The sequence below is a fragment of the Rhinoraja longicauda genome, chromosome 19 (assembly GCF_053455715.1).
Source record: "Rhinoraja longicauda isolate Sanriku21f chromosome 19, sRhiLon1.1, whole genome shotgun sequence".
Classification (NCBI taxonomy): domain Eukaryota; kingdom Metazoa; phylum Chordata; class Chondrichthyes; order Rajiformes; family Arhynchobatidae; genus Rhinoraja; species Rhinoraja longicauda.
Genome location: NC_135971.1, coordinates 2,337,692 through 2,481,870, shown reverse-complemented (window position 1 = coordinate 2,481,870; position 144,179 = coordinate 2,337,692). Strand labels below are relative to the sequence as shown.

The 144,179-nt window shown below is 48.9% G+C and overlaps 1 protein-coding gene and 1 pseudogene across 2 annotated transcripts in view; both read right to left on the bottom strand.

Annotated features, from left to right (window-relative positions):
* Positions 1 to 38,619: 38,619 nt before the first annotated feature.
* Positions 38,620 to 117,775, bottom strand: LOC144603014 (butyrophilin subfamily 1 member A1-like). The gene is made up of 11 exons (XM_078416139.1): positions 117,702 to 117,775; positions 115,329 to 115,679; positions 114,484 to 114,765; positions 107,763 to 107,885; positions 107,415 to 107,447; positions 101,863 to 101,889; positions 93,351 to 93,875; positions 82,015 to 82,041; positions 78,614 to 79,144; positions 67,153 to 67,179; positions 38,620 to 40,596 (listed from the first exon to the last, which is right to left on the bottom strand). Exons 1-11 carry the CDS (start codon positions 117,757 to 117,759, stop codon positions 40,064 to 40,066), a joined length of 2,517 nt encoding a protein of 838 aa, XP_078272265.1. The 5' UTR covers positions 117,760 to 117,775; the 3' UTR covers positions 38,620 to 40,063.
* A 25,469-nt stretch (positions 117,776 to 143,244) lies between these two features.
* LOC144602579 (butyrophilin subfamily 1 member A1-like) overlaps positions 143,245 to 144,179 on the bottom strand; it is a 44,425-nt pseudogene continuing 43,490 nt past the window's right edge. Inside the window, exon 9 of the transcript XR_013548465.1 lies at positions 143,245 to 144,179. This exon is cut by the window's right edge and continues 1,237 nt beyond it. The product of XR_013548465.1 is annotated as a butyrophilin subfamily 1 member A1-like (transcript).

Below are 144,179 nucleotides of genomic sequence, written 5' to 3'. Positions count from 1 at the left end.
CGAACCGTCCTCTCACCAAGTAGAGAGCAGTCCTGACCTCCCGTCTTGTCCGGCGAAGGGTCTCAACTCAAAACGTCACCTGTTTCATTTCTCACAGATGCTGCCTGACCCGCTGAGTTACTCCAGCACTCTGTGAAACGTCACCTATCCATGTTCTCCACAGATGCTGCCTGACCCGCTGAGTTACTCCAACACTCTGTGAAACGTCACCTATCCATGTTCTCCACAGATGCTGCCTGACCCGCTGAGTTACTGCAGCACTCTGTGAAACGTCAGTTCAGTGTAGTGTAGTTCAGTTTAGTTCAGTTCAGTTCAGTTCAGTGTAGTCCAGTGTAGTTCAGTGTAGTGTAGTTCAGTGTAGTTTAGATTAGTTCAGATTAGTTCAGTGTAGTTTAGTTCAGTTCCCCGTTCCTACCTTCTCCCCATACCCCCTGACTCCGCTATCCTTAAGAGCTCTATCTAGCTCTCTCTTGAATGCATTCAGAGAATTGGCCTCCACTGCCTTCTGAGGCAGAGAATTCCACAGACTCACCACTCTCTGTGTGAAGAAATGTTTTCCCATCTTGGTCCTAAAAGACTTCCTCCTTATCCTTAAGCAGTGACCCCTGGTTCTGGACTCCTCCAACATCAGGAACAATCTTCCCGCATCTAGCCTCTCCAACCCCTTAAGAATTTTATATGTTTCAATAAGATCCCCCCTCAGTCTTCTAAATTCCAGCGAGTACAAGCCAAGTCTATCCAGTCTTTCTTCATATGAAAGTCCTGCCATCCCAGGGATCAATCTGGTGAACCTTCTCTGTACTCCCTCTAAGGCTAGAATGTCTTTCCTCAGATTAGGAGACCAAAACTGTACGCAATACTCCAGGTGTGGTCTCACCAAGGCCCTGTACAACTGCAGCAGAACCTCCCTGCTCCTATACTCAAATCCCCTCGCTATGAATGCCAATTCGCTTTCTTCACTGCCTGCTGCACCTGCACGCTTGCTTTCAATGACTGGTGCACCATGACACCCAGGTCACGTTGCATCTCCCCTAGTGTAACTGTGACACGTTGGCCGGTGTGGGCAAGTTGGGCCACAGGGCTTGTGTGTCTCCGTGACCCTATGACTCCTGTGGGCTTTCTCCTGTGGTGTGTGCTCAAGCCGGTGCAGTTACACGCACACACAAAGGGGCCAGTCAGACACGGGCAGGCAGCCAGGCAAGCCAGTCTCCGTCTCCCGTCGCCGTTCCACCCAGTTGACAGTGGTAAACATTGGGCGAGGGCAAGGCTGGCACGCCTTGGTCTGCCCACCATGCTAGTCTCGCAAACTGCCCCGCCCGCGCCCACCTACACGGGGTGACACAGTGGGCTCGCTGTCATCCAACACCACTGCACACTGCCTTACTGTGGTCCTACACTAACCAGCAAACAGCCAAGCCCTTCACAAGGTCTCCATCAAAGGCTTCACGTACTCGGGCCATGCACTGACCCTGAGTGGCAGTGATGGCCAAGAAACCGCTGAGGGTTACTTTAGTTTAGTTCAGTTTAAATTAGTCCAGTTCAGTGTAGTTCAGTGTAGTTCAGTGTAGTTTAGTTCAGTTTAGTTCAGTGTAGTTTAGTTCAGTGTAGTTTAGTTCAGTGTAGTTTAGTTCAGTGTAGTTCAGTTCAGTTCAGTTTAGTTCAGTTTAGTTCAGTATAGTTCAGTTCAGTGTAGTTCAGTTCAGTTCAGTTTAGTTCAGTGTAGTTTAGTTCAGTTCAGTTTAGTTCAGTTCAGTTCAGTGTAGTTCATTTCAGTGTAGTTCAGTTCAGTGTAGTTCAGTGTAGTTCAGTGTAATTCAGTTCAGTTTAGTTCAGTGTAGTGTAGTTCAGTGTAGTTCAGTTCAGTTTAGTTCAGTTTAGTTCAGTGTAGTGTAGTTCAGTGTAGTTCAGTGTAGTTCAGTTCAGTTTAGTTCAGTGTAGTGTAGTTCAGTTCAGTTTAGTTCAGTGTAGTTCAGTGTAGTTCTGTTCAGTTCAGTTCAGTTTAGTTCAGTTTAGTTCAGTGTAGTGTAGTGTAGTTTAGTTCAGTGTAGTTCAGTTCAGTGTAGTTCAGTTCAGTTCAGTTCAGTTCAGTTCAGTTCAGTTTAGTTCAGTGTAGTTTAGTTCAGTGTAGTTTAGTTCAGTGTAGTTCAGTTTAGTTCAGTGTAGTTTAGATTAGTTCAGATTAGTTCAGTGTAGTTCAGTGTAGTTTAGTTCAGTTCAGTTCAGTGTAGTTTAATTCAGTTTAGATTAGTTCAGATTAGTTCAGTGTAGTTCAGTTCAGTTCAGTTCAGTTTAGTTCAGTTCAGTTCAGTTCAGTGTAGTTCAGTGTAGTTCAGTTCAGTTCAGTGTAGTTTAATTCAGTTTAGTTCAGTTTAGTTCAGTGTAGTTCAGTTCAGTTTAGTTCAGTGTAGTTCAGTTTAGTTCAGTGTAGTTCAGTTCAGTTCAGTTTAGTTTAGTTCAGTGTAGTGTAGTTCAGTTTAGTTCAGTTCAGTTCAGTGTAGTTCAGTGTAGTTCAGTGTAGTTCAGTTCAGTGTAGTTTAGTTCAGTGTAGTTCAGTGCAGTTCAGTTCAGTTTAGTTCAGTTCAGTGTAGTGTAGTTCAGTTTAGTTCAGTTCAGTTCAGTTCAGTTCAGTGTAGTTCAGTGTAGTTCAGTGTAGTTCAGTTCAGTGTAGTTTAGTTCAGTGTAGTTCAGTTCAGTTCAGTTTAGTTCAGTTCAGTGTAGTGTAGTTCAGTTCAGTTCAGTTCAGTGTAGTTCAGTGTAGTTCAGTGTAGTGTAGTTCAGTGTAGTTTAGATTAGTTCAGATTAGTTTAGTGTAGTTTAGTTCAGTTCAGTGTAGTTTAGTTCAGTTCAGTGTAGTTTAATTCAGTTTAGATTAGTTCAGATTAGTTCAGTTCAGTTCAGTTCAGTTCAGTTTAGTTCAGTTCAGTTCAGTGTAGTTCAGTGTAGTTCAGTTCAGTTCAGTGTAGTTTAATTCAGTTTAGTTCAGTTTAGTTCAGTGTAGTTCAGTTCAGTTCAGTTTAGTTCAGTTCAGTTTAGTTCAGTTCAGTGTAGTGTAGTTCAGTTTAGTTCAGTTCAGTGTAGTTCAGTGTAGTTCAGTTCAGTGTAGTTTAGTTCAGTGTAGTTCAGTTCAGTTCAGTTTAGTTCAGTTCAGTGTAGTGTAGTTCAGTTTAGTTCAGTTCAGTTCAGTTCAGTGTAGTTCAGTGTAGTTCAGTGTAGTTTAGTTCAGTGTAGTTCAGTTTAGTTCAGTTCAGTTCAGTTTAGTTCAGTGTAGTTCAGTTCAGTTTAGATTAGTTCAGTTCAGTTAAGTTTAGTTCAGTTCAGTTCAGTTTAGTTCAGTGTAGTTTAGTTCAGTGTAGTTCAGTTCTGTTCAGTGTAGTTCAGTTTAGTTCAGTGTAGTTCAGTTCAGTTCAGTGTAGTTCAGTGTAGTGTAGTTCAGTTCAGTTCAGTGTTCAGTGTAGTTCAGTTCAGTTCAGTGCAGTTCAGTTCAGTGTAGTTCAGTGTAGTTCAGTGTTGTTCAGTTCAGTGTAGTTCAGTTCAGTGTAGTTCAGTTCAGTTTAGTTCAGTGAAGTTCAGTTCAGTGTAGTTCAGTGTAGTTCAGTGTAGTTTAGTTCAGTGTAGTTCAGTGTAGTTCAGTGTAGTTCAGTTCAGTGTAGTTCAGTGTAGTTCAGTGTAGTTCAGTTCAGTGTAGTTCAGTTCAGTTCAGTTCAGTTCAGTGCAGTTCAGTTCAGTGTAGTTCAGTTCAGTTCAGTTCAGTGTAGTTCAGTTCAGTTCAGTTCAGTTCAGTTCAGTGTAGTTCAGTTCAGTTCAGTTCAGTTCAGTGTAGTTCAGTTCAGTTCAGTTCAGTGTAGTTCAGTTCAGTTTAGTTCAGTTCAGTTTAGTTCAGTGTAGTTTAGTTCAGTTTAGTTCAGTTCAGTGTAGTTTAGTTCAGTGTAGTTCAGTTCAGTTTAGTTCAGTTCAGTTCAGTTCATTTCAGTTCAGTGTAGTTCAGTTCAGTGTAGTTGTTCAGTTCAGTTTAGTTTAGTTCAGTTTAGTTCAGTGTAGTTCATTTCAGTTCAGTGTAGTTCAGTTCAGTTCAGTTCAGTTCAGTGTAGTTCAGTTCAGTGTAGTTCAGTTTAGTTCAGTGTAATTCAGTTCAGTTCAGTTTAGTTTAGTTCAGTTCAGTTCAGTGTAGTTCAGTTTAGTTCAGTGTAGTTCAGTTCAGTTCAGTGTAGTTCAGTTCAGTTTAGTTTAGTATGCATACACTCAAACACACGCACACGGGTTGTACAGGGGCCTATACTAACACACACACACACACAAACACACGGACGCACACACACACACAAAAACGCACACACACAAACACAGGCACACATTCACACACACACACACTAACACACACATGCACATACACGCACACACACACAATGTGCTGGAGCCTGCACTGAAGCACACGTGGCTGTGAAATGCTGACAGGTTATTTATTAATCTCCGACCTCCAGCAGTCTCTGCTCCAGCCTCTGAAAAAAGACCGAGGAAGAAAATACGCGGGAGGAAGAAATACCTGACAACGTTTCTATGGTTTCTTTTTGAAGACAGGCACTGACGAAAATTGTAAAGATGTTGGGCTAGTGCAGAACGAGTGTGGCCGAGAGGGCGGGTATTGGGCGTGTGGCCGTGAGGGCGGGTATTGGGCGTGTGGCCGTGAGGGCGGGTATTGGGCGTGTGGCCACGAGGGCAAGTATTGGGCGTGTGGCCGAGTGGGCAAGTATTGGGCGTGTGACCAAGGGGGCGAGTACAGAGAAGGTTCACCAGATTGATCCCTGGGATGGCAGGACTTTCATATGAAGAAAGACTGGATAGACTGGGCTTGTACTCGCTGGAATTTAGAAGACTGAGGGGGGATCTTATAGAAACTTACAAAATTCATAAGGGGTTGGACAGGCTAGATGCAGGAAGATTGTTCCCGATGTTGGGGAAGTCCTGAACAAGGGGCCACAGTTTAAGGATAAGGGGGAAGTCTTTTAGGACCCAGATGAGAACGTTTTTTTTCACACAGAGAGTGGTGAGTCTGTGCAATTCTCTGCCACAGAAGGTAGTTGAGGCCAGTTCATTGGCTATATTTAAGAGGGAGTTAGATGTGGCCCTTGTGGCTAAAGTGATCAGGGGGTATGGAGAGAAGGCAGGTACGAGATACTGAGTTGGATGATCAGCCATGATCATATTGAATGGCGGTGCGTACAAGCTCGAAGGGCCGAATGGCCTACTCCTGCACCTATTTTCTATGTTTCTATGTGTGGCCGAGTGGGCGGGTATTGGGCGTGTGGTGGAGAGGGTGAGTATTGGGCGTGTGGTGGAGAGGGTGAGTATTGGTTGTGTGGCCGTGTGAGTATTGGGCATGTGGTGGAGAGGGTGATTATTGTGGCACTAGGGCTGTCTATGGGGAGAGGCAGCATCTGTTCCATACCTGGGGGAACAGACTGTGTCTCCGGTCCGTGCCCCTGTCCGTAGTCCGCTGCCTTTCAAATGAGTGCCTGTGCTGCTCGGAGGAAGGGTTATAACCCCTTCTTTGTTCGGTTCCAGTACTTGAGTAGACTTCAGTCACTTGGCCTCCACCCAGCTACAGGGGCCCATGGCTTTTGAAGTCCCCTCGGCCTTGCAGACTACCTCAGGAGTGAGAGTCCCTGCAGTCTGAGCCACAGCTATTTCCCCCCCTCTCTGCTTTCGCTGGCGTGTTCTGGCGGTTCCCGACCAGCGTACCCGAGAGAGCTCCACATAAATGCCCATCTGTGCGGCCTGGGCCGAGCCCGATGACTGGCATGCTTATCCCCAGCGTGCTATCTCTCTCCAGCTGCCGAGATGCTCAGAATGCCTTGGAAACCCCAGCCTGCTGAACAAACAAACAAACACATAAATAGCCGGCCCCGGCGACCAGGCAGGAGGGAGGCTGCCGACCAATGGCCAGAGGGCAGCTCGGATGGGCTACAGGGCCAAAGGTCCAGAGGGTCATTGGGCCAAAGGTCCAGAGGACCAGAGGGTCAGAGGACCAGGGTCATTGGGCCAGAGGTCCAGAGGGTGAGGGTCAGAGAGCCAGAGGAAACACAGAAAATAGGTGCCGGAGCAGGCCATTCGGCCCTTCGAGCCTGTACGCACCACCATTCAATATGATCATGCCTGATCATCCAACTCAGTATCCCATACCTGCCTTCTCTCCATACCCCCTGATCCCTTTAGCCACAAGGGCCACATCTAACTCCCTCTTAAATATAGCCAATGAACTGGCCTCAACTACCTTCTGTGGCAGAGAATTCCACAGACTCACCACTCTCTGTGTGAAAAAAAACTTTCTCATCTGGGTCCTAAAAGACTTCCCCCTTATCCTTAAACTGTGTAGATGGGGCATGTTGGTCGGTGTGGGCAGGTGGGACACTAGTCCCACCTGCCCACACCGACCAACATGCTCCATCTACACTAGTCCCACCTGCCCACACCGACCAACATGCCCCATCTACACTAGTCCCACCTGCCCACACCGACCAACATGCCCCATCTACACTAATCCCACCTGCCCACACCGACAAACATGCCCCATCTACACTAGTCCCACCTGCCCACACCGACCAACATGCCCCATCTACACTAGTCCCACCTGCCCACACCAACCAACATGCCCCATCTACACTAGTCTCACCTGCCCACACCGACCAACATGCCCCATCCACACTAGTCCCACCTGCCCACACCGACCAACATGCCCCATCTACACTAGTCTCGCCTGCCTGCGTTTGGCCCATATCCCTCGAACCTTGTCCAATCCACATACCTGCCAAGTGTCATTTAAATGTTGTTACAGTGCCTGCCTCAACTACCTCCTCTGGCAGCTCGTGCCATATGTAGAAACAACAAAAGTGCAGATGCTGGTTAATACATAAAAGGACACAAAATGCTGGAGTAATCCAGGCTATACCGCAGCTATACTGGTCTGTGCAGCCCTGTTTTATACAAGCTCTATAAGGCCACACGGGGTTTGCATGGTGGCGCAGCGGTAGAGTTGCTGCCTCACAGCGCCACAGACCGGTGTTGGATCCTGACTATAGCTGCTGTCTGTACGGAGCTTGTACTTTCTCCCTGGGACCATGTGGGTTGTCTCCGGGTGCTCTGGTTTCTACCCACTCGCTAAAGATGTACAGGTTTGTCGATTACATAGAAAATAGGTGCAGGAGTAGGCCATTCGGCCCTTGGAGCCTGCACCGCCATTCAATATGATCATGGCTGATCATCCAACTCAGTGTCCTGTACCTGCCTTCTCTCCATATCCCCTGATCCCTTTAGCCACAAGGGCCACATCAATCTCCCTCTTAAATATAGCCAATGAACTGGCCTCAACTACCTTCTGTGGCAGAGAATTCCACAGATTCACCACTCTCTGTGTGAAAAAAAACGTTCTCATCTCGGTCCTAAAAGACTTCCCCCTTATCCTTAAACTGTGTGACCCCTTGTTCTGGACTTCCCCAACATCGGGAACAATCTTCCTGCATCTAGCCTGTCCAAACCCTTAAGAATTTTGTAAGTCTCGAAAAGATCCCCCCTAAATCTTCTAAATTCCAGCGAGTACAAGCCCCGTCTATCCAGTCTTTCTTCATATGAAAGTCCTGCCATCCCAGGCAGAAGATTAATTGTCTTTGATAAAAATTGTAAATTGTCCCTCGTGTGTCTGCGGGGATCGCTGGTCGGCGTGGACTCGTGGTGACAAAAGGCCTGTTTCCACGCTGTATCTCACAAGTTAGAACTGAGATGAGGAAAAACGTTTTCAGTCAGAGAGTTGTGAATCTGTGGAATTCTCTGCCTCTGAAGGCAGTGGAGGCCAATTCTCTGAGTGCATTCAAGAGAGAGCTGGATAGAGCTCTTAAGGATAGCGGAGTCAGGGGGTATGGGGAGAAGGCAGGAACGGGGTACTGATTGAGAATGATCAGCCATGATCACATTGAATGGTGGTTCTGGCTCGAAGGGCCGAATGGCCTACTCCTGCACCTATTGTCTATTGTCTGAGTCTAAAATCACCCCAGTCTCTGCAACCTCAGTCCTATCCCATCCGCCCCTCTGTGTAACTCATGCCCACTAGTTGGGTAGGAAAAAAAAACACAGATGCTGGTTTAAATCGAAGGTAGACACAAAATGCTGGAGTAACTCAGCGGGTCAGGCTGCATCTCAGGAGAGAAAGAATGGGTGACGTTTCAGGTCGAGACCCTTCTTCAGTATCAGACTGGAATTGGGGAGAGTAGATTTGCAGAAGTGGCAAGTCAATATCAGACTAACGGGGGTTGTTAAGTCCAGTGATCAGAATGCAGGAGCAACATTACATTGTCAGGAAGGAATACAAGGATGACTACATCTGAGAACTTGGATGACAACACATCTCTAACTGTAACCCGAAGTTTTGTACATTGGAAATGAATAAAAAGTGTGTGTGGTTGGGGATCACAGAAACAGCCATGAAGGGAGAGTGAGTGGGGACAGGAAGGGTGAGTGGATAATGGGGAGAATAACCTGAAGAAAGGTCTCGACCCGAAACATCACCCATTCCTTCTCTCCTGAGATGCTGCCTGACCCGCTGAGTTACTCCAGCACTCTGTGAAACGTCACCCATTCCTTCTCTCCACAGATTCTGCCTGACCCGCTGAGTTACTCCAGCACTCTGTGAAATGTCACCTATCCATGTTCCCCACAGATGCTGCCTGACCCGCTGAGTTACTCCAGCACTCTGTGAAACGTCACCCATTCCTTCTCTGCTGAGATGCTGCCTGACCCGCTGAGTTACTCCAGCACTCTGTGAAACGTCACCTATCCACGTTCTCCACAGATGCTGCCTGACCCGCTGAGTTACTCCAGCACTCTGTGAAACGGCACCTATCCATGTTCTCCACAGATGCTGCCTGACCCGCTGAGTTACTCCAGCACTCTGTGAAACGTCACCCATTCCTTCTCTGCTGAGATGCTGCCTGACCCGCTGAGTTACTCCAGCATTTTGTGTCCACCTCCCATTAGTTGGGTGCCTGGGTTGAGCAGTATTGGTTCCACTCAATAGACGACCTTCTCTGTAGCATCAGATTTCTCCTGAAACTGAGGGCAGGAGAGGGAGGCAGCAAATTCAGAGGCTGCCTCAATGGTTTCATTGAGCAGGGAATGTTTGCTGCTAGTTTCCCTGCGATCCTGGGCCAAACCACATCCTCTTCACTCTAGGTGCTCGGAATCCCTTCGTCCAACGACAACAAGCCTCAATTCAAGCCCTCAACTCCCCCCAAATTTCCAGCTCTGTGCTTGTAAATGCTCAATGTGCTGCCTGTCCACCCCGTTTGCAGCCTCAGCTTTCTTTCTTTAATTGGTAGCCAAATCCTCGGCCCTCGGGACCCTCACAAGCCCACGGTAGCTCTCTTTGCCATTCGCAAGGTGGAGGCCGAGTCATAGAGTCGTAGGTGTTCACACATGGTGTGGAAACAGGCTCCTCGGCTCAACTCACCCACAACGGCCAACATGTCCCAGCTACACTAGTCCCACCTGCCTGCGCTTGGTCCATATCCCTCCAAACCTGTCCTATCCATGTACCTGTCTAACTGTTTCTTAAACGTTGGGATAGTCCCAGCCTCAACGACCTCCTCTGGCAGCTTGTTCCATACACCCACCACCCTTTGTGTGAAAATGTTACCCCTCGGATTCCTATTAAATCTTTTCCACCTATGTCCTCTGGTCTACGATTCCCCTACTCTGGGCAAGAGACTCTGTGCATCTACCTGATCTATTCCTCTCATGATTTTACACACCTCTATAAGATCTCCCCTCATCCTCCTGCGCTCCATGGAATAGAGACCCAGCCTGGTCAACCTCTCCCTGTACCTCACACCCTCTAGTCCTGGCAACATCCTCGTAAATCTTTTCTGAACCCTTTCAAGCTTGACAATATCTTTCAATGGACAATAGGTGCAGGAGGAGGCTATTCGGCCCTTCGAGCCGGCACAGCCATTCAATGTGATCATGGCTGATCATTCTCAATCAGTACCCCGTTCCTGCCTTCTCCCCATACCCCCTGACTCCGCTATCCTTAAGAGCTCTATCTAGTTCTCTTTTGAATGCATTCAGAGAATTGGCCTCCACTGCCTTCTGTGGCAGAGAATTCCACAGATTGACAACTCTCTGACTGAAAAAGTTTTTCCTCATCTCCATTCTAAATGCCCTACCCCTTATTCTTAAACTGTGTGGCCCCTGGTTCTGGACTCCCCCAACATTGGGAACATGTTTCCTGCCTCTAACGTGTCCAACCCCTTAATAATCTTATACGTTTCGATAAGATCCCCTCTCATCCTTTTAAATAACATGTTCCCAATGTTCCTATAACATGGTGCCCAGAACTGAACACAATATTCTAAATGCAGTCTCACCAACGTCTTGTACAACTGCAACATGACCTCCCCACTTCTGTACTCAATGGATATTTTTAAGGTGGAGATTGGGGAGGCATAGTGGCATAGTGGTAGAGTTGCTACCTTACAGCGCCAGAGACCAGGGTTCGATCCTGACGTCAGGTGCTGTCTGTACGGAGTTTGTACGTTCTCCCCGTGACCTGCGTGGGTTTTCTCCGGGTGCTCTGGTTTCCTCCCACACTCCCAAAACAGAGATTCTGGACTGGGGGATGTGCTGGGGGAGTTAGATACATAGATACATAGACAATAGGTACAGGAGTCGAGCCAGCACCCCATTCATTTTGATCATGGCTGATCATCCACAATCAGTAACCCATGCCTGCCTTTGCCCATATCCCTTGATTCCACTAGCCCTAAGAGCTCTATCTAACTCACTTCTGAATGCATCCAGTGAATTGGCCTCCACTGCCCTCTGAGGCAGAGAATTCCACAAATTCACAACTCTCTGGGTGAGAAAAGTTTTTCCTTATCTCAATCCTAAATGGCCTACCCCTTATTCCTATCCATGGTTGAGTATAGGAGCAAAGAGGTCCTTCTACAGTTGTACCGGGCTCAGGTGAGACTGCACCTGGAGTACTGTGTGCAGTTTTGGTCTCCAAATTTGAGGAAGGATATTCTTACTATTGAGGGCGTGCAGCGTAGGTTCACTAGGTTAATTCCCGGAATGGCGGGACTGTCGTATGTTGAAAGGCTGGAGCAATTAGGCTTGTATACACTGGAATTTAGAAGGATGAGGGGGGATCTTATTGAAACATATAAGATAATTAGGGGATTGGACATATTAGAGGCAGGAAACATGTTCCCAATGTTGGGGGAGTCCAGAACAAGGGGCCACAGTTTAAGAATAAGGGGTAGGCCATTTAGAACGGAGATGAGGAAGAACTTTTTCAGTCAGAGAGTGGTGAAGGTGTGGAATTCTCTGCCTCAGAAGGCAGTGGAGGCCAGTTCGTTGGATGCTTTCAAGAGAGAGCTGGATAGAGCTCTTAAGGATAGCGGAATGAGGGGGTATGGGGAGAAGGCAGGAACGGGGTACTGATTGAGAGTGATCAGCCATGATCGCATTGAATGGCGGTGCGTACAGGCTCGAAGGGCTGAATGGCCTACTCCTGCACCTATTGTCTATTGTCTATTGTTTTGGACTCCCCCAACATCGGGAACATTGTTTCCTGCACCTAGCCTGTCCAATCCCCTAATAATTTTACATGTCTCTATAAGATCCCCTCTCATCCTTCTGAATTCCAGTAAATACAAGCCCAGTCGCTCCATTCGTTCATCATATGTCAGTCCCGCCATCCCTGGAATTAACCGACGCCGCACGCCCTCAATAGCAAAAATGTCGTTCCTCAAAGTTAGTTGTGAGCGGGTTTTTTGGCCATTGATAAGTGGTGGACGCTGAGCTTTGCAGAAACACCGCAGGCTAAACCATGTTTACCCCCATGTTTACAAAGTGCTCCTGTAAAAATATCTCTGGGTGCAAAGTGAAGGTTCAGAACCAATAATCAGAGCATTCCTGTGGCGCTGTGGCTAGTTTCCACGGAGGGCAGCTTCTAAACATTTGAACATTTCACGGGGTGAAACAATTTCAGCAGAGCTTTGAAGATTCATAGAAATCTGCACTCGGCAAATGGGTGGAGAGGGCGGTGCGGGGAAAGAGAGTTGGCGATACCGCCTGACAACTCGACACACCCAGGATCAATGCCAACCTCTGACTCTGTCGGTGGGATAATTAATCCCTTCACTACTGGACTTTCCCCTCAACACTCTGCAATGCCAACTCCCAAAACCATGCTGCAGGCTCATCGCCTCTCGTGAATGACCCCTTAGTGCAGGGAAGTTGCAAAGACAACCACCTGTAGTTTATAGACAATAGACAATAGGTGCAGGAGGAGGCCATTCGGCCTTTCGAGCCAGCACCGCCATTCAATGTGATCATGGCTGATCATTCTCAATCAGTACCCCGTTCCTGCCTTCTCCCCATACCCCCTGACTCCGCTATCCTTAAGAGCTCTATCCAGCTCTCTCTTGAATGCATTCAGAGAATTGGCCTCCACTGCCTTCTGAGGCAGAGAATTCCACAGATTCACAACTCTCTGACTGAAAAAGCTTTTCCTCATCTCCGTTCTAAATGGCCTACCCCTTATTCTTAAACTGTGGCCCCTTGTTCTGGACTCCCCCAACATTGGGAACATGTTTCCTGCCTCTAACGTGTCCAACCCCTTAATAATCTTATACGTTTCAATAAGATCCCCTCTCATCCTTCTAAATTCCAGTGTATACAAGCCTAGTCGCTCCAGTCTTTGAACATATGACAGTCCCGCCATTCCGGGAATTAACCTAGTAAACCTACGCTGCATGCCCTCAATAACAAGAATATCCTTCCTCAAATTTGGAGACCAAAACTTCGGCCCACTGAGACGTGTTGACACTAGTTCTACATTATCCCACCTCCACATCCACTCTCCACAAACTGGTGGCATGTTACAGAAGGCCGATTAACCTGCAAACTCACACGTCTTTGGGATGAGGAGGGAAACCGTTGCGAGCGCCCGGAGAAAACCCATGGAGTCACGGGGAGAAGGGGGCTGAATCAGGGGAGGGGGGGGGTGATACAGGGGAGGGGCTGATACAGGGTCGGGGGCTGATACAGGGGAGGGGGCTGATACAGGGGAGGGGGGCTGATACAGGGGAAGGGGGGCTGATACAGGAGAGGGGTGCTGATAAAGGATCAGGGGGGGCTGATACAGGGGAGGGGCTGATACAGGATCAGGGAGGCTGATATAAGGGAGGGAGGCTGATACGGGGAGGGGGACTGATACAGGGGAGGGGGCTGATACAGGATCAGGGGGGGTTGATACTGGGGAGGGGGCTGATACAGGGGAGGGGTGGGTGATACAGGATCAGGGAGGGGTGATACTGGGGAGGGCGCTGATACAGGGGAGGGGGCTGATACAGGGGTAGGGGGTTGATAGAGGGGAGGGGGGCTGATACAGGGGAGGGGGGCTGATACAGGGTCGGGGGGCTGTTACAGAGTCAGGGGGGGGCTGATACAGGGTCGGGGGGCTGATACGGGGAGGGGGGCTGATACAGGATCAGGGCGGGTTGATACTGGGGAGGGGGCTGATACAGGGGAGGGGGCTGTTAAAGGGTCAGGGGGGCTGATAGAGGGTCGGGGGGATGATACGGGGAGGGAGGGCTGATACAGGATTAGGGGGGCTGATACAGGGGAGGGGGGCTGATACAGGGGAGGGGGGCTGATAAAGCGGAAGGGGGGCTGATTCAGGGGAGGGGGGCTGATACAGGGTCAGGGGGGCTGTTACAGGGTCAGGGGGGGCTGATACAGGATCGGGGGCTGATACAGGGGAGGGGGCTGATACAGGGGAGGGGGGCTGATACAGGGGAGGGGTCTGATACAGGATCGGGTGGGCTGATACAGGATCAGGGGAGCTGATACAGGGGAGGGGGGCTGATACAGGGGAGGGGGGCTGATACAGGATTAAGGGGGCTGATACAGGGGAGGGGGGCTGATACAGGGGAGGGGGGCTGATACAGGGGAGGGGGGCTGATACAGGGGAGGGGGGCTGATTCAGGGGAGGGGGCTGATTCAGGGGAGGGGGCTGATACAGGTGAGGGGGGCTGATACAGGGGAGGGGGGCTGATACGGGGAGGGGGGCTGATACAGGATCAGGGGGGCTGATACATGGGAGGGGGGCTGATACAGGATCAGGGGGGGGCTGATACAGGATCAGGGGGGGCTGATACAGGTGAGGGGGGCTGATACAGGGGAGGGGGCTGATACAGGGGGGGGGCTGATACAGGTGAGGGGGCTGATACAGGGGAGGGGGGCTGATACAGGTGAGGGGGGGGGCTGATACAGGTGAGGAGGGGCTGATACAGGGTCAGGGGGCTGTTACAGGGTCAGGGGGGGCTGATACAGGGTCGGGGGGCCGCTACAGGGTTGGGGGGCTGTCGAGGGGCTCCACCCCTCTCCACTGCCCCAGGCTGATGGAGGATGTGGATGAAAGGCAGCTACTGTGTGAGTGGGCCACGTTTCAACGCTCAGCTCACGCTGGAATGTCAGCGGATGGTTTAAGTGGCTGAGATCAGAAAAAAATAAAATGAATTGAGAGCGAACTCTTGGCTTGTCGCAGAGTTCTGGTCAAAGTCCACCCCTCACCTTGACTTCATCCTTCACTGCAGTGCGGTTTAAAGTCGGTCCAGAGGAGTAAATAACAACGTATGAACTAGAAGCTGAAAGGCCAACACTGCATTTCTAACCTGGTGCACAATTTAAATGGGGCATGGCTGATCTTATCTTGGCATCAGCTCCAACTCCCTGCCTGTTCCCAAACACGTCGGATTCCGTGATTGACCAAAAATTAACAGTTCATAAGTTTATATGGGATAGAAACATAGAAAATAGGTGCAGGAGTAGGCCATTCGGCCCTTCGAGCCTGTACGCACAGCCATTCAATATGATCATGGCTGATCATCCAACTCAGTATCCCGTACCTGCCTTCTCTCCATACCCCCTGATCCCTTTAGCCACGAGGGCCACATCTAATTCCCTCTTAAATATAGCCAATGAACTGGTCTCAACTACCTTCTGTGGCAGAGAATTCCACAGATTCACCACTCTCTGTGTGAAGAAATGTTTTCTCATCTCAGTCCTAAAAGACTTCCCCCTTATCCTTAAACTGTAACCCCTTGTTCTGGACTTCTCCAACATCGGGAACAATCTTCCCGCATCTAGCCTGTCCAACCCCTTAAGAATTTTGTAAGTTTCTATAAGATCCCCCCTCAGTCTTCTAAATTCCAGCGAGTACAAGCCGAGTCTATCCAGTCTTTCTTCATATGAAAGTCCTGCCATCCCAGGGATCAATCTGGTGAACCTTCTCTGTACTCCCTCTATGGCAAGAATGTCTTTCCTCAGATTAGGAGACCAAAACTGTACACAATACTCCAGGTGTGGTCTCACCAAGGCCCTGTACAACTGCAGCAGAACCTCCCTGCTCCTTTACTCAAATCCTCTTGCTATGAATGCTAACATACCGTTCGCTTTCTTCACTGCCTGCTGCACCTGCACGCTTGCTTTCAATGACTGGTGCACCATGACACCCAGGGATAGGAGCAGAATTAGGCCATTCAACCCATCAATTCTACTCCACCATTCAAACATGGCTGATCTATCTCTCCCTCTCAATCCCATTCTCCTGCCTTCTCCCCATAACCCCTGACACCCGCACTGATCAACAATCTATCTATCTCTGCCTTAAATATCTCCACTGACTTATGGCCTCCACAGCCGTCTGTGGCAAAGAATCCCCCAGATTCACCACCCTCTGGCTAAAGAAATTCCTCCTCATCTCCTTCCTAAAAGAACATCCATTAATTCTGAGGCTGTGCCCTCTGGTCCTAGACTCTCCCACTAGTGGAAACATCCTCTCCACATCCACTCTATCCAGGCCTCTCACTATTCAGTACGTTTCAATGAGGTCCCCCCTCATTCTTCTAAACTCCAGCGAGTGCAGGCCCAGTGCCAACAAACGCTCATCATGGGTTAACCCACTCATTCCTGGGATAGTTCCTGTAAACCTTCTCTGGACCCTCTCCAGAGCCAGCACATCCTTCCTCAGATATGGTGCTCAGAATTTCTCACAATAATCCAAATGTGGCCTAACCAGTGCCTGAGAGAGTCAAGTCAAGTCATAGAAACATAGAAAATAGGTGCAGGAGTAGGCCATCCGGCCCTTCGAGCCTGCACCGCCATTCAATATGATCATGGCTGATCATCCAACTCAGTATCCCGTACCTGCCTTCTCTCCGTAACCCCTGATCTCTCTAGCAAAAAGGGCCACATCTAACTCCCTCTTAAATATAGCCAATGAACTGGCCTCAACTACCTTCTGTGGCAGAGAATTCCACAGATTCACCACTCTCTGTGTGAAAAAAAACGTTCTCATCTCGGTCCTAAAAGACTTCCCCCTTATCCTTAAACTGCGACCCCTTGTTCTGGACTTCCCCAACCTGAAAAAGCCTGTTTCCGGCTGTATATATATGATATGATATGATATGATATTGGGAACAATCTTCCTGCATCTAGCCTGTCCAACCCCTTAAGAATTTTGTAAGTTTCTATAAGATCCCCCCTCAATCTTCTAAATTCCAGTCAAGTCCATTTTATTTGTATAGCACATTTAAACACAACCCACGTTGACCAAAGTGCTGTACATCAGTCCAGGTACTAAGAACGAACATACAGTGGCACACAAACATAACAGCACATACATAAACAGTTCACAGCGCCCCCTCAGAGGGCCTCAAATGCTAGGGAGTAGAAACAGGTTTTGAGCCTGGACTTAAAGGAGTGGATGGAGGGGGCAGTTCTGATGGGGAGAGGGATGCTGTTCCACAGTCTAGGATCTGCAGCCGCAAAAGCGCGGTCACCCCTGAGCTTAAGCCTAGACCGGGGGATAGTCAGTAGCCCCAAGTTGGCCGACCTGACGGACCTGGAGATAGTGGTGGGTTAGAAGAGTTTTTATATGGGAGGGGGGGGGGGGGGGGCAAGCAGGTTTAGAGCCTCAGCATTACTCCCCTGTTTTTGTATCCAGGCACTCTTGAAATAAATGCCAGCATTTGTAAACGCTAGACTGTCTCAGTGCTGTTTTAACAAGGGAACATGCTGGAAACATGGGATGCCACTGCCTGTACCTGCGGCCATGACTAAACCAGGCAATGCTTGCACGATGAAGAACAGAACTGGCCCCGTGCCGTGTCCTGCCTGGCCTCTGGAACATTCCAGAACCAACCTGTGTCACAAAAAAGACCAAAACACAAAGACATAGAAAATAGGTGCAGGGGGAGGCCATTTGGCCCTTCGAGCCAGCACCGCCATTCATTGTGATCATGGCCGATCATCCACAATCAGTAACCCGTGCCTGCCTTCTCCCCATATCCCTTGATTCCACCAGCCCCTAGAGCTCTATCTAACTCTCTCTTAAATCCATCCAGTGATTTGGCCTCCACTACCCTCTGTGGCAGAGAATCCCACAGATTCACAACTCACTGGGTGAAAAAGTTTCTTCTCACCTCAGTTTTAAATGGCCTCCCCTTTATTCTTAGACTGTGTGGCCTCTGGCTTCTGGACTCCCCCAACATTGGGAATGTTTTTTTTTCCATTTGGGAAACAGCTGGAGAGTTTCAATAGACAATAGGTGCAGGAGGAGGCCATTCGGCCCCTCGAGCCAGCACCGCCATTCAATGTGATCATGGCTGATCATTCTCAATCAGTACCCCGTTCCTGCCTTCTCCCCATACCCCCTGACTCCGCTATCCTTAAGAGCTCTATCCAGCTCTCTCTTGAATGCATTCAGAGAATTGGCCTCCACTGCCTTCTGAGGCAGAGAATTCCACAGATTCACAACTCTCTGACTGAAAAGGTTTTCCTCATCTCGGTTCTAAATGGCCTACCCCTTATTCTTAAACTGTGGCCCCTTGTTCTGGACTCCCCCAACATTGGGAACATGTTTCCTGCCACTTACGTGTCCAACCCCTAATATCCTTTATACAATTCCTTCCACTGCAGCAGGACTCTCCAAAGTGGTGAAGTTGGAGAAAAGGTGGGGAAGTATGTTCAGCATAAGTTCACCAGGTTAATCCCCGGGATGACGGGACTGACATACGATGAAAGAATGGGTCGACTAGGCTTGTATTCACTGGAATTTAGAAGGACGAGAGGGGATCTTATAGAAACATTTAAAATTCTTAAGGGATTGGACAGGCTAAATGTAGGAAAAATGTTCCTCATGTTGGGGGAGTCCAGAACCAGGGGTCACACTGTTTAAGAATAAGGGGTAGGCCATTTAGGACTGAGATGAGGAAAAACCTTTTCAGCCAGAGAGTAGTGAATCTGTGCAATTCTCTGCCACAGAAGGCAGTGGAGGACAATTCGCTGGATGTTTTCAAGAGAGAGTTAAATAGAGCTCTTTAGGCTAACGGAATCAAGGGATCTGGGGAGAAAGCAGGAACAGGGTACTGATTGTGGATGATCAGCCATGATCATATTGAATGGTGGTGCTGGCTCGAAGGGCCAAAGGGCCTACTCCTGCACCTATTTCCTATGTTTCTATGTTTTCACTGGGCGTGGTCACTGGGAAAAGGGTTGTGGGTGCATGGAACGAGCTGCCAGAGGAGGGGGTGGAGGCTTGGACTGTTGCAACGTTTTTGAGAAACAATTAGACAGGTACACGGATAAGGCAGGTTCAGATGGGTACGGACTAAATGCAGGCAGGAGGGACGAGTGTAAATAGGACATGTTGGTTGACGTGAGCATGTTGGGTCAAAGGGCCTGTTTCCACACTCTGTGAATGTGTCTCTGTGACCCTGTGTCTCTCTAACTGTGTGTCCCTGTGACTCTCTAACAGTGTGTCTCTGTAGCCCTGTGTCTCTCTAACTGTGTGACTCTGTGTCTGTATGACTCCGTGTCCCTGTGACTCAATGACTCTGTGTCATTGTGACTCTGTGTCTCTATGACTCTGTGACTGTGTCTCTGTGACTGTGTCCCTGTGACTCTGTGACTCTCTATCTCTGTGTCACCACGGTAGGATCTCCATACCAAGCCAGTCTTGTGCTTGTGACTGAAGGTAATGGAAGGATAGTCATGTACTGTCTGCTCTGCCTCCATGTGTTCTCGGGGATGTTTCATGGTCCACGCTGCACAAGGCAGACAGAGCACCAATGTTCAACGCCTTGAACGAAGTCACACATCACTGCTGGACACCCTCAGCTGCACAATGAAGTGCTTGTGTAGGTGCTGGGTGGGTATTGTGAAAACTGCTGAACCTACTGGTCTGGTATTGCAAGCCCTGGGCTATTGATGGAGAGATGGAACCTCAAATCCCATCACGGAAATGGAGAATCTAATGAATCTAGAATAAAAATCTGTCATAAACTAATAAATGCTAACCGCAGAAGTAGCAGGTTATTGGTCGGACCAATCTGTTCGGCCAGTGTACGTCGAAGACGGGCAATAAATATTGTGTTTGACATCAACGCCCACATCTCATAAACAAGTAAACGAAAATATTAGTCCCTGGGCCAGACTCAAACCCACAACCTTCTGACTCAGAGTTGAGACCTCTACCCAGAAAACAGCCGCCATTCTGAGGTCAAACAAGCATTGCCTTGGACATTGGGCAGTCAGGGGATGAGGCAGTTCCTGAGGTTCCAATGGTGGTGGACATTGGACAATAGGTGCAGGAGGAGGCCATTCGGCCCTTCGAGCCTGTACGCACCGCCATTCAATGTGATCATGGCTGATCATTCTCAATCAGTACCCCGTTCCTGCCTTCTCCCCATACCCCCTGACTCCGCTTTCCTTAAGAGCTCTATCTAGCTCTCTCTTGAATGCATTCAGAGAATTGGCCTCCACTGCCTTCTGAGGCAGAGAATTCCACAGATTCACAACTCTCTGACTGAAAAAGTTTTTCATCATCTCTGTTCTAAATGGCCTACCCCTTATTCTTAAACTGTGGCCCCTGGTTCTGGACTCCCCCAATATTGGGAACATGTTTCCTGCCTCTAACGTGTCCAACCCCTTAATAATCTTATACGTTTCGATAAGATCTCCTCTCATCCTTCTAAATTCCAGTGTATGACTGAATCAATGACTGAAGAAACGTTCCTGCTCTCCACAGATGCTGCCTGACCCACTCCAGTCTTTCAACATATGATAGTCCCGCCATTCCGGGAATTAACCTAGTAAACATACGCTGCACGCCTTCAATAGCAGGAATATCCTTCCTCAAATTTGGAGACCAAAACTGCACACAGTACTCCAGGTGCGGTCTCACTAGGGCCCTGTACATCTGCAGAAGGACCTCTTTGCTCCTATAATCAACTCCTCTTGTTATGAAGGCCAACATTCCATTGGCTTTCTTCACTGCCTGCTGTACCTGCATGCTTCCTTTCAGTGACTGATGCACTAGGACACCCAGATCTCGTTGTACATCCCCTGTTCCTAACTTGAGTAGGACCTTGAGTACTGTAATAGGTTTAGGTTGAGGTTTCGGTTTACTGTTGTTATGTGTAGCGAAAAGCTTTGCTTTTGCTTGCTCTCCAAACAGATCAGGTCTACTATGCAATCAGCCCAAACTCATGTACATTAGGAGGAATGAGGAAGATACACAGAGTGCAGGATAGACAGTAGTTCTCAGCGCATCAGTAGCGCATCAGTTCTATAGACAAGGCCCAATGTCCACAATGGAGTAGAGGTGAATCGGACAGTACCCTAGATTATGGATATCATAGAGTCATAGAGTGATACAGCGTAGAAACAGGCCCTTCAGCCCAACTTGCCCTCGTCCGCCAACCATTCCCCTGGTGCTACAGAGCATGGCCAAGGTTTGAGCTCAACACACTGCAACGATTTCAGCTTCTGCTTCATGGCAAGAATAATACAAGATTAGTGCAGTGCGGTGGTAGAGATGTTGCCTTGCAGTGCCAGAGACCCGGGTTCCATCCCGACTACGGGCGCCGTCTGTACGGAGTTTGTACGTTCTCCCCGTGACCTGCGTGGGTTTTCTCTGAGATCATCGGTTTCCTCCCGCACTCCAAAGACGTGCAGGTTTGCAGGTTCATGTGTAAATTGTCCTCTAGTGCTTGTAGGGTCGTGTTAGTGTGCGGGGATCGCTGGTCGGCGCAAACCCGGTGGGCCAAAGGGCATGTTTCCGCGCTGTATCTCTAAACTAAACTATGCTAAACAGTCGGCCCTTGCCATGTTGGTTTTGGGAGTCGGCTGTTCCTTTCCTCCTCTGCTTTCCCGCGATGATCAGGGTTCTGTGCAATGCTGAGCACTGATGCATAGACGCCAGTCTCTACAATAATATCAACGTTAACACAGACAACAATGTTTAGTCCAGGGTAAAACAGCTCCCCTTTTGTGTCACTGCAGAGATCTGAAATTCTTCAAACATAACAGGAAATGCCAGTGGTGGAAATCTGTTGAAAATATGAATTGAAATTTTTTTTGTGAGTGGGCCTCAGTATTGAAAAGTAGAAACGTAGAAAATAGGTGCAGAGGTAGGCCATTCGGCCATTCGGCCCTTCGAGCCTGTACGCACCGCCATTCAATGTGACCATGGCTGATCATCCACAATCAGTACCCCGTTCCTGCTTTCTCCCCATATCCCTTGATTCCGTTAGCCCTAAGAGCTAAATCTAACTCTCTCTTGAAAATATCCAGTGAATTGGCCTCCACTGCCTTCTGTGGCAGAGAATTCCACAGATTCACAACTCTCTGGGTGAAAACGTTTTTCCTCATTTTCGTTTAGTTTAGATTAGTTTAGCTTAGTTTAGTTTAACGATACAGTGCGGAAACAGACCTTTTGGCCCACCGGGTCAATACACAATAGGTGCAGGAGGAGGCCATTCGGCCCTACGCACCAGCACTGCCATTCAATGTGATCATGGCTGGTCATTCTCAATCAATACCCCGTTCCTGCCTTCTCCCCATACCCCCTGACTCCACTATCCTTAAGAGCTCTATCCAGCTCTCTCTTGAATGCATTCAGAGAATTGGCCTCCACTGCCTTCTGAGGCAGAGAATTCCACAGATTTACAACTCTCTGACTGAAAAAGTTTTTCCTCATCTCAGTTCTAAATGTCCGACCCCTTAGTCTTAAACTGTGTGGCCCCTGGTTCTGGACTCCCCCAACATTGGGAACATGTTTCCTGCCTCTAACGTGTCCAACCCCTTAATAATCTTATACGTGCAGCGTAGGTTCACTAGGTTAATTCCCGGAATGGCGGGGCGGTCATATGTTGAAAGACTGGAGCGACTAGGCTTCTATACACTGGTATTTAGAAGGATGAGTGGGGATCTTATTGAAACGTACAAGATTATTAAGGGGTTGGACACGTTAGGTAGAGGCCGTGAGGAGAGATCAGGGCATTTCGCGAGAGAAAGACAGGTGGAGGTTAAACAGTGTGGGACAGTGATAGGGGAGATGGGAGAGAGAGCGAAGGAGAGAAAGAGAGGGGGAGAAGGAGGGAGAGAGAGAGAGGGAGGGAGCAAGAGTGGGGGAAGGGGAGAGATGAGAGAGAGAGAAGGGGAAAGGAGAGAGAGAAGGGGAAAGGGGAGAGAGAGGGAAGGAGGGAGAGGGAGGGAGAGGGATGGACAGAGAAAGAGAGGGGGGAGGGAGGGAAAGTGGGGAGAGTGAGAGGGAGGGAGAGATTGAGGGAGGGAGAGACAGACAGAAGGAAGGAAAGAGATGGGAAGAGAGGGAGTGTGTGGGGGAAAGAGAGAGAGAGGGAAAGGGAGAGGGGGTGAGAGAGAGAGAGAGAGAGAGAGAGAGAGAGGGGATAGGGGGTGAGAGAGAGAGAGGGAGAGAGAGAGAGAGAGACGGAGAAAGTGACAGGGGGTGAGAGGGAAAGGGGGAGGGTGTGAGAGAGGGGGAGAAAGGGAGAGGGGGTGAGGGGGGAAGGGAGAGGGGAGAGAGAGAGAGAGAGGGGGGAAAGGGAGAGGGGGTGAGAGAGAGAGAGAGAGAGAGAGAGTCCTGACTGAGATGTGTGTGAGACACAGGGGCAGGTTAATGCCAAGCGTGGCCATGCTTATTTTCTTTAGCAGATGTTTACAGTCCGGGCGATATTCGAGTAAACTACAGCCTGTGGCTCTCTTCCCTCGGCCAAACTTCTGCAGATGCTGAGCTGGGGAACAAGAGAGTTTTTATCTGAAACAAACGGTTTGGAGTCAGTGCGCGAGGGTGATGTTGCTCCACTCCTCTCACCCCCCCCCCCCCACCTTGGCCGAGACTCCTGCTCTCCCCGTCTTACAGCGACGGGTGACGTGATACCTGGACAGGTGGGTGGGTGACTGCAGGTTAGCCAGGTAAAGCAAAGGGCAGCGAGCCCTGGGAATGGACACATTGCAGGGAGGTGTTGCAATGGAAGTGCGGACAAGGTTTCACTTGGTGGACCGGTTGTGTGTGATACCTCTTGGCCACAGCACAATCTGGGGACCCCCCGCGCTTTTCCAAAGAAGCTTCAGTCATAGAGTCGTAGAGGCAAATGCAAACAGGCCCTTCGGCCCATTAATGAAGGGATTAAAAGTACCATTAGCAAATTTACAGATGATACAAAGCTGGGTGGCAGTGTGAACTGTGAGGAAGATGCTATGAGGTTGCAGGGTGACTTGGACAGGTTGTGTGAGTGGGCGGATGCATGGCAGATGCAGTTTAATGTGGATATGTGTGAGGTTATCCACTTTGGTGGTAAGAATAGGAAGGCAGAGTATTATCTGAATGGTGTCAAGTTAGGAAAAGGGGACGTGCAACGAGATCTGGGTGTCCTAGTGCATCAGTCACTGAAAGGAAGCATGCAGGTACAGCAGGCAGTGAAGAAAGCCAATGGAATGTTGGCCTTCATAACAAGAGGAGTTGAGTATAGGAGCAAAGAGGTCCTTCTGCAGTTGTACAGGGCCCTAGTGAGACCGCACATGGAGTACTGTGCGCAGTTTTGGACTCCAAATTTGAGGAAGGATATTCTTGCTATTGATGGCGTGCAGCGTAGGTTTACTAGGTTAATTCCCGGAATGGCGGGACTATCAAATGTTGAAAGACTGGAGCGACTAGGCTTGTATACACTGGAATTTAGAAGGATGGGAGGAGATCTTATCGAAACGTATAAGATTATTAAGGGGTTGGACACGTTAGAGGCAGGAAACATGTTCCCAATGTTGGGGGAGTCCAGAACAAGGGACCACAGTTTAAGAATAAGGGGTAGGCCATTTAGAACTGAGATGAGGAAAAACCTTTTCAGTCAGAGAGTTGTGAATCTGTGGAATTCTCTGCCTCAGAAGGCAGTGGAGGCCAATTCTCTGAATGCATTCAAGAGAGAGCTGGATAGAGCTCTTAAGGATAGCGGAGTCAGGGGTATGGGGAGAAGGCAGGAACGGGGTACTGATTGAGAATGATCAGCCATGATCACATTGAATGGCGGTGCGTACAGGCTCGAAGGGCCGAATGGCCTCCTCCTGCACCTATTGCCTATTGTAACTTGCCCGTGCCGACCGACGTGCCCCCTCTACACGCGTCCCACCTGCCCATGTTTAGCCCACATCCCTCTGAGCTTCACCTGTACGTACCTGTTCACAAGTCCACAAGTTATCGGAGTAGGATTAGGCCGCTCGGCCCATCGAGCCCAGTCCGCCATTCAATCATGGCCGATCTATCTCTGCCTCCTCACCCCATTCTCCTGCCTTCTCCCCATAACCCTTGACACCGTTCTAATCGAGAATTTGTCAATCTCTGCCTTAATAATATCCACTGACTTGGCCTCCACAGCCCTCTGTGGCAACGAGTTCCACAGATTAACTAACCCCCTGATGAAAATAGTTCCTCCTTGTCTATTTCTCATGGGACGTTTCACAGGGTGTGAGGGAGGGGGGGGGGCGAGGGAGGGAAGGGGAGGGGGGGAGAGGGAGGGCAATTGGAGAGGCTGGACCTCAGGGCATTGCCCAAGTACTTAGAGAGGGGGTGGGAGCAGGAGGGGAGGGAAAGTGGAGGGAGGGGAGTGAGATTGAGGGAGGAGGAGGGTGGGTGGAGGAAGGGAGGGGGGGAGGGTGGGGTAGGGTGGAGGGGGGGAGGGAAGGGTGGGGGGAGGGATCGGGAGGAGGGAGGGTGAGGGAAGGGTGGAGGGGGGAAGGGTGGTGGGAGGGGGGTGTGTGGTGGGGCTGTAGCTCAAGGTATTGTCCAAGCCTGTAGAGAGGTTGGATGGCGGGAGGGGATAGGGAGGGGGAGGGGAGGGAGGGAGGGTGAAGGAGAGGGAGGGTGGGGGGACAGTGGAGGGATTGGGAGGGGGGGGTGGGGGGACAGTGGAGGGATTGGGAGGGGGGGGTGGGGGGAGAGGCTGTAGCTCAAGGTATTGTCCAAGCCCGTAGAGAGGTTGGACGGCGGGAGGGGGAGGGTGGGTGTTTGGACTGTGGAGGGATTGGGTGGGTGAGGGAGAGGGAGGGAGGGTGGGTGGAGGGAGTGGGTGGGTGAGGGAGGGGAGATTGGGAAGGTGAGGGAGGGGGGAGTGGAGGGGCTGTAGCTCAAGGTATTATCCATGCTCACTACTCCACGTTCACTCACACAGATCTCCTGGGCCCGGCGTGTGAAGTAGGAGTGCGCCCCCTGATCATGGGGTCTCCCAGACACGGCCTACCCCCTCTACCCACACAGCCAACCCTTGTCAGGCCCTGAGAGGTCTATTATGGGCAGTGCTGGACGTGGACCAAACACAGCACTTCCACAGCCGACAAGGGAGATGGGGAAGAAAGAGGGACAGAGTGCAGGGAAAGGAAAATACGATATATTATTACCTTGGCATTTCCACAACAACTTGGGTCTTTCTTAGCGGAGCAGAGAGCCAGAAAGGACCAGTGTCAGAGCAGCTAACACCCGCACGCAAATAACCAGGCCTCTATCCCAGCATAGAAGGCCATATCCTGCATTCTTGGCCTCTGTGATGTTTACTTTCATGTTGCCTTTCAAATAAAATAATGTAAACACGGTATGTTAATGAAGAGGGGATCAGGCCAGGCTCTGGTTTCATCTAACAAGGATTGCCTTATGGCCGTCCCCTGCACCGCGCTCGATATCAAAGGGCCTCCACTGTAGGCCCTGCGCGTACAGGCCCAGCACCAGGACTGGGCCCTGCTCCTGCACGCCACACCCTGGCAGAGGGTCACGCTGCAGGAACGACACCAGCCTCTGCCTCTCCAGCTGAACCCACTGACAATGCCACACTTCACCCTCACCCCCAGCTAGGTTTGCCAACTTTCTGACTCCCAAATAAGGGACAAAAGGTGACGTCACCACCCCCGCAATCCCCCCCCCGGGGCTACAGTGTCCTGGCCTACAGCGGCCCCCGGGCCTACAGTGTCTGGGCCTACAGTGGACCCTGGGCCTACTGTGTCCAAGTCTACAGCAGCCCCTGGGCCTATAGTGTTGGGGCCTATAGTGTTGGGGCCTACAGTGTTGGGGCCTACAGCAGCCCGTGGGCCTACTGTGTCCAGGCCTATAGCAGCCCCTGGGCCTCTAGTGTCTGGGCCTACAGCTGCCCCCGGGCCTACTGTGTCCAGGCCTACAGCAGCCCCTAGGCCTATAGTGTCCGGGCCTACAGTGTCAGGGCCTACAGCGGCACCCAGGCCTATAGTGTCTGGGCCTACAGTGGTCCCCGGGCCCACAGTGTGCAGGCCTACAGCGGCCCCCGGGCCTACTATGTCCAGGCCTACAGCGGCCTACTGTGTCCAAGCCTACAGCAGCCCCTGGGCCTACAGTGTTGGGGCCTACAGCGGCCCCCGGGCCTAATACAGGACAAGGGCGGCTCCACATGGAACATACCAACTTGGCCCAATATACGGGATGTCCCAGCTAATACGGGACAGTTGGCAACCCTAGTCCCAGCCTGCCCTAAACGCTCCACCACACAGGCATATAATGCTCAGGCTTTCTAGGCCACTGTGTGTGAAGGAACTGTAGATGCGGGTTTAGACACAAAAAGCTGGAGAAACTCAGCGGGACAGATAGCATCTCTGGAGAGAAGGCATGGGTGAAGAAGGGCTTCGAGCCTAAACGTCGCCCATTCCTTCTCTCCACAGATGCTGCCTGACCCGCTGAGTTACTCCAGCACTCTGTGAAACGTCACCAATCCATGTTCTCCACAGATGCTGCCTGACCCGCTGTTACTCCAGCACTCTGTGAAACGTCAACTATCCATGTTCTCCACAGATGCTGCCTGACCCGCTGAGTTACTCCAGCACTCTATGAAACGTCACCTATCCATGTTCTCCACAGATGCTGCCTGACCCGCTGAGTTAGGCCAGTTTCTTTGTGTTTGTAGGCCACTGGGCAGGCCGCATTTAGTTTAGTATCGCGATACTCCGTGGAAACAGGCCCTTCGGCCCACCATGTCCGTGCCAACCAGCGGTCCTCATACACTAACACTACCCTACACACACTAGGAACAATCTACAATTATACCGAGCCAATTAACCAACAAGCCTGTGGGTCTTTGGAGTGTGGGAGGAAACCGGAGCACCCGGAGAAAACCCACCCAGGTCACAGGGAGAACGTACAAACTCCGTGCAGACAGCACCCGTGGTCAGGATCGAACCCGGGTCTCCGGCGCTGTGAGGCAGCAACTCCACTGTGCCGCTCTGGAGAGATGTGAGCAGGTTTGGGCCCCGAATCTGAGGAGGGATATGCTGGCACTGGAGACGGTTTACGAGAAAGATCCCAGGAAAAGATTAGGTGAAGGCATGATTAACTTTTGCCGGTACTGGGGCATGTATTTGTTGGAGTTTAGAAGGATGAGGGGGGACCACATTGAAGATTATCGAATGGTGAAAGAGACCGCTGAACTCTGAGTCTTCATTTGTAAACCAGCGCATGCAGATCCTGGTGCAGACAACCCAATCCCCATTCCCCCATCCCTCTCCATCTGCATCCCATCCTCACGCCTCACATTTCAGGTCTCTTCTCTCCTCTCCTCATCTCTCAGCCTTTTGTCTTCCTTCCATCACTGTCCAATCATCGGCCCATCAACTTCCCCACCTCCCCACCTGTATCCACCTATCACTCACCAGATTTTGCCTCCAACCCATGTTGTCGAGATGCTGCCTGACCCTCTGAGTTACTCCAGCACTCTGTGAAACGTCACCTATCCATGTTCTCCACAGGTGCTGCCTGACCCGCTGAGTTACTCCAGCATTCTGTGAAACGTCACCTACCCATGATGTCCAGAGATGCTGCCTGACCCGCTGAGTTACTCCAGCACTCTGTGAAACATCACCTATCCATGTTCTCCACAGATGCTGCCTGACCCGCTGAGTTACTCTAGTATTGTGTGTCTTTTTTTTGTAAACCAAGCCTGCGGTTCCTTATGTCCACTTGCAGATTTGATGATGAGTAGCCGGTAAGTGGTGCCCATGAACAGACCATGCCCAGACAGAGGATGCAGATCCAGAACCAGACAGGACTCAATGGCGGCCTGATTTACTGGTCGCTGGCACAGGGTGAGTGAGCAAAGTCTGGATGGATGGAGGCTTCAGTAAACACAGGTCTGAGGCCCTGACACCAAAGTAAACATGTAAGATTATTAAGGTGTTGGACACATTAGAGGCAGGAAACATGTTCCCAATGTTGGGAGAGTCCAGAACAAGGGGCCACACAGTTTAAGAATAAGGGGTCGGCCATTTAGAACTGAGATGAGGAAAAACGTTTTCAGTCAGAGTTGTGAATCTGTGGAATTCTCTGCCTCAGAAGGCAGTGGAGGCCAATTCTCTGAATGCATTCAAGAGAGAGCTGGATAGAGCTCTTAAGGATAGTGGAGTCAGGGGGTATGGGAGAGGGCAGGAACGGGGTACTGATTGAGAATGATCAGCCATGTTCATATTGAATGGCGGTGCTGGATCGAAGGGCTGAATGGCCTCCTCCTGCACCTATTGTCTATTGTCTCTCTCCCCATCCCCTCTCTCTCACCCTCTTTCTCTCTCTCCCCCCATCTCCCTCTCTCTCTCTCACCCTCTTTCTCTCTCTCTCCCCCCATCTCCCCTCTCTCTCTCCCCCCCCCCTCTCTCTCTCTCACACTCTTTCTCTCTCTCTCTCCTCCCCTGACCCACGTTCACTGGCCATCTTCCCCAGCTTGCTGGTGACGTTAACCACTGGTACATTTTGCCCTGGGCCAGCCTGGTTCTGGCATCAGGGCCCATGAGGTAATGCGATGTATCTCCCCTGGCCGCCAAGACCTCACCCCTCACCTGTCCTCCACGGGTCAGTTTCACATCTGCCCGTTTAGGGGCACATTTCCAAACTCCGCCAACCCAGAGATGTGTATTTCCACACTGGGTGCATCGCTGGGTCTAAATCGTGTGTAGTCCGCGTACAAATTGCTCGCCCTCTGTCGCTGGTGGCCAACGGGTCTCGGTCCCAGAACTGCGACGAGATGCAACGAGACCTGGGACAGTCATTGAAAGTAGGCATGCAGGTGCAGCAGGCAGTGAAGAAAGCGAATGGTATGTTGGCATTCATAGCGAAGGGATTTGAGTATAGGAGCAGGGAGGTTTTGCTGCAGTTGTACAGGGCATTGGTGAGACCACACCTGGAGTATAGCGTAGAGTTTTGGTCTCCTAATCTGAGGAAAGACTTTCTTGCCATAGAGGGAGTACAGAGGTTCACCAGATTGATTGCTGGGATGGCAGGAATTTCATATGAAGAAAGATTGGATAGACTCGGCTTGTACTCGCTGGAATTTAGAAGATTGAGGGGGGATCTTATAGAAACTTACAAAATTCTTAAGTGGTTGGACAGGCTAGATGCAGGAAGATTGTTCCCGATGTTGGGGAAGTCCAGAACAAGGGGTCACAGTTTAAGGATAAGGGGGAAGTCTTTTAGGACCGAGATGAGAAAGTTATTTTTCACACAGAGTGGTGAATCTGTGGAATTCTCTGCCACAGAAGGTAGTTGAGGCCAGTTCATTGGCTATATTTAAGAGAGAGTTAGATGTGGCCCTTGTGGCTAAAGGGACCAGGGGGTATGGAGAGAAGGCAGGTACGGGATACTGAGTTGGATGATCAGCCATGATCATATTGAATGGCGGTGCAGGCTCGAAGGGCCGAATGGCCTACTCCTGCACATATTTTCTACGTTTCTATGGGAACATGAGACTTCCAGAAGAAGCTGTTGTGTTTTACTTCCTCTGCCTTTCCCGGCCGCCTGTTGTGCTGTCTCGGTGGCTCAGGGTCCAAGTTCCTCGAGCCTTCTTCATTCCACCCCTGGAATGTCCAACCTACTCCTGTTGGTGCCAGGAGCTTCAGCGGTGAGTAAAGTGTTCAGGGAACAGGCCCATGTCCAGCAGCAGATCCCATTCCAGCTGAGGTCATGCCCACGTCTCCATATCGCCCGCGCTCTGCGGCGATGGTGAGGGGACCTTGGCAATCTGTGGCCCATCCTCTGTACAGGAAGGAACTGCAGATGCTGGTTCACACTGCAGATAGACACAGAAATGCTGGAGTAACTCAGCAGGACAAGCAGAGAAGGCTCTGAAGAAGAGTCTGAAGAAAGTTCTCCCCTTCCTCTGTAGGCCGAGCTGAGACAGTTTCAGCTGGGAAGAAACTGTTTGTCAATGTCTCCCCGGCTGTTATCAGGCAACAATATCACCCCGCCACAACCAGAGAGCAGCGCTGAACTATCATCTACCTCATTCCCGACCCTCGGACTATCCCTGACCGGACTTTGCTGGCTTTACCTTGCACTAAACGTTATTCCCTTATCATGTATCTGTACACTGTAAATGGCTCGATTGTGATCATGTGTTGTCTTTCCGCTGACTGGTTAAGATTTTTATTTTAGATTCAGAGATACAGCGCAGAAACAGGCCCTTCGGCCCACCGGGTCCGCCCCGCCCAGCCAATTAACCTACAAACCTGCACGTCTTTGGAGTGTGGGAGGAAACTGAAGATCTCGGAGAAAACCCACGCAGGTCACGGGGAGAACGTACAAACTCCGTACAGACGGCGCCCGTAGTCAGGATCGAAACTGGTTAGCACGCAACAAAAAGCTTTTCACTGTACCTCGCTACACCTGACAGTAAACTACACTGAACTGAGCTCGCCAGTCAGAGCACAGCACGGGTCCTCAACACCACAAGCCCACGAGGGAGAAACAAAGAACTGCAGATGCTGGTTTACACCAATGAAAGACACAAAGTGCTGGAGTAACTCAGCGGCTCAGACAGCATCTCTGGAGAATGTGGATGGGCAACGTTTCGGGTCGGGACCTTTCTTCAGACTGCCAATTAACTGCACGAATTGGCGTCAAAGGCACCACAGTTCCAAAACCAGGTGAGTTTTGTGTCTCTGCTCTCCCCGCAGTACCGGCTCCCAGCAACAGGTGGGGGTGCTGCGCCGTCAAACTGCACCGTGCTCTGGACAGCTCGCCATCGCCATCACCTGGTTACAAGCATTACAACTGTCCCGGACTGACATCTGAAAGACCCATCTCAGGTCATTAGACAGGAACAGAATGAGATCATTCGGCCCATTAATTCTGCTTGGATGAAGGGGTTAAAAGGGGACTATCATATGTTGAAAGACTAGGCTTGTATACACTGGAATTTAGAAGGATGAGAGGAGATCTTATCGAAACGTATGATTATTAAGGGGTTGGACACGTTAGAGGCAGGAAACATGTTCCCAATGTTGGGGGAGTCCAGAACAAGGGGCCACAGTTTAAGAATAAGGGGTAGGCCATTTAGAAATGAGATGAGGAAAAACTTTTTCGGTCGGAGAGTTGTGAATCTGTGGAATTCTCTGCCTCAGAATGCAGTGGAGGCCAATTCTCTGAATGCATTCAAGAGAGAGCTAGATAAAGCTCTTAAGGATAGCGGAGTCAGGAGGTATGGGGAGAAGGCAGGAACGGGGTACTGATTGAGAATGATCAGCCATGAATGGCGGTGCTGGCTCGAAGGGCCAAATGGCCTCCTCCTGTACCTGTTGTCTATTGTCTATTGTCTACACGTTATGGGGAGAAGGCAGGAGAATGGGGTTGGGAGGGAAAGATGGTTCAGGCATGATTGAATGGTGGAGTAGACTCGATGGGCCGAATGGCCTGATTCTGCTCCAATGACTCGTGAACCTGCACCAGCGGAAACGGTTAGTGGTTGTTGACGGTGGAGAGCTCAAACATTCCTGGAGGCTGAGGGAAGTGTGAGAGTAAAACGGCTTCACAGATGTTGAGCAAGGCACCGCAGGGAAAGGCAGGAACAGGCAGGCGCTGTGGTCGGGGCTGGGACCAGTGGTCACGTCTCGACACATTCCACAGCGCCACAGAGCGGAGCTGGCCTCACTGGGAGAGTGGCCGCTGGTGTGAACGCAACCCACGCCAGGTCAGCCTTCAGTCTGAACTCTACCCGCACCGCCCCAGCGGACAAACCCTCTCGTGTGTCCTCTCTGGGTGCCGCCGTGAGTCCAGTCACTCCCCCACCTCTGTCAGGTATGTAGGAAAATAACTGCAGATGCTGGCACAAATCGAAGGGATCACAAAATGCTGGAGTAACTCAGTGGGTCAGGCAGCATCTCAGGAGAGAGGGAATGGGTGACGTTTCGGGTCGAGACCCTTCTTCAGATTGAAGACTCTCCTAGATGCTGCCTGACCTGCTGAGTTACTCCAGCATTTTGTGACCCCACTTCTGTCACCTCCCTCTCCATCACATCTGAAATTGCGAAACCCTGAAACATTCAGCTGCTACGCCTGTCCCTCTCACAACCAGGTCCCGCTAACTGTTTCTAATATGTGTATGTATGTATGTATCTAATATGTGTATGTATGTATGTATGTATATATATAAACACACGTATACGCGTATATATATGCACATCTATGTATATACATGACCAAGTGGACCCGTTGGGCCCAAACCTCTCCTGCATTGGTGCAGCACCCTCTCCTCTCCTCTCCTCCCCCCTCCCTCCACTCCCACTCCCCCTTTCCCCTCCCTCCCTCCACTCCCCCTCCTCCCTCCACTCCTCGTCCCTCCTCGCTCCACTCCCCCTCCCTCCCCTCCCTCCCCCTCAACCCCCCTTATCCTCCCTCCCCCCCTCCCTCCCGCTCTCCCCTCTCTCCCTAGGAGATAAATTTAAACTTTAAAATGTGAATAACTTAAAAATATAACACCGATTTCAATGAAACTTCTTCCATTGGCACCAAAGGGACAACGGTGAATAAGGTGGGCCTAAACATTGTCGCGCTATCGTGTACCATTTTGGCTGTAGTTCAGGAACAAACAAACAAACAAACGTGAGTTTTAGTATATACTAGACCAAGTGGGGCCCGTTCCTCGTAGGATTTCCATTGCGACCTGGGGAAATCACGTTTTTCCTTTAAAATAAATCTCAATGGGGTGGGGAGAGGAGGGGTGGATGAGGAGGGGGGAATGGGGTGGGGGAGGGGAAAGGGGACAGGGAGCCACTGACACCGTTCTTTCTCCTTCACTGTGGTGCCGTGCTCCTCCAGGGGAGGGGGATCGCAATTAAAGGCGGTACAGAGAAGGGGAGAGGGTGTGACCGAGGAGCCTTGGACGGAAAGCCTCGCCTGTATTGGTATAGCAGCCTCAACCCCCTACTCAATCCCCCTTATTCCCCCCCTCCCTACCCCCAACTCTCCCATCTTCCCCGACCCCCACTGTTCCCTTCTCCCCCACCGCCACCTCTCCTCCCCCCCACCCCTACGCTCCCCTTCCCCCCACCCCTCCTACCCATCCCCTCTTCCCTCCTACCCACCCACCCACCTAGCCCTCCTCCCCAGTCTCTCTCCCTCCCACCCCCACCCCCACTCGCACTCTCCTCCACCCCTCCATTCCCCACCACCCCCCTTTCCACCACTCTCCCCTCCCCCCACTCTCTCCTCCCCAACCCCTCTCACTCCCCAGCCACCCTTTCCCCCCACTCTCTCCTCCCCCACCTACGTATCCCCCACATTCTCCTCCCCCAGCCCCACGCTCACTCTCGCCCACCCCCCCTCATCCACCACGCCTCCCCACCTTCATCCCCTCCCACCCCTACCCTCCCCTCCACCCACCCCACCCGCATTCTCACAGTCCCCCTCCCCCCACCCCCTCTCCCATCTTCCCCAACCACTCTCCCCTGACCCCCACTGTCCCCCTACTCTCTTCCCCCACCACCACCCCCCTTTCCCCCACACCCCGTCTCCCCCCACCCTCCCCCTTTCACTCTCACTGTTCCCTTCCCCCCCACCCACCTTCCCTCCTTTTCCCTCCCACCCCCATTCTCTCTTCCCCTCACCACCACCCCCTCCCCGTCCCACTCTCCCTCCCACCCCCACTCTCTGCCCCTCCCAACCTCCCCCACCCCCCTCTTCCCTGACCCCCACTGTCCCCCTTCCCCCTCCCCCCACCCCTCCTCTTCCTCCTCACCCGCACTCTGCCCTCCTCCCCAGTCCCACTCTCCCTCCCACCCCCACTCCTCCCCCCACCTCCTCATTCTCTTCTCTCCGCCCCCAAACGCACTCTCCCCCACCCCCCTTTCCCCACCACCCCCCCTTCCACCACTCTCTCCTCCCCCAGCCCGACTCTCCCCCACCCCCGCTCCTCTCCTCCCCCCACCCTCACCCCTCCACTCCACCCACTCACCCCACCCCCATTCTGTCCCCCTCCCTTCCCACCTCTTCCCCACCCCCACTGTCACCCTTCCCCCCACCCCCACTCTCTTCCCACCACCACCACCACCACACCCCCTTGCCCCCACACACCCCTCTCCTCCCCTTTCACTCACTGTCCCCTCCTCCCCACTCTTCCCAGACCAACACAGTCCCCTACCACCCCCACTCTCTTCCCCCCCCCACCACTGTCCCCCCCTCCAGTCCCACTCTCCCTCTCACCCCCACTCTCGGCTCCTCCCACCCTCCCCCTCTCCCCTAACCCACACTGTCCCCCTTGCCACCAACCTCCACTCTCTCTTCCCCCTACCCCCTCTCCTGTTGTCCCCCCCCGTCCCACTCTCCCTCCCACCCACACTCTCTGCTCCTCCCACCCTCCCCCCATTCTCTCCTCCCCCCACACTCCCCCTCCCCGCCAATCTCTTCTCCACTCCCCCCAGCCCCACTCTCACTCTCCCCCACCACCCCTCTCTCCTCCACCCATCCTCTCTCCTCCACCCCTCTTCCCCCCACCCGCACTCTCTTACCTATCACCACCCCCTTCCCCGCCAATCTTTCCTCCCCAGACCCTCTCTCACTCTCCCCATCCTCCTCTCTCCTCCACCCGTCCTTGACCCCCACCCTCCCCTCCACACTCGCCCCACCCCCATTATCACTGTCCCCCCCAACCCCATTTCCCCCACGCCCTCTCTCCTCTCCCAGTCTCCCCCTCCTCCCCTTTCACTCTCACTGTCCCCCACCCCCTCTTCCCCCAACCACCCCCACTGACCCCCCTCCCCAGTCCCACTCTCCCCACTCTCTCCTCACCCACCCCTCCCTTTCCCCCACTCTCTCCTCCCCCCACCCTCACACCCCTCCCACCCCCACCCTTCCCTCCACCCACTCGGCCTCCACGTCCACTCCCCTCCGTGGAGCCGTTGGCGGCGAAAGGCACTTACCGATCGTGCAGGGAGGAGGAGGGAGCTCCGGACTACTGGAGTCGGGCGGCGGAGGTGGGACTACTCGAGGCGGGCCGGCGGGTCTGGGAGAGTGGGGAGGGGAGGGGGGGAGAGAGGAGAGAGACGCGGCGGGAGGCCCGCACAAGATGGCGGAGCGTGAGGAGAGCGGCCGCCATCTTTGTGAAGTCGCGACGGGGCCGTCGGTGGCAGCGGCCGCTGAAGGAGGAGGAGGAGGAGGAGAAGCTGCCCGCTGCGCTGCGGCTTGTGTGCGGTAACGGTGCGGGGCGCTGGGCCCGGGCGGGAGGGAGGGAGGGGGGACTCGAGGACGCCGTGCGTGTTGAAGCTGCCCTCTGCGATGATGGAGCCGGTCCTCAACCAGCGGCGGCAGCAGCGCGCGGTGGGGCTGTCGGCGACGGCAGTTGGTGGAGACCGCGTCATCAAGCGGCAGTTGGTGGAGACCGCGTCATCAAGCGGCAGTTGGTGGAGGCCGCGTCATCAAGCGGCAGTTGGTGGTGGCCGCGTCATCAAGCGGCAGTTGGTGGAGAACGCGTCATCAAGCGGCAGCAGCAGCAGCAGCGCGCGGTGGGCTGTCGGCGACGGAGGTTGGTGGAGTTCGCGTCATCAAGCGGCAGTTGGTGGAAACCGCGTCATCAAGCGGCAGCAGCAGCAGCGCGCGGTGGGCTGTCACTCAATAGACAACAGACAATAGGTGCAGGAGGAGGCCATTCGGCCCTTCGAGCCTGTACGCACCGCCATTCAATGCGATCATGGCTGATCACTCTCAATCAGTACCCCGTTCCTGCCTTCTCCCCATACCCCCTCACTCCGCTATCCTTAAGAGCTCTATCCAGCTCTCTCTTGAAAGCATCCAACGAACTGACCTCCACTGCCTTCTGAGGCAGAGAATTCCACCCCTTCACCACTCTCTGACTGAAAAAGGTCTTCCTCATCTCCGTTCTAAATGGCCGACCCCTTATTCTTAAACTGTGGCCCCTTGTTCTGGACTCCCCCAACATTGGGAACATGTTTCCTGCCTCTAACGTGTCCAACCCCCTAATTATCTTATATGTGTCAATAAGATCCCCGCTCATCCTTCTAAATTCCAGTGTATACAAGCCCAGTCGCTCCAGTCTTTCAACATACGACAGTCCCGCCATTCCGGGAATTAACCTAGTAAACCTACGCTGCACGCCCTCAATAGCAAGAATATCCTTCCTCAAATTTGGAGACCAAAACTGCACACAGTACTCCAGGTGCGGTCTCACCAGGGCCCGGTACAACTGTAGAAGGACCTCTTTGCCCCTATACTCAACTCCTCTTGTTATGAAGGCCAACATTTCATTGGCTTTCTTCACTCCCTGCTGTACCTGCATGCTTCCTTTCAGTGACTGATACACTAGGACACCCAGATCTCGTTGAACATCCCCTCTTCCTAACTTGACACCATTCAGATAATAATCTGCCCTTCTATTCTTACTTCCAAAGTGAATAACCTCACACTTATCTACATTAAACTGCATCTGCCATGTATCCGCCCACTCACACAACCTGTCCAAGTCACCCTGCAGCCTTATTGCATCTTCCACACAATTCACACTACCCCCCAGCTTAGCATCATCTGCAAATTTGCTAATGGTACCTTTAATCCCTTCATCTAAGTCATTAATGTATATCGTAAATAGCTGGGGTCCCAGTACCGAACCTTGCGGTACCCCACTGGTCACTGCCTGCCATTCCGAAAGGGACCCATTTATCCCCACTCTTTGCTTTCGGTCTGTCAACCAATTTTCTATCCATGTCAGTACCCTACCCCCAATACCATGTGCTCTAATTTTGCCCACTAATCTCCTATGTGGGACCTTGTCGAAGGCTTTCTGAAAGTCGAGGTACACCACATCCACTGACTCTCCCCTGTCAATTTTCCTCGTTACATATCATATCATATATATATACAGCCGGAAACAGGCCTTTTCGGCCATCCAAGTCCATGCCGCCCAGTGATCCCCGTACATTAACACTATCCTACACCCACTAGGGACAATTTTTACATTTACCCAGCCAATTAACCTACATACCTGTACGTCTTTGGAGTGTGGGAGGAAACCGAAGATCTCGGAGAAAACCCACGCAGGTCACGGGGAGAACGTACAAACTCCTTACAGTGCAGCACCCGTAGTCAGGATCGAACCTGAGTCTCCGGCGCTGCATTCGCTGTAAAGCAGCAACTCTACCGCTGCGCTACCGTGCCGCATCCTCAAAAAATTCCAGTAGATTTGTCAAGCATGATTTTCCCTTCGTAAATCCATGCTGACTCAGAATGATCCTGTTACTGCTATCCAAATGCTCAGCAATTTCGTCTTTTTTAATTGACTCCAGCAGCTTCCCCACCACTGATGTCAGACTAATTGGTCTATAATTACCCGTTTTCTCTCTCCCTCCTTTCTTAAAAAGTGGGATAACATTTGCTATCCTCCAATCCACAGGAACTGATCCTGAATCTATAGAACATTGAAAAATGATCTCCAATGCTTCCACTATTTCTAGAGCCACCTCCTTAAGTACTCTGGGATGCAGACCATCAGGCCCTGGGGATTTATCAGCCTTCAGTCCCATAAGTCTACCCAAAACCATTCCTGCCTAATATATACACGCACACATATATTCACTGGAGCCCTGGCAACCTGGCGTTGGGAAGATTGTCCCAACTTTAGTAATATTTACCTTTCTTTAGTTAAGAGATACAGCACGGAAACAGGCCCTCCGGCCCACCGAGTACACGACGACCATCGATCGCCCGTTCACACATGTACAATGTCAATGCACTTTCTCGTCCACTCCCGACACACGAGGGGCAATTTACAGAGGGGCCGATTAACCTACAAACTTGTATCTCTGGAGTGTGGGGGAGGAAACCGGTGCAACCGGTGGAACCAGCACATTTCATGCGCAAACCCGTCTAACCACAAGTGTCTGTGTGTTTATAAAGCCAAGCGCAAGACACATGATCTGTACAACCCCGTTTATTGTTAGCACAGATACATTTGTGAAAATTACAAAACAAATCATGTAATCCTTGTTATTCGGTTCATTTGTCGATGTTATGTGGTGTCATCGTTCCAACAGTCCTGTAAATATATTCGCTCCCCCTAATAATCCCTTCCTCCAAAGGTTTTATTGTAACGTGTAAATAACACCTATCCATGTTCTCCACAGATGCTGCCTGACCCGCTGAGTTACTCCAGCACTCTGTGAAACGTCACCTATCCATGTTCTCCGCAGATGCTGCCCGACCCGCTGAGTTACTCCAGCACTCTGTGAAACGTCACCTATCCATGTTCTCCACAGATGCTGCCTGACCCGCTGAGTTACTCCAGCACTCTGTGAAACGTCACCTATCCATGTTCTCCACAGATGCTGCCTGACCCGCTGAGTTACTCCAGCAGTCTGATTTCATTGGGATCGTCTCTCCAAACGGGGTGACACAGTACCAGGTGCCCAATACACACACTCTCAGCAGGGAAACAGGCCCTTCGGCCCACCTCGTCCATACCGACCACGATGTCCCATCTACACTAGTCCCACCTGTCCCCATGTGGCCCATAGCCCTCTGAACCTTTCCTACCCATGCACCTGTCTAACTGTTTTTAAATATTGTTACATTTCGCCTGCTGCCTGCCCTGTCCGACCAATTGAGTTTTGTGTTACTGCTCTCCCCGCAGTGTTGGCCTTCATAACAAGAGGAGTTGAGTATAGGAGCAAAGAGGTCCTTCTGCAGTTGTTCAGGGCCCTAGTGAGACCGCACCTGGAGTACTGTGTGCAGTTTTGGACTCCAAATTTGAGGAAAGATATTCTTGCTATTGAGGGCGTGCAGCGTAGGTTTACTAGGTTAATTTTCGGAATGGCGGGACTGTCATATGTTGAAAGACTGGAGCGACTAGGCTTGTATACACTGGAATTTAGAAGGATGAGGGGGGGATCTTATCGAAACATACAAGATTATTAAGGGGTTGGGCACGTTAGAGGCAGGAAACATGTTCCCAATGTTGGGGGAGTCCAGAACCAGGGGCCACAGTTTAAGAATAAGGGGTAGGCCATTTAGAACGGAGATGAGGAAATCTTTTTCAGTCAGAGAGTGGTGAATCTGTGGAATTCTCTGCCTCAGAAGGCAGTGGAAGCCAGTTCTCTATATGCATTCAAGAGAGAGCTCGATAGAGCTCTTAAGGATAGCGGAGTCAGGGGGTATGGGGAGAAGGCAGGAACGGGGTACTGATTATGAACGATCAGCCATGATCACAGTGGATGGCGTAGCTGGCTGGAAGGGCCGAATGGCCTCCTCCTGCACCTGTTGTCTGTTGGAATTTGGGGGTTAAATGGGAGCCGTTCAGCGCCGACCTGTTGTCCACCGGGTTTCTGCCCCACAGCCCCTGAGCCCCGCTCCTGACGCCGGTCCCGGGACCCCACCCTTTTACACACCCGGAGCGGAACCGGAGCAGATTGTCATCCACTGGTCTTCATCCCAAGTCCAAAAGAAAGGATAACATTTCTCCGTGAATTTGTTCCCAGTGAAGGTGTGGAGATGGGACTTGGTGTCCGCGTCGTAAAATGAAACTGTCCCGGACTGGTAACTGAGATAAACTCCCACCCTCCCGGGGATGGGACGGGCGGGGAGAGGGGATGGAGGGGAGGTGCGTGCATGAAACTTGTCACCCCACCGCTCGATCCTCCAGACTCCAGTCTCCGGGGTCAGTGTGTCCCCTCCCTCCCTCTCCACAGACTCTGCGGCGACTCCCAGACTCCAGCCCTCACTCCGCGCCACCTCCACCTCCCAGTAATGTCTCCCCGATGTGAATCCCTCCGATCCCAGCACACACTCCCAGCCTGTAAACCTCTTCCCGGTGTCAGGGAGACTCCTCCATGTCCCGGTCCATCTCGCCCTCTTCCGATCCTCAGACACCTCGAGCCGCCGATGCGCTGTTTCCACATCCAGGGTGACGGAGACTGGGGGGAGAAGCAGAGAATCAGAGAGTCCCCGGGGGGTCGGGGGGAGACTCGGGCAGCGCGGCCCCGGGACCGGGGGAGAGGCCGCTCGGCCTCGGGCACAGGCGGGCGGACAACTGGACGATATCCCGGGGATTTCCCGCCCGACAACATCCCACGGACAAATACATGTTTCCCGGCCTTTCCTAATCGGGGCGGAAGTGGAGGGGAACCGGGTGAACGGTGAGAAATAAAAACAAACTGCTGGAGGAAGTCCGCGGGTCAGGCAGCACATGTGTAAGGAAATGACAGAACACGTTCAGGTCGGGACGCTGCTTCATTCTCATGCTCCCCTCTGCTCCCCCGGGACACAGAGGTGCAGCAAAATACTGTACTCTGTTTATATATGTGTGTGTGTGTGTGTGTGTATGAATGTGTGTGAGAGTGTGTGTGAGTCTGTGTTATGGTGTGTGGGTGTGTGTGTTTGTATGAGAGTGTGTGAGTGAGTGTGTGTCAGAGTGTGTGTTAGAGTGCGTGTGTGATGTATGTGTGTGTGTGTGAGTGTGTGTGCATATGTGTGTGTTACAGTGTGTGTGTGTGTATGCGAGTGTGCGTGTGTGTGAGGGAGTGTTTCTCTGAGTGTGTGTCTGTATGAGTGTGTGTGAGTGTGTGTTAGAGTGGGTGTGTCCGTGTGTGCAAGTGGTATGAGAGTGTGTGTGTGTTAGTGTGTGCCTGTCTGTGTTTGTGTACATACACACATGCGTCCATACACTGCCTAATGTATCCCACCATTGCACCAAGATGATCAACGTTATTCACTTCACCTGTCAGTGGTCATAATGTTTTGGCTCATCGGTGTGCATACACCGGGCAAAACTCGTAATGCTCTCTCTGTGCGTGTGTAAGTTGGGCAGGGGGGGGGTGATTGGTAGAACGATCAGGTGGCGGGAGAGAAGGGTGGAGATGGGAACCGAGGCTGGAGATGATGTGCTGAAGCCAAAGGGATGAGAATGATGGATTCTGATAAGAATTAAAGATGTGGTGAGAAATGTAGAACCGGAGGGAGGTTGGAGCACATGGGATCCAAGAAAAGATAGCTAATTGGATAGAAAATTGGCGTCATGGAGGGAAGCAGAGGGAGATGAGGGAAGGTTGTTTTTCGGACTGGAGGCCTGTGACCAGTGTCGTGCCTCACGGTTCGGTTCCGTGCTTATATCAGTGATCTGGATGAGAATGTACATGGCATGATTAGCAAGTTTGCAGGTGACACAAAAGTGGGCGGTATTGTGGATAGTGAAGACGGTTGTCAAAAATTGCAGCAGGATCTTGTTCGGTTGGGCAGGTGGGCTGAGGAATGGTTGATTGTATTAAATACAGGGTTAGATACAAATTTAATATAGGAGTGCAGTAACATAGTTCCTTGAAAGTGGAGTCACAGGTAGATAGTGTGTTCATATAAAGTATCGGAACAATGGTCTCCATCAATCAGAGTATTGAGTATTGAAGTTGGGATGTCACGTTGTGGATATATGACAATAGACAATAGACAATAGGTGCAGGAGTAGGCCATTCAGCCCTTCGAGCCAGCACCGCCATTCAATGCGATCATGGCTGATCACTCTCAATCAGTACCCCGTTCCTGCCTTCTCCCCATACCCCCTCACTCCGCTATCCTTAAGAGCTCTATCCAGCTCTCTCTTGAAAGCATCCAACGAACTGGCCTCCACTGCCTTCTGAGGCAGAGAATTCCACACCTTTACCACCCTCTGACTGAAAAAGTTCTTCCTCATCTCCGTTCTAAATGGCCTACCCCTTATTCTCAAACTGTGGCCCCTTGTTCTGGACTCCCCCAACATTGGGAACATGTTATCTGCCTCTAATGTGTCCAATCCTCTAATTATCTTATATGTTTCAATAAGATCCCCCCTCATCCTTCTAAATTCCAGTGTATACAAGCCCAATCGCTCCAGCCTTTCAACATACGACAGTCCCGCCATTCCGGGAATTAACATAGTGAACCTACGCTGCACGCCCTCCATAGCAAGAATATCCTTCCTCAAATTTGGAGACCAAAACTGCACACAGTACTCCAGGTGCGGTCTCACCAGGGCCCGGTACAACTGTAGAAGGACCTCTTTGCTCCTATACTCAACTCCTCTTGTTACGAAGGCCAACATTCCATTGGCTTTCTTCACTGCCTGCTGAACCTGCATGCTTCCTTTCATTGACTGATGCACTAGGACACCCAGATCTCGTTGAACTCCCCCTCCTCCTAACTTGACACCATTCAGATAATAATCTGCCTTTCTATTCTTACTTCCAAAGTGAATAACCTCACACTTATCTACATTAAACTGCATCTGCCATGTATCCGCCCACTCACACAACCTGTCCAAGTCACCCTGCAGCCTTATTGCATCTTCCTCACAATTCACACTACCCCCCAACTTAGTATCATCTGCAAATTTGCTAATGGTACTTTTAATCCCTTCGTCTAAGTCATTAATGTATATCGTGAATAGCTGGGGTCCCAGCACCGAACCTTGCGGTACCCCACTGGTCACTGCCTGCCATTCCGAAAGGGACCCATTTATCCCCACTCTTTGCTTTCTGTCTGTCAACCAATTTTCTATCCATGTCAGTACCCTACCCCCAATACCATGTGCCCTAATTTTGCCCACTAATCTCCTATGTGGGACCTTGTCGAAGGCTTTCTGAAAGTCGAGGTACACCACATCCACTGACTCTCCCTTGTCAATTTTCCTAGTTACATCCTCAAAAAATTCCAGTAGATTTGTCAAGCATGATTTCCCCTTCGTAAATCCATGCTGACTCGGAATGATCCCGTTACTGCTATCCAAATGCTCAGCAATTTCGTCTTTTATAATTGACTCCAGCATCTTCCCCACCACTGATGTCAGACTAACTGGTCTATAATTCCCTGTTTTCTCTCTCCCTCCTTTCTTAAAAAGTGGGATAACATTTGCTATCCTCCAATCCACAGGAACTGATCCTGAATCTATAGAACATTGAAAAATGATCTCCAATGCTTCCACTATTTCTAGAGCCACCTCCTTAAGTACTCTGGGATGCAGACCATCAGGCCCTGGGGATTTATCAGCCTTCAGTCCCATCAGTTTACCCAACACCATTTCCTGCCTAATGTGGATTTCCTTCAGTTCCTCCATCACCCTAGGTTCTCCGGCCCCTAGAACATTTGGGAGATTGTGTGTATCTTCCTCAGTGAAGACAGATCCAAAGTAACGGTTTAACTCGTCTGCCATTTCTTTGTTCCCCATAATAAATTCCCCTGCTTCTGTCTTCAAGGGACCCACATTTGCCTTGACTATTTTTTTCCTCTTCACGTACCTAAAAAAACTTTTGCTATCCTCCTTTATATTATTGGCTAGTTTACCCTCGTACCTCATCTTTTCTCCCCGTATTGCCTTTTTAGTGAACTTTTGTTGCTCTTTAAAAGAGTCCCAATCCTCTGTCTTCCCACTCTTCTTTGCTATGTTATACTTCCTCTCCTTAATTTTTATGCTGTCCCTGACTTCCCTCGTCAGCCACAGGTGTCTCTTACTCCCCTTAGAGTCTTTCCACCTCTTTGGAATAAATTGATCCTGCAACCTCTGCATTATTCCCAGGAATACCTGCCATTGCTGTTCTACCGTCTTCCCTGCTAGGGCCTCCTTCCAATCAATTTTGGCCAGCTCCCGCCTCATGCCTCTGTAATCCCCTTTGCTATACTGTAATACCGACACTTCCGATTTTCCCTTCTGCCTTTCCATTTGCAGAGTAAAACTTATCATGTTGTGATCACTGCCTCCTAATGGCTCTTTTACCTCTAGTCCCCTTATCAGATCAGGATCATTACACAACACTAAATCCAGAATTGCCTTCTCCCTGGTAGGCTCCAGTACAAGCTGTTCTAAGAATCCATCTCGAAGGCACTCTACAAACTCTCTTTCCTGGGGTCCATTTCCAACCTGATTTTCCCAGTCTACCTGCATGTTGAAATCTCCCATAACCACAGTAGCATTACATTTTTGACACGCCAATTTTATCTCCTGATTCAACTTGCACCCTATGTCGAGGCTACTGTTTGGGGGCCTATAGATAACTCCCATTAGGGTCTTTTTACCCTTACAATTTCTCATTTCTATCCATACTGATTCAACATCTCCTGATTCTATGTCACCCCTTGCAAGGGAATGAATATCATTCCTTACCATCAGAGCAACCCCACCCCCTCTGCCCACCTGTCTGTCTTTTCTATACGTTGTGTACCCCTGGATATTCAGTTCCCAGCCCTGGTCCTCTTGTAACCATGTCTCAGTGATCCCTACAACATCATACTTGCCCATGACTAACTGAGCCTCAAGCTCATCCACTTTATTTTTTATACTACGCGCATTTAAGTACAACACTTTAACTTCTGTATTTACCTCCCCTCTCACATCGTTCACAATTGGCCCTGCCCTTAATTTCTTTTCCGCTCTAGAACTTCTGTTCCCATTCTTCCGAGAGTCTTTTGCAATATCTCCTGTATTCCCTTTTACCTCATCTTCATATTCACAATTTGTTAACCCCTCCCCCCCACTACTTAGTTTAAAGCCACAGGTGTCACACTAGCAAACCTGCCTGCCAGAATGTTTGTCCCCCTGCTGTTAAGATGCAACCCGTCCCTTTTGTACAAGTCACCCCTAGCCCAGAAGAGATCCCAGTGGTCCAGAAATCGAAATCCCTGCTCTCTGCACCAGCCCCTCAGCCATAAATTCATACCCTCTATCTCTCTGTTCCTGGCCTCACCAGCACGAGGTACCGGTAGCAGTCCAGAGATAACTACCTTCGACGTCCTACTTCTCAGTGCTTTTCCCAACTCTCTAAACTCGCGCTGTAGCACCTCCTTCCTCTTCCGCCCGACGTCATTCGTGCCCACGTGCACAACGACTTCAGGTTGATCGCCTTCCCTCACTAGGATTTTCTGAAGCCGGTCTGTGATGTGTTGAACCCTGGCACCAGGGAGGCAACAGACCATCCTCAAGTCCCTCCTGCTGCCACAGAATCTTCTGTCCGTCCCTCGGACTATGGAGTCACCGACCACTACGGCTCTTCCAGACTTTGGTCTCCCCTGTCGAGTATCCTTGCCAACAGGTCCGCCACTCGGACTGGAAACGTCTTCTGCCCCGACAGTTCCCAAGAGGGTATACCTATTTGCAATAGGCACAGCCACTGGGGTCTCCTGTAGTCCACGTCCACTCCCCCCTGAAACAGTCTCCCACCTTCGCTCGACCTGGACCCTTGGCGTGACACATTGTGTTCAGTTCTGGGCACCATGTTACAGGAAATATGCTGTCAGTTTGTAAAGGCTACAGATAAGATTTACGAGGATGTTGCCAGGGCTCAAGGGCCTGAGCTACAGGGAGAGGGTGAGCAGGCGAGGACTTTATTCCTCGTAGCGCAGGCGGATGAGGGGTGATTTATAGAGGTGTACATTATCGTGAGAGGAATAGATCGGGTAAAAGCAGAGTCTCTTCCCCAGAGTAGGGGAATCAACAACCATAGGTTTAAAGTAAGGGGGGGGGGTTATTTAATAGGAACCTGAGAGGTAACTCTTTTACACAAAGGGTGATGGGTATATGGAACGAGTTGTCAGAAGAGGTAGTTGTGAGAGAGTTTGTTAAAATTATGACAGGCATAGAACGGGGGGACAGTCAGAACCTTTTCCCCAGGGCGAAAAACATCAAATGCAAGAGGGCACAGCTTTAAGGTGAGAGGGGCAAAGTTTAAAGGATTTGTGCGAGGCAAGTTTTGTCCACGGTGTGGTACCTGGGATGTGATGCCGGGGTGGTGGTGGAGGCAGATACAACAGTGGCATTTTAGATAGACACCTGGATATGGATATCATGGATAAGACCACATCTGGAGTATTGTGTACAGTTTTGGTCTCCAAATTTGAGGAAGGACATCCTTGTAATTGAGGCAGTGCAGCGTAGGTTAACGAGATTGATCCCTGGGATGGCGGGACTGTCATATGAGGAAATATTGAAAAGACTGGGCTTTTATTCACTGGAGTTTAGAAGGATGAGAGGGGATCTTATAGAAACGTATAAAATGATTGTACAAGCTAGATGCAGGAAAAAAGTTCCCAATGTTGGGGGAGTCCAGAACCACAGTCTTAGAATAAAGGGGAGGCCATTTAAAACTGAGGTGTGAAGGACCTTTTTCACCCAGAGAGTTGTGAATTTGTGGAATTCTCTGCCACGGAGGGAAGATAATTAGTTAGAGAGAGTTAGTTAGAGCTCTGAGGGCTAGTGGGATCAAGGGATATGGGGAGAAGGCAGGCACGGGTTATTGATTGTGGATGGTCAGCCATGATCTCAATGAATGGCAGTGCTGGCGCGTAGGGCCGAATGGCCTCCATCTGCACCTATTCTCTCTGTTTCTATGTTTCTATAAGAGGTGGACTTCGCACTATGTTCTGCACAGACACTCCGGGCCGAAGGGCCTGTTGTTGTGCTGTACAGTTCTACGTTATATTGAACCGTTCATGATCTGCCCTTCAACCGTCATAACACACATCGGCCTGCACTTACCATAAGCTCGTTGCACATCCTCGTATCCTGCACAAAACAGAAATATTTCACATTTTCACTGCAACTAAAATTGGAAATCAAATAATGACAGCGGGGAGCAAGGTGCAAACAGAGGGTGGACAGATCCAGGGACCTGTCCTGAATTTGAACAGCTAGATACCAAAGGGAAAAGCAGAACCAACAAGGTAATAATCTCTGGATTGCTACTTGAGCCGAGGGCAAATTGGCACAGGGTTGAGAGGATGAGAGAGTTGAACACGCGGCTCAAAGACTGATGTGGAAGATGTGGGTTTGAATCTGTGGGGCGTTGACACCAATATTGGGGAGGGAGGGAACTGTTTTGACGGGACGGACTCCACTTGAGCCCGGCTGGGACCAAACTCCTGGCAAACCGTATAACCAGGGCTGTAGATAGAGCTACAAACTAAATAGTGGGGAGGGGAGAGCAACAAATTGGAAGTGTAAGGGTGGAGCTAAAGGGCAAGAGAGCGCAGAAAAGCTACAGGAATCTCCAGAAGTAACGGGACGGAAAGTTACAGAGGGGATACGAGAGTAAGGTCAGGTAAAATCGGGACCGGTGTGAGAGTGGAGCTGAATACAGAATTAAAGGAGTTGTATTTGAATGCGTGCAGTATAAGAAATAAAGTGGATTGGCGTTGAGCAAAGTTAGAGATTGGCAGGTATAATGTTGTGGCAATTATACCTGCCAATTTGGCTGCAAGAGGATCGGACCTGGGAGCTGAATATTCAGTCCTATAATATACGTCCTATCGGAAAGACAGACAGGTGGGCGGAGCGGGTGGGCTAGCTCTGTTGGTAAGGAAAGAAATTCAGTCCTTAGCGAGGGATGACATGGGATCAGAGGATGCAGAGTCATTGTGGATAGAGCTGAGACATTATAAGGGTAAAAAAGCTCACATGGCAGTTAACTACTGGCCCCCAAACAGTAGACAATAGGTGCAGGAGGAGGCCATTCGGCCTTTCGATCCAGCAGCGCCATTCAATGTGATCATGGCTGATCATTCTCAATCAGTACCCCGTTCCTGCCTTCTCCCCATACCCCCTCACTCCACTATCCTTAAGAGCTCTATCTAGCTCTCTCTTGAATGCATTCAGAGAATTCACCTCCACTGCCTTCTGAGGCAGAGACTTCCACAGATTCACAACTCTGACTGAATTTTTTTTTTCCTCATCTCAGTTCTAAATGGCCTACCCCTCATTCTTAAACTGTGGCCCCTTATTCTGAACTCCCCCAACATTTGGAACATGTTTCCTGCCTCTAACGTGTCCAACCCCTTAATAATCTTATAAGTTTCGATAAGATCTCCTCTCATCCTTCTATATTCCAGTGTATACAAGCCTAGTCGCTCCAGTCTTTCAACATATGATAGTCCCGCCATTCCGGGAATTAACCTGGTAAACCTACGCTGCACGCCCTCAATATCAAGAATATCCTTCCTCATATTTGGAGACCAAAACTGCACACAGTACTCCAGGTGCGGTCTCACTAGGGCCCTGTACAACTGCAGAAGGACCTCTTTGCTCCTATACTCAACTCCTCTTGTTATGAAGGCCAACATTCCATTGGATTTCTTCACTGCCTGCTGTACCTGCATGCTTCCTTTCAGTGACTGATGCACTAGGACACCCAGATCTCGTTGTACGTCCCCTGTTCCTAACTTGACACCATTCAGATAATACTCTGCCTTCCTATTCTGACCACCAAAGTGGACAACCTCACACTAATCCACATTAAACTGCATCTGCCATGCATCTGCCCACTCACACAACCTGTCCAAGTCACCCTGCAACCTCATAACATCTTCCTCACAGTTCACTAGCCCACAGTTCTGGGCTAGGGGTGACTTGTACAAAAGGGACGGGTTACATCTTAACAGCAGGGGGACAAACATTCTGGCAGGCAGGTTTGCTAGTGCGACACCTGTGGCTTTAAACTAAGTAGTGGGGGGGAGGGGTTAACAAATTGTGAATATGAAGATGAGGTTAAAGGGAATACAGGAGGTATTGCAGAAGACTCTCGGAAGAATGGGAACAGAAGTTCTAGAGGGGAAAAGAGATTAAGGGCAGGGCCATTTGTGACCGATGTGAGAGGGGAGGTAAATACAGAAGTTAAAGTGTTGTGCTTAAATGCACGTAGTATAAAAAATAAAGTGGATGAGCTTGAGGCTCAGTTAGTCATGGGCAAGTATAATGTTGTAGGGATCACTGAGACATGGCTACAAGAGGACCAGGGCTGGGAACTGAATATTCAGGGGTACACAACGTATAGAAAAGACAGACAGGTGGGCAGAGGGGGTGGGGTTGCTCTGCTGGCAAGGAATGATATTCATTCCCTTGCAAGGGGTGACATAGAATCAGGAGATGTTGAATCAGTATGGATAGAAATGAGGAATTGTAAGGGTAAAAAGACCCTAATGGGAGTTATCTATAGGCCCCCAAACAGTAGCCTCGACATAGGGTGCAAGTTGAATCAGGAGATAAAATTGGCGTGTCACAAATGTAATGCTACGGTGGTTATGGGAGATTTCAACATGCAGGTAGACTGGGAAAATCAGGTTGGAAATGGACCCCAGGAAAGAGAGTTTGTAGAGTGCCTTCGAGATGGATTCTTAGAACAGCTTGTACTGGAGCCTACCAGGGAGAAGGCAATTCTGGATTTAGTGTTGTGTAATGTTCCTGATCTGATGAGGGGACTAGAGGTAAAAGAGCCATTAGGAGGTAGTGATCACAACATGATAAGTTTTACTCTGCAAATGGAAAGGCAGAAGGGAAAATCGGAAGTGTCAGTATTACAGTATAGCAAAGGGGATTACAGAGGCATGAGGCAGGAGCTGGCCAAAATTGACTGGAAGGAGGCCCTAGCAGGGAAGACGGTAGAACAGCAATGGCGGGTATTCCTGGGAATAATGCAAAGGTTGCAGGATCAATTTATCCCAAAGAGGCGGAAAGACTCTAAGGGGAGTAAGAGACACCTGTGGCTGACAAGTGAAGTCAAGGACAGCATAAAAATTAAGGAGAGGATGTATAACATGGCAAAGAAGAGTGGGAAGACAGAGGATTGGGACTCTTTTAAAGAGCAACAAAAGTTAACTAAAAAGGCAATACGGGGAGAAAAGATGAGGTACAGAGGGTAAACTAGCCAATAATATAAAGGAGGATAGCAAAAGTTTTTTTAGGTACGTGAAGAGGAAAAAAATAGTCAAGGCAAATGTGGGTCCCTTGAAGACAGAAGGAGGGGAATTTATTATGGGGAACAAAGAAATGGCAGACGAGTTAAACCATTACTTTGGATCTGTCTTCACTGGGGAAGATACACACAATCTCCCAAATGTTCTAGGGGCCGGAGAACCTAGGGTGATGGAGGAACTGAAGGAAATCCATATTAGGCAGGAAATGGTTTTGGGTAGACTGATGGGACTGAAGGCTGATAAATCCCCAGGGCCTGATGGTCTGCATCCCAGGGTCCTTAAGGAGGTGGCTCTAGAAATAGTGGAAGCATTGGAGATCATTTTTCAATGTTCTATAGATTCAGGATCAGTTCCTGTGGATTGGAGGATAGCAAATGTTATCCCACTTTTTAAGAAAGGAGGGAGAGAAAACGGGTAATTATAGACCAGTTAGTCTGACATCAGTGGTGGGGAAGATGCTGGAGTCAATTATAAAAGACGAAATTGCTGAGCATTTGGATAGCAGTAACAGGATCATTCCGAGTCAGCATGGATTTACGAAGGGGAAATCATGCTTGACAAATCTACTGGAATTTTTTGAGGATGTAATTAGGAAAATTGACAGGGGAGAGTCAGTGGATGTGGTGTACCTCGACTTTCAGAAAGCCTTCGACAAGGTCCCACATAGGAGATTAGTGGGCAAAATTAGAGCACATGGTATTGGGGGTAGGGTACTGACATGGATAGAAAATTGGTTGACAGACAGAAAGCAAAGAGTGGGGATAAATGGGTCCCTTTCGGAATGGCAGGCAATGACCAGTGGGGTACCGCAAGGTTCGGTGCTGGGACCACAGCTATTTACGATATACATTAATGACTTAGATGAAGGGATTAAAAGTACCATTAGCAAATTTGCAGATGATACTAAGCTGGGGGGGTAGTGTGAATTGTGAGGAAGATGCAATAAGGCTGCAGGATGACTTGGACAGGTTGTGTGAGAGGGCGGATACATGGCAGATGCAGTTTAATGGAAGTAAGAATAGAAAGGCAAATTATTATCTGAATGGTGTCAAGTTAGGAAGAGGGGATGTTCAACGAGATCTGGGTGTCCTAGTGCATCAGTCACTGAAAGGAAGCATGCAGGTACAGCAGGCAGTGAAGAAAGCCAATGGAATGTTGGCCTTCATAACAAGAGGAGTTGAGAAAAGGAGCAAAGAGGTCCTTCTACAGTTGTACCGGGCCCTGGTGAGACCGCACCTGGAGTACTGTGTGCAGTTTTGGTCTCCAAATTTGAGGAAGGATATTCTTGCTATTGAGGGCGTGCAGCGTAGGTTCACTAGGTTAATTCCCGGAATGGCGGGACTGTCGTATGTTGAAAGGCTGGAGCAATTAGGCTTGTATACACTGGAATTTAGAAGGATGAGGGGGGATCTTATTGAAACATATAAGATAATTAGGGGATTGGACACATTAGAGGCAGGAAACATGTTCCCAATGTTGGGGGAGTCCAGAACAAGGGGCCACAGTTTAAGAATAAGGGGTCGGCCATTTAGAACAGAGATGAGGAAGAACTTTTTCAGTCAGAGAGTGGTGAAGGTGCGGAATTCTCTGCCTCAGAAGGCAGTGGAGGCCAGTTCGTTGGATGCTTTCAAGAGAGAGCTGGATAGAGCTCTTAAGGATAGCGGAGTGAGGGGGTATGGGGAGAAGGCAGGAACGGGGTACTGATTGAGAGTGATCAGCCATGATCGCATTGAATGGCGGTGCTGGCTCGAAGGGCTGAATGGCCTACTCCTGCACCTATTGTCTATTGTCTATTCACACTACCACCCAGCTTTGTATCATCTGCAAATTTGCTGATGGTACTTTTAATCCCTTCATCCAAGTCATTAATGTATATTGTAAATAGCTGCGGTCCCAGCACCGAGCCTTGCGGTACCCCACTAGTTACTGCCTGCCATTCTGAAAGGGACCCATTTATCCCCACTCTTTGCTTTCTGTCTGTCAACAAATTTTATATCCATGTCAGTACCCTACCTCCAATACCATGTGCTCTAATTTTGCCCACTAATCTCCGATGTGGAACCTTGTCAAAGGCTTTCCGAAAGTCAAGGTACACCACATCCACCGGCTCTCCCCTGTCAATTTTCCTAATTACATCCACAAAGAATTCCAAAAGATTCGTCAAGCATGATTTCCCCTTCGTAAATCCATGCTGACTCGGAACAATCCTGTTACTACTATCCAAATGCTCCGCAATTTCGTCTTTTATAATTGACCCGAGCATCTTCCCCACCACTGATGTCAGACTAACTGGTCTATAATTTCCCGTTTTCTCTCTTCCTCCTTTCTTAAAAAGTGGGACAACATTAGCTACCCTCCAATCCACAGGAACTGATCCTGAATCTGTAGAACATTGGAAAAAGTCCACCAATGCGTCCACAATTTCTAGCGCAACCTCCTTAATTACTCTGGGATGCAGACCATCAGGCCCTGGGGATTTATCAGCCTTCAGTCCCATCAGTCTACCCAACACCATTTCCTGCCTAATGTGGATTTCCTTCAGTTCCTCCGTCACCCTAGGATCTCTGGCCACTAGAACATCTGGGAGATTGCTTGTATCTTCCTTACTGAAGACAAAGTACCGGTTCAACTCGTCTGCCATTTCCTTGTTCCCCATAATAAATTCCCCTGCTTCTGTCTTCAAGGGACCCACATTTGCCTTGAATATTTTTTTCCTCTTTACAAACCTAAAAAAGCTTTTGCTATCCTCCTTTATATTATTGGCTAGTTTACCCTTGTACCTCATCTTTTCTCCCCGTATTGCCTTCTTGGTCATCTTCTGTTGCTCTTTAAAAGAGTCCCAATCCTCTGGCTTCCCACTCTTCTTTGCTTTGTTGTACTTCTGCTCTTTTATTTTTATGCTGTCCTTGACTTCCCTTGTCAGCCACGGGTGTCTCTTACTCCCCTTGGAATCTTTCCTCCTCTTTGGGATAAATTGATCCTGCAACTTCTGCATTATTCCCAGGAATACCTGCCGTTGCTGTTCCACCGTCTTCCCTGCTAGGTCATCCTTCCAGTCAATTCTGGCCAGCTCCTGCCTCATGCCTCTGTAATCCCCTTTGCTATACTGTAATACTGACACTTCCGATTTTCCCTTCTCCCTCTCAATTTGTAGAGTAAAACTTATCATATTGTGGTCACTGCCTCCTAATGTCTCTTTTACCTCGAGTCCCCTTATCAGATCAGGTTCATTACACAACATTAAATCCAGAATTGCCTTCTCCCTAGTAGGCTCCAGTACAAGCTGTCCTAAGAATCCATCTCGGAGACACTCCACAAACTCTCTTTCCTGGGGTCCATTACCAACCCTTTCGGAATGGCAGGCAATGACCAGTGGGGTACCGCAAGGTTCGGTGCTGGGACCACAGCTATTTACGATATACATTAATGATTAATAACATGTTTCCTGCCTCTAATGTGTCCAATCCCCTAATTATCTTATATGTTTCAATAAGATCCCCCCTCATCCTTCTAAATTCCAGTGTATACAAGCCTAATTGCTCCAGCCTTTCAACATACGACAGTCCCGCCATTCCGGGAATTAACCTAGTGAACCTACGCTGCACGCCCTCAATAGCAAGAATATCCTTCCTCAAATTTGGAGACCAAAACTGCACACAGTACTCCAGGTGCGGTCTCACCAGGGCCCGGTACAACTGTAGAAGGACCTCTTTGCTCCTTTTCTCAACTCCTCTTGTTATGAAGGCCAACATTCCATTGGCTTTCTTCACTGCCTGCTGTACCTGCATGCTTCCTTTCAGTGACTGATGCACTAGGACACCCAGATCTCGTTGAACATCCCCTCTTCCTAACTTGACACCATTCAGATAATAATTTGCCTTTCTATTCTTACTTCCATTAAACTGCATCTGCCATGTATCCGCCCTCTCACACAACCTGTCCAAGCCATAACCACCGTAGCTTTACATTTGCGACATGCCAATTTTAGCTCCTGATTCAACTTGCACCCTATGTCGAGGCTACTGTTTGGGGGCCTATAGATAACTCCCATTAGGGTCTTTTTACCCTTACAATTTCTACCCATACCCATACAATTTCTACCCATACCCATACCCATTTCTACCCATACTGATTCTACATCTCCTGATTCTATGTCACCCCTTGCAATGGAGTGAATATCATTCCTCACCAACAGAGCGACCCCACCCCCTCTGCCCACCTGTCTGTCTTTTCTATATGTTGTGTACCCCTGAATATTCAGTTCCTAGCCCTGGTCCTCTTGTAGCCATGTCTCAGTTATTCCCACAACATCATACTTGCCAATGTCTAACTGAGCCTCAAGCTCATCCACTTTATTTCTTATACTTCGCGCATTTAAATACAACACTTTAATTTCCGTATTGAGGCAGAGAATTCCACACCTTCACCACTCTCTGACTGAAAAAGTTCTTCCTCATCTCCGTTCTAAATTGCCTACCCCTTATTCTTAAACTGTGGCCCCTTGTTCTGGACTCCCCCAACATTGGGAACATGTTATCTGCCTCTAATGTGTCCAATCCCCTAATTATCTTATATGTTTCAATAAGATCCCCCCTCATCCTTCTAAATTCCAGTGTATACAAGCCCAATCGCTCCAGCCTTTCAACATAAGACAATCCTGACATTCCGGGAATTAACCTAGTGAACCTACGCTGCACGCCCTCCATAGCAAGAATATCCTTCCTCAAATTTGGAGACCAAAACTGCACACAGTACTCCAGGTGCGGTCTCACCAGGGCCCGGTACAACTGTAGAAGGACCTCTTTGCTCCTATACTCAACTCCTCTTGTTACGAAGGCCAACATTCCATTGGCTTTCTTCACTGCCTGCTGTACCTGCATGCTTCCTTTCATTGACTGATGCACTAGGACACCCAGATTTCGTTGAACTCCCCCTCCTCCTAACTTGACACCATTCAGATAATAATCTGCCTTTCTATTCTTACTTCCAAAGTGAATAACCTCACACTTATCTACATTAAACTGCATCTGCCATGTATCCGCCCACTCACACAACCTGTCCAAGTCACCCTGCAGCCTTATTGCATCTACCTCACAATTCACACTACCCCCCAACTTAGTATCATCTGCAAATTTGCTAATGGTACTTTTAATCCCTTCGTCTAAGTCATTAATGTGTATCGTAAATAGCTGGGGTCCCAGCACCGAACCTTGCGGTACCCCACTGGTCACTGCCTGCCATTCCGAAAGGGACCCATTTATCCCCACTCTTTGCTTTCTGTCTGTCAACCAATTTTCTATCCATGTCAGTACCCTACCCCCAATACCATGTGCCCTAATTTTGCCCACTAATCTCCTATGTGGGACCTTGTCGAAGGCTTTCTGAAAGTCGAGGTACACCACATCCACTGACTCTCCCTTGTCAATTTTCCTAAAAGTGGGATAACATTTGCTATCCTCCAATCCACAGGAACTGATCCTGAATCTATAGAACATTGAAAAATGATCTCCAATGCTTCCACTATTTCTAGAGCCACCTCCTTACGTACTCTGGGATGCAGACCATCAGCCCCTGGGGATTTATCAGCCTTCAGTCCCATCAGTCTACCCAAAACCATTTCGTGCCTAATGTGGATTTCCTTCAGTTCCTCCATCACCCTAGGTTCTCCGGCCCCTAGAACATTTGGGAGATTGTGTGTATCTTCCTCAGTGAAGACAGATCCAAAGTAACGGTTTAACTCGTCTGCCATTTCTTTGTTCCCCATAATAAATTCCCCTGCTTCTGTCTTCAAGGGACCCACATTTGCCTTGACTATTTTTTTCCTCTTCACGTACCTAAAAAAACTTTTGCTATCCTCCTTTATATTATTGGCTAGTTTACCCTCGTACCTCATCTTTTCTCCCCGTATTGCCTTTTTAGTTAACTTTTGTTGCTCTTTAAAAGAGTCCCAATCCTCTGTCTTCCCACTCTTCTTTGCTTTGTTATACTTCCTCTCCTTAATTTTTATGCTGTCCCTGACTTCCCTTGTCAGCCACAGGTGTCTCTTACTCCCCATAGAGTCTTTCCACCTCTTTGGAATAAATTGATCCTGCAACCTCTGCATTATTCCCAGGAATACCTGCCATTGCTGTTCTACCGTCTTCCCTGCTAGGGCCTCCTTCCAGTCAATTTTGGCCAGCTCCTGCCTCATGCCTCTGTAATCCCCTTTGCTATACTGTAATACCGTCACTTCCGATTTTCCCTTCTGCCTTTCCATTTGCAGAGTAAAACTTATCATGTTGTGATCACTGCCTCCTAATGGCTCTTTTACCTCTAGTCCCCTTATCAGATCAGGATCATTACACAACACTAAATCCAGAATTGCCTTCTCCCTGGTAGGCTCCAGTACAAGCTGTTCTAAGAATCCATCTCGAAGGCACTCTACAAACTCTCTTTCCTGGGGTCCATTTCCAACCTGATTTTCCCAGTCTACCTGCATGTTGAAATCTCCAATGACCACCGTAGCACTACATTTGTGACATGCCAATTTTAGCTCCTGATTCAACTTGCACCCTATGTCGAGGCTACTGTTTGGGAGCCTGTAGATGACTCCCATTATGGTCGTTTTACCCTTACAATTCCTCATCTCTATCCATACTGATTCTACATCTCCTGATTCTATGTCACTCATTGCAAGGGAGTGAATATCATTCCTTACCAACAGAGCTACCCCGCCCCCTCTCCCCACCTGCCTGTTTTTTCTGTACGTTGTGTACCCCTGAATATTCAGCTCCCAGCCCTGGTCCTCTTGTAGCCATGTCTCAGTGATTCCCACAACATCATACTTGCCAATGTCTAACTGAGCCTCAAGCTCATCCCCTTTATTTCTTATACTTCGTGCATTTAAATACAACACTTTAACTTCGGTATTTACCTCCCCTCTCACACCGGTCACAATTGGCCCTGACCTTACTCTCATATCCTTTCTAGAACTTCCCTTCCCATTCATACGAGAGTCCTTTACAGTTTCTCCTGTATTCGCTTCCCCTTTAACTCCATCTCCATATTCCCAATTTGTGAACTACTAGGGAGAAGGTGCCTGGGAAGCTGAAAGGGCTGAAGGTGGATAAGTCACCTGGACCACATGGACTGCACCCAAGGCTTCTGAAAGAGATGGCTTTACAGATTGTGGAGGCATTAATACATAGATAGATACATAGCATCTGTGATATTTCAAGAATCACTACAGTCAGGAGTGGTACCAGGCGATTGGAAATTTGCCAATATTACCCCGCTGCACAAGAAGGGGGCAAAGCAGAATATTTGGAACTATAATAATAATAATAATAATACATTTTATTTATATAGCGCTTTTCATATACTCAAAGACGCTTTACAGAGATTTTGAGAAAATAGGGAAATTAATAAATAGATAAATAAGTAAATAAATAAATGAACAGAGAAAGGAGACAGTAGGTGAGGTGACCTTCAGTGGTTGAAGGCAGTACTGAACAGGTGAGACTTCAGCGATGTTTTGAATGTGGTGAGTGTGGGGGAGTCTCTAACTATAGGCCGGTTAGTCTGACTTCGGTGGTTGGTAAGATTTTAGAGTCCATTATAAAGGCCGAGTTTACGGAGTACTTGGTGCTTGATAAAATAGGTCGAAGTCAGCATGGTTTTGTGAAGGGCAGGTCTTGCCTGATGAATCTGCAGGAAATCTTTGTGGAGGTAAACAGCAGGACAGACAAAGGGGAGTCGGTGGGTGTTGTTGATCTAGATTTTCAGAAAGCTTTTGATAAGGTGCCACACGTGAGGCTGCTAAGGAAGATGAGATCTCGACGACCACTGTATCAGAAGGCAGATATCAGCATGGATAGCAGGTTGGCTGGATGGCAGAAGGCAAAGACTGGCAATGGAGGGGGTTATTTCTCGTTGGCTGCCAGTGACTTGCCGAATTCTGTGGGGTCGGTGCTGAAGCCGCTGCCCTTCACGTTGTGTATTATTGATTTGGATGAGGGGATTGAAGGCTTTGTGGCCAAGTTTGCAGATGATAGAAAAATAGGTGGAGGGGCAGGTAGTGCAGAGAAAGCAGGAACACCGCAGAAAGACTTGGACCGGTTGGGAGAGTGGGGAGAGAAGTGGCAGATGGAATACAGTGCAGCAAAGTGTGGAGTCATGCACTTTAGTAGTCGAAAGAAAAACGCAGATTATTTTCTAAATGGGGAGAGAATCCAGAAATCGGAGGTGCAAAAAGACTTGGGAGTGACTGGTGCAGGATTCCATCAAAGTTACTCTGCAAGTTGAATCGGTAGTAAAGAAAGCAAACCTAATGCTAGCATTATTTCAAGAGGGCTTGTATACAAAACCAGGGATGTAATGCTGAGGCTCTATAAGGCGCTGGACAGGCCGCACTTAGAGTATTGTGAGCAATTACGGGTATCATATCTGAGGAAGGATTTGCTGGCTCCGGGGATGGTCCAGATGAATTTACAAGAATGATCCCGGGAATGAGTAGGTTAGCCTATGATGAGCATTTGTCAGCACTGGGCCTGTACTCGCTGGTGTTTAGAAGCATGAGGGGGGACCTCATTGATACAGCACTTACAGAATAGTGAAAAGTTCTGATAGGGTGGATGTGGAGAGGATGTTTCCATTAGTGGGAGAGACTAGGACTACAGGTCACAGCCTCAGGATTAAAGGACGGCCCTTTAGGAAGGAGATGAGATGGAATTTATTTAGACGGAAGGTGGTGAATCTGTGAAATTATTTGCCACAGGTGGCTGTGGAGGCGAAGTCAATGTGTATTTCTAAGGCAGAGATGGATAGATTCTTAATGTGTGCAGTTATCTGGGGTTATGAGAAGGCAGGAGAATGTGGTTAGGAAGGAGAGATAGATCAGTCGTGATTGAGTGGCGGAGTAGATTTGATGGGCCGAATGGCCTAATTCTGTTCCTATCACCTATGACCGTGTGACCTTAAGGCCTGACCTTGGAGACCTGTGGGGTGCACATACTCCCTGTGAGTCTGTGGGTTTAATGTGGATGCTCTGCCCCCCCCTCCACCTCCCCCCATCCCCCGCCCACTTCCCCTCCCTCCGCTCCCCCTCCCCCTCCCCCCCCTCCCCCTCCCCCCCCCTCCCCCACCCCCCCTCCCCCTCACCACATCCCAAAGATCCGGAGTTTGTTTATCTTTTACTCACCCGGAATGGAACCGGAGCAGATTGTCATCCACTCGTCTTTATCCCAAGGCCCAAAGAAAGGATAAAGTTTCTCCGTGAATTTGTTCCCAGTGAAGGTGTGGAGATGGGACTTGGTGGCCGCGTCGTAAAATGCAGCGCGGCCCCGGGACCGGGGGAGAGGCCGCTCGGCCTCGGGCACAGGCGGCCGGACAACTGGACGATATCCCGGGGATTTCCCGCCCGCCAACATCCCACGGACAAAAACATGTTTCCCGGCGTTTCCTAATCGGGGCGGAAGTGGAGGGGAACCGGGTGAACGGTGAGAAATAAAAACAAACTGCTGGAGGAAGTCCGCGGGTCAGGCAGCACATGCTTGTTGGATGTTAAACCAAAACTGTTTAGATGTGCTCTTACACTGACGGCTCTTATACTGACGTCTCTTATACTGACGTCACTACCGGTGTACCAGATATAAAATGCATATGAAAACAAAATAAAAGTCTTCACTTCCGGTTAGAGCAACACCGATGTATGAGAGCATGTGTGTTTATTCCTCCGAAGAATAAAAGACATAATACCGACTATCCTGCCCTTGAGATGCAAACGTCAACAGGTTATGGACCCAGGAGGGATGGTGGAAGCCGATGGAACAGATTATGCTTCGACGGAGATGAAAAGAATTACGAATTATGGGAAACAAAGTTTTTAGGCCATCTGCGGCTACAAGGCTTAAAGTCAACAATTCTGAACGAGCCGGCTACCGACGAAGAAGACGACGAGGAAGCCGAGAAAAATGAAAAAGCCTACGCTGAGCTGATACAAGTGCTAGACGACAAAAGTTTGTCGCTCATTATGAGAGAAGCGGCAGACGACGGGAGAAAAGCGTTGCAGCTACTGAGGAGCCATTACGCGGACACAGGGAAGCCGCGAGTGATCGGCCTCTACACCGAGCTGACGTCGCTGAAAAAGGCCATAAACGAAAGTGTAACAGAATACATTATTCGTGCAGAAACGGCGATTACAGCACTAAGAAAAGCAGGAGAGACTCTTAGTGACGGGCTGCTGATTGCCATGATTCTGAAAGGCTTGCCAGAGACATTTAAGCCATTTGCCATCCACATAACACAGGGTGATGAGAAGACAACTTTTGGTGAGTTTAAGACCAAGTTAAGAAGCTACGAGAGCACTGAAAAATTTAGCGGCCATATGAGTGACGACAACGTAATGAAAGCAAGAGGCTGGGTGAAAGAAAGGACTAAAGGCTCAGAGAAAACATTCACCTGCTACAACTGCGGTCAGACGGGACACAAAGCATGGGAATGCAGCGGAGAACGCAGCGGTAAAGAACAGAGACAGTGGTGCAGTTTTTGCAAGAGCCCCACTCATAAGGAGGCAAACTGCAGAAAGAAAAAGCGAGACAACGTGAAACAAGCATCCGACTCCAACGACCACACATTTGCATTCAAAATAAATGACTGCCAGGCAAGTGAAGAGACTCGTAAAGGGCTTATGGTCGACACGGGCGCAACGTCACACATAATCACAGACATTGAAAAGTTTAAGAACTTTGATGAGACTTTCCAACCCGCCAAACACTTCATCGAGTTGGCTGACGGGACAAGGACGAGCGGTGTCGCACGGAGGAAAGGCGAAGCAGAGGTGTACCTGAGAGACAGCGAGGGCCGTCGTGTGAGGACGACGCTGAGAAAGGCGTTGTACATCCCATCATTCCCACAGGACATCTTCTCTGTCAAGGCAGCAACGACCACCGGAGCTTCAGTGATCTTTCTCCAAGGCAGCAACAAGCTCATCCACAAGAAAGGTACCAAGTTCGACATTAAGGAGTACGACAGACTATACTATCTAAACACTGTAAGTCATAAAACTAATGACGGATGTCACGGGTGTTATGATATTCAAACATGGCACGAGATACTTGGTCACTGTAACTATGATGATGTATCACAGTTAGAGAGGGTAACAGAGGGCATGAAAATCAAAGGTAAAGTTGATAAGTCCAAACTCAACTGTGAGGTCTGTATAAAAGGCAAATTTGCACAGAGCAGGAACAGAGAGCCAGATGTAAGGGCTAAAGAAGCACTTGAGTTAGTGCATACTGATTTGGCTGGCCCTATAGAGCCAGAAGCAAAAGATGGATACAAATACATACAAACTTTCACAGATGACTATTCAGGAGCAGTGTTTGTTTACTTCTTGAAAACAAAACGTGACACTATAAAAGCTACAGAAAAGTTCATAGCAGACGTGGCCCCCTATGGAAAAATTAAGTGCATAAGATCTGATAATGGCACAGAGTTCACAGCAGCAGATTTCCAATCATTGCTCAGTAGAAATGCCATAAGGCATGAAACCTCCGCACCTTACTCCCCTCATCAAAATGGGACAGCTGAGAGAAACTGGAGAACGCTATTTGAAATGGCAAGGTGCATGCTACTCGAGAGTAACCTACCGAAAGAATTGTGGACATATGCTGTAATGACTGCTGCAGTAATCCACAACAGATGCTACAACAAACGTGTTGGTCAGACTCCACACTACATGGTGACAGGCAGAAAGCCTAATCTTTCAAAAATGAAGAAGTTTGGATCAGTCTGTTTCCATTACAAACAAGTCAAAAAGAAGTTAGACTCAAGATGTGAAAAAGGGATTTTTGTAGGTTATGACAAAAACAGCCCTGCATATTTAGTCTATTACCCAGAGACAGGGCGAGTTCTCAAAAACAGACTAGTGAAGTTCATAACAAAAAGTGTAACTGAAAGCCAAACTCAGACAGATATGGAGATGAGTGATGATGACCATCCTGGGAAGAGATTAACATCCCCCAGACCAAACGCAGAGGTGACTGATCAGAGTCCAGAAGTGACACTGAAGTCACACACTGATATTACTGAGAGTGATAGCAACACTCAAACTGGACAGGGTGAAAGTAGTCAGAACACACGCTACCCAAAGAGAGAAAGGAAAAGGCCACAGTACTTACGAGACTATGAGTGTAAAGGAGAAGAGGATGACCAGATAAATGTAAATGTAGACTACTGCTACAGAGTGATGTATAATGTTCCACAAACCTTCAAAGAAGCTATGAGCTCATCAAAATCTGACATTTGGGCTAAAGCTATGAAGGAGGAAATCGAATCTCTCAAAGAAAATGACACATACACTCTAACCACAATACCACAGGGCAAAAATGCAGTGGGGGGGAAGTGGGTGTTTGCAGTAAAAGAATCTTCAGATAAGACTGAGACATACAAAGCCAGGTATGTTGCAAAGGGGTATAGTCAAGTAGTAGGAATAGATTACAAGGAGACGTTTTCCCCAACAGCTAACATGACATCAGTGCGCAGTCTGATGCAGCTAGCAGCTCAGTACGATTTGGAATTACACCAGATGGATGTGAAAACAGCTTATCTACATGCTCCAATTGATTGTGAGCTGTATATTGAACAACCTGAAGGATTTGAAGTGAAAACAGACACAGGTAAAAAGCTGGTCTGCAAACTTAACAAATCACTGTATGGACTGAAACAGGACGGAACTGGAACAAGATGCTGCATGATCATCTCAGTAAAAATGGTTTCGCACAAAATCCAGCAGATCACTGCGTGTACAGTAAAGAGACTGAAAATGAGAGAATAATTCTGATCATGTGGGTTGACGACCTAATTATTGCTGCCAGTGATAAAGAATCTCTCAATGGTGTGAAAGAAATGCTAAGTGCAAAGTTTAAGATGAAAGATCTTGGGAAACTTAGACATTTTCTAGGCATTGATTTTTCACAGACAGAGGGAGAAATAAAAATGAACCAAAAGAGGTACATAGCAAAAATACTGGAGAAGTTTGGAATGTCCGACTGTAAAACAAGGTCAACTCCATGTGAACAGAAACAAAACTTTTATGATGATGATGAGCCTGTTAATCCAACACAATACAGGGAAGTGGTAGGCAGCTTGATATATGTGATGACATGTACAAGGCCTGATTTAAGCTGGATTGTCAGTAAACTGTCACAATATCTAGCAGAGCCTAAAGAACAACATAGGATAACTACCAAACATGTGTTGAGGTACTTAAAGGGTACTATAAACCAGGAGCTGTGTTACAAGAAAAGAGAGGAAAAACTCAAACTTGTTGCATACAGTGACGCTGACTGGGCGGCAGATCAAAATGACAGGCGAAGCACAACAGGATATTGTTTTAGTTTGTCTGAAAATGGGCCTGTTATTTCATGGAAATCCAAGAAACAGCAGACAGTAGCCTTATCCACATGTGAAGCCGAATATATGGCAATGGCGGCTACTACACAAGAGAGCTTGTATCTTGTGCAGCTATTGAAAGGAATGGACAAAGATTGCCAGTACGAGCCAGTGAAAATCTTTGAGGACAATCAAGGTGCGATTGCATTATCAAAGAACCCAGTGAACCGACAAAGATGCAAACATATCGACATTAGGTATCATTTCATTCGGTCTGCACTCAGTGATAAGAAAGTAATCATTGAGTATTGTCCAACAGCAGACATGGTTGCAGATATCTTAACTAAGCCTGCAACAAAGTTTAAAACTGAAAAATTCAGGGATTATATGTTTGGAGTGTAAAATCATAAAAACAAAATTTTTTTTTTTTGAAAGGTTGAACACTGTAAATGTGTAAAATGTGGTGATACAGAGAATGTAATCAGATTAAGTTATGTTGTATATGTTGTTAAATGTAATGCACAGCATAAGAGCAAGTGGGGGTGTTGGATGTTAAACCAAAACTGTTTAGATGTGCTCTTACACTGACGGCTCTTATACTGACGTCTCTTATACTGACGTCACTACCGGTGTACCAGATATAAAATGTCTATGAAAACAAAATAAAAGTCTTCACTTCCGGTTAGAGCAACACCGATGTATGAGAGCATGTGTGTTTATTCCTCCGAAGAATAAAAGACATAATACCGACTATCCTGCCCTTGAGATGCAAACGTCAACAACGCTGCTTCATTCTCATGCTCCCCTCTGCTCCCCCGGGACACAGAGGTGCAGCAAAATACTGTACTCTGTTTATATGTGTGCGAGAGAGAGAGAATGTGTGTGAGTCTGTGTTATGGTGTGTGGGTGTGTGTGTGTTTGTATGAGAGTGTGTGAGTGAGTGTGTGTTAGAATACGTGTGTGAGTGTGTGTGAGTGTGTGTGCATATGTGTGTGTTAGAGTGTGTGTGTGTATGCGAGTGTGCGTGTGTGTGAGGGAGTGTTTCTCTGAGTGTGTGTGTGTGTGTGTGTGAGTGTGTGCCTGTATGAGTGTGTGTGTGAGTGTGTGTTAGAGTGGGTGTGTCCGTGTGTGCAAGTGGTATGAGAGTGCGTGTGTGTGTGTGTGTTAGTGTGTGCCTGTCTGTGTTTGTGTACATACACACACGCGTCCATACACTGCCTAATGTATCCCACCATTGCAACAAGATGATCACCGTTATTCACTTCACCTGTCAGTGGTCATAATGTTTTGGCTCATCGGTGTTTATACACCGGGCAAAACTCGTAATGCTCTCCCTGTGCGTGTGTAAGTTGGGCAGAGCAGCATCTGTGTGTATGTGAGGGGAGGTGGTGGAGAAAGACAGGTGGGTTCAGGTGAGTGGGGGGGGAGGTGATTGGTAGAACGATCAGGTGGCGGGAGAGAAGGGTGGAGATGGGAACCGAGGCTGGAGATGATGTGCTGAAGCCAAAGGGATGAGAATGATGGATTCTTATAAGAATTAAAGATGTGGTGAGAAATGTAGAACCGGAGGGAGGTTGGAGCGCATGGGATCCAAGAAAAGATAGCTAATAGGATAGAAAATTGGCGTCATGGAGGGAAGCAGAGGGTGATGAGGGAAGGTTGTTTTTCGGACTGGAGGCCTGTGACCAGTGTCGTGCCTCACGGTTCCGTGCTTATATCAGTGATCTGGATGAGAATGTACATGGCATGATTAGCAAGTTTGCAGGTGACACAAAAGTGGGCGGTATTGTGGATAGTGAAGTTGGGCAGAGCAGCATCTGTGTGTATGTGAGGGGAGGTTGTCAAAAATTGCAGCAGGATCTTGTTCGGTTGGGCAGGTAGGCTGAGGAATGGTTGATGGTATTTAATACAGGATTAGATACAAATTCAATATAGGAGTGCAGTAACATAGTTCCTTGAAAGTGGAGTCACAGGTAGATAGTGTGTTCATATAAGGTATCGGCACAATGGTCTCCATCAATCAGAGTATTGAGTATCGAAGTTGGGATGTCACGTTGTGTATATATGAGACGTTGGTGATGCCACATTGTGTTCAGTTCTGGGCACCATGTTACAGGATATATGCTGTCAGTTTGTAAAGGCTACAGATAAGATTTACGAGGATGTTGCCAGGGCTCAAGGGCCTGAGCTACAGGGAGAGGGTGAGCAGGCGAGGACTTTATTCCTCGTAGCGCAGGCGGATGAGGGGTGATTTATAGAGGTGTACATTATCGTGAGAGGAATAGATCGGGTAAAAGCAGAGTCTCTTCCCCAGAGTAGGGGAATCAACAACCATAGGTTTAAAGTAAGGGGTGGGGGTGATTTAATACGAACCTGAGAGGTAACTCTTTTACACAAAGGGTGATGGGTATATGGAAAGAGCTGTCAGAAGAGGTAGGTGAGAGAATTTGTTAAAATTATGACAGGCATAGAACGGGGGGACAGTCAGAACCTTTTCCCCAGGGCGAAAAACATCAAATGCAAGAGGGCACAGCTTTAAGGTGAGAGGGGCAAAGTTTAAAGGATTTGTGCGGGGCAAGTTTTTTCCACGGTGTGGTACCTGGGATGTGATGCCGGGGTGGTGGTGGAGGCAGATACAACAGTGGCATTTTAGATAGACACTTGGATATGGATATCATGGATAAGACCACACCTGGAGTATTGTGTACAGTTTTGGTCTCCAAATTTGAGGAAGGACATCCTTGTAATTGAGGCAGTGCAGCGTAGGTTCACGAGATTGATCCCTGGGATGGCGGGACTGCCATATGAGGAAATATTGAAAAGACTGGGCTTTTATTCACTGGAGTTTAGAAGGATGAGAGGGGATCTTACAGAAACGTATAAAATTATAAAAGGATTGTACAAGCTAGATGCAGGAAAAAAGTTACCAATGTTGGAGGAATGCAGAACCAGGAGCCACAGTCTTAGAATAAAGGGGAGGCCTTTTAAAACTGAGGTGAGAAGGACCTTTTTCACCCACGGAGTTGTGAATTTGTGGAATTCTCTGCCACGGAGGGCAGTGGAGATCAAATCTCTGGATGAATTTAAGAGAGAGTTAATTAGAGCTCTGTGGGCTAGTGGAATCAAGGGATATGGGGAGAAGGCAGGCACGGGTTATTGATTGTGGATGGCCAGCCATGATCACAATGAATGGTGGTGCTGGCTCTAAGGGCCGAATGGCGTCCACCTGCACCTATTCTCTATGTTTCTATGTTTCTATAAGAGGTGGATTTCGCACTATGTTCTGCACAGACATTGTGGGCCGAAGGGCCTGTTGTTGTGCTGTACAGTTCTACGTTATATTGAACCGTTCATGATCTGCCCTTCAACCGCCATAACACACATCGGCCTGCACTTACCATAAGCTCGTTGCACATCCTCGTATCCTGCACAAAACAGAAATATTTCACATTTTCACTGCAACTAAAATTGGAAATAAAATAATGACAGCGGGGAGCAAGGTGCAAACAGAGGGTGGGCAGAGGGTGGGCAGCTCTTCACAGATCCAGGGACCTGGGTTCCACCCTGAATTTGAACAGCTAGGTACCAAAGGGAAAAGCAGAACCAACAAGGTAATAATCTCTGGATTGCTACTTGAGCCGAGAGCAAATTGGCACAGGGTTGAGAGGATGAGAGAGTTAAACGCGCGGCTCAAAGACTGACGTGAAAGATGTGGGTTTGAATCTGTGGGGCGCTGGCACCAATATTGGGGAAGGAGGGAACTGTTCTGACGGGACGGACTCCACTTGAGCCCGGCTGGGACCAAACTCCTGGCAAACCGTATAACCAGGGCTGTAGACAGAGCTTCAAATTAAATAGTGGGGAGGGGAGAGCAACAAATTGGATGTGTAAGGGTGGAGCTAAAGTGCAAGAGAGCGCAGAAAAGTAACGGGACGGAGAGTCACAGAAGGGATACGAGAGTAAGGTCAGGTAAAATCGAGACCGGTGTGAGAGGGGATGTGAATACAGAATTAAAGGAGTTGTATTTGAATGCGTGCAGTATAAGAAATAAAGTGGATTGGCGTGGAGCAAAGTTAGAGATTGGCAGGTATAATGTTGTGGCAATTACAGAGACGTGGCTGCAAGAGGATCGGACCTGGGAGCTGAATATTCAGTCCTATAATATACGTCCTATCGGAAAGACAGACAGGTGGGCGGAGCGGGTGGGCTAGCTCTGTTGGTAAGGAAAGAAATTCAGTCCTTAGGGGTGACATGGGATCAGAGGATGTAGAGTCATTGTGGATAGAGCTGAGAAATTATAAGGGTAAAAAAGCTCACATGGGAGTTAACTACTGGCCCGCAAACTGTAGACAATAGACAATAGGTGCAGGAGGAGGCCATTTGGCCCTTCGAGCCAACACCGCCATTCAATGTGATCATGGCTGATCATTCTCAATCAGTACCCCGTTCCTGCCTTCTCCTCATACCCCATGACTCCGCTATTCTTAAGAGCTCTATCCGGCTCTCTCTTGAATGCATTCAGAGAATTGGCCTCCACTGCCTTCTGAGGCAGAGACTTCCACAGATTCACAACTCTCTGACTGAAAATGTTTTTCCTCATCTCAGTTCTAACAGGCCTACCCCTTATTCTTAAACTGTGGCCCCTTGTTCTGGACTCCCCCAACATTGGGAACATGTTTCATGCCCCTAACGTGTCCAACCCCTTAATAATCGGATACGTTTCGATAAGATCTCCTCTCATCCTTCCAAATTCCAGTGTATACAAGCCTAGTCGCTCCAGTCTTTCAACATATGATAGTCCCGCCATTCCGGGAATTAACCTAGTAAACCTACGCAGCACGCCTTCAATAGCAAGAATATCCTTCCTCGAATTTGGAAACCAAAACTGCACACAGTACTCCAGGTGCGGTCTCATTAGGGCCCTGTACAACTGCAGAAGGACCTCTTTGCTCCTATACTCCACTCCTCGTTATGAAGGCCAACGTTCTATTGGCTTTCTTCACTGCCTGCTGTAACTGCATGCTTCCTTTCAGTGTTTGATGCACTAGGACACCCAGATCTCGTTGTACGTCCCTTGTTCCTAATTGACACCATTCAGATAATACTCTGCCTTCCTATTCTTACCACCAACCTCACACTTATCCACATCAAAATGCATCTGCCATGCATCCGCCCACCACACAACTTGTCCAAGTCACCCTGCAACGTCATAGCATCTTCCTCACAGTTCACGCTACCACCCAGCTTTGTATCATCTGCAAATTTGCTAATGGTACTTTTAATCCCTTCATCCAAGTCATTAATGTATATTGTAAATAGCTGGGGTCCCAGCACCGAGCCTTGCGGTACCCCACTGGTCACTGCCTGCCAATCTGAAAGGGACCCATTTAACCCCACTCTTTGCTTTCTGTCTGTCAACCAATTTTCTATCCATGTCAGTACCCTACCTCCAATACCATGTGCTCTAATTTTGCCCACTAATCTCCTATGTGGAACCTTGTCAAAGGCTTTCTGAAAGTCAAGGTACACCACATCCACCGGCTCTCCCGTGTCAATTTTCCTAGTTACATCCTCAAAGAATTCCAGAAGATTAGTCAAGCATGATTTCCCCATCGTAAATCTATGCTGACTCGGAACAATCCTGTTACTACTATCCAAATGCTCCGCAATTTCGTCTTTTATAATTGACCCGAGCACCTTCCCCACCACTGATGTCAGACTAACTTGTCTATAATTTCCCGTTTTCTCTCTCCCTCCTTTCTTAAAAAGTGGGAGAACATTAGCTATCCTTCAATCCACAGGAATTGATCCTGAATCTATAGAACATTGGAAAATGATCACCAATGCGTCCACAATTTCTAGCGCCACCTCCTTAAGTACTCTGGGATGCAGACCATCAGGCCCTGGGGATTTATCAGCCTTCAGTCCCATCAGTCTACCCAAAACCATTTGCTGCCTAATGTGGATTTCCTTCAGTTCCTCCGTCACCCTATGATCTCTGGCCACTAGAACATCTGGGAGATTGTGTGTATCTTCCTTACTGAAGACAGATCCAAAGTACCGGTTCACCTCGTCTGCCATTTCCTTGTTCCCCATAATAAATTCACCCGCTTCTGTCTTCAAGGGACCCACATTTGCCTTGACTATTTGTTTCCTCTTTACATACCTAAAAAAGCTTTTACTATCCTCCTTTATATTATTGGCTAGTTTACCCTTGTACCTCATCTTTTCTCCCCGTATTGCCTTCTTAGTCATCTTCTGTTGCTCTTTAAAAGAGTCCCAATCCTCTGGCTTCCCACTCTTCTTTGCTTTGTTGTACTTCTGCTCTTTTATTTTTATGCTGTCCTTGACTACCCTTGTCAGCCACGGGTGCCTCTTACTCCCCTTAGAATCTTTCCTCCTCTTTGGGATAAATTGATCCTGCAACTTCTGCATTATACCCAGGAATACCTCCCATTGCTGTTCCACCGTCTTCCCTGCTAGTGCCTCCTTCCAGTCAATTATGGCCAGCTCCTGCCTCATGCATCTGTAATCCCTTTTGCTGTACAGTAAGACTGACACTTCCGATTTTCCCCTTCTCCCTCTCAATTTGTAGAGTAAAACATCATATTGTGATCACTGCATCCTAATGACTCTTTTACCTCGAGTCCCCTTATCAGATCAGGTTCATTACACAACACTAAATCCAGAATTGCCTTCTCCCTAGTAGGCTCCAGTACAAGCTGTTCTAAGAATCCATCTCGGAGACACTCCACAAACTCTCTTTCCTGGGGTCCATTACCAACCTGATTTTCCCATGCATGTTGAAATCTCCCATGACCACCGTAGCATTACATTTGCGACATGCCAATTTTAGCTCTTGATTCAACTTGCACCCTATGTCGAGGCTACTGTTTGGGGGCCTATAGATGACTCCCATTAGGGTCTTTTTACCCTTACAATTCCTCATTTCTATCCATACTGATTCTACATCTCCTGATTCTATGTCACCCCTTGCAAGGGAGTGAATATCATTCCTCACCAACAGAGCGACACCACCCCCTCTGCCCAACTGTCTGTCTTTTCTATATATTGTGTACTCCTGAATATTCGGTTCCTAGCCCTGGTCCTTTTGTAGCCATGTCTCGGTTATTTCCACAACATCATACTTGCCAATGTCTAACTGAGCCTCAAGCTCATCCACTTTATTTCTTGTACTTCGCGCATTTAAATACAACACTTTAATTTCCGTATTCACCTCCCCTCTCACACCGGTCACAATTGGCCCTGACCTTACTCTTTTATCCCCTCGAGAACTTCCTTCCCCATTCAGTCGAGAGTCCTTTGCAATTTCTCCTGTATTTGCTTCCCCTTTAGCTCCATCTCCATATTCCCAGTTTGTCAACCCCTCCCCACCCACTACATCGTTTAAAGTCACACTTGTAGCACTAGCAAACCTACCAGTAACCAGGATATAAGGTGCAAGTTACATCAGAATATACAATTGGCATGTAAGAAAAGCATTACTACGGTGATGGGAGATTTTAATATGCAAGAAGGTTGCTACTGGACCCCAAGAAAGGGCATTTCTAGAGTGCCTTTGAGATGGATTCTTAGAGCAGCTTGTACTGGAGACTACCAGCAAAAAATGAAACTCTGGATTTAGTGTTATGTAATGAACCGGATTTGATAAGGGAACTCGAGGTAAAGGAACACTTGGTGGTAGCGACTGCAATATGATAAGATTTAACCTTCCATTTGAGAGGGAGAAGGTAAAATCGGATGTGTCGGTATTATAGCTGAGCAAAGCAGACCGGAGAGGGATGAGGAGCGAACCAAAGTTGACTGGGGATGGATTCTAGCAGCAATGGCAGGACTGGAGATGGACCCTAGGACCAATGGCAGGACTGGATAAGGACCCTAGGACCAATGGCAGGACTGGGGATGGACCCTAGGACCAATGGCAGGACTGGAGATGGACCCTAGGATCAATGGCAGGACTGGAGATGGATCCTAGGACCAATGGCAGGACTGGAGATGGACCCTAGCAGCAATGGCAGGAATTTCTGGGAATAATTCGGAAGATGCAGGATCTTTTAATTCCAACGAGGAAGAAAGATTCTAGTTGGAGAATGAGGCGACCGTGGCTGACAAGGGAAGTCAAGGACAGTATAAAACTAAAAGAGAAGGCGTATAACATTGCAAAGATTAGTGGGTATCCAGAAGATTGGGCAGCTTTAAAAGAGCACCAGAAGGTTGCTAAAAATGCAATACGGCGAGGATAGATGAAATACTAAGGTAAGCTAGTTGGTAATATAAAAAAGGGTAGCAAGAGTTTCTTCAGTTGTACAGAGAGTAAGAAAGATGTCAGAGTGGATGTTGGACTGCTGGAAAACGAAGCAGGAGAAGTGATAATGGGGAATTAAAAAATGGCAGTGAAGGTGAATAACCTTTTTGCATCAGTCTTCACAGTAGAAGACACCTGTAACGTGCCTGGAATTCAAGAGTCAGGGTGTGGAAGTTAGTGGATTGGCTATTACTAGTGAGAAGGTGCCTGGGAGCTGAAAGGGCAAAAGTGGATAAGTCACCTGGACCGCATGGACTGCACTCGAGGGTTCTGAAAGAGGTGGCTTTACAGATTGTGGAGGCATTAATACATAGATAGATACATAGCATCTGTGATATTTCAAGAATCACTAGTCAGGAGTGGTTCCAGGCGATTGGAAATTTGCCACTATTATCCCGCTGCACAAGAAGGGGGCAAAGCAGAATATTGGGAACTGTAGGCTGGTTAGTCTGACTTCGGTGTTTGGTAAGATTTTAGAGTCCATTATAAAGGCTGAGCTTACGGAGTACTTGGTGCATGATAAAATAGTTCGAAGTCAATATGGTTTTGTGAAGGGCAGGTCTTGCCTGATGAATCTGCAGGAAATCTTTGTCGAGGCAAACAGCAGGACAGATAAAGGAGAGTCGGTGGGTGTTGTTGATCTAGATTTTCAGAAAGCCTTTGATAAGGTGCCACACGTGAGGCTGCTAAGGAAGATGAGATCTCGACGACCACTGTATCAGAGGGCGGATACCAGCATGGATAGCAGGTTGGCTGGATGACAGAAGGCAAAGACTGGCAATGAAGGGGGTTATTTCTCGTTGGCTGCCAGTGACTTTTCGAATTTTGTGGGGGTCGGTGCTGAGGCCGCTGCCCTTCACGTTGTGTATTACTGATTTGGATGAGGGGATTGAAGGATTTGTGGCAAGGTTTGCGGATGATACGAAAATAGGTTGAGGAGCAGATAGTCCAGAGAAAGCAGGGACTCTGCAGATGGACTTGAACAGGTTGGGAGAGTGGGGAGAGAAGTGGCAGATGGAATACAGTGGAGCAAAGTGTGGAGTCATGCATTTTAGTAGTCGAAAGAAAAACGCAGACTATTTTCTAAATGGGGAGAGAATCCAGAAATCGGAGGTGCAAAAGGACTTGGGAGTGACTGGTGCAGAATTCCATCAAAGTTACTCTGCAAGTTGAATCAGTAGTAAAGAAAGCAAACGCAATGCTAGCAGCAGCAATCAGCAGTAGCAGCAGCAATCAGCAGTAGCAGCAGCAGCAAGCAGCAGCAGCAGCAGCAGCAGCAGCAGTAGCAAGCAGCAGCAAGCAGCACCAAGCTGTGTTGCTTGGGAAGTAGTGTGTGGGGATTGTGTGGGGATTGTGTGGGGATAGTAAGGAGTAAGACCTGTGTGATCTCCCGGACTAGTTTCGATCGCCTAGCTTGGGGTCGGAGAGGAATTTCCCGGATTTTTTCCCAAATTGGCCTGGGTTTTTTATCCGGTTTTTCGCCTCTCCCAGGAGATCACTCAGTTCTTTTGGGTGGGCGGTTGGAGCGGTTGGAGTAGCGGCCGGGCGGTAGGTTTAGTAACCGAGCGCGGGGCTTTGTTTGGAGAGTATGACTGCCAGGGCAGTTTTTTGTTCTGGGTGTCAGATGTGGGGAATCTGGGAGTCTGATAGTCTTCCAGACATCCACATCTGCGCCAGGTGTGACGAGATGGGGCTCCTAAGGGACCGTATTAGGAACCTGGAGCGGCAGATTGATGACCTCCGTCTGATCAGGGAGAGTGAGGAGGTTATAGATAGGAGTTACAGGGAGGTGGTCACTCCTAGACCACGGGAGGTAGACAAGTGGGTCACTGTTAGGGGGGACAAGGAACAGAGGCAGGGACTAGGGAGTACCCCGGTGGCTGTACCCCTTGGAAATAAGTACTCCTGTTTAAGTACTGTTGGGGGGGACAGCCTACCTGGGGGCAACGACGGTGCCCGGGCCTCTGGCAAGGAGTCCGGCCCTGTTGCTCAGGAGGGTAGGGAAAGGAAGAGGAGAGCAGTAGTAATAGGGGACTCTATAGTGAGGGGGTCAGATAGGCGTTTCTGTGGACGCAGTCGGGAGACCCGGATGGTGGTTTGCCTCCCTGGTGCCGGTGTCCGGGATGTGTCTGAGCGTGTCCAGGATATCCTGAAAGGGGAGGGAGAGGAGCCAGAGGTCGTGGTACATATAGGTACCAACAATATAGGTAGGATAAGGGAAGAGGTCCTGAAAAGAGAATTCAGGGGGCTAGGAAGAGAGTTAAAAAAAAGGACTTCCAAAGTAATAATCTCAGGCTTACTGCCTGTGCCTCGCGATAGTGAGAATAGGAATGGAGTGAGGTGGAGGATAAATACGTGGCTGAGGAACTGGTGCAGGGAGCAGGGTTTCAAGTTTCTGGATCATTGCGACCTCTTCTGGGGGAAGTATGACCTGTACAAAAAGGATGGGTTGCATCTGAACCCGAGGGGAACCAATATCCTGGCGGGGAGATTTGCTAAAATAACTGCGGAGACTTTAAACTAGTACGGTTGGGGGGAGGGACTCAAACACAGATAGCTAATAGGCAGTGTGTGAGGCAGGAGGCAGAAAAGGGAAACACTCAGACCCAATATGTAGGAGAGAAAGAAGGGAAAATAAATAAACTGAGAATAAGAAATGATGGGTCCCTTAAATGTGTATATTTTAATGCTAGGAGCATTGTAAGAAAGGTGGATGAGCTTAGAGCCTGGATTGACATCTGGAAGTATGATGTTGTGGCGATCAGTGAAACATGGTTGCAGGAGGGTTGCGATTGGCAATTAAATATTCCAGGATTTCATTGTTTCAGATGTGATAGAATCGGAGGGGCAAGAGGTGGGGGTGTTGCATTGCTTGTCAGGGAGGATATCACAGCAGTGCTTTGGCAGGACAGACTAGAAGGCTCGATTAAGGAGGCTGTTTGGGTGGAACTCAGAAATGAGAAAGGTTTAGCAACACTTATAGGGGTGTATTATAGACCGCCAAATAGGGAACGAGAATTGGAAGAGCAAATATGTAAGGAGATAACAGATATTAGTAGTAAGCACAGAGTGGTGATTGTGGGTGATTTCAATTTTCCGTATATAGACTGGGAATCACATTCTGTTAAAGGGCTGGATGGTTTGGAGTTTGTAAAATGTGTGCAGGATAGTTTTTTGCAGCAATACGTAGAGGTGCCTACCAGAGAAGGGGCAGTGTTGGACCTCCTGTTAGGAAATGAGATGGGTCAGGTGACGGAGGTATGTGTTGAGGAGCACTTTGGGTCTAGTGATCATAATGCCATTAGTTTCAATATCATTATGGAGAAGGTCAAATCTGGACCAAGGGTTGAGATTTTGGATTGGAGAAAGGCTAATTTTGAGGAGATGAGAAAGGATTTAAAAGGAGTGAAATGGAAATTGTTGTTTTATGAAAAGGATATAATAGAGAAATGGAGGATATTTAAAGGTGAAATTTTGAGAGTACAGAGTCTTTATGTCCCTGTTCGGTGGAAAGGAAAGAATAATAATTTGAAAGAGCCGTGGTTTTCCAGGGAAATTGGACACTTGGTTCGGAAAAAGAGGGAGATATACAATAAATATAAGCGGCAGGGAGTAAATGAGGTTCTTGAGGAATATAAAGAATGTAAAAGGAATCTTAAAAAGGAAATTAGAAAAGCGAAAAAAAGATATGAGGCTGCTTTGGCAAGTAATGTAAAAGTAAACCCCAAGGGGTTCTACAGATATGTCAATAGCAAAAGGATAGTGAGGGATAAAATTGGTCCATTAGAGAGTCAGAGTGGACAGCTATGTGCTGAGCCGGAAGAAATGGGGGAGATATTAAACAATTTCTTTTCTTCGGTATTTACCGAGGAGAAGGATATTGAATTATGTGAGGTAAGCGAAACAAGTAGAGTAGTGATGGAAATTAGGATGATTAAAGAAGAGGCGGTACGGACACTTTTGAAGAATATAAAAGTGGATAAGTCTCCAGGTCCTGATAGGATATTCCCTAAGACATTGAGGGAAGTTAGTGCAGAAATAGCAGGGGCTATGACGGAAATATTTCAAACGTCATTAGAAACAGGGATGGTGCCGGAAGATTGGCGCATTGCGCATGTTGTGCCTTTGTTTAAAAAAGGTTCTAAAAGTAAACCTAGCAATTATAGACCTATTAGTTTGACGTCTGTGGTGGGAAAATTAATGGAAAAGATACTTAGGGACAATATATATAATTATTTGGATAATCAAGGCCTGATTAGAAACAGTCAACATGGATTTGTGCCTGGAAGGTCATGTTTGACTAATCTTCTTGAATTTTTTGAAGAGGTTACCAGGGAAATTGATAAGGGCAAGGCTGTGGATGTTGTCTATATGGACTTCAGTAAGGCATTTGACAAGGTTCCACATGGAAGGTTGATTAAGAAGGTTAAATCGTTGGGTATTAATAGTGAGGTTGCAAGATGGATTCAACAATGGCTGAATGGGAGATACCAGAGGGTAACGGTTGACAATTGTATGTCAGGTTGGAGGCCAGTGTCTAGTGGAGTGCCCCAAGGATCTGTGTTGGGTCCACTGTTGTTTGTCATTTACATTAATGATCTGGATGATGGTGTGGCAAATTGGATTAGTAAATATGCAGATGATACTAAGATAGGTGGAGTAGTTGATAGTGAGGTAGATTTTCAAAGTCTACAGAGAGACTTGGGCCTTTTGGAAGGGTGGGCTGAAAGATGGCAGATGGAGTTTAATGCTGATAAGTGTGAGGTGCTGCATTTTGGTAGGACAAATCAAAATAGGACGTACAGGGTAAATGGTAGGGAATTGAGGAATGCAGTGGAACAGAGGGATCTGGGAATAACTGTGCATTGTTCCCTGAAGGTGGAATCTCATGTGGATAGGGTGGTGAAGAAGGCGTTTGGTATGCTTGCCTTTATAAATCAGAGCATCGAGTATAGAAGTTGGGATGTAATGTTGAAATTGTACAGGGCATTGGTGAGGCCGAATCTGGAGTATGGTGTGCAGTTCTGGTCGCCAAATTATAGGAAGGATGTCGACAAAATGGAGAGGGTACAGAGGAGATTTACTAGAATGTTGCCTGGGTTTCAGCACTTAGGCTACAGAGAGAGGTTGAACAGGTTGGGTCTTTATTCTTTGGAGCGTAGAAGGTTGAGGGGGGACTTGATAGAGGTTTTTAAAATTATGAGAGGGACGGACAGAGTTGACGTGGGTAGGCTTTTCCCTTTGAGAGTGGGGAAGATTCCAACAAGGGGACATAGCTTCAGAATTGAGGGACAAAGGTTTAGGGGTAACATGAGGGGGAACTTCTTTACTCAGAGGGTTGTGGCTGTATGGAATGGGCTTCCGGTGGAAGTGGTGGAGGCTGGCTCGATTTTATTATTTAAGAGTAAATTGGATAGGTATATGGATAGCAGGGGATTGGAGGGTTATGGTCTGAGTGCAGGTAGATGATACTAGGTCAGGGAGAATGGTCGGCGTGGACTGGTAGGGCCGGACAGGCCTGTTTCCATGCTGTAGTTGTTATATGTTATATATATGTTATTTATTTCAAGAAGGCTTGTATACAAAACCAGGGATGTAATGCTGAGGCTCTATAAGGCGCTGGTCAGGCCGCATTTGGAGTATTGTGAGCAATTCTGGGCATCATACCTGAGGAAGGATTTGCTGGCTCCGGGGATGGTCCAGATGAATTTACAAGAATGATCCCGGGATGAGTAGGTTAGCCTATGATGATCGTTTGTCAGCACTGGGCCTGCACTCGCTGGTGTTTAGAAGAATGAGGGGGGAACTCATTGATACAGCACTTACAGAATAGTGAAAGGTTCTGAAAGGGTGGATGTGGAGAGGATGTTTCCACTAGTGGGAGAGACTAGGACTACAGGTCACAGCCTCAGGATTAAAGGACGGCCCTTTAGGAAGGAAATGAGATGGAATTTATTTAGTCGGAGCGCAGTTAATCTGTGGGATTCTTTGCCACAGGTGGCTGTGGAGGCGAAGTCAATGTGTATTTCTAAGGCAGAGATGGATAGATTCTTAACTAGTGCAGGTATCTAGGGTTATGAGGAGAAGTCAGGAGAATGTGGTTAGGAGGGAGAGATAGATCAGCCGTGATTTAATGGCGGAGTAGATTTGATGGGCCGAATGGCCTAATTCTGCTCCTATTACCTATGACCGTGTGACCTTAAGGCCTGACCCTGGGGATCTGTGGGGTGCACATACTCCCTGTGAGTCTGTGGGTTTAATGTGGATGCTCTGCCCCCGCCTCCCCTCCCCCTCCACCTCCCCCCATCCCCCGCCCACTTCCCCTCCCCCCACCCCTCCTCCCCCTCTCCCTCCTCCCCCTCTCCCTCCTCCCCCTCTCCCCTCCCCCTCCTCACTCCCTCCTCCCCCTCCCCATCTCCCCATCCTCCCCTCCGCACTGCCCCTCCCCACTGCCCCTCCCTCACCCTCCCCCCTCACCCCCCCTCCCCCTCCCCACATCCCAAAGATCCGGAGTTTGTTTATCTTTTACTCACCCGGAATGGAATCGGAGCAGATTCTCAGCCACTCGTCTTCACTCCAAGGCCCAAAGAAAGGATAAAGTTTCTCCGTGAATTTGTTCCCAGTGAAGGTGTGGAGATGGGACTTGGTGTCCACGTCGTAAAATGAAACTGTCCCGGACTCGTAACTGAGATAAACTCCCACCCTCCCGGGGATGGGACGGGCGGGGAGACGGGATGGAGGGGAGGTGAATGCAACAAACTCGTCATCCCACCGCTCGATCCTCCAGGCTCCAGTCTCCGGGGTCAGGTCGACCTCTCCCTCCCTCTCCACAGACTCTGCGGCGACTCCCAGACTCCACCACTCACTCCCCGCCACCTCCACCTCCCAGTAATGTCTCCCCGATGTGAATCCCTCCGATCCCAGCACACACTCCCAGACTGTAAACCTCTTCCCGGTGTCAGGGAGACTCCTCTCTGTCCGGGTCCGGGTCCATCTCACCCTCTTCCGATCCTCAGACACCTCGAGCAGCGGACCCGCTGTTTCCACATCCAGGGTGACGGAGACTGGGGGGAGAAGCAGAGAATCAGAGAGTCCCCGGGGGGTCGGGGGGAGACTCGGGCAGCGCGGCCCCGGGACCGGAGGAGAGGCCGCTCGGCCTCGGGCACAGGCGGGCGGACAACTGGACGATATCCCCGGGATCTCCCGCCCCCCCGCCAACATCCCACGGACAAAAACATGTTTCCCGGCGTTTCCTAATCGGGGCGGAAGTGGAGGGGAACCGGGTGAACGGTGAGAAATAAAAACAAACTGCTGGAGGAAGTCCGCGGGTCAGGCAGCACATGTGTAAGGAAATGACAGAACACGTTCAGGTCGGGACGCTGCTTCATTCTCATGCTCCCCTCCGCTCCCCCGGTACACAGAGGTGCAGCAAAATACTGTACTCTGTTTATATATGTGTGCGTGTGTGTGTGTGTATGAATGTGTGTGAGAGTGTGTGTGAGTCTGTGTTATGGTGTGTGGGTGTGTGTATTTGTATGAGAGTGTGTGAGTGAGTGTGTGTCAGTGTGTGTTAGAGTGCGTGTGTGATGTATGTGTGTGTGTGTGTGTGAGAGTGTGTGTGCATATGTGTGTGTTACAGTGTGTGTGTGTGTGTGTATGCGAGTGTGCGTGTGTGTGAGGGAGTGTTTCTCTGAGTGTGTGTGTGTGTGAGAGTGTGTGTCTGTATGAGTGAGTGTGTGTTAGAGTGGGTGTGTCCGTGTGTGCAAGTGGTATGAGTGTGTGTGTGTGTGTGTGTGTTCGTGTGTGCCTGTCTGTGTTTGTGTACATACACACATGCGTCCATACACTGCCTAATGTATCCCACCATTGCACCAAGATGATCAACGTTATTCACTTCACCTGTCAGTGGTCATAATGTTTTGGCTCATCGGTGTGCATACACCGGGCAAAACTCGTAATGCTCTCTCTGTGCGTGTGTAAGTTGGGCAGGGGGGGGGTGATTGGTAGAACGATCAGGTGGCGGGAGAGAAGGGTGGAGATGGGAACCGAGGCTGGAGATGATGTGCTGAAGCCAAAGGGATGAGAATGATGGATTCTGATAAGAATTAAAGATGTGGTGAGAAATGTAGAACCGGAGGGAGGTTGGAGCGCATGGGATCCAAGAAAAGATAGCTAATTGGATAGAAAATTGGCGTCATGGAGGGAAGCAGAGGGTGATGAGGGAAGGTTGTTTTTCGGACTGGAGACCTGTGACCAGTGGCGTGCCTCACGGTTCCGTGTTTATATCAGTGATCTGGATGAGAATGTACATGGCATGATTAGCAAGTTTGCAGGTGACACAAAAGTGGGCGGTATTGTGGATAATGAAGACGGTTGTCAAAAATTGCAGCAGGATCTTGTTCGGTTGGGCAGGTGGGCTGAGGAATGGTTGATGGTATTTAATACAGGATTAGATACAAATTTAATATAGGTGTGCAGTAACATAGTTCCTTGAAAGTGGAGTCACAGGTAGATAGTGTGTTCATATAAGGTATCGGCACAATGGTCTCCATCAATCAGAGTATTGAGTATCGAAGTTGGGATGTCACGTTGTGGATGTATGAGACGTTGGTGATGCCACATTGTGTTCAGTTCTGGGCACCATGTTACAGGATATATGCTGTCAGTTTGTAAAGGCTACAGATAAGGTTTACGAGGATGTTGCCAGGACTCAAGGGCCTGAGCTACAGGGAGAGGGTGAGCAGGCGAGGACTTTATTCCTCGTAGCGCAGGCGGATGAGGGGTGATTTATAGAGGTGTACATTATCGTGAGAGGAATAGATCGGGTAAAAGCAGAGTCTCTTCCCCAGAGTAGGAGAATCAACAACCATAGGTTTAAAGTAAGGGGTGGGGGGTGATTTAATACGAACCTGAGAGGTAACTCTTTTACACAAAGGGTGATGGGTATATGGAAAGAGCTGTCAGAAGAGGTAGGTGAGAGAATTTGTTAAAATTATGACAGGCATAGAACGGGGGGACAGTCAGAACCTTTTCCCCAGGGCGAAAAACATCAAATGCAAGAGGGCACAGCTTTAAGGTGAGAGGGGCAAAGTTTAAAGGATTTGTGCGGGGCAAGTTTTTTCCACGGTGTGGTACCTGGGATGTGATGCCGGGGTGGTGGTGGAGGCAGATACGACAGTGGCATTTTAGATAGACACTTGGATATGGATATCATGGAGAAGACCACACCTGGAGTATTGTGTACAGTTTTGGTCTCCAAATTTGAGGAAGGACATCCTTGTAATTGAGGCAGTGCAGCGTAGGTTCACAAGATTGATCCCTGGGATGGCGGGACTGCCATATGAGAAAATATTGGAAAGACTGGGCTTTTATTCACTGGAATTTAGAAGGATGAGAGGGGATCTTACAGAAACGTATAAAATTATAAAAGGATTGTACAAGCTAGATGCAGGAAAAAAGTTCCCAATGTTGGGGGAGTCCAGAACCAGGGGCCACAGTCTTAGAATAAAGGGGAGGCCTTTTAAAACTGAGGTGAGAAGGACGTTTTTCACCCACGGAGTTGTGAATTTGTGGAATTCTCTGCCACGGAGGGCAGTGGAGACCAAATCTCTGGATGAATTTAAGAGAGAGTTAGTTAGAGCTCTGTGGGCTAGTGGAATCAAGGGATATGGGGAGAAGGCAGGAACGGGTTATTGATTGTGGATGGCCAGCCATGATCACAATGAATGGTGGTGCTGGCTCTAAGGGCCGAATGGCCTCCACCTGCACCTATTCTCTATGTTTCTATGTTTCTATAAGAGGTGGATTTCGCACTATGTTCTGCACAGACATTGTGGGCCGAATGGCCTGTTGTTGTGCTGTACAGTTCTACATTATATTGAACCGTTCATGATCTGCTCTTCAACCGTCATAACATACATCGGCCTGCACTTACCATAAGCTCGTTGCACATCCTCGTATCCTGCACAAAACAGAAATATTTCACATTTTCACTGCAACTAAAATTGTAAATAAAATAATGACAGCAGGGAGCAAGGTGCAAACAGAGGGTGGGCAGCTCTTCACAGATCCAGGGACCTGGGTTCCATCCTGAATTTGAACAGCTAGGTACCAAAGGGAAAAGCAGAGCCAACAAGGTAATAATCTCTGGATTGCTACTTGAGCCGAGAGCAAATTGGCACAGGGTTGAGAGGATGAGAGAGTTAAACTGATGTGGAAGATGTGGGTTTGAATCTGTGGGGCGTTGGCACCAATATTGGGGAGGGAGGGAACTGTTCTGACGGGACGGACTCCACTTGAGCCCGGCTGGGACCAAACTCCTGGCAAACCGTATAACCAGGGCTGTAGGTAGAGATACAAACTAAATAGTGGGAGGGGAGAGCAACAAATCGGAAGTGTAAGGGTGGAACTAAAGGGCAAGAGAGTGCAGAAAAGCTGCAGGAATCTCCACAAGTAACGGGACAGAAAGTTACAGAAGGGATACGAGTGTAAGGTCAAGTAAAATCGAGACCGGTGTGAGAGGGGAGCTGAATACATAATTAAAGGAGTTGTATTTGAATGTGTGCAGTATAAGAAATAAAGTGGATGGGCGTGGAGCAAAGTTAGAGATTGGCAGGTATAATGTTGTGGCAATTACAGAGACGTGGCTGCAAGAGGTTCGGACCTGGGAGCTGAATATTCAGTCCTATAATATACGTCCTATCGGAAAGACAGACAGGTGGGCAGAGCGGGTGGCCTAGCTCTGTTGGTAAGGAATGAAATTCAGTCCTTAGCGAGGGGTGACATGGGATCAGAGGATGTAGAGTCATTGTGGATAGAGCTGAGACATTATAAGGGTAAAAAAGCTCACATGGGAGTTAACTACTGGCCCCAAACAGTAGACAGTAGTCAATAGGTGCAGGAGGAGGCCATTCGGCCCTTCGAGCCAATAGCACCATTCAATGTGATCATGGCTGATCATTCCCAATCAGTACCCCGTTCCTGCCTTCTCCCCGTACCCCCTGACTCCGCTATCCTTAAGAGCTCTATCTAGCTCTCTCTTCAATGCATTCAGAGAATTGGCCTCCACTGCCTTCTGAGGCAGAGAATTCCACAGATTCACAGATTTTTTTTTCCTCATCTCAGTTCTAAATGGCCTACCCCTCATTCTTAAACTGTGGCCCCTTGTTCTGGACTCCCCCAACATTGGGAACATGTTTCCTGCCTCTAACGTGTCCAACTCCTTAATAATCTTATAAGTTTCGATAAGATCTCCTCTCATCCTTCTATATTCCAGTGTATACAAGCCTAGTCGCTCCAGTCTTTCAACATATGATAGTCCCGCCATTGCGGGAATTAACCTGGTAAACCTACGCTGCACGCCCTCAATAGCCCTCATGGGCAAGTATGATGTTGTAGGGATCACTGAGACATGGCTACAAGAGGACCAGGGCTGGGAACTGAATATTCAGGGGTACACAACGTATAGAAAAGACAGACAGGTGGGAAGAGGGGGTGGGGTTGCTCTGCTGGTAAGGAATGATATTCATTCCCTTGCAAGGGGTGACATAGAATCAGGAGATGTTGAATCAGTATGGATAGAAATGAGGAATTGTAAGGGTAAAAAGACCCTAATGGGAGTTATCTATAGGCCCCCAAACAGTAGCCTCGACATAGGGTGCAAGTTGAATCAGGAGATAAAATTGGCGTGTCACAAATGTAATGCTACGGTAGTTATGGGAGATTTCAACATGCAGGTAGACTGGGAAAATCAGGTTGGAAATGGACCCCAGGAAAGAGAGTTTGTAGAGTGCCTTCGAGATGGATTCTTAGAACAGCTTGTACTGGAGCCTACCAGGGAGAAGGCAATTCTGGATTTAGTGTTGTGTAATGATCCTGATCTGATAAGGGGACTAGAGGTAAAAGAGCCATTAGGAGGCAGTGATCACAACATGATAAGTTTTACTCTGCAAATGGAAAGACAGAAGGGAAAATCGGAAGTGTCAGTATTACAGTATAGCAAAGGGGATTACAGAGGCATGAGGCAGGAGCTGACCAAAATTGACTGGAAGGAGGCCCTAGCAGGGAAGACGGTAGAACAGCAATGGCAGGTATTCCTGGGAATAATGCAGAGGTTGCAGGATCAATTTATCCCAAAGAGGCGGAAAGACTCTAAGGGGAGTAAGAGACACCTGTGGCTGACAAGGGAAGTCAAGGACAGCATAAAAATTAAGGAGAGGAAGTATAACATAGCAAAGAAGAGTGGGAAGACAGAGGATTGGGACTCTTTTAAAGAGCAACAAAAGTTAACTAAAAAGGCAATACGGGGAGAAAAGATGAGGTACGAGGGTAAACTAGCCAATAATATAAAGGAGGATAGCAAGTTTTTTTAGGTACGTGAAGAGGAAAAAAATAGTCAAGGCAAATGTGGGTCCCTTGAAGACAGAAGCAGGGGAATTTATTATGGGGAACAAAGAAATGGCAGACGAGTTAAACCGTTACTTTGGATCTGTCTTCACTGAGGAAGATACACACAATCTCCCAAATGTTCTAGGGGCTGGAGAACCTAGGGTGATGGAGGAACTGAAGGAAATCCATATTAGGCAGGAAATGGTTTTGGGTAGACTGATGGGACTGAAGGCTGATAAATCCCGAGGGCCTGTTTGTCTGCATCCCAGGGTACTTAAGGAGGTGGCTCTAGAAATAGTGGAAGCATTGGAGATCATTTTTCAATGTCCTATAGATTCAGGATCAGTTCCTGTGGATTGGAGGATAGCAAATGTTATCCCACTTTTTAAGAAAGGAGGGAGAGAGAAAACGCGTAATTATAGACCAGTTAGTCTGACATCAGTGGTGGGGAAGATGCTGGAGTCAATTATAAAAGACGAAATTGCTGAGCATTTGGATAGCAGTAACAGGATCGTTCCGAGTCAGCATGGATTTACGAAGGGGAAATCATGCTTGACAAACCTACTGGAATTTTTTGAGGATGTAACTAGGAAAATTGACAGGGGAGAGTCAGTGGATGTGGTGTACCTCGACTTTCAGAAAGCCTTCGACAAGGTCCCACATAGGAGATTAGTGGGCAAAATTAGAGCACATGGTATTGGGGGTAGGGTACTGACATGGATAGAAAATTGGTTGACAGACAGAAAGCAAAGAGTGGGGATAAATGGGTCCCTTTCGGAATGGCAGGCAGTGACCAGTGGGGTACCGCAAGGTTCGGTGCTGGGACCCCAGCTATTTACGATATACATTAATGACAGATGAAGGGATTAAAAGTACCATTAGCAAATTTGCAGATGATACTAAGTTGGGGGGTAGTGTGAATTGTGAGGAAGGTGCAATAAGGCTGCAGGGTGACTTGGACAGGTTGTGTGAGTGGGCGGGTACATGGCAGATGCAGTTTAATGTAGATAAGTGTGAGGTTATTCACTTTGGAAGTAAGAATAGAAAGGCAGATTATTATCTGAATGGTGTCAAGTTAGGAAGAGGGGATGTTCAACGAGATCTGGGTGTCCTAATGCATCAGTCACTGAAAGGAAGCATGCAGGTACAGCAGGCAGTGAAGAAAGCCAATGGAATGTTGGCCTTCATAACAAGAGGAGTTCAGTATAGGAGCAAAGAGGTCCTTCTACAGTTGTACCGGGCCCTGGTGAGACCGCACCTGGAGTACTGTGTGCAGTTTTGGTCTCCAAATTTGAGGAAGGATATTCTTGCTATTGAGGGCGTGCAGCGTAGGTTCACTAGGTTAATTCACGGAATGGCGGGACTGTCGTATATTGAAAGGCTGGAGCAATTAGGCTTGTATACACTGGAATTTAGAAGGATGAGGGGGGATCTTATTGAAACATATAAGATAATTAGGGGATTGGACACATTAGAGTTCCCAATGTTGGGGGAGTCCAGAACAAGGGGCCACAGTTTAAGAATAAGGGGTAGGCCATTTAGAACGGAGATGAGGAAGAACCTTTTCAGTCAGAGAGTGGTGAAGGTGTGGAATTCTCTGCCTTAGAAGGCAGTGGAGGCCAGTTTGTTGTATGCTTTCAAGAGAGAGCTGGATAGAGCTCTTAAGGATAGCGGAGTGAGGAGGTATGGGGAGAAGGCAGGAACGGGGTACTGATTGAGAGTGATCAGCCATGATCGCATTGAATGGCGGTGCTGGCTCGAAGGGCTGAATGGCCTACTCCTGCACCTTTTGTCTATTGTCTATTGTCTATTCACACTACCACCCAGCTTTGTATCATCTGCAAATTTGCTGATGGTACTTTTAATCCCTTCATCCAAGTAATTAATGTATATCGTAAATAGCTGCCGTCCCAGCACCGAGCCTTGCGGTACCCCATTGGTAACTGCCTGCCATTCTGAAAGGGACCCATTTATCCCCACTCTTTGCTTTCTGTCTCAACCAATTTTATATGCATGTCAGTATCCTACCTCCAATACCATGTGCTCTAATTTTGCCCACTAATCTCCGATGTGGAACCTTGTCAAAGGCTTTCCGAAAGTCAAGGTACACCACATCCACCGGCTCTCCCCTGTCAATTTTCCTAGTTACATCCTCAAAGAATTCCAGAAGATTCGTCAAGCATGATTTCCCCTTCGTAAATCCATGCTGACTCGGAACAATCCTGTTACTACTATCCAAATGCTCAGCAATTTCGTCTTTTATAATTGACCCGAGCCTCTTCCCCACCACTGATGTCAGACTAACTGGTCTGTAATTTCCCGTTTTCTCTCTCCCTCCGTTCTTAAAAAGTGGGACAACATTTGCTACCCTCCAATCGACAGGAACTGATCCTGAATCTATAGAACATTGGAAAATGTCCACCAATGCATCCACAATTACTAGCGCCACTTCCTTAAGTACTCTGGGATGCAGACCATCAGGCCCTGGGGATTTATCAGCCTTCAGTCCCATCAGTCTACCCAACCCAATTTCCTGCCTAATGTGGATTTCCTTCAGTTCCTCCGTCACCCTAGGATCTCTGGCCACTAGAACATCTGGGAGATTGCTTGTATCTTCCTTACTGAAGACAAAGTACCGGTTCAACTCGTCTGCCATTTCCTTGTTCCCCATAATAAATTCCCCTGCTTCTGTCTTCAAGGGACCCACATTTGCCTTGACTATTTTTTTCCTCTTTACATACCTAAAAAAGCTTTTACTATCCTCCTTTATATTATTGGCTAGTTTACCCTCGTACCTCATCTTTTCTCCCCGTATTGCCTTCTTGGTCATCTTCTGTTGCTCTTTAAAAGAGTCCCAATCCTCTGGCTTCCCACTCTTCTTTGCTTTGTTGTACTTCTGCTCTTTTATTTTTATGCTGTCCTTGACTTCCCTTGTCAGCCACGGGTGCCTCTTACTCCCCTTGGAATCTTTCCTCCTCTTTGGGATAAATTGATCCTGCAACTTCTGCATTATACCCAGGAATACCTGCCATTGCTGTTCCACCGTCTTCCCTGCTAGTGCCTCCTTCCAGTCAATTCTGGCCAGCTCCTGCCTCATGCCTCTGTAATCCCCTTTGCTATACTGTAATACTGACACTTCTGATTTTCCCTTCTCCCTCTCAATTTGTAGAGTAAAACTTATCATATTGTGATCACTGCCTCATAATGGCTCTTTTACCTCGAGTACCCTTATCAGATCAGGTTCATTACACAACATTAAATCCAGAATTGCCTTCTCCCTAGTAGGCTCCAGTACAAGCTGTTCTAAGAATCCATCTCGAAGACACTCCACAAACTCTCTTTCCTGGGGTCCATTACCAACCTGATTTTCCCAGTCTACCTGCATGTTGAAATAACCACCGTAGCTTTACATTTGCGACATGCCAATTTTAGCTCCTCATTCAACTTGCACCCTATGTCGAGGCTACTGTTTGGGGGCCTGTAATAACTCCCATTAGGGTCTTTTTACCCTTACAATTCCTCATTTCTACCCATACTGATTCTACATCTCCTGATTCTATGTCACCCCTTGCAATGGAGTGAATATCATTCCTCACCAACAGAGCGACCCCACCCCCTCTGCCCACCTGTCTGTCTTTTCTATATGTTGTGTACCTCTGAATATTCAGTTCCTAGCCCTGGTCCTCTTGTAGCCATGTCTCGGTTATTTCCACAACATCATACTTGCCAATGTCTAACTGAGCCTCAAGCTCATCCACTTTATTTCTTATACTTCGCGCATTTGTATTTAAACTGGCCCTGAAGCAGGAGGAGTGATAATGGGGAATAAGAAAATGGCAGTAGATGTAATCACTTTTTTGCATCAGTCTTCGCAGTGGAAGACACCAGCAACGTGCCTGAAATTCAAGAGTCAGGGGGTAGAAGTTAGTGAATTGGCTATTAGACAATAGACAATAGGTGCAGGAGTAGGCCATTCGGCCCTTCGAGCCAGCACCGCCATTCAATGTGATCATGGCTGATCATTCTCAATCAGTACCCCGTTCCTGCCTTCTCCCCATACCCCCTGACTCCGCTATCCTTAAGAGCTCGATCTAGCTCTCTCTTGAATGTATTCAGGGAATTGGCCTCCACTGCCCTCTGAGGCAGAGAATTCCACAGATTCACAACTCTCTGACTAAAAAAGTTTTTCCTCATCTCTGATCTAAATGGCCTACCCCTTATTCTTAAACTGTGGCCCCTGGTTCTGGACTCCCCCAACATTGGGAACATGTTTCCTGCCTCTAACATGTCCTACCCCTTAATAATGTTATACGTTTCGATAAGATCCCCTCTCATCCTTCTAAATTCCAGTGTATACAAACCTAGTCGCTCCAGTCTTTCAACATAGGACAGTCCCGCCATTCCGGGAATTAACCTAGTAAACCTACGCTGCACGCCCCCTCAATAGCAAGAATATCCTTCCTCAAATTAGGAGACCAAAACTGCACACAGTACTCCAGGTGCGGTCTCACTAGGGCCCTGTACAACTGCAGAAAGACCTCTTTGCTCCTATACTCAACTCCTCTTGTTATGAATGCCAACATTCCATTGGCTTTCTTCTCTGCCTGCTGCACCTGCATGCTTCCTTTCAGTGACTGATGCACTAAGACACCCAGATCACGTTGTACGTCCCCTTTTCCTAACTTGACACCATTCAAATAATAATCTGCCTTCCGATTCTTACCACCAAAGTGGATAACCTCACACTTATCCACATTAAACTGCATCTGCCATGCATCCGCCCACTCACACAACCTGTCCAAGTCACCCTGCAACCTCATAGCATCTTCCTCACAGTTCACACTGCCACCTAGCTTTGTATCATTGGCAAATTTGCTAATGGTACTTTTAATCCCTTCATCCAAGTAATTGATGTATATTGTAAATAGCTGCGGTCCCAACACCAAGCCTTGCGGTACCCCACTAGTCACTGCCTGCCATTCTGAAAGGGACCCATTAATCCCCACTCTTTGCTTTCTGTCTGTCAACCAACTTTCTATCCATGTCAGTACCCTACCTCCAATACCATGTGCTCTAATTTTGCCCACCAATCTCCTATGTGGGACATTGTCGAAGGCTTTCTGAAAGTCGAGGTACACCACATCCACCGGCTCTCCCCTGTCAATTTTCCTAGTTACATCCTCAAAAAATTCCAGTAGATTAGTCAAGCACGATTTCCCCTTCGTAAATCCATGCTGACTCGGAACGATCCCGTTACTGCGATCCAAATGCTCCCCAATTTCGTCTTTTATAATTGACTCCAGCATCTTCCCCACCACTGATGTCAGACTAACTGGTCTATAATTTCCCGTTTTCTCTCTCACTCCTTTCTTGAAAAGTGGGATAAGATTTGCTACCCTCCAATCCACAGGAACTGACCCGGAATCTAAAGAACATTGGAACATCATTACTAATGCTTCCACAATTTCTAGAGCCACCTCCTTAAGCACCCTGGGATGCAGACCATCAGGCCCTGGGGATTTATCAGCCTTGAGTCCCACTAGTCTACCCAAAACATTTTCCTGCCTAATGTGGATTTCCTCCAGTTCCTCTGTCACCCTAGGATCTCTGGCCACTAGAACATCTGGGAGATTGTTTGTATCCTCCTCAGTGAAGACAGATCCAAAGTACCGGTTCAACTCTTCTGCCATTTCTTTGTTCCCCATAATAAATTCCCCTGCTTCTGTCTTCAAGGGACCCACATTTGCCTTGACTATTTTTTTCCTCTTCACATACCTAAAAAAGCTTTTACTATCCTCCTTTATATTATTGGCTAGTTTACCCTCGTACCTCATCTTTTATCCCAATATTGCCCTTTTAGTTATCTTCTGTTGCTCTTTAAAAGAGTCCCAATCCTCTGGCTTCCCACTCTTCTTTGCTATGTAAACTTCTTCCCTTTTATTTTTATGCTGTCCTTGACTTCCCTTGTCAGCCACGGGTGCCTCTTACTCCCCTTAGAATCTTTCCTCCTCTTTGGGATAAATTGATCCTGCAACTTCTGCATTATTCCCAGGAATACCTGCCATTGCTGTTCCAGTCTTCCCTGCTAGGGCCTCCTTCCAGTCAATTTTGGCCAGCTCCTGCCTCATACCTCTGTAATCCCCTTTGCTATACTGTAATACTGACACCTCCGATTTTCCTTTCTCCCTCTCCATTTGTAGAGTAAAACTTATCATATTGTGGTCACTGCCTCCTAATGGCTCATTTACCTCGAGTCCCCTTATCAGGTCAGGTTCATTACATAACACTAAATCCAGAATTGCCTTCTCCCTGGTAGGCTCCAGTACAAGTTGTTCTAAGAATCCATCTCGGAGGCACTCCACAAACTCTCTTTCCTGGGGTCCATTACCAACCTGATTTTCCCAGTCTACCTGCATGTTGAAATCTCCCATGACCACCGTAGCATTACATTTGTGACACGCCAATTTTAGCTCCTGATTCAACTTGCACCCTATGTCGAGGCTACTGTTTGGGGGCCTGTAGATAACTCCCATTAGGGTCTTTTTACCCTTACAATTCCTCATCTCTATCCATACTGATTCTACATCTCCTGATTCTATGTCAGTCCTAGCAAGGGAGTGAATATCATTCCTTACCAACAGAGCTACCCCGCCCCCTCTCCCCACCTGCCTGTTTTTTCTGTACGTTGTGTACCCCTGAATATTCAGCTCCCAGCCCTGGTCTTCTTGTAGCCATGTCTCAGTGATTCCCACAACATCATACTTGCCTATGTCTAACTGAGCCTCAAGCTCATCCCCTTTATTTCTTGTACTTCGTGCATTTAAATACAACACTTTAACTTCGGTATTTACCTCCCCTCTCACACCGGTCACAATTGGCCCTGACCTTACTCTCATATCCCTTCTAGAACTTCCCTTCCCATTCATACGAGAGTCCTTTACAGTTTCTCCTGTATTCGCTTCCCCTTTAACTCCATCTCCATATTCCCAATTTGTCAACTACTAGGGAGAAGGTGGCTGGGAAGCTGAAAGGGCTGAAGGTGGATCAGTCACCTGGACCACATGGACTGCACCCAAGGGTTCTGAAAGAGATGGCTTTACAGATTGTGGAGGCATTAATACATAGATAGATACATAGCATCTGTGATATTTCAAGAATCACTACAGTCAGGAGTGGTTCCAGGCGATTGGAAATTTGCCAATATTACCCCGCTGCACAAGAAGGGGGCAAAGCAGAATATTGGGAACTGTAGGCCAGTTAGTCTGACTTCGGTGGTTGGTAAGATTTTAGAGTCCATTATAAAGGCCGAGCTTACGGAGTACTTGGTGCTTGATAAAATAGGTCGAAGTCAGCATGGTGTTGTGAAGGGCAGGTCTTGCCTGATGAATCTGCAGGAAATCTTTGTGGAGGTAAACAGCAGGACAGACAAAGGGGAGTCGGTGGGTGTTGTTGATCTAGATTTTCAGAAAGCCTTTGATAAGGTGCCACACGTGAGGCTGCTAAGGAAGATGTGAGCCCATGGTATTAATGAGGAGGTACCAGCATGGATAGCATGTTGGCTGGATGACAGAGGGCAAAGACTGGCAATGAAGGGGGTTATTTCTCGTTGGCTGCCAGTGACTTGCCGAATTCTGTGGGGTCGGTGCTGAGGCCGCTGCCCTTCACGTTGTGTATTACTGATTTGGATGAGGGGATTGAAGGCTTTGTGGCCAAGTTTGCAGATGATAGAAAAATAGGTGGAGAGGCAGGTACTGTAGAGAAAGCAGGAACACCGCAGAAAGACTTGGACCGGTTGGGAGAGTGGACAGAGAAGTGGCAGATGGAATACAGTGCAGCAAAGTGTGGAGTCATGCATTTTAGTAGTCGAAAGAAAAACGCAGACTATTTTCTAAATGGGGAGAGAATCCAGAAATCGGAGGTGCAAAAGGACTTGGGAGTGACTGGTGCAGGATTCCATCAAAGTTACTCTGCAAGTTGAATCAGTAGTAAAGAAAGCAAACCTAATGCTAGCATTATTTCAAGAGGGCTTGTATACAAAACCAGGGATGTAATGCTGAGGCTCTATAAGGCGCTGGACAGGCCGCACTAAGATTATTATGAGCAATTACGGGCATCATATCTGAGGAAGGATCTGCTGGCTCCAGGGATGGTCCAGATGAATTTACAAGAATGATCCCGGGAATGAGTAGGTTAGCCTATGATGAGCATTTGTCAGCACTGGGCCTGTACTCGCTAGAGTTTAGAAGCATGAGGGGGGACCTCATTGATACAGCACTTACAGAATAGTGAAAAGTTCTGATAGGGTGGATGTGGAGAGGATGTTTCCATTAGTGGGAGAGACTAGGACTACAGGTCACAGCCTCAGGATTAAAGGACGGCCCTTTAGGAAGGAGATGAGATGGAATTTATTTAGGCAGAGGGCGGTGAATCTGTGGGATTAGTTGGCACAGGTGGCTGTGGAGGCAAAGTCAATGTGTATTTCTAAGGCAGAGATGGATAGATTCTTAATTAGTGCAGGTATCAGGGATTATGAGGAGAAAGCAGGAGAATGTGGTTAGGAGGGAGAGATAGATCAGCCGAGATTGAGTGGCGGAGTGGATTTGATGGGCCGAATGGCCTAATTCTGCTCCTATCACCTATGACCGTGTGACCTTAAGGCCTGACCTTGGAGACCTGTGGGGTGCACATACTCCCTGTGAGTCTGTGGGTTTAATGTGGATGCTCTGCCCCCCCCTCCCCATCCCACCTCCCCCTCCGCTCCCCCTCCCCTCCCCCTCCCTCCTCCCCCTCCCACCTCCCCCTCCCCTCCCCACTCCCCCTCCCCTCCCCCCTCACCCGCTCCCCACATCCCAAAGACCCAGAGTTTGCTTATCTTTTACTCACCCAGAATGGAACCGGAGCAGATTGTCACCCACTTGTCGTCATCCCAAATCCAGAAGGCAGGATAACATTTCTCCGTGAATTTATTCCCAGTGAAGGTGTGGAGATGGGACTTGGTGTCCGCGTCGTAAAATGAAACTGTCCCGGACTCGTAACTGAGATAAACTCCCACCCACCCGGGGATGGGACGGGCGGGGAGAGGGGATGGAGGGGAGGTGAATGCATCAAACTCGTCATCCCACCGCCCGATGCTCCAGACTCCAGTCTCCGGGGTCAGTGTGACCCATCCCTTCCTCTCCACAGACTCTGCGGCGACTCCCAGACTCCAGCCCTCACTCCCCACCACCTCCACCTCCCAGTAATGTCTCCCCGATGTGAATCCCTCCGATCCCAGCACACACTCCCAGACTGTAAACCTCTTCCCGGTGTCAGGGAGACTCCTCACTGTCCGGGTCCATCTCACCCTCTTCCGATCCTCAGACACCTCGAGCCGCGGATGCGCTGTTTCCACATCCAGGGTGACGGAGACTGGGGGGAGAAGCAGAGAATCAGAGAGTCATCGGGGGGTCGGGGGGAGACTCGGGCAGCTCGGCCCCGGGACCGGGGGAGAGGCCGCTCGGCCTCGGACACAGGCGGGCGGACAACTGGACGATATCCCGGGGATTTCCCGCCCGCCAACATCCCACGGACAAAAACATGTTTCCCGGCGTTTCCTAATCGGGGCGGAAGTGGAGGGGAACCGGGTGAACGGTGAGAAATAAAAACAAACTGCTGGAGGAAGTCCGCGGGTCAGGCAGCACATGTGTAAGGAAATGACAGAACACGTTCAGGTCGGGACGCTGCTTCATTGTCATGCTCCCCTCTGCTCCCCCGGTACACAGAGGTGCAGCAAAATACTCGTAACATACATATATGTGCGTGTGTGTGCGTGTATTAGTGTGCGTGTGTGTGCGTGAGTGTGCGTTTGTACATATGCACAGTCACACACACAAACATATACACACACGCACAATCAAACACATTCACACACCTACATACACAGACACAAACATATACACACGCACTCATTCACACACACACGTACATAGACACACAAACACACACACAAACACGCACATATAGACACACACACACACATATACAAACATATACACACACGCACACTCATAAACACATTCACACAGCAGTGTAAGAAAATAACTGCAGATGCTGGTACAAATCGAAGGTATTTATTCACAAAATGCTGGAGTAACTCAGCAGGTCAGGCAGCATCTCGGGAGAGAAGGAATGGGTGACGTTTCGGGTCGAGACCCTTCTTCAGTCTGACCTGCTGAGTTACTCCAGCATTTTGTGAAATAAACACATTCACACACACACATACACAGACACACAAACAAATACACACGCACACTTATTCACAGACTCACACACTGACACAGACACACACACACATACATAGACACACACACAAACACACATACAGACACACATACATACACTCACACACGTATGCACACATACACACACACTTATGCACACACACACACAGATGCATAGACACACATATGCACAGACACGCACACATACACACTCACACTGATGGATATTCACTTTCCAAGCCAAAGGCTTGTTCACTCCTTAGGTCCAAATGCTTTTTGCTAAACTCAGATTTTTAGCACAGTAACTGGGTTCAAGATGTTTGTTGTTCAGTGAGTTAGGAATCTAATCATAGGAACAGAAAATTTCATTTAGCCCATCGAGCCAGCACCGCCATTCAATATGATCATGGCTGATCATCCAGAATCTGTACCCCGTTCCTGCTTTCTCCCCGTGTCCCTTGATTCCGTTAGCCCTCAGAGCTCTATCTAACTCTCTCTTGAAAACATCCAGTGAATTGGCCTCCACTGCCTTCTGTGGCAGAGAATTCCACAGATTCACAACTCTCTGGGTGAAAATGTTTTTGTTTATCTCAGTTCCAAATGGCCGACCCCCTTATTCTTATAATGTCACCCCTGGTTCTGGACTCCCCAACATGCGGAACATTTTTTCTGCATCTAGCCTGTCCAATCCCTTAAGAATTGTATATGTTTCTATAAGATCCCCATCTTATCCTTTTAAATTCCAGTGAATACAAGCCTAGTCGACCCATTCTTCCGACCCAGCGCGGGGCTTTGTTCACCCAGAGGCCCAGAAGCGGTTGGAGGCGGTTGGAGCAGCGTTCGGGCGGTAGGTTTAAAAACCCAGCGCGGGGCTTTGTTCACCCAGAGGCCCAGAAGCGGTTGGAGGCGGTTGGAGATAAAAAACGTTCCCTCACACTTCAAAAGAAGTGTTCTGGAGGAAGCCGCTGATTGGTGGAAGCGGACTAGAGGAAGCAGCTTTTTGTTCGTACTTTTAGTTAAGGGTTCAGTGAGTTAAGGGTTCAGTGAGTTCAGGGTTCAGTGAGTTCAGGGTTCAGTGAGTTAAGGGTTCAGTGCTTTTTAGTAAAGATACAGTTTAAAGGATTAAGAGGGATTTGATTTAATTTGGGGGTAAGACATGTCAGATGAGATCGGCCCCGTGGAGTGCTCATCCTGCAACATGTGGGAGATCAGGGATATTGTCGGTGTCCCTGATGACTACGTGTGCAGGAAGTGTGTCCAGCTGCAGCTCCTGGCAAACCGCATTGAACGGTTGGAGCTGCGGTTGGACTCATTCTGGAGCATCCACGATGCTGAGAAGGTTGTGGATAGCACGTATAGTGAGTTGGCCACACCACAGGTAAAAGATAAGCGGACAGAAAGGAAACGGGTGGCCACTAGGCAGCGTAGCAGTAGGCAGGTAGTGCAGGAGTCCCCTGCGGTCATCTCCCTCCTAAACAGATATGCCATTTTGGATACTGTTGGGGGAGATGGCTCACCAGGGGAAGGCAGCAGCAGCCAAGTTCATGGCACCGTGGGTGGCTCTGCGGAAAAAGAGGGGAGGAAAAAGAGTGGAAGGGCTATCGTGATAGGGGATTCAATTGTAAGGGGAATAGATAGGCGTTTCTGCGGCCGCAAACGAGACTCCAGGATGGTATGTTGCCTCCCTGGTGCAAGGGTCAGGGATATCTCTGAGCGGCTGCAGGACATTCTGAAGGGGGAGGGTGAGCAGCCAGTTGTCGTGGTGCACGTTGGCACCAACGATTTAGGTAAAAAACAGGATGAGGTCCTACAAGGTGAATTTAGAGAGCTAGGAGATAAACTAAAAAGTAGGACCTCAAAGGTAATAATCTCTGGATTACTACCAGTGCCGCGTGCTAGTCAGAGTAGGAATAGGAGGATATTTCAGATGAATACGTGGCTTGAAAAATGGTGCAAGGGGGAGGGATTCAATGTTTTAGGACATTGGAACCAGTTCTGGGAGAGGTGGGACCAGTACAAACAGGACGGTCTGCACCTGAGCTGGAATGGAACCAATGTCCTAGGGGGAGTGTTTGCTAGTGCTGTCGGGGAGGATTTAAACTAATGTGGCAGGGGGATGGGAGCAGGAGCAGAGAGACAGAGGGGTGTAAAATGAGGGTAGAAGCAACAGGTAGCAAGGTGAAAAGTAAAAGTGGTAGGCAGACAAATCCAGGGCAAAAATCAAAAAGGGCCACTTTTCAACATAATTGTATAAGCGGTAAGAGAGTTGTAAAAACAAGCCTGAAGGCTTTGTGTCTCAATGCAAGGAGTATACGTAATAAGGTGGATGAATTAAATGTGGAGATAGTTATTAATGATTATGATATAGTTGGGATTACGGAGACATGGCTCCAGGATGACCAAGGCTGGGAGCTCAACATCCAGGGATATTCTATATTCAGACGGGATAGACAGAAAGGAAAAGGAGGTGGGGTAGCGTTACTGGTTAGAGAGGAGATTAAAGCAGTGGAAAGGAAGGACATTAGCTTGGAGGAAGTGGAATCGATATGGGTAGAGCTACGAAACACTAAGGGGCAGAAAACGCTAGTGGGAGTTGTGTACAGGCCACCTAACAGCAGTAGTGAGGTTGGGGATGGCATCAAGCAGGAAATTAGAAATGCATGCACTAAAGGTGCAGCAGTTATAATGGGTGACTTCAATCTACATATAGATTGGGTGAACCAAACTGGCAGGGGTGCTGAGGAAGAGGATTTCTTGGAATGTTTGAGAGATGGTTTTCTAAACCAACATGTCGAGGAACCAACGAGAGAACAGGCCATTCTAGACTGGGTATTGAGTAATGAGGAAGGGTTAGTTAGCAGTCTTGTTGTGCGAGGCCCCTTGGGCAAGAGTGATCATAATATGGTAGAGTTCTTCATTAGGATAGAGAGTGACAAAGTCGATACAGAAACAAGTGTTCTGAACTTAAAGAAAGGTAACTTTGAGGGTATGAGGCGTGAATTGTCCAAGATAGACTGGCGATTGATGCTGAAAGGGTTGACGGTGGACATGCAATGGAAGGCATTTAAAGGTCGCATGGATGAACTACAACAAGTGTTCATCCCAGTTTGGCAAAAGAACAAACCAGGAAAGGTAGTGCATCCGTGGCTAACAAGGGAAATCAAGGATAGTATTAAAACAAAAGATGAAGCATACAGATTAGCCAGAAAAAGTAGCATACCAGAGGACTGGGAGAAATTCAGAGTCCAGCAGAGGAGGACAAAGGGCTTAATTAGGAAAGGGAAAATAGACTATGAGGGAAAACTGGCAAGGAACATAGAAACAGACTGCAAAAGCTTTTATAGATATGTCAAGAGAAAAAGATTAGTTAATACAAATGTAGGTCCCTTGCAGTCGGAAACAGGTGAATTGATCATAGGGAACAAGGAGATGGCAGACCAATTGAACAAATACTTTGGTTCTGTCTTCACTAAGGAAGACATAAACCGTCTGCCGGAAATAGCGGGGGACCGGTGGTCTAATGAGATGCAGGAACTGAGGGAAATCCAGGTTAGTCGGGAAGTGGTGTTAGGTAAATTAAATGGATTAAAGGCAGATAAATCCCCAGGGCCAGATAGGCTGCATCCCAGAGTGCTTAAGGAAGTAGCCTCAGAAATAGTGGATGCATTAGTGATAATTTTTCAAAACTCTTTAGATTCTGGAGTAGTTCCTGAGGACTGGAGGGTAGCTAATGTAATCCCACTTTTTAAAAAGGGAGGGAGAGAGAAAACGGGGAATTATAGACCAGTTAGCCCAACATCGGTAGTGGGGAAAATGCTAGAGTCAGTTATTAAAGATGTGATAGCATCACATTTGGAAAGTGATGAAATAATCGGACAAAGTCAGCATGGATTTACCAAAGACAAATCATGTCTGACGAATCTTATAGAATTTTTCGAGGATGTAACTAGTAGAGTGGATAAGGGAGAACCAGTCGATGTGTTATATCTGGACTTTCAGAAGGCCTTCGACAAGGTCCCACATAGGAGATTGGTGTACAAACTTAAAGCACACGGTATTGAGGGTTCAGTTTTGAGGTGGATAGAAAATTGGTTGGCGGACAGGAAGCAAAGAGTAAGAATAAACGGGTCCTTTTCGGAATGGCAGGCAGTGACTAGTGGGGTACCGCAAGGCTCAGTGCTGGGACCCCAGATATTTACAGTGTATATTAATGATTTGGACGAGGGAATTGAATGCAACATCTCTAAGTTTGCGGATGACACGAAGCTGGGTGGCAGTGTTAGCTGTGAGGAGGATGCTAGGAGGCTGCAGAGTGACTTGGATAGATTAGGCGAGTGGGCAAATGCATGGCAGATGCAATATAATGTGGATAAATGTGAGGTTATCCACTTTGGCGGCAAGAACAGGAAAGCAGAGTATTACCTGAATGGTGACCGATTGGGAGAAGGGGAGATGCAACGTGACCTGGGTGTCATGGTGCACCAGTCATTGAAAGCAAGCATGCACGTGCAGCAGGCAGTGAAGAAAGCGAATTGTATGTTGGCATTCATAGCAAGAGGATTTGAGTTTAGGAGCAGGGAGGTTCTGCTGCAGTTGTACAGGGCCTTGGTGAGACTGCACCTGGAGTATTGTGTGCAGTTTTGGTCTCCTAACCTGAGGAAAGACGTTCTTGCCTTAGAGGGAGTACAGAGAAGGTTCACCAGATTAATCCCTGGGATGGCGGGACTTGCATATGAGGAAAGACTGGATAGACTGGGCTTGTACTCGCTGGAATTTAGAAGACTGAGGGGGGATCTTATAGAAACATATAAAATTCTTAAGGGGTTGGAGAGGCTAGATGCGGGAAGATTGTTCCCGATGTTGGGGGAGTCCAGAACCAGGGGTCACAGCTTAAGGATAAGGGGGAAGTCTTTTAGGATCGAGATGAGAAAACATTTCTTCACACAGAGAGTGGTGAGTCTGTGGAATTTTCTGCTACAGAAGGTAGTTGAGGCCAGTTCATTGGCTATATTTAAGAGGGAGTTAGCTAAAGGGATCAGGGGGTATGGAGAGAAGGCAGGTACGGGATACTGAGCTGGATGATCAGCCATGATCATATTGAATGGCGGTGCAGGCTCGAAGGGCCGAATGGCCTACTCCTGCACCTATTTTCTATGTTTCTATGTTTCTATTATATGTCAGTCCCGCCATCCCGGAAATAACCTGGTGAACCTACGCTGCACTCCCTCAATAGCAAGAATGTCCTTCCTCAAATTAGGAATCCTTCCTCATGCCAATACCCAGTCTATGACGTCTGCCCTCCAGTTGGTTACTCTACATATTGGCTTAGAAAACCATCCCGTATATATTCTATGAAATCCTCCTCCTCTGTGTTGTTACCAATTTAGTTGGCCCAAAATATATGTAGATTAAAGTCACCCATGACAACTGATGAACTGCTTGTTCCTCGGCTGCTCATTGGTATGTTATCCTTAATTGTTAGAATTATACTTGTGTTTTGGAAATCCTATGTAAACTATGACCACTGTTAAAATTACTCCTCAGAATTAAACGTGCTTCATTTAAAACTATAACTGTGTTTATTCTGCGTCGTTAGCTGGAAGTGACCGCGCCTTGTTTGGGAGGGACGACCCACGGCTGTGAATAGTGATTATTGACACCTAACCCCTTCAGCAGTGGGCACAGCAGTGAAATAAGTCAGTCTTTGAGATAAAGGTTGATGCAGTGTAACCCCCTTATAGCGAGAACACATGTAGGTGCTTATAACAGATAAGACTGAAAGACGACTTTAGTTTATGGTCTCAGACTGGTAATCTCAATATCATCACCACACGCACATACACGCACACGCACACGCACATACACACACACACTACACACACACACTACACACTCACACACACACACTCACACACACACTCACTCATACACACACGCACACAGTCCCACACACACGCACTCACACATTACACATTCACACTCACACACGCGCACACACACAGTTACACACACAGACACGCACAGCCACAGACAAGCACTCACATACTACAACACACACACACACTCACTCACACACCCACACTCACTCACGTACACACACACAGTCCCACACACACGCACTCACACACTACACACTCTCACACACACACACACACAGGCACACAGTCACACACACACAGACAATAGACAATAGGTGCAGGAGTAGGCCATTCAGCCCTTCGAGCCAGCACCGCCATTCAATGCGATCATGGCTGATCACTCTCAATCAGTACCCCGTTCCTGCCTTCTCCCCATACCCCCTCACTCCGCTATCCTTAAGAGCTCTATCCAGCTCTCTCTTGAAAGCATCCAACGAACTGGCCTCCACTGCCTTCTGAGGCAGAGAATTCCACACCTTCACCACCCTCTGACTGAAAAAGGTTCTTCCTCATCTCCGTTCTAAATGGCCTACCCCTTATTCTCAAACTGTGGCCCCTTGTTCTGGACTCCCCCAACATTGGGAACATGTTATCTGCCTCTAATGTGTCCAATCCCCTAATTATCTTATATGTTTCAATAAGATCCCCCCTCATCCTTCTAAATTCCAGTGTATACAAGCCCAATCGCTCCAGCCTTTCAACATACGACAGTCCCGCCATTCCGGGAATTAACCTAGTGAACCTACGCTGCACGCCCTCCATAGCAAGAATATCCTTCCTCAAATTTGGAGACCAAAACTGCACACAGTACTCCAGGTGCGGTCTCACCAGGGCCCGGTACAACTGTAGAAGGACCTCTTTGCTCCTATACTCAACTCCTCTTGTTACGAAGGCCAACATTCCATTGGCTTTCTTCACTGCCTGCTGTACCTGCATGCTTCCTTTCATTGACTGATGCACTAGGACACCCAGATCTCGTTGAACTCCCCCTCCTCCTAACTTGACACCATTCAGATAATAATCTGCCTTTCTATTCTTACTTCCAAAGTGAATAACCTCGCACTCTCACGCGCACTCACACACACACAGTCACACACACACAGACACTCTCACGCGCACTCACACACACAGTCACACACACACACTCACACTCTACACTCACACACACACGGTCACATACAGCCACGCACACCACACTCACGTAAACCAAGATCTTACCTTGGTGGCCACGTATCCTCTTCCACTCTGAAAACAGAAACAACAAACAAGACTGGAGAAAACTCGCTGGAATCTAATCTACTATTAATTTCATAGCAAAGAGCTTTAAATGTGTAGAGAAGCTTCCCGTGGACCCCCTGCGGTTTCACTACAAGCTGACCATGGTGATCATTTTGCTTCACATTGTTACCTACAGTCACTCTCCACCATATCTATCTCTGCGGTTTAGTAGGATATCGTGCCCACATTTCCTCACCAGTCCATCCCACAGTTAAAGCTCAGATATGTGGACACTGAGACCCGCTGATGGCAAATGCTGTTTTTGCCAGAGTTCAGCTGACCGGATTTTAAGGGATTCCCCAGGTTACACCAGCTGATGGAAACAAATTGACAGGTTTGGTCCGGAAATTCTGAGCCCCCCTCGGTCATGGCTGACCATGGGTGAGAGATGTGTGGTCGGATGCAAGCCTGGGCGATGTCACATGAAGGACAGGCTTTTGCCCATGCAGCACGTCCCCCCTCTCCACGTTGCTGATCGATCCAAAGGAACAGCAGGGCCATTACAGTTTGGCACCAGTGCCGTGGCAGGAGCTGCCAGCATGAGGTTGTAGACAACGACAAACTGCCTTCGGGACTCTGGATTTTCTTGAGGTTTACTCCTGGAGCCTTTTCCCTGACTGAATACAACCACAAGGCAGTGGAGGTTTTAGACCAGGGTCTTCCCTCTGCTACATGGACTGCTTTCCCAGGCTGACCAGCCTCATCCGCCCGAGACGCGAGGGGGCAGGAGAGGGAGGGGGAGGGAGAAGGGGAGGGGGAGGGGGATGGGGAGGGGGATGGGGAGGAGGGGTAGCGGGATGAGATAGAGAAGGGGGGAGAGAGAGAGAGAGAAATAGGCAAAAACATGGCAAACATGTACAGCACACCGATGCACACGCGCGCAGACATGTGCAACCTCATGCACTTGTGTGCATACAGTTCTATCGTCATCCCAGGATCAGGATGGAGAATAATCCGGTCACCTAACTTGTTTAGCTGAAAAACCTGTGAGATGCCCAGACTACAATGCAGCAGTGTGTGTGTGTGTGAGTGCGTTTGTGTGTGTGTGTGAGTGCGTTTGTGTGTGTGTGTGAGTGTGTGCGTGTGTATGTGTTTGTGTGTGTTTGTGTGAGTGTATTTGTGAGTGTGTGTGAGCGTGTGTGTGTGCGAGTATGATTGTGTGTGTGAATGTGTGTGTGTGAATGTGTGTGTGTGAATGTGTCTGCGTGTGAATGCGTGTGCGTGTGAATGCGTGTGTGTGCGTGTGTGTGCGCGTGTGTGTGTGCGTGTGTTTGGTGGGGAGGGGTGAGGAACATACCTGACTGAACAAGGGGTGTCCATTGTCCTAAAAAGAAACAGGAAAGGTAAGGCATGAATAAAGTCCTTCAGAACACGCATCATTGAACAAAGGCCCAGGTTTGCTTTAAGGACACATTCATAGCAAGGGGATTCGAGTATAGGAGCAGGGAGGTTCTGCTGCAGTTGTACAGGGCCTTGGTGAGACCACACCTGGAGTATTGTGTACAGTTTTGGTCTCCTAATCTGAGGAAAGACATTCTTGCCATAGAGGGAGTACAGAGAAGGTTCACCAGATTGTTTCCTGGGATGGCAGGACTTTCATATGAAGAAAGACTGGATAGACTAGGCTTATACTCGCTGGAATTTAGAAGACTGAGGGGGGATCTTATAGAAACATATAAAATTCTTAAGGGGTTGGAGAGGCTAGATGCAGGAAGATTGTTCCCGATGTTGGGGGAGTCCAGAACCAGGGGTCACAGTTTAAGGATAAGGGGGAAGTCTTTTAGGACCGAGATGAGAAAACATTTCTTCACACAGAGCGTGGTGAGTCTGTGGAATTCTCTGCCACATAAGGTAGTTGAGGCCAGTTCATTGGCTATATTTAAGAGGGAGTTAGATGCGGCCCTTGTGGCTAAAGGGATCAGGGGGTATGGAGAGAAGGCAGGTACAGGATACTGAGTTGGATGATCAGCCATGATCATATTGAATGGCGGTGCGTACAGGCTCGAAGGGCCGAATGGCCTACTCCTGCGCCTATTTTCTATGTTTCTAAACATAGCACAAAAAGTAAGGAAATTTGTGTTTGGTAGATTATTTCTTTGTTGTAACAATGCTTCGTGGCAATAAATCTTATACCGTTGGAAAGCCTGTTTATTTCCCTTTTAAATGGTGCCACATTTGTAAGGAACATGCATTTGTGGGATGAGCAGCAGAGCTGAGTATATGGGTTGCGTCCATGAAAAATTTGCCAAATCTTCTCTGCCAATGCCAAACAGCTTATTCTGCTGTTTCTATTGACTCTTGTTTTGAGCTTCTGGTACCCCCAGGTGCTGACAATCAGGTGCCTGATTGGCACCTGATTGGCAGCATCTGTGAGCATGGGCCCTGCTACAGTGGTCAGTAGGTGTCTGCTCCAAGAATCGGCATGTCACGTTTGACTGATCTGGATAGGGCCCGTGCGATAGGGCAATTTCAAGCTGGTGTTCCGCAAAACCAAGTTGCGGCATTATTTGGAGTGAGCCCTAGTACCATCTCCAAAGTGAAGGCCAAGTTCCATATAACGGGGGATGTCAGAGACAGGCCGCGAAGTGGGCGTCCCAAGAAGACAACACCCGAAGAAGACCGTTTCCTCACCCTGTCAGCACTTAGGAACCGTAGGCTGTCTTCTACAGATTTGCAGTCAAGGTTTGCAGGACGATATGGCCGACGGCTCTCTGCCCAGACAATTCGGAACAGACTGCACGCAGCCGATCTCTGGTCTCATAGGGCTGCCAGGAGGCCTGCCATGACTGCCCTTCACCGTCAGGCCCGTTTGCGCTGGTGTCGGCAACACGTGCACTGGAACCTGAACATGTGGAGGAACGTTATGTTCAGCGATGAGTCCAGATTCTGCCTATGGCAGTTGGATCATAGGGTCAAAGTGTGGAGAAGACGTGGAGAACGCTATGCTGATTGCTGCATCGATAGAGTAACATCTTTTGGTGGAGGCAGTGTGATGGTGTGGGGCGGCATCTCCCTCACTGGAAAAATGAGGCTTGTCATCATTGGAGGCAATCTCAATGCAGAGAGATATCGAGATGAGATTCTGCAACCAGTGGCAATCCCATATCTCCATAGTCTGGGACCGAACTCTATCCTCCAAGATGACAATGCTCGCTCCCACAGAGCAGGGTTTCTCAGAGACTACCTCCAGAATTTGGGAATGGAGAGGATGGAATGGCCTGCCAGCAGTCCTGACCTCAACCCCATTGAACACTTGTGGGATCAGCTTGGGCGTGCTGTTCGTGCCAGAGTGACCAACACAACCACATTGGCAGACTTGCGACAAATGCTGGTTGAAGAATGGGATGCCATCCCACAACAGTGTGTGACCAGGCTGGTGACCAGCATGAGGAGGAGGTGCCAGGCTGTTGTGGCTGTGTATGGTTCTTCCACACGCTACTGAGGCTCCTGTTTATTAAATGAATAAATTGTTAAATTGCCAATATGTCTTGTTTCTTGTTTCAAACAACACCGAACAAGAGTCAATGGTAGAATAAGCTGTTTGGCATTGGCAGAGAAGATTTGGCAGATTTTTCATGGGCGCAACCCACATACTCAGCTCTGCTGCTCATCCCACAAATGCATGTTCCTTACAAATGTGGCACCATTTAAAAGGGAAATAAACAGGCTTTCCAACGGTATAAGATTTATTGCCAAGAAGCATTGTTACAACAAAGAAATAATCTACCAAACACAAATTTCCTTACTTTTTGTGCTATGTTTATGTTATGGATTCGAGCAACAGATTAAAGGCGCTAGCCTGGGTTTAACCTCCCACTGCATGAATCCCTGCCTGTGTTGCCCTGCTGTGTCACAGTGTAGGTACACCCCACGCCATGACCTTACTCCACCAGGTGGGTGTCTCTGGTCCCCAATACACCTACTAACACAGCTATGGCCGAGTAGGGAAGTCACTGGGGAGGAGGATGTAAGTATGCTTGTCCCACGGCTGTACTCTGGTATTATTCCCATTGCTCTACCTGTTGGACGTATATGGCTTGATCTCATTCATGTATAATATGATGATTTAATGGGATAAAACACAGCCAAAATATTCTCACCGTGTCGGAGTACAAGGAGCAATAATAAACCAACGATAGACACAGAAAGCTGGAGTAACTCAGCGGCACAGACAGCATCTCTGGAGAGAAGAAAGTTTCGTGTCGAGACCCTTCTTCCTAATAATAAACCAACGATAGACACAGAAAGCTGGAGTAACTGGAGACCCTTCTTCCTAATAATAAACCAACGGCAGGATTAGGTTTAGGGATTTCGGTGTATTATTGTCACGTGTGATGAGGTACAGTGAACAGCTTTGTTTCGCATGCCATCCAATCAGATCAGATAATACGATGCATAAATACTTTCAAGTCCAACTCAAGTCCAATAGGTAGAGCAATGGGGGATATACAGAGTGGAGAATGTAGTTCCCAGCATTGTTCAAGTCCAATAGGTAGAGCAAAGGGGGAGATACAGAGTGCAGAATGTAGTTCCCAGCATTGTAGCGCATCAGTTCCACAGACAATGTCCAATGTCCGCAATGGGGTCGAGGTGAATCGGACTGTGCCCCAGCTTATGGAAGGGCCGTTCAGAAGGCTGATAACAGGGCGCAAGAAGCTGTACCCGAGTCTGGTGGTGCGCGCTTTCTAGCTTCTGTACCTTCTGTCAGACGGGTGCAGGAAAAAGAATGAACGACTGGGAGTGGGACAGGGACAAGTCTTTGATTATGTTGGATGCTTTTCCGAGGCATCGTGATGTGCAGATGGAGCCAATTGTGGGGAGTTTAATCTGTGTGATGGACTGGGCTACATCTACAATGTTGGGGAGTATGGTGTGTGTGATGGACTGGGCTACATATACAATGGTGGGGAGTGGGGTGTGTGATGGACTGGTCTACATCTACAATGGTGGGGAGTGGGGTGTGTGTGAATTACTGGGCTACATCTACAATGGTGGGGAGTGTGATGGACTGGGCTACATCTACAATGGTGGGGAGTGTGGTGTGTGTGAATTACTGGGCTACATCTACATCTCTCAGCAATTTCTTGTGATCTCGGCTGGACATGCTGAATTTCCTCAGTCTCCTAAGCAAGTAGACATTGAGTGGCATCTTGGTTGTTGCTTCACTCTGCCTGGTCCACAACAGATCAGTGGGAATATTAACACCGAAATACATGAGGCTCACAACCACTTGCACTTCGCACCAGTGATGCTGATTGGGGCCTGTACTCCATCGGCATTACTGAAATTAACACACAAACCCGCACGTTTTCGGGATGTGGAAGGAAACCGGAGGACACCGGTCACAGGGAGAACATGCAAACTCCACACAGACAGCACCCGGGGTCAGGATCGAACCCATGTCTCTGGCGCTGTGAGATATCAATTCAACCAGCAGCGCACTGTGTCGCCATTCCTTCTCTTTTGTGAATATTTCTATACTAAATTCTTACCAAGTTCTACGATGGATTTGCGCCGTTCCAGCTCTGGAAGGAGAAACCAGTGTTACATTGGAACAACGAGCATCAGAGACAATGAACATCAGAGTCAGGAGGCAATCCAAACAAGGATGGAAATAAGTGCAGCACAATGAGGGAAGTTCCACGTGCACACACAGATGTTATATCTGCCCGTTTACCCCATTACCCCACCTCCCGGGCCACTGATACTCTCTCCAGGCCCAGGGGCAACAATTACCACTGGAAGGTCAGAGCCCGCGGAGAGTGCTCTGGTTTCCCACTGAACTTACACTGGGAATCAGGGAGTTCCTGACCCGCATCTCACGCTGTTGTTTAACGCACCTTTAATGCGTCTGTTTTGTTTCACGTTCCAATAAAACACAGCACCGTTGGCGGCAATGAGAAGACAAATGGTGAGGACCAACGGCAGGACCCAGTCAAGAACGCCAGCAGGGAAGATCTCATCTGCAGAGTGAAGACAGTGAATCAGACAGTGACAGTGTCTCACACACACGCACGCACGCACACACACACACACGCAGATGCACACACACACACACACACACACACACACACACACACACACACACACAACATACACATACTCATACACACACACACATACACTCATACACACACACACAAACATACATTCATACACACACACACACATACACTCATACACACACACACATACACTCATACACACACACAAACATACACATACACACATACACACACACACACACAAACATACATTCATACACACACAAACACACACACATACACTCATACACACACACACACACACACATATACATACAAATACACATACACACACATATATCTTTACATATACACATATACACACACATATATACATATATATACCAGTTTATGTATCAGCATATATACTGTATATATCTGTAACAATATATATCCTCACGTGGGCTACAAATGTAAGTTTTAATGTAATTCCCAAGGATGAATTTTGGGACGGGTGGGAGGAGCCAGCCACTTGGTCTAGATGATGCCCCAACATGGTCCATGCCGGACAACGCCACAGATTGTTGGTCCTCCCTTCCATGGGGTGGCAGCAGCGGTTTGCAATGTGGTGCATCCCGACACGCACACGTGGAACCTCGCTCTCCCAGCGGGCAGAGCAGCGACTGGATGGAGGTTTACAGTGACGGGCAATTAGATACTCATGGGTTACCCTTGTATACTTGGACAGAGAGACTTCAATTCGGGCTAGTCATGAAAAGACAACGTTGGAGGTGACGCTTCTGTTTATACCGCGTCCCCACAACTATTCAGATCAAAGCTTCATCTACATTCACAGTCTTATGATTCACTCAGACACTGGTGTCAGGGTGATTCAAGTGAACCCAACCCAATGGAACTGATCCCTCTTCCCCCCGCACTGGGACCACTGCCCGACGACTTGGAGCCCATTTCTCCCACAATGATTGTGGACCCATGTGGTAACTGCATGACCCCATTCGCCCGGTGCCAATTTCCACAGGTCTTGGGTAGTCATCCAGAAACCGACCCCTTCACGGTTCTGCTTTGTAATCGGACCATGACGGCTCCATCAGCAGAACCTTCATCCCAGTCCTAGCGTCGTCAATGGTTCCCATGTGGTCAATGTGACAGGACCGTCCATGCCAATGCTCTGGCAGTCCTCATGGTTTGTCCATTTAAGACTTTTCAGGAGAGCGTCAGGGATTTAAAAGAGTTTGTGTCGATGTCCAACCTGTTTGGACAAGTTGTGGATTCAGTTGGCCTTTCATGCAGATGAATGAATGAATACGTTTATTGGCCAAGTATGTGCACATACAAGGAATGTGCCTTGGTGCTCCGCTCACAAATGACAACACAAATAGACAATAGGTGCAGGAGGAGGCCATTCGGCCCTTCGAGCCAGCACCGCCATTCAATGTGATCACAACAGAGCACATATCCAGAAGCAGCCCACATCATAGCCGGGGACTTCAATCATGCAGACCTAAAGTCAGTTCTCACTAAACTTAAACAACACATAAGATGTGCTACCAGGGGGAAAAACACACTAGACAAGGTTTATTCAAATATTAAGAAGGGTTTCAGGTCACCACCACTACCACACCTGGGGCAGTCAGATCACCTGTCCATATTCTTAACTCCAGCATACACCCCACTCAGGAGGAAAGGTCCAGTCACCATAAAGACTGTTAAGACATGGCCTGAAGGAGCTTCCTCGCAGCTGCAGGATTGCTTCGAAAGGACCAACTGGGATATTTTTGAGGATCAGGACTTGGAGGAGTACTCTGCTACATCCAAAACTGTGTTGACAATGTCACCATCGACAAACGTATCCGGTTGTATCCCAATCAGAAGCCCTGGATGACAAAGGATGTCAGGTCTCTCCTCAAGGACCGTAACACCGCCTTCAGGTCTAGTGATAGAGCTCTATACAGTGCTGCTAGAACCAACCTGAAGAGAGGCATCAAGGATGCCAAAGCGTCCTACAAGAGGAAGATTGAGGACCACTTTACCAACAATGACCCACGGTGGGTATGGCAAGGCATCCAGCACATCACCAACTACAAGACCAGCAACCGCACGACTGCCGACGGCGACGCCTCGCTGGCAGAGGAACTTAACTGTTTCTTTGCTCGTTTCGAGGTGAAAGCTGCAGTGGCAGACATAACACCCTCTCCAGCACCTGACAGCAACACCTTCACTGTGCAGGAGTATGATGTTAAGCGCGTGCTCAGAGCAGTGAATCCCAGGAAAGCTGCAGGCCCCGATGGTGTGACGGGCAGAGTGCTGAGGGGATGTGCAGACCAATTATCTGAGGTCTTCACAAAAATCTTCAACCTGTCCCTTTTAAAATCCACTATCCCTCCCTGCCTGAAGTCCGCCACAATCATCCCACTGCCGATAAAGTCTGTCATCAGCGGCCTTAACGACTACCGTCCGGTAGCACTCACACCGGTCATCACAAAGTGCTTCGAGAGACTGGTCCTGCAGCACATCAAAGCCAGCCTCCCACCCACCTTCGACCCATACCAGTTTGCCTACAGAGCAAATAGGTCTACAGGGGATGCCATCGACACTGCTCTTCACACTGCACTGACCCACCTTGAACACCAGGGGAGCTATGTGAGGATGCTCTTCCTCGACTTCAGCTCTGCCTTTAACACGGTCATCCCGAGCAGACTGGTCACCAAACTTTCTGACCTTGGATTTTCCCAAACCATCTGCCAATGGATCAAGGACTTCCTGACCAACCGCCCCCAGACCGTCAAAATAAGCCCTCACCTCTCCTCCACCATTACACTGAGCACCGACCGGCTCACCACAGGGCTGTGTGTTGAGCCCCATCCTTTACTCCCTCTACACTCACGATTGCGCCCCCAACCATCCCACCAAAACCATCATCAAGTTTGCGGATGACACGACTGTGGTTGGACTCACTAGACAATAGACAATAGGTGCAGGAGTAGGCCATTCAGCCCTTCGAGCCAGCACCGCCATTCAATGCGATCATAGACAATAGACAATAGACAATAGGTGCAGGAGTAGGCCATTCAGCCCTTCGAGCCAGCACCGCCATTCAATGCGATCATGGCTGATCACTATCAATCAGTACCCCGTTCCTGCCTTCTCCCCATACCCCCTCACTCCGCTATCCTTAAGAGCTCTATCCAGCTCTCTCTTGAAAGCATCCAACGAACTGGCCTCCACTGCCTTCTGAGGCAGAGAATTCCACACCTTCACCACCCTCTGACTGAAAAAGTTCTTCCTCATCTCCGTTCTAAATGGCCTACCCCTTATTCTCAAACTGTGGCCCCTTGTTCTGGACTCCCCCAACATTGGGAACATGTTATCTGCCTCTAATGTGTCCAATCCCCTAATTATCTTATATGTTTCAATAAGATCCCCCCTCATCCTTCTAAATTCCAGTGTATACAAGCCCAATCGCTCCAGCCTTTCAACATACGACAGTCCCGCCATTCCGGGAATTAATCTAGTGAACCTACGCTGCACGCCCTCCATAGCAAGAATATCCTTCCTCAAATTTGGAGACCAAAACTGCACACAGTACTCCAGGTGCGGTCTCACCAGGGCCCGGTACAACTGTAGAAGGACCTCTTTGCTCCTATACTCAACTCCTCTTGTTACGAAGGCCAACATTCCATTGGCTTTCTTCACTGCCTGCTGTACCTGCATGCTTCCTTTCATTGACTGATGCACTAGGACACCCAGATCTAGTTGAACTCCCCCTCCTCCTAACTTGACACCATTCAGATAATAATCTGCCTTTCTATTCTTACTTCCAAAATGAATAACCTCACACTTATCTACATTAAACTGCATCTGCCATGTATCCGCCCACTCACACAACCTGTCCAAGTCACCCTGCAGCCTTATTGCATCTTCCTCACAATTCACACTACCCCCCAGCTTAGTATCATCTGCAAATTTGCTAATGGTACTTTTAATCCCTTCGTCTAAGTCATTAATGTATATCGTAAATAGCTGGGGTCCCAGCACCGAACCTTGCGGTACCCCACTGGTCACTGCCTCCCATTCCGAAAGGGACCCATTTATCCCCACTCTTTGCTTTCTGTCTGTCAACCAATTTTCTATCCATGTCAGTACCCTACCCCCAATACCATGTGCCCTAATTTTGCCCACTAATCTCCTATGTGGGACCTTGTCGAAGGCTTTCTGAAAGTCGAGGTACACCACATCCACTGACTCTCCCCTGTCAATTTTCCTAGTTACATGCTCAAAAATTTCAGTAGATTTGTCAAGCATGATTTCCCCTTCGTAAATCCATGCTGACTCGGAATGATCCTGTTACTGCTATCCAAATGCTCAGCAATTTCGTCTTTTATAATTGACTCCAGCATATTCCCCACCACTGATGTCAGACTAACTGGTCTATAATTACCCGTTTTCTCTCTCCCTCCTTTCATAAAAAGTGGGATAACATTTGCTATCCTCCAATCCACAGGAACTGATCCTGAATCTATAGAACATTGAAAAATGATCTCCAATGCTTCCACTATTTCTAGAGCCACCTCCTTAAGTACCCTGGGATGCAGACCATCAGGCCCTGGGGATTTATCAGCCTTCAGTCCCATCAGTCTATCCAAAACCATTTCCTGCCTAATGTGGATTTCCTTCAGTTCCTCCATCACCCTAGGTTCTCCGGCCCCTAGAACATTTGGGAGATTGTGTGTATCTCCCTCAGCGAAGACAGATCCAAAGTAACGGTTTAACTCGTCTGCCATTTCTTTGTTCCCCATAATAAATTCCCCTGCTTCTGTCTTCAAGGGACCCACATTTGCCTTGACTATTTTTTTCCTCTTCACGTACCTAAAAAAACTTTTGCTATCCTCCTTTATATTATTGGCTAGTTTACCCTCGTACAGGAGGAGATGAGACAGCCTACAGGGATGAAATCCAAAGGCTGGCAGCATGGTGTTCAGTGAACAATCTTGTCCTGAACTCCTCCAAAACAAAGGAACTTATAATAGACTTCAGGAAAACCAGTGCAGAACACGACCCACTCTACATCAATGGGGTCTGTGTGGAAAGGGTACCCGCTTTCAGGTTCCTGGGTACGCACATCGCAGAGGATCTTACCTGGTCTACCAACACCATCACCACAGTGAAGAAGGCACAGCAGAGACTCCACTTCCTGAGGATCCTCAGGAAGACCAACCTGCAGGAGAAGCTCATGATGTCCTTCTATCGCTGCTCCATCGCGAGTGTGCTGGCATATTGTATAACCACATGGTATGCCAGCTGCTCAGAAAAGGACAGGAAGGCCCTTCAGAGGGTCATCACGACGGCCCAGAAGATCATCGGCTGCTCACTGCCCTACCTGGAGCACCTGTTCAGCGTACGCTGCCTCAGTAGAGCAGGCAAAATAATAAAAGCTCCATCCCACCCCGGCCACCGTCTGTTTGTTCATCTGCCCTCTGGTCGACGTTTCAGGTCGATCAAATCCCGAACAAACAGACTTAAGAACAGTTTTTACCCCAGGGCCATATGAGAACTGAACACTACTTTCTGCACTAGGCAACTCTGTTAAAACTTTTGTACTTAATATAATTGTATTTAGTTGTTTTTACATTTATTGCATATATGTTTTTACGCACCGTCAGGATTGGCTATTTTTAAAATTTCGTTGTACTCGTTGCAATGACAATAAATGAATATTATTATTATTATTATCATTCTCAATCAGTACCACGTTCCTGCCTTCTCCCCATACCCCCTGACTCTGCTATCCTTAAGAGCTTTATCTTAGCTCTCTCTTGAATGCATTCAGAGAATTGGCCTCCACTGCCTTCTGAAGCAGAGAATTCCTCAGATTTACAACTCTGACTGAAAAAGTTTTTCCTCATCTCAGTTCGAAATGGCCTACCCCTTATTCTTAAACTGTGGCCCCTTGTTCTGGACTCCCCCAACATTGGGAACATGTTTCCTGCCTCTAACATGTCCAAACCCTTAATAATCTTATACATTTCGATAAGATCTCCTCTCATCCTTCTAAATTCCAGTGTATACAAGCCTAGTCGATCCAGTCTTTCAACATACGACAGTCACGCCATTCCGGGAATTAACCTAGTAAACCTATGCTGCACGCCCTCAATAGCAAGAATATCCTTCCTCAAATTTGGAGACCAAAACTGCACACAGTACTCCAGGTGCGGTCTCACTAGGGGCCTGTACATCTGCAGAAGTACCTCTTTGCTCCTATACTCAACTCCTCTTGTTATGAAGGCCAACATTCAATTGGCTTTCTTCACTGCCTAACATGCAGTTAACAATTAAGAATAAATTATGATGCAGATTTAAAAGGCATTAAAGCAGCAGGATCGGCGCATACAGTAAACATTCTTTAAAAATCAGTGATAATTTCCCGACAGAAGTGAGATGTGGCTGAACCATCAGTGAGAAACATGTGAATACCTCAGTGAACATTCTGGGCAGTCGAGGTTTCAATGGAATGTAAATCTCTTCATACTTCAATGATCAAACAGAAATGTTTACAAACCTGATATCTTAACAATTGCCTCATGTTGTATGTTTAACCGTCTATAACGAACAACACACTTGAACTTGTTCGTTGACTGCCTAGTTACTGTCACGTTGCTCTCCACATTTATAAGACCTTCCGTGTCTTCATGGTATCTTGTTTCAGCTTGTGGTAAAACCTGTCCATCCTCACCGATCCACACCATCTCTGGTCCAGGATACCATCCACCGGATTTACACACGAGCTGGATTCCATCTCCCTGGTATCCCAGCAACTGAATCCGGGGCTTACTCCCCAAACCTGCATCAGTGACAGATGTAGAAATAACAATAGTCAGGAAGAATAGCAACTTGGACCAGTCAGCATTTTGTTCAAGGTGTCAAACCCTCTTGCAACAATACTTATACAATTTACAATTATTTCTTGTTCCAATGCAAAGTCTTTGAGCTGAAACATCAACTCTGCTTCTCTCTCCCCAGTCGCTGCCTGACCTGCTGATTGTTTTCAGCATTTCGGTAAATAAATCCAGCTGGGGGTTACATGGTAAATGACTGGGCCCTGGAGAGTGTGGTGGAAAGGAGATCCCAACTACGGGTGTTGTCTGTTCGGAGTTTGCACGTTCTCCCCGTTACCTGCGTGGGTTTTTTCCGAGTTCTTCGGTTTCCTCCCACACTCCAATGACGTACAGGTTTGTAGATTAATTGGTTTGGTGTATGTGTAAATTGTCGATAGTGTGTGTAGGATAGTGTTAATGTGCCAGCATCGCTGGTCGGTGTGGTGGGCCGAAGGGCCTGTGTCCGCGCTGTATCTCTAAAGTAAACATTCCTTTAAAGTTAATAATATCAATGCATTTTCTTACTCACCTTGAACTCGCAGTTGAGCTGGAGATGCTTCATTCTCAGTTCTGTCTGTAACTGAACATGTATATTCCCCTTCATCAAGCCCCCTTACGTTCATTATTCTGAGGGAAATGTTCCCTTTGGCCAGTTCATCTTTAAACAGTTGGGCCCTTGCTCTGTAATCCTGGTGTTGAGCGAGGGCGTCACTTTGTCCATGTCTGTACACGAGGACTGGCGAGGCCAGACCTGACTTCCTCCACTGCACCTCCATGTCGCTGGTCAATATATCTGGCACAAGCTGACACTCCAACACCGCATCTCCACCTACAATGGCTGCAAAACCACCATCGCCCGGTACAATTACGGCAAATTCACCTGGGGATCAATGCAAATAATTGAAAACATAATTATTTAAGGAATCAATCATGTAAAAATAGAAAACAAAATTAACATCAGAAAAGTTGCATCGTTCTGTGCGCACAAAGACCAACAGCATTTATTTCATGAGGGCTTGAATACAAAAACAGGGATGTAATGCTGAGGCTCTCGAGGGCACTGGTCAGGTCGCATTTGGAGAATTGTGAGCAATTTTGGGCATCATAACAGAGGAAGGATGTGCTGGCTCTGGAGAGAGTCCAGAAGTGGTATCTCAGAATGATCCCACGAACCAAGCGTTTGACGGCACAAGTTTAGAAGGAAAACGTAAAAACATAGAAACATACAAAATAGGTGCAGGAAGAGGCCATTCGGCCCTTCGAGCCAGCACCGCCATTCATTGTGATCATGGCTGATCATCCACAATCAGTAACCCGTGCCTGCCTTCTCCCCATATCCTTTGATCCCACTAGCCCCCAAAGCTCTATCTAACTCTCTTTTAAATTCATCCAGTGATTTGGCCTCCACTGGCCTCTGTGGCAGGGAATTCCACAAATTCACAACCCTATGGGGGAAAACGTTCCCTCTCACCAGAGTTTTAAATGGCCTCCCCTTTATTCTTAGACTGTGACCCCTGATTCTGGGCTCCCCCAACATTGGGAACATTTTTCCTGAATCTAACTTGGCTAGTCCTTTTATAATTTTATATGTCTCTATAAGATCCCCTCTCATCCTTCTAAACTCCAGTAAATACAGGCCTAGTCTTTCCAATCTTTCCTCATATGACAGTCTCGCCATTCCACGGATTAACCTCATGAACCTGCGTTGCACTGCTTCAATAGCAAGGGGGGGGGGGCTCAGTGAAAGGCGGGGTAGACTTGATGAGCGGAATGACCCTAATCTGCTCCTATCGCTTATGACTGGATGACCTTCTGAAGCCAGGATATTACCATTTTCACTGGCTGTTCACTATTTATTTTATATCTAAGGTTGGCGTCTCAACACCAATCCGCGTGGGGCACCACTACTTACATCTTCCCACCCAGGGAGAAAAAATACATTAGTCCCCACTCTCTGCTTCCTGCTGACTTATACATGGCCTATACATCAGGAGGTGCAGATCCAGAGCCAGCAACATTATGGGGGACCCCTACCACCCCAGCAACGGACTGTTCCAGCTGCTACGGTCAGGCAAACGCCTCCGCTGTCATGCTGTGAAAACAGAGAGGATGAGTCGGAGTTTCTTCCCACAGGCCATCAGGACTGTTAACTCTCATATCACCAGGGACTAATTTAATTTACAGTATTAATTAATTTTTTGTGATAATTTTTTTTAAATTCTGTTTTGTAGTTTTAGCACAACCCGCAGGCGTTGCCACTTTCATTTCACTGCACATCTGCTATATGTATGTGACAAATAAAGTTGTTCCATCACAGTGAGGAGAGAGAGGACTGGAGGAGACTCACTGTGATGGATGTTTCTTTGATGGATGTTTCTTTTTTGTGTGTTTTTGGGGTTGGGTGGTTTGAGTGCCTGTTTGATGCTTTTATTGTTGGACTGTGTTTTTGGGGGTTTTGGGGTGTGTGATTTGAATGCCTATTTAATGCTTTTATTGTTGGACTGTGTTTTGGGGGGTTTTTGGGGTTGGGTAATTTGGGTGCCTGTTTAGTGCTTTTATTGTTGGACTGTAGGTGATTGAATTAACATTTTGTTCAAGATGGCCGCGCCGTTGTGTTTGGCTGCCTGCCACTGTATGTTTCTTTTTTTTTTCCTAGTCAGCTATACAAATAAATTGACTTGACTTGACTTGACTTGATTATCCATGAGAATGAGGTTGCCTCCTGCTCCTGCAGTCCCCATCGTCGCCCACAGAGGGAGCACGGACCTTGCACCTGATCGTATTAAGTGATGTGGACAACTGCATTAAAATGGGCGATATTAAAATATGAATCTTCTGACTCCATGAAGCCCCCTCCATGAGATAAATAAATATCAATCAGACAAGATGTTGTGGTTATTACCGTGGACCGAGGTGAGGATCCCGTGCAGTAGCAACACAGCGCAGTGAAACACTCCCATCCCAGTAGAGGGGTCAGTGCCTGAGGGAGAGGGGGAGAGAGAGGGAGAAGTGTTAGACCCGTGATGGACGGGAAGCTGTGATCTCTCCCCCCCCCCCCCTCCCCCTCCGTCCCCGCCGCCGGTGTCCACCCCCACCCCCACTCACTGCTGACCGGGGGCTGAAAGGTCATACCTTGTGCCGGGTGGCCAAGGACAACCGGTGGCCAAAGGACTCCAGTCCCCGCACCGATACCCCGGCTCCCTTTAGAATCTGCTCCTTGAGTCTCCTGTCACGGGGGTCGGGTCCGGGTCGATCCTTCTCCCGGGAATTTCTTCAGTCACCCCGGCCATCAAACCTGTCAAAAGATGTGGGAACAATAAAAATAATCGGGGGTGAGATGAGATTTGCGATTCATTTACGGAGTTGGGTGTCACTGACTGGGACATCTGTTATTCCCAGGTCGGCGCCGCCTGCAGCCACGCTTGTGGAATTCTCTCTGTCCATGGACAGTGGATCATTGGATGTATTGAAAGAGGAGGTGGATATACAGCACCTTCAACCATTTGCTGATTGGAAGCAGACTGCCTGTGTAGTCATTCCCCAGACTGCATTGGTCTGCTTTCTCTCTCAGAATATTTTACCTGCTTCACCATCTCAAAGGCTTTTTAATGTTTTATGTCTCTGTAACGCACAGTCGAGATGAACTCTGGCACTGGTCGGTTATATCCGAGGCCAGTGTGGGAAGCGAGAGGAGGAAAATAGACAATAGGTGCAGGAAGAGGCCATTCGGCCCGTCGAGCCAGCACCGCAATTCAATGTGATCATGGCTGATCATTCACAATCATTATCCCATTCCTGCCTTCTCCCGATATCCCCTGTCTCCGCTATCCTTAAGAGCTATATCTAGCTCTCTCTTGAATGCATTCAGAGAATTGGCCTCCACTGCCTTCTGAGGCAGAGAATTCCACAGATTTGCAACTTTCTGACGGAAGAAGTTTTTCCTCATCTCCGTTCTAAATGGCCTACCCCTTATTCTTAAACTGTGGCCCCTTGTTCTGGACTCCCCCAACATCGGGAACATGTTTCCTACCTTTAACATGTCCAATCACTTAATAATCTTATATGTTTCAATAAGATCCCCTCTCATCCTTCTAAATTCCAGTGAATACAAGCCCAGTCGCTCCAGTCTTTCAACGTACGACAGTCCCGCCATTCCGGGAATTAACCTACGCTGCATGCCCTCAATAGCAAGAATGTCCTTCCTCAAATTTGAAGACAAAAACTGCCACAGTACTCCAGGTGCGTCTTACCAGGGCCCTGTACACCCGCAGAAGGACCTCTTTGCTCCTATACATAAATCCTCTTGTCATACAGGCCAACATGCAATTAACTTTTTTCACTTTCTGCTGTACCCGCATGTTTACGTCCAGTGATTGATGAACAAGGACATGCAGACGCCATGGCTGAGATAAATGTCAACATTAGACACCAGTGAGGTGCTGGAAAACTTGAAGTTACCCCTCAGATTCCGATTACATCTTTCCCCCTTCACCTTGAACCTATGTCCTCTGGTCCTCGATTCCCCGACTCTGGGGCCGGGGTTCCACAGAGAAACCGCGCCGGGTTTGAGGGAGTGGGGAAAAGTAGGACGGGAGGGAGTGGGATAGTGGGGAGGCAACCGCTGTAATGGCTGCAACAGTCGGAGTAAAGTTTCGTGTTTCAGCTGCCCACACACAGCCCAGGAATGTGGGACAAACAAAAATATTTAGTAACATGATCACACTCGCTCTCCTGTGTTGAAATGTTTCTCTTGTGTATAAAAAAAACCTGTTGATAGATTCACGGAGAGAAGCTCCATTGGAACACGCCCTTCGGCCCACTGAGTTTGTGATATCAGTAAACACACATGTTCACGAATCCGACCGCACTCATTAATGCTCCCACGTTGCCATCAACTGCCCACCGATCCCATCCCTCAGATTCATACAGGGGCGATGTACAGCGGCCAATCTGCCGAGACATCAGCTCGTCTTTTGGACGAGAAAGAACCCGGAGCACCCGGGGGAAAAATCCATGCGGTTCTGGGGAGAACGTGCAAACTCCACATAGGGAGCAGTGGAGCTTAGGCTGCAAGCTGGATCACTGCAACTGTGCGGCAGTGACTCTACTATCTGAGCCACTGAACTCCGGGTTCAGTTCAATTAACATGTTCCCAGCAGTAACACATTAACCTGCGTCTCAGCGCAGTTTGTTCCCGCGCTCGCTGCTCGGGACGCCACCAGCGCCACATAGTTTCAGAGAGTGTAGCAAGGAGTTCCCTTCTTGCCCATCGCGGCAACTTCGCGCCCGTCACAGACTGAACTTGGCCGCTGGGAATAAACAAATCCCGGTGACCGACCAGCTCTCCCGAGCGAGGACTCACCGACTGCCACCTCCCTCCCTGACCCGCACCGCACCGGCTCCCGCTCTCTCCGCTCTCCCGACCGGCCAGACTCGCCGCTCCGGCCCCGACAACCAACCGAGGTCTCGGCATGAGCAGCGCCCCGGGGGAGCGGGGTTTCACTATCACCCAATCCCGCTGTCAAACAGGGGAGTGCCCGCTGCGTCCCAGCGGCTCCGGCGCCCACAGTTGTCCCGGAGCCCCGCTCAGCTGATCAATCCCCGGCCGGGACCCTCCTCCGTGCCCGCCCCCTGTCCCCGCTCCCCGGGGGCCGAGTCTGCAACCGGCGCCCAGCGACAGCCCGGAGCAACCGGCGTCAGAGAGACCGCTTTCCTCAGCGTGGAATCACACAGGGAAACGGCGGCCGCCGGGGGAGAGAAATCGGCTCAAGATGTCATGAAATGGACGCGATAAATGGGCGGGGAGGAGAATGCGGAACAAGGTTGAGAACAGTTTCTACCATCAGGCCATCAGGCTTCTGAACTCAGAAACACATTTCACGTCATATATGTTGATTATTTTATTATTGTCTTTTTATCTTACTAATGTCTTTTTTTATCTTATTTATCCTTGGAATATTACTGCTGAGGTGACCCGTTGTCTTGTCAAATACATTTCATTCTACCGTTAAATGTTTTTTAAATTAAATTAAATTAAGTTAATTCAAAATTTTAAAACCTCTATCAAGTCCCCCCTCAACCTTCTACGCTCCAAAGAATAAAGACCCAACCTGTTCAACCTCTCTCTGTAGCTTAAGTGCTGAAACCCAGGCAACATTCTAGTAAATCTCCTCTGTACCCTCTCCATTTTGTCGACATCATTCCTATAATTTGGCGACCAGAACTGCACACCATACTCCAGATTCGGCCTCACCAATGCCCTGTACAATTTCAACATTACATCCCAACTTCTATATTTGATGCTCTGATTTATAAAGGCAAGCATACCAAACGCCTTCTTCACCACCCTATCCACATGAGTTTCCACCTTCAGGGAACAATGCAGTTATTCCCAGATCCCTCTGTTCCACTGCATTCCTAAATTCCCTACCATTTACCCTGTACGTCCTATTTTGATTTGTCCTACTAAAATGCAGCACCTCACACTTATCAGCATTAAACTCCATCTGCCATCTTTCAGCCCACCCTTCCAAAAGGCCCAAGTCTCTCTGCAGACTTTGAAAATCTACTTCATTATTAACTACACCACCTATCTTAGTATCATCTGCATATTTACTAATCCAATTTGCCACACCATCATCCAGATCATTAATGTAAATGACAAACAACAGTGGATCCAACACAGATCCTTGGTGTACTCCACTAGACACTGGTCTCCAACCTGACATACAGTTGTCAACCATGACCCTCTGGTATCTCCCATTCAGCCATTGTTGAATCCATCTTGCAACCTCACTATTAATACCCAACGATTTAACCTTCTTAATCAACCTTCCATGTGGAACCTTGTCAAATGCCTTACTGAAGTCCATATAGACAACATCCACAGCCTTGCCCTTATCAATTTCCCTGGTAACCTCTTCAAAAAATTCAAGAAGATTAGTCAAACATGACCTTCCAGGCACAAATCCATGTTGACTGTTTCTAATCAGGCCTTGTTTATCCATGTGATTATTGTCACATATTGTCCATTAATTTTCCCACCACAGACGTCAAACTAACAGGTCTATAATTGCTAGGTTTACTTTTAGAACCTTTTTTAAACAAAGGCACATGCGCAATGCGCCAATCTTCCGGCACCATCCCCGTTTCTAATGACGTTTGAAATATTTCCGTCATACCCCTGCTATTTCTGCACTAACTTCCCTCAATGTCCTAGGGAATATCCTATCAGGACCTGGAGACTTATCCACTTTTATATTTTTCAAAAGTGTCCGTACCTCCTCTCATCCTTCTAAATTCCAGTGTACACAAGCCTAGTCGCTCCAGTCTTTCAACATTAGACAGTCCCGCCTTTCCGGGAATTAACCTAGTAAACCTACGCAGCACGCCCTCAATAGCAAGAATATCCCTCCTCAAATTTGGAGGCCAAAACTGCACACAGTACTCCAGGTGCGGTCTCACCAGGGCCCTGTACAACTGCAGAAGGACCTCTTTGCTCCTATACTCAACTCCCCTTGTTATGAAGGCCAACATTGCATTGGCTTTCTTCACTGCCTGCTGTACCTACATGCTTCCTTTCAGTGACTGATGCACTAGGACACCCAGATCTCGTTGTACGTCCCCTTTTCCTAACCTGAAGTAGGGGTGCGCCCCCTGATCATGGGGTCTCCCAGGCCCGGCCCACCCCCTCTACCCACACAGCCAACCCTTGTCAGGGCCTGAGAGGTCTATTATGGGCAGTGGTGGACGTGGACCAATCACAGCACTGCCACAGCCGACAAGGGAAATGGGGACGAAAGAGGGACAGAGTGCGGGGAAAGGAAAATACAATATAATTATTACTTTGGCATTTGCACTACAACTTAGGTCTTTCTTAGCGGAGAGCCAGAAAGAACCTGTGTCGGAGCAGCTAACACCCGCACGCAAATAACCAGGCCTCTATCTCAGCATAGGCCATATCCTGCATTCTTGGCCTCTGTGATGTTTACTTTCATGTTGCCTTTCAATAAAATAATGTAAACACGGTATGTTAATGAAAAGGGGATCTGCCAGGCTCTGGTTTCATCTAACAAGGATTGCCTTATGGCCGTCCCCTGCACCGCGCTCGATATCAAAGGGCCTCCACTGTAGGCCCTGCACGTACAGACCCACAGGCCCAGCACCAGGACTGGGCCCTGCTCCTGCACGCCACACCTTGGCAGAGGGTCACGCTACAGAGACGACACCAGCCTCTGCCTCTCCAGCTAGACCCACTGACAGTGCCACACTTCACCCTCACCCCCAGCTAGGGTTGCCAACTTTCTGACTCCCAAATAAGCGACAAAAGGTGACGTCACCCCCCCCCACCTACAGTGTCCTGGCCTACAGCGGCCCCTGGGCCTACTGTGTCCAGGCCTACAGCGGCCCCTGGGCCTATAGTGTTGGGGCCTACAGCAGCCCCCGGGCCTACAGTGTCTGGGCCTACAGTGGACCCCGGCCTACAGTGTCTGGGCCTACAGTGGACCCCGGGCCTACAGTGTTCAGGCGTACAGCAGCCTCCAGGCCTACTGCGTTGGGGCCTACAGCAGCCCCTGGGAATACAGTGTCCAGGCCTACAGGGTCCGGGCCTACAGTGCCCAGGCCTACAGCGGTCCCTGGGCCTAGTGTTGGGGCCTACAGCGGCCACCGGGCCCAGTGTTGGGGCCTACAGCGGACCCCGCGTCCAGTGTCCATGACTACAGCGGCCCCCGGGCCTACAGCGGTCCCTGGACCCATAGTGTTGGGGCCTACAGCGGTCCCCGGGCCCACAGTGTTGGGGCCTACAGCGGCTCCCGGGCCTACTGTGTCCAGGCCTACAGCAGCCCCTGGGCCTACAGTGTCCAGGCCTACAGCAGCCCCTGGGCCTATAGTGTCCGGGCCTACAGCGGCCCCCAGCCCTACTGTGTCTGGGCCTACAGCAGCCCCCGGGCCTATAGTGTCCGGGCCTACAGTGGTCCCCGGGTCCACAGTGTTGGGGCCTACAGCGGCACCCGGGCTTATAGTGTCCGGGCCTACAGTGGTCCCCGGGCCCACAGTGTCCGGGCCTACAGCAGCCCCAGGGCCTAATACGGGACAAGGGCGGCTCCACATAGAACAAACCAACTTGGCCCAATATACGGGATCATATCATATATATACAGCCGGAAACAGGCCTTTTCGGCCCTCCAATTCCGTGCCGCCCAGCGATCCCCGTACATTAACACTATCCTACACCCACTAGGGACAATTTTTACATTTACCCAGCCAATTAACCTACATACCTGTACGTCTTTGGAGTGTGGGAGGAAACCGAAGATCTCGGAGAAAACCCACGCAGGTCACGGGGAGAACGTACAAACTCCTTACAGTGCAGCACCCGTAGTCAGGATCGAACCTGAGTCTCCGGCGCTGCATTCGCTGTAAAGCAGCAACTCTACCGCTGCGCTACCCAGCTAATACGGGACAGTTGGCAACCCTAGTCCCAGCCTGCCCTAAACTCTCCACTACACAGGCATATAAAGCTCAGGCTTTCTAGGCCACTGTGTGAAGGAACTGTAGATGCGGTTTAAGACACAAATAGCTGGAGAAACTCAGCGGGACAGGCAGCATCTCTGGAGAGAAGGAATGGGTGAAGGTGTTTCGAGCCTAAACGTCACACATTCCTTCTCTCCACAGATGCTGCCTGACCCGCTGAGTTACTCCAGCACTCTGTGAAACGTCAACTATCCATGTTCTCCACAGATGCTGCCTGACCCGCTGAGTTACTCCAGCACTCTGTGAAACGTCACCTCTCCATGTTCTTCGCAGATGCTGCCTGACCCGCTGAATTACTCCAGCACTCTGTGAAACGTCACCTATCCATGTTCTCCACAGATGCTGCCTGACCCGCTGAGTTACTCCAGCACTCTGTGAAACGTCACCTATCCATGTTCTCCACAGATGCTGCCTGACCCGCTGAGGTACTCCAGCACTCTGTGAAACGTCACCTATCCATGTTCTCCACAGATGCTGCCCGACCCGCTGAGTTATTCCAGCATTGTGTGTCTTTTTTTTGTAAACCAAGCCTGCGGTTCCTTGTGTCCACTTGCAGATTTGATGATGAGTGGCCGGTAAGTGGTGCCCATGAACAGACCATGCCCAGTCAGAGGATGCAGATCCAGAACCAGACAGGACTCAATGGCGGCCTGATTTACTGGTCGCTGGCACAGGGTGAGTGAGCAAAGTCTGGATGGATGGAGGCTTCAGTAAACACAGGTCTGAGGCCCTGACACCAAAGTAAACATGTTCCTGGAAACATGTGCACGGAACCATCCCAATCTACAGCTTTCATTCAGGAAGCTTTCTCTGTCTCTGGTCTCTCTCTCTCTCTCTCTCTCCCCCCCACCCCACCTCCCTCTCTCTCTCTCTCTTCCACTCTCTCTCTTGTATACACTGGAATTTAGAAGGAAGAGCGGGGATCTTATCGAAACGTATAAGATTATTAAGCGGTTGGACACGTTAGAGGCAGGAAACATGTTCCCGATGTTGGGGGAGTCCAGAACACGGGGCCACAGTTTAAGAATAAGGGGTCGGCCATTTAGAACTGAGATGAGGAAAAACTTTTTCAGTCAGAGTTGTGAATCTGTGGAATTCTCTGCCTCAGAAGGCAGTGGAGTCCAATGCTCTGAATGCATTCAAGAGAGAGCTGGATAGAGCTCTTAAGGATAGCGGGGTCAGGGGGTATGGGGAGGGCAGGAACGGGGTACTGATTGAGAATGATCAGCCATGATCACATTGAATGGCGGTGCTGGATCGAAGGGCCGAATGGCCTCCTCCTGCACCTATTGTCTCTCTCCCCTTTCTCTCACCCTCTCTTTCTCTCCCCCCTCTCTGTTTCTCTCTCCCCCCTCTCTCTCTCTTCCCCCCCATCTCTCTCACCCTCTTTCTCTCTCTCTCCCCCCCTCTCTGTTTCTCTCTCACACTCTTTCTCTCTCTCTCTCCTCCCCTGACCCACGTTCACTGGCCATCTTCCCCAGCTTGCTCGTGACGTTAACCACTGGTACATTTTGCCCTGGGCCAGCCTGGTTCTGGCATCATGGCCCATGAGGTAATGCGATGTATCGCCCCCTGGCCGCCAAGACCTCACCCCTCACCTGTCCTCCACGGGTCAGTTTCACATCTGCCCGTTCAGAGGCACATTTCCAAACTCCGCCAACCCAGAGATGTGGTTGGACAGGCTAGATGCGGGAAGATTGTTCCCGATGTTGGGGAAGTCCAGAACAAGGGGTCACAGTTTAAGGATAAGTGGGAAGTCTTTTAGGACCGAGATGAGAAAGTTTTTTTTCACACAGAGAGTGGTGAATCTGTGGAATTCTCTGCCACAGAAGGTAGTTGAGGCCAGTTCATTGGCTATATTTAAGAGGGAGTTAGATGTGGCCCTTGTGGCTAAAGGGACTGGGGGTATGGAGAGAAGGCAGGTACAGGTTACTGAGTTGGATGATCAGCCATGATCATATTGAATGGCGGTGCAGGCTCGAAGGGCCGAATGGCCTACTCCTGCACCTATTTTCTATGTTTCTATGGGAACCTGAGACTTCCAGAAGAAGTTGTTGTGTTTTACTTCCTCTGCCTTTCCCGGCCGCCTGTTGTGCTGCCTCGCTGGCTCAGGGCCTAAGTTCCACGGGCCTTCTTCATTCCACCCCTGGAATGTCCAACCTACTCCTGTTGATGCCAGGAGCTTCAGCGGTGAGTAAAGTGTGCAGGGAACAGGCCCATGTCCAGCAGCAGATCCCATTCCAGCTGAGGTCATGCCCACGTCTCCATATCGCCCGCGCTCTGTGGCGATGGTGAGGGGACCTTGGCAATCTGTGGCCCATCCTCTGTCCAGGAAGGAACTGCAGATGCTGGTTCACACTGCAGATAGACACAGAAATGCTGGAGTAACTCAGCGGGACAAGCAGGGAAGGCACTGAAGAAGAGTCTGAAGAAAGTTCTCCCCTTCCTCTGTAGGCCGAGCTGAGACAGTTTCAACTGGGAAGAAACTGTCTGTCAATGTCTCCCCGGCTGTTATCAGGCAACAATATCACCCCGCCACAACCAGAGAGCAGCGCTGAACTACCATCTACCTCATTCCCGACCCTCGGACTATCCCTGACCGGGCTTTGCTGGCTTTACCTTGCACTAAACGTTATTCCAGCAGCAGCAGCAGGTGGGGGTGCTGCGCCGTCAAACTGCACCGCACTCTGGACAGCTCGCCATCGCCTGGTTACAAGCGACATTACAACTGTCCTGGACTGAGACCTGAAAGACCCATCTCAGGTCATTAGACAGGAACAGAATGAGATCATTCGGCCCATTAAGTCTGCTTGGATGAAGGGGTTAAAAGCACCATTAGCAAATTTGCAGATGATACAAAGCTGGGTGGCAGTGTGAACTGTGAGGAAGATGCTATGAGGTCAGAGACGTCAGAGAGTTTGCGGAAGCGGTTACGGACTTCATTGCCACAATAGCCGATACCATCATCCCCACGGTATGGATCAGGAACTTCCCTAACCAAAAACCCTAGGTGGACAGGTCTATTCGCGTGGCCTTGAATTCTCGCACCGCTGCTTACAACTCTGGCCTGGCATCCGGCAATATGGACAACTACAAGGGAGAGTCCTACCGAATGCGAAAGGCAGTGAAGGATGCAAAAAGAGATACCGGGGCAAGATGGAGTCACATATGGAGCAGCAGGACACAAGGCACCTTTGGCAGGGGCTACGGACAATAACTAGCTGCAGGTCCAGCACCCCCTGAACCGGAAGTGCCGGCTCCTCCTTAGCTGATGACCTGAACTCTTTTTATGCACAGTTTGAGACGGGTAACACCACCAGCTCGCCGTCTAAAAACAACACCGAAGGGGCACTGGTTAGCGAGGCCGGAGGGGGATCCACCGCCGGGGATGTGCACACATTCTCGGTGTCCGAGCATGAGGTGAGGTGGGCTCTGACGAGTGTGAACACGAGGAAAGCTGGAGGCCCAGATGGTATATCTGGGTGAGTACTAAAGTCTTGTGCTACTCAGCTTGCTCCAGTGCTCACCACAATATTCAACCTCTCCTTGACCAAGTCCGTGGTCCCTGTATGCTTCAAAAGATCCATCATTGTACCGGTGCCAAAGAATGCCTCTCCAGCGTGTTTAAATGACTACCGACCGGTGGCCCTCACCTCGGTTGTCATGAAATGCTTTGAGAGGCTTGTCAAGAAGCACATCTGCGCCCTCCTTCCTCGCAACATGGACCCACTACAGTTCGCATACCGTCCGAACAGGTCCACGGATGATGCGGTCTCCCAGGTTCTACACACCGCTCTCTCTCATCTGGACAGCCAGGGGGGCTATGTGAGGATGCAGTTCATTGACTTTAGTTCAGCATTCAACACAATAGTCCCCAGCAGACTGGTTGAGAAGCTGCTGGAACTGGGGCTTAGCACCCCTCTGTGTGCCTGGGCCCTGGACTTTCTCACCGCCAGGCCCCAAGTGGTCAGGATGGGGGAACACACATCTAGCTCCCTCACCCTGAACATAGGACCCCCCAGGGCTGCGTCCTTAGCCCCCTACTGTACTCCCTGTACACACATGACTGTGGGGCCAGGTTCAGCTCAAACTCCATCAAGTTTGCTGATGACACTGTGGTGGTGGGCCGGATCTCCAACAACGATGAGAAGGCCTACCGGGAGGAGGTGGCTGATCTGGCACTCTGGTGTCAGGACAATAGCCTCCTCTTGAATGTCACTAAAACGAAGGAGCTGATTGTGGACTTCAGAAGGGCTAAACATCCAAGGACGTACACGCCACTGGAGCTAAATGGGTCTACTGTGGATAGGGTGTGCAGTTTTAAATACTTGGGAGTCCGCATCACAGAGGATCTGACGTGGGCAACGCACATTGCTGCACTGGTGGGTAAGGCAAAGCAGCGCCTTTACCACCTCAGACAACTGAGGAAATTCAGAGTGTCTCTGAGGATCCTTCATTGCTTCTACTCTGGGGCTGTAGAGAGCATCCTGTCCGGCAACATTACAGTCTGGTTTGGGAACAGAACTGCCCAGGACAGGATGGCCCTGCAGAGAGTAGTGCGTTCGGCAGAACGCACCATGGGAACTACACTCGTCCCCCTGTAGGACCTATACATCAGGAGGTGCAGATCCAGAGCAAGCAAGATCATGAGTGACCCCTGCCACCCCAGTAACGGACTGTTCCAGATGCTACGATCAGGCAAACGTCTCCGCTGCGACAACGGAGAGGATGAGACAGAGCTTCTTCCCACAGGCTGTCAGGACTGTCAACTTTTATAACCCCAGAGGCTAAATTTTTGTTGACACTAATAGTAACTTATTAACTTTATTTATATGCTGTAACTGTAATTCTTTTTTGTGCACAACCCGCAGGCATTGCCACTTTCATTTCACTGCACATCGTGTATGTGTATGTGACAAATAAATTTGACTTGACTTGAGGTTGCAGTGTGACTTGGACAGGTTGTGTGAGTGGGCGGATGCATGGCAGATGCAGTTTAATGTGGATAAGTGTGAGGTGGTAAGAATAGGAAGGCAGATTATTATCTGAATGGTGTCAGTTTAGGAAAAGGGGACGTTCAACGAGATCTGTGTGTCCTAGTGCATCAGTCACTGAAAGGAAGCATGCAGGTACAGCAGGCAGTGAAGAAAGCCAATGGCATGTTGGCCTTCATAACAAGAGGAGTTGAGTATAGGAGCAAAGAGGTCCTTCTGCAGTTGTACAGGGCCCTAGTGAGACCGCACCTGGAGTACTGTATGCAGTTTTGGTCTCCAAATTTGAGGAAGGATATTCTTGCTATTGAGGGCGTGCAGCGTAGGTTTACTAGGTTAATTCCCGGAATGGCGGGACTATCATATGTTGAAAGACTAGGTTTGTATACACTGGAATTTAGAAGGAAGAGAGGAGATCTTATCGAAACGTATGATTATTAAGGGGTTGGACACGTTAGAGGCAGGAAACATGTTCCCAATGTTGGGGGAGTCCAGAACAAGGGGCCACAGTTTAAAAATAAGGGGTAGGCCATTTAGAACTGAGATGAGGAAAAACATTTTCGGTCAGAGAGTTGTGAATCTGTGGAATTCTCTGCCTCAGAAGGCAGTGGAGGCCAATTCTCTGAATGCATTCAAGAGAGAGCTGGATAGAGCTCTTAAGGATAGCGGAGTCAGGGGGTATGGGGAGAAGGCAGGAACGGGGTACTGATTGAGAATGATCAGCCTAGAATGGCGGTGCTGGCTCGAAGGGCCGAATGGCCTCCTCCTGCACCTGTTGTCTAATGTCTACACGTTATGGGGAGAAGGCGGGAGAATTGGGTTGGGAGGGAAAGATGGTTCAGGCATGATTGAATGGTGGAGTAGACTCGATGGGCCGAATGGCCTGATTCTGTTCCAATGACTCGTGAACCTGCACCAGCGGAAGCGGTTAGTGGTTGTTGACGGTGGAGAGCTCAAACATTCCTGGAGGCTGAGGGAAGTGTGAGAGTAAAACGGCTTCGCAGATGTTGAGCAAGGCACCGCAGGGAAAGGCAGGAACAGGCAGGCGCTGTGGTCGGGGCTGGGACCAGTGGTCACGTCTCGACACATTCCACAGCGCCACAGAGCGGAGCTGGCCTCACTGGGAGAGTGGCCGCTGGTCTGAACGCAACCCACGCCAGGTCAGCCTTCAGTCTGAACTCTACCCGCAACGCACCGCACCAGCGGACAAACCCTCCCGTGTGTCCTCTCTGGGTGCCGCCGTGAGAAGTCCAGTCATTCCCCCACCTCTGTCAGGTATGTAGGAAAATAACTGCAGATGCTGGCACAAATCGAAGGGATCACAAAATGCTGGAGTAACTCAGCGGGTCAGGCAGCATCTCAGGAGAGAGGGAATGGGTGACGTTTCGGGTCGAGACCCTTCTTCAGATTGAAGACTCTCCTAGATGCTGCCTGACCTGCTGAGTTACTCCAGCATTTAATGACCCCACTTCTGTCACCTCCCTCTCCATCACATCTGAAACTGCGAAATACTGGCACATTCAGCTGCTACGCCTGTCCCTCTCGCAACCAGGTCCCGCTAACTGTTTCTAATATGTGTATGTATGTATGTATCTAATATGTGTATGTATGTATGTATGTATGTATATATATAAACACACGTATACGTATATATATGCACATCTATGTATATAGACGACCAAGTGGACCCGTTGGGCCCAAACCTCAGAGAAGTCCGGGAGCAGAGCAAGGACGCCCGTTGGCTGAGAACAAAAGTAAGTGTTAATTGCAGTGGAAAAGGCAGTTTAAAAAGAGCGCATAACTCCAAGCTGGTCAGGAAGGTAGCATAGAAGTGAGATTGGTTGATCAATTAAAGCAGACGATTGATAAATTGACCATTTAAGTAATTTAGTGGCTGATATAAGCAAGGCTTGCACAAGGGTTGCAGCCCTGTCCGGGTGCAGCCTTGTGAGTAAAGTGCGAGTCTTTGGCTGCGAGTCTTCGGTGAGGAGGTTACGCTTGTTTTTTGAGCCAGAATTGTTTTTGACACCGAAGTGATGGCGCACAAGTTGGTGCAGTGTGTTTCCTGCAGGATGTGGGAAGGTAGAGACACTGCTGGAGCTTTTGGGAGCTACACCTGCAAGAACTGTGTCCAGGTGCAGCTGCTGACTGGACGTGTGGCGGAGTTGGAAAAACAACTGGTTGACCTCTGGGCCATTCGGGAATGCGAGAGTTTCCTGGACAGGACCTACTGTGAGGCTGTCACGCCAAGGGTCCAGGTCGAGCGAAGGTGGGAGACCGTTTCATGGGGGAGCGAACGTGGACTACAGGAGACCCCGGTGGCTGTGCCTATTGCAAACAGGTACACCCTATTGGGAACTGTTGGGGCAGAAGACTCTTCCTGTCCGAGCGGCAGTCGTGTTGGCGGTTCTAACCCAGGCAAGGAAACTCGACCGGGGAGACCGAAGTCAGGAAGAGCTATGGTAGTCGGAGACTCCATTGTCCGAGGTACGGACAGTAGATTCTGTGGCGACAGGCGGGAGTCGAGGATGGTCTGTTGCCTCCCTGGTGCCAGGGTTCAAGTCATCACGGAGTGGCTTCAGAACATCCTAGCGAGGGAAGGTGATCAACCGGAAGTAGTTGTGCACGTGCGCACGAACGACGTCGGGAGGAAGAGGAAGGAGATACTGCAGCGTGAGTTTAGAGAGTTAGGAAGAAGACTGAGAAGTAGGACGTCGAAGGAGGTTGTCTCTGGACTGCTACCTGTACCTCGTGCTGGTGAGGGCAGGAACAGAGAGATCGGGGATATGAATGTCTGGCTGAGGGGCTGGTGCAGGGAGCAGGGATTTAGATTTCTGGACCACTGGGATCTCTTCTGGGGTAGGGGTGACCTGTACAAAAGGGACGGGTTACACCTTAACAGCAGGAGGACCAACATTCTGGCAGGCAGTTTTGCTAGCGCTATAAGCTTGGCTTTAAACTATGTAGTGGGGGGAGGGGTTGACAAATTGGGAATATGGAGATGGAGTTAAAGGGGAAGCGAATACAGGAGAAACTGTAAAGGACTCGTATGAATGGGAGGGAAGTTCTAGAAGGGATATGAGAGTAAGGTCAGGGCCAATTGTGACCGTTGTGAGAGGGGAGGTAAATACCGAAGTTAAAGTGTTGTATTTAAATGCGCGAAGTATAAGAAATAAAGTGGATGAGCTTGAGGCTCAGTTAGACATTGGCAAGTATGATGTTGTGGGAATCACTGAGACATGGCTACAAGAGGACCAGGGCTGGGAGCTGAATATTCAGGGGTACACAACGTACAGAAAAAACAGGCAGGTGGGGAGAGGGTGCGGGGTAGCTCTGTTGGTAAGGAATGATATTCACTCCCTTGCAAGGAGTGACATAGAATCAGGAGATGTAGAATCTGTATGGATAGAGATGAGGAATTGAAAGGGTAAAAAGACCCTAATGGGAATTATCTACAGGCCCCCAAACAGTAGCCTCGACATAGGGTGCAAGTTGAATCAGGAGCTAAAATTGGCATGTCATAAATGTAATGCTACGGTGGTCATTGGAGATTTCAACATGCAGGTAGACTGGGAAAATCAGGTTGGTAATGGACCCCAGGAAAGAGAGTTTGTGGAGTGCCTCCGAGATGGATTCTTAGAACAGCTTGTACTGGAGCCTACCAGGGAGAAGGCAATTCTGGATTTAGTGTTATGTAATGAACCTGACCTGATAAGGGGACTCGAGGTAAATGAGCCATTAGGAGGCAGTGACCACAATATGATAAGTTTTACTCTACAAATTGAGAGGGAGAAGGGAAAATCGGAGGTGTCAGTATTACAGTATAGCAAAGGGGATTACAGAGGCATGAGGCAGGAGCTGGCCAAAATTGACTGGAAGGAGGCCCTAGCAGGGAAGACTGGAACAGCAATGGCAGGTATTCCTGGGAATAATGCAGAAGTTGCAGGATCAATTTATCCCAAAGAGGAGGAAAGATTCTAAGGGGAGTAAGAGGCACCCGTGGCTGACAAGGGTAGTCAAGGACAGCATAAAAAGAAAAGGGAAGAAGTATAACATAGCAAAGAAGAGTGGGAAGCTAGAGGATTGGGACTCTTTTAAAGAGCAACAGAAGATAACTAAAAAGGTAATACGGGGAGAAAAGATGAGGTACGAAACTAGACAATAATATAAAGGAGGATAGTAAAAGCTTTTTTAGGTATGTGAAGAGGAAAAAAATAGTCAAGGCAAATGTGGGTCCCTTGAAGACAGAGGCAGGGGAATTTATAATGGGGAACAAGGAAATGGCAGACGAGTTGAACCGGTACTTTGGATCTGTCTTCACTAAGGAAGATACAAACAAACTCCCAGATGGTCTAGTGGCCAGAGATCCTAGGGTGACAGAGGAACTGGAGGAAATCCACATTAGGCAGGAAAACGTTTTGGGTAGACTAATGGGACTCAAGGCTGATAAATCCCCAGGGCCTGATGGTCTCCATCCCAGGGTGCTTAAGGAGGTGGCTGTAGAAATTGTGGACGCATTAGTGATTATTTTCCAATGTTCTATAGATTCAGGATCATTTCCTGTGGATTGGAGGGTAGCTAATGTTATCCCACTTTTCAAGAAAGGAGGGAGAGAGAAAACGGGAAATTATAGACCAGTTAGTCTGACATCAGTGGTGGGGAAGATGCTGGAGTCAATTTTAAAAGACGAAATTGCGGAGCATTTGGAACGCAGTAACAGGATCGTTCCGAGTCAGCATGGATTTACGATGGGGAAATCGTGCTTGACTTATCTACTGAAATTTTTTGAGGATGTAACTAGGAAAATTGACAGGGGAGAGCCGGTGGATGTGGTGTACCTCGACTTTCAGAAAGCCTTCGACAAGGTCCCACATAGGAGATTGGTGGGCAAAATTAGAGCACATGGTATTGGAGGTAGGGTACTGACATGGATAGAAAGTTGGTTGACAGACAGAAAGCAAAGAGTGGGGATAAATGGGTCCCTTTCAGAATGGCAGGCAGTGACTAGTGGGGTACCGCAAGGCTCGGTGTTGGGACCGTATTTACAATATACATCAATGACTTGGATGAAGGGATTAAAAGTACCATTAGCAAATTTGCCGATGATACAAAGCTAGGTGGCAGAGTGAACTGTGAGGAAGATGCTATGAGGTTGCAGGGTGACTTGGACAGGCTGTGTGAGTGGGCGGATGCATGGCAGATGCAGTTTAATGTAGATAAGTGTGAGGTTATCCACTTTGGTAGTGAGAATAGGAAGGCAATGGAATGTTGGCCTTTATAACAAGAAGGGAGTTGAGTATAGGAGCAAAGAGGTCCTTCTGCAGTTGTACAGGGCCCTAGTGAGACAGCACCTGGAGTACTGTGTGCAGTTTTGGTCTCCAAATTTGAGGAAGGATATTCTTGCTATTGAGGGCGTGCAGCGTATGTTTACTAGGTTAATTCCCGGAATGGCGGGACTATCATATGTTGAAAGACTGGAGCGACTAGGCTTGTATACACTGGAATTTAGAAGGATGAGAGGGGATTTTATCGAAACGTATAAGATTATTAAGGGGTTGGACATGTTAGAGGCAGGAAACATGTTCCCAATGTTGGGGGAGTCCAGAACCAGGGGCCACAGTTTAAGAATAAGGGGTAGGCCATTTAGAACAGAGATGAGGAAAAAACGTTTTTAGTCAGAGAGTTTTGAATCTGTGGAATTCTCTGTCTCAGAGGGCAGTGGAGGCCAATTCTCTGAATACATTGAAGAGAGAGCTAGAGAGAGCTCTTAAGGATAGCGGGGTCAGGGGGTATGGGGAAAAGGCAGGAACGGGGTACTGATTGAGAATGATCAGCCATGATCATATTGAATCGAAGGGCCGAATGGCCTACTCCTGCATCTATTGTCTATTGTAAACCTCTCCTGCATTGGTGCAGCACCCTCTCCTCCCCCCTCCTCCCTCCACTCCCCGTCCCTCCTCGCTCCACTCCCCCTCCCTCCCCTCCCACTCCACCCCTCCCTCCCCCTCAACCCCCCTTATCCTCCCTCCCCCCTCCCTCCCGCTCTCCCCTCTCTCCCTAGGAGATAAATTTAAACTTTAAAATGTGAATAACTTTAAAAATATAACACCGATTTCAATGAAACTTCTTCCATTGGCACCAAAGGGACAACGGTGAATAAGTTGGGTTAAACATTGTTGCGCTATCGTGTACCATTTTGGCTGTAGTTCAGGAACAAACAAACAAACAAACAAACAAACAAACGTGAGTTTTAGTATATACTAGACCAAGTGGGGCCCGTTCCTCGTAGGGTTTCCATTGCGACCTGGGGAAATCACGTTTTTCCTTTAAAATAAATTGTCTGTTAAAAAATAAAAAATAAAAATCTCAATGGGGTGGGGACAGGAGGGTGAGATGGGGTGGGGGATGGGAAAGGGGAGGGAGCCACTGACACCGTCCTGCCATCTTCCTTCTCCTTCACTGTGGTGCCGTGCTCCTCCAGGGGAGGGGGAGCGCAATTAAAGGCGGTACAGGGAAGGGGAGAGGGTGACCGAGGAGCCTTGGACGCAAAACCTCTCCTGTATTGGTGTAGCAGCCTCAACCCCCTACTCAATCCCCCTTATCACCCCCCCTCCCTACCCCCAACTCTCCCATCTTCACTGACCCCCACTGTTCCCTTCTCCCCCACCACCACCCCACCTCCCCCCCACCCCGACAGTCCCCTTCCCCCCACCCCTCCTACCCATCCCCACTCTTCCCTCCTCCCCAGTCTCTCTCCCTCCCACCCCCACTCGCACTCTCCTCCACCCCTCCATTCCCCATCACCCCCCTTTCCACCACTCTCCCCTCCCCCCTCTCTCTCCTCCCCAGCCACCCTTTCCCCCACTCTCCTCCCCCCACCTCCCTATCCCCCACATTCTCCTCCCCCAGCCCCACGCTCGCTCTCGCCCACCCCCTCTCATCCACCACGCCTCCCCCACCTTCACCCCCTCCCACCCCTACCCTCCCCTCCACCCACATTACCCGCATTCTCACTGTCCCCCACCCCCTCTCCCATCTTCCCAAACCACTCTCCCCTGACCCCCACTGTCCCCCTTCCCCCCACTCTCTTCCCCCACCACCACCCACCTTCCCCCCTTTTCCCTCCCACTCCCATTCTCTCTTCCCACCACCACCACCCCCTCCCCGTCCCTCTCCCTCCGCTCCTCCCAACCTCCCACACCCCCCTCTTCCGTGACCCCCACTGTCCCCCTCATCACCAACCCCCTCCCCCCCACCCCTCCTCCTCCTCACCCGCACTCTGCCCTCCTCCCCAGTCCCACTCTCCCTCTCACCCCCACCCCCCCTTTCCTCCACTCCTCCCCACCCCCTCATTCTTCTCTCCTCCCCAACCGCACTCTCCCCATCCCCCCTTTCCCCACCACCCCCCCTTTCCCCACCACCCCCCCTTTCCACCACTCTCTCCTCCCCCAGCCCGACTCTCCCCCACCCCCGCTCCTCTCCTCCCCCCACACTCACCCCCTCCACTCCACCAACTCGCCCCACCCCCATTCTCACTGTCCCCCTCCCCTCCCACTCCCACTTCTTCCCCACCCCCAATGTCACCCTTCCCCCACCCCCACTCTCTTCCCACCACCACCACACCCCCTTGCCCCCACACCCCCTTGCCCCCACACCCCTCTCTCCTCCCCCTTTCACTCACTGTCCCCTCCTCCCCACTCTTCCCAGACCAACACTGTCCAGTACCACCCCCACTCTATCCCCCCTCCCCAGTCCCACTCTCCCTCTCACTCTCGGCTCCTCCCACACTCCCCCTCTCCCCTAACCCACACTGTCCCCCTTGCCAACAACCTCCACCCTCTCTTCCCCCTACCCCCCTCCCCTGTTGTCCCCCCCAATCCCACTCTCCCTCCCACCCCCACTCTCTGCTCCTCCCACCCTCCCCCCATTCTCTCCTACCCCCACACTCCCCTCCCCGCCAATCTCTTTTCCACTCCCCCCTGCCCCACTCTCTCCCCCACCCCTTTCCCCCACCCTCCCCTTCACACTCGCCACACCCCATTCTCACTGTCCCCCTCCCCACCCACCCCCACTGTCCCCTCTTCCCCACCCCCACTGTCCCCCTTCCCCCACTCTCTTCCCCTACCAACCACCCCCTTCCCCGCCAATCTCTCCTCCCCCAGCCCCACTCTCACTCTCCCTATCCCCCCTTTCTCCTCCACCCGTCCTTGACCCCCACCCTCCCCTCCACACTCGCCCCACCCCCATTCTCACTGTCACCCCCGCTTCCCCCCACACCCTCTCTCCTCTCCCAGTCTGCCCCTCCTCTGCCCCCCGCACCCCCACTTCCCCCACACCCTCTCTCCTCTCCCAGTCTGCCCCTCCTCTGCCCCCCCCACCCCCATTTCCCCCACACCCTCTCTCCTCTCCCAGTCTGCCCCTCCTCTGCCCCCCCCACCCCCATTTCCCCCACACCCTCTCTCCTCTCCCAGTCTGCCCCTCCTCTGCCCCCCCACCCCCATTTCCCCCCACATCCTCTCTCCTCTCCCAGTCTGGCCCTCCTCCCCTCCCTCCTCTCCACCCCCTCCTCCCCTTTCACTCTCACTGTCCCCTTCCCCCACCTTCTCCCTCTTCCCCCAACCACCCCCACTGACCCCCCTCCCCAGTCCCACTCTCCCCCTCCCCCCACTCTCTCCTCACCCACCCCCCCCTTTCCCCCACTCTCTCCTCCCCCCACCCTCACACCCCTCCCACCCCCACCCTTCCCTCCACCCACTCGGCCCCCACGTCCACTCCCCTCCGTGGAGCCGTTGGCGGCTAAAGGCACTTACCGATCGTGCAGGGAGGAGGAGGGAGCTCCGGACTACTGGAGTCGGGCGGCGGAGGTGGGACTACTCGAGGCGGGCCGGCGGGTCTGGGAGAGTGGGGAGGGGGGAGAGAGACGCGGCGGGAGGCCCGCACAAGATGGCGGAGCGTGAGGAGAGCGGCCGCCATCTTTGTGAAGTCGCGACGGGGCCGTCGGTGGCAGCGGCCGCTGAAGGAGGAGGAGGAGGAGGAGAAGCTGCCCGCTGCGCTGCGGCTTGTGTGCGGTAACGGTGCGGGGCGCTGGGCCCGGGCGGGAGGGAGGGAGGGGGGACTCGAGGACGCCGTGCGTGTTGAAGGCAGCGGCGGCGGCAGTTGGTGGAGACCGCGTCATCAAGCGGCAGTTGGTGGAGAACGCGTCATCAAGCGGCAGTTGGTGGAGAACGCGTCATCAAGCGGCAGCAGCGCGCGGTGGGCTGTCGGCGACGGCAGTTGGTGGAGTGCGCGTCATCAAGCGGCAGTTGGTGGAAACGCGTCATCAAGCGGCAGCAGCAGCGCGCGGTGGGCTGTCAATAGACAACAGACAATAGGTGCAGGAGGAGGCCATTCGGCCCTTCGAGCCTGTACGCACCGCCATTCAATGTGATCATGGCTGATCACTCTCAATCAGTACCCCGTTCCTGCCTTCTCCCCATACCCCCTCACTCCGCTATCCTTAAGAGCTCTATCCAGCTCTCTCTTGAATGCATTCAGAGAACTGGCCTCCACTGCCTTCTGAGGCAGAGAATTCCACACCTTCACCACTCTCTGACTGAAAAAGTTCTTCCTCATCTCTGTTCTAAATGGCCGACCCCTTATTCTTAAACTGTGGCCCCTGGTTCTGGACTCCCCCAACATTGGGAACATGTTTCCTGCCTCTAATGTGTCCAATCCCCTAATTATCTTATATGTTTCAATAAGATCCCCCCTCATCCTTCTAAATTCCAGTGTATACAAGCCCAATCGCTCCAGCCTTTCAACATATGACAGTCCCGCCATTCCGGGAATTAACCTAGTAAACCTACGCTGCACGCCCTCCATAGCAAGAATATCCTTCCTCAAATTTGGAGACCAAAACTGCACACAGTACTCCAGGTGCGGTCTCACCAGGGCCCGGTACAACTGTAGAAGGACCTCTTTGCTCCTATACTCAACTCCTCTTGTTATGAAGGCCAACATTCCATTGGCTTTCTTCACTGCCTGCTGTACCTGCATGCTTCCTTTCATTGACTGATGCACTAGGACACCCAGATCTCGTTGAACATCCCCTCTTCCTAACTTGACACCATTCAGATAATAATCTGCCTTTCTATTCTTACTTCCAAAGTGAATAACCTCACACTTATCTACATTAAACTGCATCTGCCATGTATCCGCCCACTCACACAACCTGTCCAAGTCACCCTGCAGCCTTATTGCATCTTCCACACAATTCACACTACCCCCCAGCTTAGTATCATCTGCAAATTTGCTAATGGTACTTTTAATCCCTTCGTCTAAGTCATTAATGTATATCGTAAATAGCTGGGGTCCCAGCACCGAACCTTGCGGTACCCCACTGGTCACTGCCTGCCATTCCAAAAGGGACCCATTGATCCCCACTCTTTGCTTTCGGTCTGTCAACCAATTTTCTATCCATGTCAGTACCCTACCCCCAATACCATGTGCTCTAATTTTGCCCACTAATCTCCTATGTGGGACCTTGTCGAAGGCTTTCTGAAAGTCGAGGTACACCACATCCACTGACTCTCCCCTGTCAATTTTCCTAGTTACATCCTCAAAAAATTCCAGTAGATTTGTCAAGCATGATTTCCCCTTCGTAAATCCATGCTGACTCTGAATGATCCTGTTACTGCTATCCAAATGCTCAGCAATTTCGTCTTTTATAATTGACTCCAGCATCTTCCCCACCACTGATGTCAGACTAACTGGTCTATAATTACCCGTTTTCCCTCTCCCTCCTTTCTTAAAAAGTGGGATAACATTTGCTATCCTCCAATCCACAGGAACTGATCCTGAATCTATAGAACATTGAAAAATGATCTCCAATGCTTCCACTATTTCTAGAGCCACCTCCTTAAGTACTCTGGGATGCAGACCATCAGGCCCTGGGGATTTATCAGCCTTCAGTCCCATAATTCTACCCAAAACCATTTCCTGCCTAATGTGGATTTCCTTCAGTTCCTCCATCACCCTAGGTTCTCCGGCCCCTAGAACATTTGGGAGATTGTGTGTATCTTCCTCAGTAAAGACAGATCCAAAGTAACGGTTTAACTCGTCTGCCATTTCTTTGTTCCCCATAATAAATTCCCCTGCTTGTGTCTTCAAGGGACCCACGTTTGCCTTGACTATTTTTTTCCTCTTCACGTACCTAATAAAACTTTTGCTATCCTCCTTTATATTATTGGCTAGTTTACCCTCGTACCTCATCTTTTCTCCCCGTATTGCTTTTTTAGTTAACTTTTGTTGCTCTTTAATGTGCGATAGATATATATAGGTATGTGTACGTGTGTGGATATACACACACACCCATATATACACGCACACATACACACATATATTATAAGAAAATAACTGCAGATGCTGGTACAAATCGATTTATTCACAAAATGCTGGAGTAACTCAGCAAGTCAGGCAGCATCTCGGGAGAGAAGGAATGGGTGACGTTTCAGGTCGAGACCCTTCTTCAGACTGATGTCGGGGGTGGGACAAAGGAAGGATATAGGTGGAGACAGGAAGATAGAGGGAGATCTGGGAAGGAGGAGGGGAAGGGAGGGAAAGGGAGGGACAGAGGAGCTATCTGAAGTTGGAGAAGTCGACGTTCATACCACCGGGCCGCAAACTGCCCAGGCGAAATATGAGGTGCTGCTCCTCCAATTTCCGGCGGGCATCACTATGGCACTGGAGGAGGCCCATGACAGAGGTCAGACTGGGAATGGGAGGGGGAGTTAAAGTGCTGGGCCACCAGGAGATCAGTTGCGTTAATGCGGACCGAGCGCAGGTGTTCAGCGAAGCGATCGCCTAGCCTGCGCTTGGTTTCGCCGATATAAATAAGTTGACATCTAGAGCAGCGGATGCAATAGATGAGGTTGGAGGAGGTGCAGGTGAACCTCTGTCTCACCTGGAAAGACTGTTTGGGTCCTTTGATGGAGTTGAGGGGGGAGGTAAAGGGACAGGTGTTGCATCTCGTGCGGTTGCAAGGGAAAGTGCCCGGGGTTAGGGTGGTTTGGGTAGGAAGGGACGAGTGGACCAGGGAGTTGCGGAGGGAACGGTCTCTGCGGAACGCAGAGAGGGGAGGGGATGGGAAGATATGGCCAGTGGTGGGGTCTTGTTGTAGGTGACGGAAATGTTGGTGGATGATATGTTGGATCCGCTGGCTGGTGGGGTGGAAGGTGAGAACGAGGGGGATCCTGTCCTTGTTGCGAGTGGGGGGAGGGGGAGCAAGAGCGGAGCTGCAGGATGTAGAAGAGATCCTAGTGAGAGCCTCATCTATAATGGAGGAGGGGAAGCCCCGTTTTCTGAAAAACGAGGACATCTCGGAAGCCCTAGTCTGAAACACCTCATCCCGGGCGCAGATGCGGCGTAGACGGAGGAATTGGGAGTAGGGGATAGACTTTTTGCAGGGGACCGGGTGGGAAGAAGTGTATACACACATATATTCACTGGAGCCCTGTCAACCGGGCGTTGAGAAGATTGTCCCAACTTTGGTAATGTTTACCTTTCTTTAGTTAAGAGATACAGCACGGAAACAGGCCCTCCGGCCCATCGATCGCCCGTTCACACATGTACAATGTCATTGCACTTTCTCATCCACTCCCGACACACGAGGGGCAATTTACAGAGGGGCCGATTAACCTACAAACCTGTATCTCTGGAGTGTGGGGGAGGAAACCGGAGCAACCGGTGGGACCAGCACTTTCCTGCGCAAACCCGTCTAACCACAAGTGTCTGTGTGTTTATAAAGCCAAGCGCAAGACACATGATCTGTACAACCCCGTTTATTGTTAGCACAGAGATTCATTGCTGAAAATTACAAAACAAATCATGTAATCCTTGTTATTCGGTTCATTTGTCGATGTTATGTGGTGTCATCGTTCCAACAGTCCTGTAAATATATTCGCTCCCCCTAATAATCCCTTCCTCCAAAGGTTTTACTGTAACGTGTAAATAACACCTATTCATGTTCTCCACAGATGCTGCCTGACCCGCTGAGTTACTCCAGCACTCTGTGAAACGTCACCTATCCATGTTCTCCACAGATGCTGCCTGACCCGCTGAGTTACTCCAGCAGTCTGATTTCATTGGGATCGTCTCTCCAAACGGGGTGACACAGTACCAGGTGCCCAATACACACACTCTCAGCAGGGAAACAGGCCCTTCGGCCCACCTCGTCCATACCGACCACGATGCCCCATCTACACTAGTCCCACCTGTCCCCGTGTGCCCCATAGCCCTCTGAACCTTTCCTACCCATGCACCTGTCTAAATGTTTTTAAATATTGTTATATTTCGCCTGCTGCCTGCCCTGTCCGACCAATTGAGTTTTGTGTTACTGCTCTCCCCGCAGTGTTGGCCTTCATAACAAGAGGAGTTGAGTATAGGAGCAAAGAGGTCCTTCTGCAGTTGTACAGGGCCCTAGTGAGACCGCACCTGGAGTACTGTGTGCAGTTTTGGTCTCCAAATTTGAGGAAGGATATTCTTGCTATTGAGGGCGTGCAGCGTAGGTTTACTAGGTTAATTCCCGGAATGGCGGGACTGTCATATGTTGAAAGGCTGGAGCAATTAGGCTTGTATACACTGGAATTTAGAAGGATGAGGGGGGGATCTTAACATAACATATAACATATAACTACAGCATGGAAACAGGCCTGTCCGGCTCTACCAGTCCACGCCGACCATTCTCCCTGACCTAGTCTCATCTACCTGCACTCAGACCATAACCCTCCAATCCCCTCCTATCCATATACCTATCCAATTTACTCTTAAATAATAAAATCGAGCCAGCCTCCACCACTTCCACCGGAAGCCCATTCCATACAGCCACAACCCTCTGAGTAAAGAAGTTCCCCCTCATGTTACCCCTAAACCTTTGTCCCTCAATTCTGAAGCTATGTCCCCTTGTTGGAATCTTCCCCACTCTCAAAGGGAAAAGCCTACCCACGTCAACTCTGTCCGTCCCTCTCAAAATTTTAAAAACCTCTATCAAGTCCCCCTCAACCTTCTACGCTCCAAAGAATAAAGACCCAACCTGTTCAACCTCTCTCTGTAGCTTAAGTGCTGAAACCCAGGCAACATTCTAGTAAATCTCCTCTGTACCCTCTCCATTTTGTCGACATCCTTCCTATAATTTGGCGACCAGAACTGCACACCAAACTCCAGATTCGGCCTCACCAATGCCCTGTACAATTTCAACATTACATCCCAACTTCTATACTCGATGCTCTGATTTATAAAGGCAAGCATACCAAACGCCTTCTTCACCACCCTATCCACATGAGATTCCACCTTCAGGGAACAATGCAGTTATTCCCAGATCCCTCTGTTCACTGCATTCCTCAATTCCCTACCATTTACCCTGGACGTCCTATTTTGATTTGTCCTACCAAAATGCAGCACCTCACACTTATCAGCATTAAACTCCATCTGCCATCTTTCAGCCCACCCTTCCAAAAGGCCCAAGTCTCTCTGTAGACTTTGAAAATCTACCTCACTATCAACTACTCCACCTATCTTAGTATCATCTGCATATTTACTAATCCAATTTGCCACACCATCATCCAGATCATTAATGTAAATGACAAACAACAGTGGACCCAACACAGATCCTTGGGGCACTCCACCAGACACTGGCCTCCAACCTGACATACAATTGTCAACCGTTACCCTCTGGTATCTCCCATTCAGCCATTGTTGAATCCATCTGGCAACCTCACTATTAATACCCAACGATTTAACCTTCTTAATCAACCTTCCATGTGGAACCTTGTCAAATGCCTTACTGAAGTCCATATAGACAACATCCACAGCCTTGCCCT

Excerpts from the sequence above, each read along its gene's own strand:
- LOC144603014 (XM_078416139.1), bottom strand. The coding sequence starts at position 117,759 with ATGGGAGTGTTTCACTGCGCTGTGTTGCTACTGCACGGGATCCTCACC. Across the intron at positions 114,766-115,328 it reads AGCTCAACTGCGAGTTCAAG|GTTTGGGGAGTAAGCCCCGG; the intron begins GTGAGTAAGAAA and ends TCACTGATGCAG. Across the intron at positions 67,180-78,613 it reads CTGCTCCGATTCCATTCCGG|GATACGAGGATGTGCAACGA; the intron begins GTGAGTAAAAGA and ends TGTTTTGTGCAG.